At 39.6% G+C, this 144,179-nt stretch overlaps 5 protein-coding genes and 1 pseudogene across 12 annotated transcripts; 3 read left to right on the top strand and 3 right to left on the bottom strand.

Annotated features, from left to right (window-relative positions):
- Positions 1-30,705: 30,705 nt before the first annotated feature.
- FBXO45 (F-box protein 45) lies at positions 30,706-47,140 on the bottom strand. The gene is made up of 3 exons (XM_024578159.4): positions 46,677-47,140; positions 39,979-40,335; positions 30,706-33,487 (listed from the first exon to the last, which is right to left on the bottom strand). The coding sequence occupies exons 1-3, from the start codon at positions 46,989-46,991 to the stop codon at positions 33,302-33,304; spliced, it is 858 nt and encodes a 285-aa protein (XP_024433927.1). The 5' UTR covers positions 46,992-47,140; the 3' UTR covers positions 30,706-33,301.
- Positions 47,141-47,358: 218 nt separating this feature from the next.
- WDR53 (WD repeat domain 53) lies at positions 47,359-89,714 on the top strand. 8 transcript variants are annotated; one of them, XM_045185898.3, is made up of 5 exons: positions 47,359-47,456; positions 52,828-53,323; positions 66,401-66,575; positions 67,277-67,327; positions 70,138-70,561. In XM_045185898.3, the coding sequence occupies exons 2-4, from the start codon at positions 52,844-52,846 to the stop codon at positions 67,297-67,299; spliced, it is 678 nt and encodes a 225-aa protein (XP_045041833.1). In that variant the 5' UTR covers positions 47,359-47,456; positions 52,828-52,843; the 3' UTR covers positions 67,300-67,327; positions 70,138-70,561. The 8 variants fall into 8 exon arrangements, with proteins under 8 accessions (XP_045041833.1, XP_045041834.1, XP_024433933.1 ...); XM_045185899.1 differs by lacking the exons at positions 67,277-67,327; positions 70,138-70,561 and adding an exon at positions 89,593-89,714; XM_024578165.4 differs by lacking the exon at positions 67,277-67,327.
- LOC112320703 (small nucleolar RNA U3) lies at positions 63,696-63,894 on the bottom strand (annotated as a pseudogene).
- On the bottom strand, positions 81,611-81,817 carry LOC112320691 (small ribosomal subunit protein eS1-like). The gene has a single exon (XM_045185901.1). It carries the CDS (start codon positions 81,815-81,817, stop codon positions 81,611-81,613), a length of 207 nt encoding a protein of 68 aa, XP_045041836.1.
- SMCO1 (single-pass membrane protein with coiled-coil domains 1) lies at positions 87,981-91,306 on the top strand. Its single transcript, XM_024577949.3, has 3 exons — positions 87,981-88,143; positions 89,593-89,742; positions 90,175-91,306. The coding sequence occupies exons 1-3, from the start codon at positions 88,094-88,096 to the stop codon at positions 90,617-90,619; spliced, it is 645 nt and encodes a 214-aa protein (XP_024433717.1). The 5' UTR covers positions 87,981-88,093; the 3' UTR covers positions 90,620-91,306.
- Positions 91,307-96,867: 5,561 nt separating this feature from the next.
- Positions 96,868-140,096, top strand: RNF168 (ring finger protein 168). Its single transcript, XM_024578124.3, has 7 exons — positions 96,868-97,120; positions 97,466-97,775; positions 109,145-109,221; positions 111,455-111,634; positions 113,606-113,727; positions 131,167-131,248; positions 133,434-140,096. The coding sequence occupies exons 2-7, from the start codon at positions 97,475-97,477 to the stop codon at positions 134,385-134,387; spliced, it is 1,716 nt and encodes a 571-aa protein (XP_024433892.1). The 5' UTR covers positions 96,868-97,120; positions 97,466-97,474; the 3' UTR covers positions 134,388-140,096.
- The last annotated feature ends 4,083 nt before the right edge of the window (positions 140,097-144,179 follow it).

Raw genomic sequence — 144,179 nt, 5'->3', positions numbered from 1 at the left:
TGTCTTTGTTGTAAGTTAGAACAGTTGCCTCTCTAGCCAGACACAGACCACAGGTAAAACAAAGGCTAGTTTTCAGCCTCCACTCCTCCCCTGTGCTCAGGGCTCCTTTGCAGTGATCCAGCACAACTATATGGTATAGTTCTCAGCTTTTGTAGAGCCTTTGGCCCCTGCGCCACGTGACCAGGAGCACCTTTGGATAGGGATCTAAAGTCTCGGGATTATTGGTCTGGGTAATGAAAGGTTACACACTGTGAGCAAAGCAATGACTGATTGAGTATTTTGGCTCAGGGCTGTGTAGCTTCCAAAGATTAGGACAAGAAGAGGCCCAAGGATCGGTCTTATGGTGTAAAATTGTGTCCCATATGGCAGGATGAGATCAGGGAATGGAGCCAAGGAGAGTCTTTGTTAGCAGCAACCAAGGAAGGGATGTGACCACTGCTGTTCTGCCAGGAAGGAAGATCGCTCCTATCATCCCAGCTTCATCCTGCCTAACCAGGCCCCTTGTCTTCTGGTTCCTTACTAGTTTCTGCCACAACTCCATCCTCTATGCCCTCTGCTTCCAGACCAAAGTGGGGAGGGTTCTCTGCCACTCCAAGGGAAGTGCCTGGTAATCGGGATCCTTGACAGAGTTGTGAAGCAAGACAACACCCTTCTCTCCTGCCCCCTGGGTAACTCAGATGGCTGACTGGGTTCCCAAGAACTTTAACCTTCCTTGTACAACACACGCTTCTGCTAGTCTGGAAATGCTTGTGCCCTCATGATCATGTTTTTAAATGTAGAAAATGCATGGGATTGTAAAGGAAATAAACTATATTGAAATAGAATTTTATCCACAGACCCCTAGGGTCCATGGTCAAGAAGTCCTGAGAGAGTAGTAGATAGTAGTTTGGAATTTCAAAAAAGGAGGTAAAAGTACTATTGAAGGTTTTGCTTTCAGAAGGGTCAACTAAAGTGGAAAATAAAAAGCTAACTCTATTTTGTTTATGTGCACATTTTATTTCATTATTAAAGACAAGAATTTCCTGGTCAGTTCCCTATTTCCCTCTCTCACATCTCAAAATTAACCTAAAAATTCTCGATTTCTCTACTCAAACCACTTTTTAAATTGATTTTTACTTTGCAATTGTACTACCTCTTTTGGTAATGAATTTCACAAATGCGCAATCTTCTACATGAAGTAATACTTCATTTTATTTGTTTAAACTATATCTCCAAGTTCAAGATGTGCTCCCAACACTACTGTTCTATTTTGTGATCTAATCTATAAATCAGTCACTTACAAATTTTATGCTTAAGCATCAGATTGTAATTTGTCCCCACATGATGGCTCTCTCATCCCAGCCCCTTGATCACTTCTGTTTTCCTCCTGTAGACTTTTCCTACTTTGCTTATATATTTTTGCTTATATACATATATTGCTGTGAGGGTCAGCAATCACAGCAAATGAAATTTTCCATGGGCACGTTTTGTGTATTAGGGCCCTAGAAGCAAGGTCTTGGCACATGCCAATTAGGCAATTTGAGGAGGGTTTAATATAGGGACTAGTACGAAGATGTGGTCATGGTAGTGCAGGAACCCAGGATTTGCCACAAAAGGCTGTTAATGTCCCTAGGTCTGAGCGGAGGCCACGGTAACCAGAACCGAGAAGATGACACAGAGAGCGAGGAGGGCCGTTGAAACAGAGAAGCAGCCACCTTAAAGAAACCTTGGAAGAAGATAACCAGAAAAATAAATGTCCCAACTGCTCTCTCCTCTCTGCCTAGAATCTCTTGTCAGGACTCCCTGTTGGGAATCCCACCTAGAAGCCGAACAACAGAGGAACTGTTGGTGTGGTCAATATATGTCAGCTGCCCTGAGCAGGGAGCAGTGTGGACGAGGGTGGAGACTGGGTCCCGAAAGCCAAACAGAATAAACCCAACATTCTACACAGGGTGGAAGGAATCATGTTAACTGTTAACTGGGGTGTTTTTTCCTATTACACTGTTCCAAAATGTTGTGGCAACAGTAGCATCTTGGTACAATAGTTCTTTTTTCTCTTTTTTATTGAATTTATTAGAGTGAAATTGGTTAATAAAATTATATAGGTTTCAGATGTACAATTCTATATACATCACCTGTATATTGTATTGTGTGTTCACCCTCCAAGTCAAGTCTCCTTCAAGCACCATTTATCCCCCCATGCCCTCTTCTACCTCCCTCACCGCTCTTGGCACTGTAGTTCTTGTTTTGTTTTGTTTTTTATTATTTAATTTTAGAAAGAGAAGAGGGGAAGGAGAAAGAGAGGGAGAGAAACAGCAGTGTGAGGGAAAAACATCAATCAGTTGCCACGGGCACTCACCTCAACTGGAGATCGAACCTGCAACCCAGGCACGTGCTCTGACGGGAATCCGATTGGCGACTTTCCACTTTGCAGGACGTTGTCCGACCCAGAGCCACACTGGTCAGGGCACGGCATGATAATTCTTCAAGAACCATTAAATGCCTCTCATTTTTTGTCTTGCAAATTGTCATACTATAAATAGAATTTAAATGATTGTTTCTTATTTGTGTTCCCAGGCATTTGCTTACAATGACACCTACACTTGTCAATTTTCTTTCTTTTTTTTTTTCAGATGTTATTTATTTATTTTTAGAGAGAGGGGAAGGGAGGAAGAAAGAGAGGGAGAGAAACATTGATGTGAGAGAGAAACATCCTTTGGATACTTCTCCTATGCACCCCAACCGGGGACTGAACCTGCAACCCAAGCATGGGCCCTGACCAAGTATCAAACAGGTGACCCTTAGATTTGTGGGACGATGTCCAACCAACTGAGCCACACCAGTCAGGACAAGTCATTTTTATTATCACTAACAGTCTCATGCAATTTCCCTACAGAATTATTTCCATCATTTTGACTTTTTATTATCTAAAATAATTCAATATCAGTCTCACTATTTTCCCATTATTTTCATACCCTGCTCTAGATCATTCACATAAATATTTTAAAGTACTACCTGGAACTATCTGGAATAATAAGGATTCTTTCAATCATTAGTGATAGAAACCCAACTCAAACTGGCTTAAGCAAGAAGGGGAATTTATTGGCCTCTATACCTAAAATGTTTGATTTAAGGCAAGCATGCATCCAGGTGCTCAAACAGTGCTTTCAAAAATCCGTCTCTCCAGCTCTCAGCTCTGCCCACCTCTGTGTGGCTCCGCCATCTGGAAGATTCTTCCCAAGTGGCATCTAGGATGGCTACTGGCAGCTCCAGGCCAATGTCCTACTTGCCTAGCAATCCCAGGGGAAAGAGGGCCTCTTTCAAAATAGACCAGCAAAAGTCTCTCTGTGTACATCTGTCTATGTATGTTGTAAATATGCATCTCCTTGGTGAGACCTGGGGTCAAATGCCTCTCCTCTCCCATCATCACCAGTCACTGTGGCTGGAGGGTAGAACGTGCTGGCGTTTGCTGACTGGGCCCTATGCCTACCCCTGAAGGTCCATCCCAACTACATGAACTAAATGTGGAAGAGGAGTGGTACCCCAAAGAAAATCAGAGTGCTTTCATCAGAAGAGGGCTGGGGAGATGAAAAATCATAGTACTAGTCACGCTCTGCAAGTTTACTGTTGATTCCTTAGAAATGCTAAAGTTAGACTTCTCCACTCCTTATCTTGGTCCTAAGTCAGCTCCCAATCCACCCATCCCAGAACATGAGTAATTGCTTTTAGAATGTAAAAAGCTTTTCAATATGTAAATAGAGTACATATAAGAAACATATGAGAATTTCTTCATAGTAAAGCTTCAGTAGAAGAAAATTCTCTCTTAGGAGTTTGTCTTTTGCTGTAATTTCTGTTTCCTGAAGAGTTCATTAAAATAACCTGTAGAGGAGCATTTGAGAACTTGGTCTCCGGTCTCCTCAGTGGCGTATGTCATCAGTTTGGCTCAAATAAATTCTTATAAAAACCTCTCTACAGTTTTGGATATTTCTTAGGTTGGCATTTACTTGGTGTTGTTGGCAGGATTTCCAAGAAGCCCGCCCAGAACCAGCTTGCGGACTAAGACCCTGTGCCAGGTCCCAGCAAGTGCCTGTCGTGGCCCCACGAGGTCTCCGCTTCACATCGGCTGAACATGAGCGAGTTTCTTCTGGAATTCTGGGCCTGCTTGCTTTAAGTAGCAGGCCATGGCTTTATTTGAGCTCTTCTTAAAAAATTCTAGAGGTGGATAAGGGTTGACATAACCCACGAAAAGAAAAAAAATAGATTACTGAGAGTCTAAACAAAATCTTTCCTGGTTAAATGAGAGACTGAACTCTCTTTAGCTCCAAAAGAAAAAGGACACATGCTTTCCCACCCCAAATAGCCAATGGGGCGGTGATAATTGTTCAGACCCCTAAATCTGAAGGAGTGGGGATGGCCACTGGGAGTCTTCCAGTGAGGTAGCACAGCCTAGTTTGGAGAAGCCTGCGGAAGAAGGGGAGGGTGCTCAGGACTGGGTTCACCCTGAGAGAGGGGACCAAGAGTGGGGCTCATGCCTTGGAAATCATCTCAGCATCTGATGAGCTAGCCCTGGTCCTTGCTCAGGTTTCCTTAGGTGACTAAGAATCTTTGTGGAGTTACCTAGAATTTTCCTCTAGGGTGTAAAGCAACCCTATAGGGTTATCCACGACATGACTCATCTGGAGGTGTTGATATAAAGGCTCATGTCCCCTAGAAGTTAGAAGTTTGTTCAGACTCTACAGATCTCAGAATTAACATGGGTAATCATGGTCCCAGGCTGACAAGGCCCAGGACAAGCAGCCTCCCATTAATACTAAGATGGCCAAGATGAGTATCCTTTTAAACTTTAAATTAATTTTTGTGCCCACAATTAAAAAAAAGCTGGTTATAAGATTAGGCAGAATGAATGGAAACCATATTTAATGGGTCTCTTGAAGCTTCAGAAAGAGGATTTAGAAAAATAGATCAACTGATGATATCATTTAGGCGTCAACCCAATTCTTTGAGATGGTAAAACTGGTTGTCCTTATTTTAAAAGGGGGAAAGTCATTTAGAACTTGACTTTTCAAGGACAGATATAAACTGTAGATTCCTCCAAAATAAACATTGGATCCAATTGTGCTCTGTCTCTGTATGTGTATATATGTATGTTGTAAATGTGAGATGATTTTCTACCTCTGGAGAGTATCATTAAAATTAACTTAAAGTCAAGCACTTATAAGGATTGAGTATTTTAAAATTCTCAGAAATATAGAAACTAACTCAAATGTTTTTCAAGTCCATGTGATCTAAGATTAATCCTTAGTAAGTAAAAGCTACCTTAAGTTTGTTGGTTTAAATAAGATGGATATATCTCTATTTTGCCAAATTAAGTCCATGTTAATAATTGACGTCTAAGTCTATGAAAAATACTTCTAGAGTTATAAAATGTCCAAGCTAAAGAACATTAATTGATTGTTTCTTGTTTTCATTAGAAATTTAGGTTTTAAGGATTAAATCTCAACGTATGTAGGAATAACTTTGTGATGTTCCCAGAAAAGCCTCTGTAACACCTCAAAAGATTTTTTTAAAAGATTTTATTTATTTATTTTTAGAGAGAGGGGAAGGGAGGGAGAAAGAGAGGGAGAGGAACATCGAGGTGTGAGAGAAACATTGATCAGTTGACTCTTCACACACGTGCCGCTGGGGACCTAACCTGCAACCCAGGCATGTGCCCTGACTGGTGTAGCTCAGTTGCTTGGAACATTGTCCAGTACACAGAAAGGTGGTGGGTTTGGTCCCTGGTCAGGGCACATATAGGAAGCAACCCATCAGTGTTTCCCATCAGTGTTTCTCTCACATTGATGTTTTTCTTTCCCTTTCTCCCTTCCTCTCTCCCTAGAACAAGGCTCCCCAACCTCTGGGCCTTGGACCAGTACCACTCCTATTTGGAACCAGGCCACACAGCAGGAGGTGAGCTTGAATGTAATGCACTTGAATCATCCTGAAACCATCTACCCCGCCCCCTGGACCCCGTCTGTGGAAAGCTGTCTTCCATGAAACCAGTCCCTGGTGCCAAAAAGCAAAAAGTTTCGAGACCCGCTGTTCTACAATATATAAAATAAAAAAATAAATAAATAAACCCCACATTGAGATAGCATCTCACAACTGTTTTGATGACTTTATCAAAACAAAACAAAAACAGAAAACAAATGTCAAGAGCATGGGGAAATCGAAGCCCTTGCACTTTGCAAGTGAGAATGTATAATAGTGCAGCCTCTATGGAAAACAGACAGTTCCTCAAAAAATTAAAAATGGAATTATCATATGATGCAACAATATCACTCTGGATGTATAACAAAAAGAATCAAAAGCAGGATCTCTGAGAGATAACTTGTATTCTCATGTTCACAGCAGCTTTATAATAACCAAAAGGTAGAAGCAACTCAAGGGTCCATCAACAGATGCAAAATGTGGTATATACATTAAATGGAACATTATTCAGCCTTAAAAAAGGAGGAAATTCTGACATATGCTATAGCATGGATGAACCTGGAGGAGAGTATATGCTAAATGAGATAAGTCAGTCACAAGAAGACAAATAACTGTATGACTCCACTTATACAAGGGACCTAAAGAATTCAAACTCATACAAACAGAAAGTAGAATAGTGGTTGCCAGGGCTGAAGGGAGAGGGTAAAGTGGAGTTGTTTACTGGGTACAGCACTTGAGATTTACAAGATTAAAAGTTTAGTAATAGATGATGGTGATGGTTGCACAACTTGGTGAATATAATTAACACTACTGAACTGTGCCCTTGAAAATGACTAAGATGACCCTGGCCAGGTCACTCAGTTGGTTGGAGCATCATCCCATACACCAGAAAAGGTTATAAGTTTGATCCCTGATCAGGGTGCGTACGGGAGGCAAAGGATTGGTTTCTCTCTTTCTCTCTCTCTCTCTCTCTCTCTCCCTCAAAATCAATAAGCATACACTCAGGTGAGGATTAAAAAAAATTAAGATGGTTAATTTTATGTTATGTGTATTTTACCACAATTGAAGAAAACTTTAAAAGAAGTTTAAGATGGGAAGGAATCTTAGAGATCTTTTAGTTCAAACTCTTTATCTTACAGAGAACTAAGGCCCTGAGTGTTAAATGAGTTTACACAAGAACAGAACAGTAGCAGAGGAGGGCCCTCTCTATCCATCACAGCCAGGCCTTTTCTTTCTCTCATCAATTATTGTTACAGAGCAGAGGAGGGGTGGTTCACGATAAATTATTACAGAAAGGATTCCGCCTTTCTGTCTCTGGAGGTTCCTTCCCCCCCACGCCCACCTGCTAGGTTCGAAATGCCCGCCGCCAGAGGAAAGACGTCTCTCAATGCCAGAGACTGGTGAAAAGGAAAGGAATTGTTTATTTAAAAGTTACACAAACTTAGAATAATGACCTAATGTCTTCAATAAGATAGTAAAGTCCTCGAGAATACCCACAGATGCACAGTCCTTCCCTCTCCCTGTGCCCAGTCTGGGGTACCGTGTCTCAGGAAAAGAAGTAGAAGTCCGTGATTCAGGCTCCCGGCACCATCAGCTGTGTGGCTGCTGCAATCTCCAGTTAATCCAAAGCCATGTGGCACCTTCTCATGGCCCAGCAGCAAGAGTCCTTTCTCCCCTTTCTCTATGGCTGCAAAGTCTCTCCTGCTGCCTAAGCCGCGTGGCAAGAAGAAGCACTCCAAAACCTCGTGGTCCTCTCTACTCTCCTTCAGAACCACGTGGTCCTTTTCCCCACTTCAGAACCACATGGACCTCTATCTATCTACTTGCTTCAGAACCTCGTGGTTCTCCTTCCTTCAGAGCCGCATGGTCTCCTCCCCATTTACTTTGGAGCCGCATGGTCTCCTCCCTCCTTCAGAGCCGCATGGTCTCTTCTTTTTTATGGCTGCCGGGCCTAGGTTTAAATCCCAGTGCCCATCTTCCTTTGCAGCCCCATTTCCGACCCCTCCTACAGTCAGTTACACCTGCCAGCATCCCTGTATTCTTCCAGCTTTACTGGGCTGCCATAGTAAGTCTGGGCAGGTGTGGCCCCGTGGCATGGAGCCAATCATCTCCACGCTCTCACGCAGGCCCTGTAACCAGGGGGAGTTACTTCCCAGTCCCATCCTGGGTGGAATTTGGTCCCATCCCCCTGGCTCAAAGCATGGCCACAGCTACTTAACACATCCATGAAACCAGTTAAAGGTTATAGATATGTTAAATGACTGTGCCAGGGGTTAGCTGCAAAGCTCTTGCTACCCAAAACAGCTCTGAATGGCCCTGTTCCATGTGTCCCATCCCCCTTGGCTCAGGCCTGTGGGGGTGAAGACATCCTACATACATTTTTCTAATATTTCCTGGACACCCCGAGTCCTGGACCCCATTACAAATCCCTTCTTGGGGCCCTCCTCTTGGCTGCACCCTGCTTCATTATGACTGTAAAATACACATCACTTGACATTTGTCTGGTGCTGTAATACAGCAACCACACAGATTCTTTCTGATCACAAAAGAAAAAGAAACAATGAACTGTCAACACCTAGTCCAGGGGTTAATTTTAGCAGACATGTCTCCTCATGTGAAGCAACATGAAGTCCCAACCTCACCAAGAATGTATCTTTGTTAAAGAAAAATGTTTAACTTGAATCGAACCAAACCCTAAAATCTACCTTACCATTTAGAGAAAATAATCAGCATAGAAGAACCAGCTAGAAGAACGCTATAAGGAAGAAGTCAGATAAACCCAGAGGGTGGGACACTTCCTTCCACTATCAGCGTCATAATTAAAAGAGCCTTAAGTACCATAGAAACTAGATGCAATGCATAGTCCTGGATTAATTAGTGGTTTGTACAAATATCAGTGAAAGACATTTTGAGGACAAATGGGGAGACTTTGGATGTGCATTCAGTATTAGGTAACATCAAGAAATTAACATTGATTTTGTTGGGTATTATAGTTTGATTTCAGCTCTGTAGGAAAATATTCTTGTGTTTTAAAGATATATACTGAAGTACATGGGAGTGGGATGTCATGTCTTTAAATATACTTAAAAAAAAAGATTTTATTTATTTTTAGAGAGATTGGAAGGGAGGGAGAAAGAGAAGGAGAAAAGCATCGATGTGCAAGAGATACATCAAGAGGTTAACCTGGCCCACAACCCAGGCATGTGCCCAGACTGGGAATCGCATCAGCAACCTTTCTGTCCGCAGGCCAGCACTCAATCCACTGAGCCACACAGCCAGGGCTCATTATATCTTTAAATATACTTTTAAATATTTTAGTAAAAATTAATAAAGTGAGCCAAATGGGGAAGAAACTCTTCTTTAGAAGACACCGGGCACACAGGGGGGACTCGGGGGGAGGCAGTAAGTCAAGCTTACAGTAAACATTAGGGTGAACTACAAGCTTCTCCTTGGCAAGGGAAGGGCCCATTAACAAACCTTTGTTCTTAGCATTTCCTTCCCGCTGAGGTTCCAGTCCTGACTTCCTTTGGGTTTGTAAGTTTCTGAGAAACTCATGCCTTTATCAGGACCTCTTGGGGGTGGAGGTGGGAAGGTCAGCCTCGAGACTGAGGCATCTCAAGGGCTGTCCCCTGGAAGACAGAGTCCCTGGTGAGCCAGTGGGGATGGCTGGAGGAGGCAGGGTTTAGCTGGTTAAAAGGCACAATGGAGCTGATTTCTTGGAGAAGCAGCAAAATTTTCATTTCTGGAAGTATTGGGTGCAGGCTGGAAGATGTGGGAGTGTTGGCCTTAATGACTTCTATCGTCCCTTTCAGCCTCACAAGCCAGGACCCAGGAAAAGGGAGGGTGGGGCTGGAGGTGGTGAGAACAAGACAAAGCTGTAGGAAAGGAGGTGGTGGGGGGGATCGGGGGACCAGGCACTGGCCTGGCTGGGTCTTTTTTTTTTTATATATATTTATTGATTATGCTATTACAGTTGTCCCATTTCCGCCCCTTCACTCAACTCTATCCTGCCCACCCCCTCCCTCCCACATTCCCCCCCTATAGTTCATGTCATGGGTCATACATTTAAGTTCTTTGGCTTCTACATTTCCTACACTATTCTTACCCTCCCCCCGTCTATTTTCTACCTATCATTTATGCTATTTATTCTCTGTACCTTTCCCCCCTCTCTCCCCCTCCCAATCCCCTATTGATAACCCTCCATGTGATCTCCATTTCTGTGGTTCTGTTTCTGTTCTAGTTGTTTGCTTAGTTTGCTTTTGTTTTGGTTTTAGGTGTGGTCGTTAATAACTGTGAGTTTGCTGTCATTTTTACTGTTCATATTTTTTGTCTTCTTTTTCTCAGATAAGTCCCTTTAACATTTCATATAATAATGGCTTGGTGATGATGAACTCCTTTAACTTGATCTTATCTGAGAAGCACTTTATCTGCCCTTTCATTCTAAATGATAGCTTTGCTGGATACAGTAATCTTGGATGTAGGCCCTTGCCTTTCATGACTTGGAATACTTCTTGTCAGTCCCTTCTTGCCTGTAAGGTCTCTTTGGAGAAATCAGCCAACAGTCTTATGGGAACCCCTTTGTAGGTAACTGTCTCCTTTTCTCTTGCTCCACCCCTTTAAGTAACAGACGTGCCAAGACCAAAAAAAAAAAAAAAATGGCCCAAATGACAGAACACTTCAAAGCTCCAGAAAAAATACAACTAAGCGAGGAAGAGATAGCCAACCTATCGGATGCACAGTTCAACACTGGTTATTAAGACGCTCACAGAATTGGTTGAATTTGTTCGAAAACTAGATGAAAAAATGAAGGCTATGCTAAGAGAAACAAAGGAAAATGTACAGGGAACCAATAGTGATGCGAAGGAAACTGGGATTCAAATCAATGGTGTGGACCAGAAGGAAGAAAGAAACATTGAACCAGAAAAAAATGAAGAAACAAGAATTCGGAAAAATGAGGAGAGGCTTAGGAACCTCCAGGACATCTTGAAACGTTCCTGGCTGGGTCTTGAGCTAATTCTCTGGTTTCCCTTCCTAGCCCCTGCTTCTCAGTACTGCTTCCTGTCTCTCACAATCTGGAGAAGCCTATTTCGTTCTGTGGCAGATTTCATTTGGTAAAGAACGTGAGGAAGCCCAAGCGATCACACTGGGCCTGTCCTTGACCGGGAACAGTGAGCTCAGTATTTCTTTTTATTAATCTTCACCCGAGGATGTTTTTTCATTGCCTTCCTTAGGCTCCTGGGGATGGAACCTACAACCTAGGTTTGTGTCCTGACTGGGAATCAAATGCGCAAATTTTCGGTCAGGGGACAATGCTCCAATCAACTGAGCCACACTAAACAGGGTCTGAGCTCAGTCTTTACAGTTTCTGAAAGGACAAAGCCGGCCCCATTTGCTATGTGGCACCATTTGCCTAGCAGGCCTATGACCTTGTTTAAACATGACCGCCATTTACTCTTCTGAGCTCATGTCCCCAGGACTGGAAATGACTGGAAAGCAAGAACGGAATGTGACTGACCGCTCCCTGCAACCACAGGCAGGAGATGATGTTGGAAGGAACTGCAGCCTGTGTTACAACCAAGGGCCCCACGACAGCAACCCCCCCCACCCCTTTTTAATCCAGTTATAACCCAATAAAAACTCAAAGCCCCCACCCACAATCCTGGTGTATCTCTCCACATCATACCCCTCTCCTTTCTTATAGGGTGAATAAAAACTTTATTCTCTACACTTTCTTCTCTTTGTGAATTCTTTCACAGCCAGCGTTACTGGCCACCCTAACAGTTCCTACCCCCATCCCAGTCAGTTCCCAAAAGAGAGAGTTAGAAGACAAGCAGCAAGCCAAATCACTACAAAGTTTGTTTTGAACTTTGTAAATACTGTATTTAAAGCCAACGAAGAATAGCGACCAGCATATTTCTTAACTCTGGTGAGGACAGAACAATGCAGTTCACATCAACACACCAGACCCCAGGGCCACTTTGTGCTGGGCATAGATGGGAAACAAAGATGAATAGATGCTTTCCCTGCCCTCAAAGCAGCCAAAAGATGAAAATTAAATATAAAGAAGAACTCACTGGAAAAGACACTTAGTTCTGAATTATTGGAAGAGGATATGGAATTTCCCTGGACACACCTAACGAACAGACTGTGCCATATTATTTCCTACTCATCCGGGCCAGTTTAGATTCAACCTTGGGAGAGAGGTAGGGAGATGGCCCAAGAGCAATAATTCTTTGGTGGTCTTCTCCAGACCAGAGTTCTAGCAGTAGCTCTCCCTAGTAGTCTCTCTTGGCCCAGCCCAGGGAATGAAAGAAAAACTCTCCTCACACAGAGGGCCAAAGAACCAAGTCCCAAGAAATAGTCCCACTCTGTTATATCCTGTGCTGTCTCTCAAGAGTCCCTGGAACACTTTAGGATCCAATTTGTCTCAATACCTAAGTCTGTGCCCATGAAACAGGAGCCAAGTACTCTGGAAAAAGAAAGAGTTGTGAAGAATGATGTTTTGAAAGCATTCTATTCTTTATAAAACCTTTCATTTCATTATCTTACTTGACTACCTCAATTCTGTGAGGTAGTTATGGAGGGCATTATTAATATCCATTTGAAGATGAAAAAAACTGAGGCTCAAAAGTAAGCAGCTTGCTTAAAACCACACAGCATTAAAAAGTCAAGCATATGGCCTATGACCTAGTCCCACGAGGCCTGGGGTGACAAACTCACGTGTGCTTTCTCCTGTGCCACGCTGCCTCTCAGGGACTATGACAGAGGGGAGAGAGTGTGAAAGGCCATTGTAACATTGGATTTGGGCGAAAAGCACTGAGAAGGTACTAGGGCCATATTCTTTGGGGACCCTTGCAAAATTATCCCCCACCACTGTGCTTTGATCCCCATTCTTACATGTTCTGTCCCTGGGATTACTTCCCTGCCTGGCATGCAGGTGTGGGCCTTAGTTTCATCCTGTCTGGGCAGAGGGTCCAACAAGTGAGTGGGAACACGCAGATGTGTAAGAGATTGCCAGAGGCTTTGATTAGAGGTCATTAAAGTCTCTAAGATAAATGCCACGCCTCTGGTGGAGGAGGAAGGGGCCAGTCAGCTTTGCCCCTCCCTCGTGCTTTATACCCTATTATCTCAAGGTCTGGGTGTCAATGAGGTGACTATTTAGATTGGACCATGATCACATCACAGTGGAGGAAAAGTGGAGGAAACAAAAGAACGGGAAGAAGAAAGCTGGAGGAACTAGAACTTGTATTGGTAAAAATAGAGGATAAAAAATTAGGAAAAAGAAAAAAAAACACAAAGCCAGGTCCTCAAATGTCATTCTTTTCCCTCTGGAAGAAAAGACTGTCAGCATCACAGAAAACAGGAGTTTGTGGCTCACCTCACCACAGGGTGTGGGTTTATCTCTGAAGTGGGACCGAGGAACTAGTTAGCTTTTCCAGTCTATGGGTTTCCTCCTGCAAGCTCCTCCCTACAGGGCACCCCAGAGCACTGCACCTTCCCCTGAACGCCTGAAGTGTGCTGCTGCTGCCCTCTGCTGAGAGAACACTGCTGGACCGGTCGCAGGGAGAAGGACACCTTTGGAGGGCGGCCTCTTTCCACATCAGAGGCGGGAGAGGAAGGCACTCTAAGGAGTAGGCAAGAAAACAAAGTATTTTAAATAATAGACTGACATAAAAATCAATCTTCGCAAGACATATCTGAAATATCTGGCTTAGTTAGCATCAGCAGATAGGCCTGTTAAAAGAGGTCAAGGCAGAGCATGATGGAGGGGATCCACCTGAGATAGGCTTTTAATGATGCCTGGACTACCCATCTTGTCCCTTCAGCCTATCTGAACCACACTAACTTCCTAAAGCACAGTGAAGTTGTGTGTGTGTGTGTGTGTGTGTGTGTGTGTGTGTGTGTGTGGTGGTAGGCGGAGGAAGGTGTAAAAATCTTCAAAGACTACCTAGCTGGAAGAATAATGTTCAAAATCGTCAACTATCTTCCTTAACCTCTCATTCCTAAGTCTACAGATTGGCCCCGACCTCCCTTGTCAGCCTTGGCTCCTACTAGTCTTTCTTCCAGGCTGCGCTCTGATCCAACTGAACTGTCTATTGTTCCCAACTCTCCCCCTCTCTCCTCCCACTGTCATTTCTGTGTCGCTGCTCCTTGCCCCCTCCCCTCTCTCTGGCTCAACAAATAACGAGCAGGGTACAGACACAAAATTATGACACAGAGACTGACAGAGCTGAGATAAGAACAGGTAGGTACCGAAGAAACCCAATAACCTCTTCATCACATTTTGTATCTTTTGATTTTTGTACAGTATGCCTATATTGCACACTCAAAAGTAATAACTTAATTAATTTTTTATATCGTATGACTACAACTTTACTTTTTATGATTCATACACTTTTTAAAATAAAATCTATTGCAGTGACATTGTTAATAAGACTATACAGGTTCCAAGTGTACAATTCTATGACAGATCATCTGCTTATTGCATTGTGTGCCCACCACCAAAGTCAAATCCTCTTGGTTTATTTCTTGATCATAAGAAAATTGAGTTAGAAATCTTGGAAATATAATATTCATTTAATGACTTAAAAAAATTGTCAGGCAGGAGCACAAAGAGAAAATTTATGGACTAAAACATGATAGAGGAGTAAGCACTATAAAATTTTTTTAAGTAAAAAAAAAGTAATAGCAGCCAAGTGACATGAAGAATAGATTTTTTAAATCTAATTTCTTTTAAAAGTCTCAGAAGAAAACAATAGAGAGAATGGTAGAGAAGAAAATTTAAAACATAGTAGTTTGCATGTATATCTGCATGCAGAAGAATAAAGTTGGATCCCTACCTCACACAACAAATAAAAATTAACTCCAAATAACCACAGACCTAAATCTAAGAGCTAAAACTATAACTTTTAGAAGAAAACAAGAGTAAATCTTTATTACCTTGGACTAAGCAATGGTTTCTTAGATATGATACTAAATGTCCACTGACAAAAGAAGAAATAGATAAAATCAAATTAATTTCTTTGTACTTCTAATGAACACCATCATCATATAGGGTATATAAAAACTCTTACAATTCAATAATAAAAGACAAATTTTTCATTTAAAAGTGGACAAAGGATTCAAGTGGAGATTCTTTAAAAAAACATACGTAAATGCCAATGAGTACTTAGAAAGATGTTCAACATCATTTAAAACAAACCAGTGTTGGTGAGGGTGTGGAGCGGTTGGAACCCTCATACACTGCTGGTAGGAATGTAAAATGGTGCAAGTGTTGTGGAAAATAGTTTGGACATTTTTAAAAAATGTAAACATATAGTTACCATAGGATCCAGAAATTCTACTCCTAGGGACTCTCACCCAACGAAATTGAAAGCTTATGTTCGTATAAAAACACAGACACAGATGTTTCTAACAGCATTATTCATAACAGCCAAAAAGTGGAAACCACATGTCCATCAACTGATGAATGGATGAACCAATGGGATATGTATATGCAATGGAATATTATACAACCATGAAAGGGAATGAAGTTACTAAAACTCTCCGTTGCCTCAGTTTCCTCACCTGAAAGAGGAATAATAGTAGTACCTGTCTCATGAGATTGTTCTAAGGATGCTGAAAATGAGGTCATCACAGACAAATCAGTGAAATTCCTACATATCCATAATAACCAATAAAAAAATGTAATGGGAAACTAAGTCCATTCTCCATTTAAAAAAAAACCAAACATCTTAGGTACCCATAAGGAAAGAACGCTTCTTTCCTTTTTGGAAGACTTCCATCCATTTGAAAGCAGCTCTACTTGTATGACACTCTCAGTCTCTCCATCCCTTTACTCATTCTGCTTCAAGGACAACAGAGTGATGTTAGTAAATTTAGGAAGAATAATTTGGGCTGGCTAGGCTCAGTTCAGTTATCTTCTTCTTGGGAAGAAAACTGCTGACAGTGTCCTGTATGTAGCCATATCTATTAGATCATTTGTATAAATCTTTTGGATGCTTACTAATATTAGTTGGCTTGATCTACCAACTAAGCACTTGGCTACCTGACCTAAAGCCACATCCTCTAACCTGATCTGCATCAGCAATAAAGGTGATATTTTGGCTTCTCAGGCACAACTCCTTTATTTCTCAATTTGTTCCCATCCCAGGTGGGGAACCCTATCTAATCATTGTACCCACAAAGATAGTATTAAAAGATATAAAGGATGGTAAGCTATACCATCATCACAGATGAGAATACACTTTAACATAAAGATACTAGTTCTTCCCAAATTTATTAATGTATATTGACTTATAGTTTCTATTCTAGTACAAATCACAACAGAATTTTTAGGTAATGTGATAAGGTAGGTCTCAAATTCATAGGAAAGACCAAGGGCCAAGAATAACCAAAATAATTTTTAAAATCACAAGGGACTTGCTCTTTCAAAACTGAAGACTGACTGTAAAGTAAGGGTAACCAAAGGCGTATGATGTAAGCCTATGTGTAGAGAAATAGACCAAAGGAGTAGAACAGGGGACCCAGACATGACACATGCATATATCAAACGTGGAAAGTGATGAAGGGGGCATCGCAAGTCAGCGGGGACAGCAGGAACTATCCTATGAATAGGACTAGGACAACACGTTAGTCACACTGTTTAATAAGGAAATGTCTACTTTCTCTATAACAAAAAGTACATTCTAGATAGATTAAAGACCTACATTTAAAAAAGTTTTTTTAACATCTTATCCCTACAGATATATGGACAAGATGTCCCCAAATACTTTTTCTGCCTTTGATGCAAACTTGTCACAGTGTTGTCAACTAATGCATGTCCTGGGTCAGAAGCCTGCGTTTCACAAGCCCCCAGCGTCAGAGGTGTAACTCAGAGAGATAAATCAGCTTGTCAATTGGATGACCACTGGGAGCCTTTCAGGGAGCCTAGCAATGAGCTGGCCCTTCAGGGAGAGCTGTAAAGCCTCTGGTCTATAAATTCCCTGTTGTTTATTTGTAATACATTTTTCATGCTAGGAAGGCTGCAACCTTACTCGCAAAGCTAGCTTTGTTTGATGATCCTGATTCCTCCAGAATCCTCTAGAAATGTGTGAGGCGACAGGAAATTTGTAGTCTCTCTCCTCAAAACAATGCATGGTGTGCCCGGCTGTGCCTGGCCTCAGCGCACTTCCACATGAAAAGGTCAGAATCTGGAGCACGATAAGGATCCCCTTATAGCTGCAGGTTGAAGCCTGCCTGCCCCATGCATTACCTGTGGGGTTGCCCTTTATCTCTTGCTTAATAAACAGAAATATTGCTGGTAAGAGTAAATTGATCCAAATATTTTGACAATTAGGAAATACTTAACAAAGGTGAGGACGAGCATAACTTATAAACCAAGAATGCCATTTTCAGTAATATATTCTGGAGAGACTATAGCTTATGTACAGATGCATTCCAGCTTTATTTGCAATAACAAGAAACAAGAAATAACCCAAATGGCCATCAACGGAAGAATAGATTGTAGTATATTTGTAAAATGGAATATTGTACAGTAATTTAAAATGAATTAACAGCTCTGGATTTATGGGTAAATCACAAGAGGACATCATGTTACAGGAGGACAGACACACTATTATGGTACATATGGGGGTGGGCAAAAGTGGGGTTATAGTTGTTCACATGGGAAATAATACAATAATTAATAAATAATAATACAGGAATAAACTGTGCTTTGTGTACTTACAGCTGTAAACCTACCACCCTTGTATATAGTCTGTAAGCAAGCACAACAAGGCTAAGCCTGTTTTCTGAATCACGCACATGTAAAAAATCAAAAACCGAGCATGGAAATGAGAAGTGTCGGACTCTGGAGAGGAAGAGAAAGGAAAGGAATCAAGCCACAGGTGAGGCTATATGGGGGTTTCAACTGTATCAGTAATATTTTGTTTCTGGGAAAGAATGATATGAAGCAAATATGGCAAAAAGTTAAGATTTATTAAAGCTGAACAGTGGGCACATGGGTGTTTGTTGTTACTCTCTACGTTTCTGTTCTTTTCACAAATGTTGAAATTACAAAGTAATAGTCACAAGACAGAAAAAGCCTCAAGCTTGTGTCTGCAGAAGGGAGTACCTGAGGGAATCAAGCCGGTGGAGTCACAGAAGCCCACCAAGATAGCAAGATGGATTTAAAATTGGGTGGAAGGGAGGAGTGGACCTTATAATATTTTTGACATTTGGGACATGAACATCACCTGAGATTTTAAAAAATAATAATAAACTCAATATTTGGAAGGCTTGGTGAAAAACAAATTGCTGTAAAGTCCATGCAAAGAATTAGTGTTCAACAATTAGTTATTTAGAAAACTGAGAAGTATTTAAATACTACTTTCCTTTGAGGGGCTGTTCAAAAGACACCTCCTCCATGAAGCTGCTCGGATTGAATCCCTCCCTCACCCAAATATGCCCTCTTCTTCCTTTGAAGTTCCTTCCATAGCACTCTTTCTTCACTTCCCTCAATGTTATCATTTTCTACCCCATGTTATAACTATATAGATAGGTTTTGACATCCTTGCTGGGCCATGAGATCCTTGAGGGTAGTTTTATTCATCTCTGCCTGCCTGGTGCAGTGGGGCTCAAGCTATGTCCTCAGTAAGTACCTGAACAGAAGAGAAAGAGGGATGGAGGAAAGGATCAAACTAAAAAAACTGCAAAGTGAAGGGTATTTATAGCAGTCTGTGCTTTGAATTTAGGCCACAGACTTTTGCTGTTTCAACACTTTCCCCTCTTGGTCCATTTCCTTTGAGACGATGTTCTGCCAATTTCTACCTTCAGGCTCTGCCTACAGTGCCAGCTTACCAGTGTGGTGCCAGAGAGGTGCTCTCAGAGGAAGCAAAGCAAGGAAATATAATGAAAGCTTTTCTCTGCAGCAGCAGAACACCCAGCTGTCACGCTGGGGCACGTCCCGCAGCAGATGAGGAGAGCTCAGGTGGGACCAGGAGCCCAGAGCAAGGCCACTCACAGGATACAATGTGGAAAAAACAAGCCAAGGGTTAAGAAGGGCAAGGCTGCTGATAGTCAGGACTGGACAAGAGGCCTCTGGCTGGGTTTTAGACTTGCCCAGATGTGGCAAATAAAAATATAGGATACCCAATGAAATTTGAGTTTCAGATAAGTCTTTAGCATAAATACATCTCATGCAACACTGGGGCATACTTATACTAAATAAAAAATTCATTTATCGGAAGTTCACATTCAATTGGGTATCCTGTATTTTGTCTGGCAACCCAGACAGTGGTCTGGGTTGCAGATCACAGCTAAGAGGGACAGTTCACAGAAGTGAGAAGGGAAGCAGAGAGAAGCTGGCCCAGACCCTGAATATGCCTTGAGGGTGGGGACATGTGCTGTTCCCACTGTCTTCCTGGTCCTGATGAACACTAATTCTCCAGGCAAGTCAGACACGCCCCCACCCCTCTTGCCTGCCTCTTCAAGAGCACTTACCTTCTTATAGGATATCTATCCATTGACATGTCTGCCTCCCCTTGAGTGTAAAGTGATCAAGCTTTTGAGTCAGAGATCTAAGTTCAAATCCAGCCTCTGAAACTTAAAGCTGTCTAACTCTAGCAAATAAGCTATTGATGCAGATCCTGGCCCATGGGATCCGTGTGTTCTGGCTGAGACCAGACAAATTCACTCGGACTGATGGATTGACAGAGGAAAAGGGACGGCACAGCCACTCTCTCAAGAGGAGAGCGCCTCAATCCTTGCCTTGACAGGTTTTTATTGCTTTTCTGGGCACATTACATTGAGGATGGTCCTCATTTACTATGCATAGGTTGCTTTAGGCGGTTACAGAAAACAAAGGAGAGGATGTTGCTAATTACATAAAAAAGGAAGGATATTTGCAAATGTAAAGGGAAAAGTGGTTAAACTGGTTACACTCCTCCTTGGAAGGTTTAGCATAGATTTTAGGAAGTTATATTAAAGATATGCAGTAAACCTTTGCTGCCTCAATTCAGGGTGAGGGAGTTTTAGCAAAAGCAAGCCTCATAGCGGCCTAGGTATAAGGCAGGCCTGATTCCCCACGAGAGAAGCTATCTGTGGGCGTGGGTCCTGTGTGCTGGACCTCGCTCCCCACTGGCCTTTCTGAGTGGGAGCTGTGCCCACGCCACACAGAACAGTCTCCTATAAGCTATCCTCTGTGAACCTGTTTTCTCTTCCATAGATCACGTACCAATGAGAGTTGTGATAAACAAATGAGATAATGTAGGTGAAGCACGTAGTAGGTGCTCAGAAATACTAAGCACGACATCTATAGAACCCTAGTCCTAACACCACACTGCACATGCTAAGCCACGCTTAGCAGATGGTGAGATTGAAGAGAGGAGTATGAGCTCTATATTGATTCTCTAGACTAAAGGCTCTTAATATTTTATTCTTGTTGCCAGTCACGATTCTGATGGAAAAAGAGATAAGAAAGCCTCAGTTGTGACTTTCCACCAGCCAACTCTGATAAGGCTCTAAAAGATAGATGCGCAGAGGGCAAGCCCTTGTAATACCCTTGACTTTTACCATGTTCTGTGCTTCTTCATGGAAGAGACTCCTGCTGGGAAGAGCCTTGAACTCCTTGTGAGGGGTCCCCAAGTCTGGGACTTGGGTGTGAGGGTGGCAGGCCACAACAGGTCATGAAATCAGGGGACACATATACAGGCTTCAGTGGGGAGGAGTACTGAGGGTGCAGTAGGTCCTCTTAAGCCCCCTGTGGGCACATGACTGGCTCCATGTTCCCACAAGAGCTCCTTTTCTCCCTAAAGCCTGTAGCTCTAGGTTTCACTTTATGAGAAGCAGGAACATTTCATTTGGTTGAAGCAGTAGATTTGAACATATAATTCTTTTGCTGTCTATCATGGACTTAATGTTTGTGTCCACCCAAAATTCATATTTAGAAATCCTATCCTCTGATATGATAATATTAGGAGGTGAGTCTTTGGGAGGTGATTAGGATTAGTTGAAGTCATATGGGTGGAGCTCTCATGAATGGGATTAGTGCCCTTAAAAGAGTCTGTAGAACTTGCTTGCCCTGCTATGCTGGCAGCCATGTAAGGATGCAGTAAGTCCGAAGTCCACAACCTGGAACAGCATTCTCACCAGAAGCTGACCAGGCTGGCACCCTGACTTTCTATTTCTTTCTCAGAACTGTGAGAAAGAAATGGCTGTTGTTTATAAGCCACCTGGTTTATGGTATTTTGTTATAGCAGCCTGAGCTAAGACACTATCTCTTCCCTAAAATATTTCCTCAGTTCACCTCATCACCAAACTCCCCTCCAGACTGTGACCCTCAATTCATTTAAGTACCCCAAAAGCAACAAAAATTATCTCTGGGGTCTCTGGGAAAGGAATCCAGTGAAATATCTAAGCATCATACCTACAGAGAGGGAGCAATTTATTAACAATGCAACTATGTTGTTTTTAATGCTCAAAATGAGCAGCCAGTGAGTGAGCAGTTGGGTGCTAAGGACTCAAGATCAGCCAAACAAAAAAGCTAATCACTGAGCTTTCCTTTGAATTTCAAACCTCATCATCCTTCTCTCTCCTTCTCTCTCTCTCTCATAAAAGCAGGGACCAGAAGCTTGGGGCAAGAAGCATCCCTTATTTTTTTTAAGATCCCCAAACCCTGAAATTCTTATTCTTGCCTTTAATTTAGCAAACCAGCTCCTGCTAACACCCTCACCCCACCCCCAGATAGTGTCTGTTGCCTCTAAAAGCTGAGTCTGGCGTTGAAACACTTGTCCTCTCCCTTGAGATGCTGTCCCTCCATGAGCCTCCAGCCTGCTATGGGGTTGTCTTGTTCTACCCTCTGTGTCTTTTTCTCCTCACCCCTTTGAGCCTCTTTGTCTTTCTTCCCTCGGATTCCCTAAAAGTATTGCTCTTCATATGGTCACACTTTGAAATAAAAGCATATTTGTCAGCATCTTTGTGCAGTATCCTGCCTCTTTTCTTTGTGACTGCCTGCTACCTAACTCCCCCCTCCAACTACCACCAGCCAAAGGGTCATAGAGCTGGAACCCTAGCTACTTCCTAGGTACTACGTGAACCCCCTCACTCTCAATCCCATGTCATGACCCAGCTGATAGGATGAGTAGTAGGAAGTGGAGTCCCTATCTTTGAAATTTGGTATTGGGACTGAGTGTCCAATCTCATCCTGGGTTAACCTCTTGAAAGGAGGAGAGGCATGGGCAGCCTACAATGAGACTATGTAGAAGAGGATGTTTGGGGAAAGAATGAAGAGACATCTCATTCCCAGGCTCCTCATGACTTTCCATTCCCTTGTCCAAGTCCCTCATAAATCAAAAGGCATGCTTGACAGTGGCCTCTGTGAGATACCCTTATACCTCCATAATCAACTCCTTTTGTTAAACTACCTCAAGTTTCTGTTGCTTTGAATATTTTAAAAAATGTTTTCTATTCTTAAGTTTATGACCAAATGAGTTAAAGTTTTGTTTTTCACACATACACAAAAGAACCTGTCCCCCTTTCTCCACCCCCCCCCGCCACACAATGCTTTTCTCTCATGGCTGATTACTGATGATAGTTGCCTGTTCTAGAACAGTTCAATAAGGATAATGAGAAGTGTTGAATGTTCCTGGCACTGTTCTAAGTAGCTCGATGTGCCTTTCATTTAATCTTCACAACATTCTTTAAAGTAGGTAGCGCTATTCCCCTCAATTTACAGATAAGGGAACTTAGGCACAGAGAAATCACTTTTCCAAATTTACAGAGCTAATAAGTGGTAGAACAGGCAGTTTTGAATCTAGAATCCATGCCCTTATCCACTATACTATGTACTTTATAAACTCTGGATTACAAATACAATCTGACAAAAGACCTTCCAACAAATCTGTAACAGTCTGAAATAGTTCCTGTTCCTACCCCTTGTTCCAGTGAACAACCAAACACAGTATAGAAATAGGAGAATTTGTAGAGAGAAAACTTACCAGGAATATTAATTTCCTAGGGCTGCTATAGCAAAATACCATACACTGGGTGGCTTAAACATAAAAAATTTATCGCCTCACTGTTCTGGAGGCCAGAAGTCAGAGACCAAAGAGTTGGATCCGTCTTCTTCTTCTTCCTTTAAAAGATGTTATTTATTTATTTTTATTTTAAAAAGATTTTATTTATCTTTAGAGAGAGAGGGAAGGAGAAAGAAAGAGAGGGAGAGAAACATTGATGTGTGAGAGATGTTGCCTCTTGAATGCCCCCAGTCAGGGACCTAGCCCACAACCCAGGCACATGCCCTAACCAGGAACCGAACCTGCGACCCTTCACTTTGCAGGGCAATGCTCAAACAACTGAGCTTCATGGATCAGGGAAGAGTTGGATCCTTCTGAAGGCTGGGAGGGAGGGATCTGTCCCATGCCCCTTTCCTAGCCTCTAGTGGTTTGCTGGTACTCTTTGACACTCCTTGGCTTCTGTAACATTATCGTGATCTCTGCCTTCACCTTAATGTGCCATTCTCCTTGTATCCAAATATCCACTTTCTATAAGGACATTAATTGGATTAGAGGCCCAACCTACTCCAGTATGACCTCAACTAATTAATCTGCAAGGACCCTATTTCTAAATAAGGACACATTCTGAAGGACTAGGGGTTAGGAATTCAATATGTGAATGGGGACAGCAGAGTGAGGGGGGGGGTTACAACTCAACCCATAGCATCAGGTTTTCATTCTTTCCTGCAACAATTTTCAATGATTATGTCTTTTTTAATATATTTTTACAAAGACATAAAAAATCTGATCCTAAAATGTGGCAAACCACAGATGCAGCTCTTCAGCTTTGGCTCAGCATTCAGATTTCATTGCCACTCTGATTCAGGAAGGATACCAAATCCACTGCTCCCTGGAAGAATTCTGATAATGACATTTACCTCTTTTAAATGACTTCAGAAATTTGACTCACCTGATAGGAGAGCTATCAGTCATCACAGGTTCTAGCGCTGGCTCTGCCATTGATTTGCTCTGGGTCTAGAGCTATGCTACACACACACACACACACACACTCCTGGTCATAAAATAGAGATTTTGCCTCCACTCTCAGGCTCCTCAAAAGCCAGTCCTGAATGATGGCCTCCTAATTCAGGGGAGAATTAACTGGGAACTTAAAAAGAAAATACTGATACATACTGAGGCCTGAGTCCAATCCCCTATCCCATTGAATTTTCCTGGGCGTCTTGTCTTCTAAAAGCTTCCCATGTATGTATTGTCTTGATTATGATGGATGTAGATGTGTATCAAAACTTATCAAATTGTACACTTTAAATATGTAGCATATTGTATGTCAATTATATCTCAATAAAGCTATTTAAAAAACTAAAAACTTCCCCGATGATTCTAGTGGGCATCCCAAAATGAGAACCATTGAGCTGGGTTAACCTCCTCACCTAATGAGGTAAGGAAACAGCCCTAAAAGGGAAGAAATCTCTCAGGAATCACATCATCCTAGCAACACTGCCAAGATTTAGAACCTGCAACTCCTGAACTACCACCCTAGTATTTCTGCCTTAAGACCAAATTGAGGCTTCCCACCAAGATGGAGGCATAGGTGGACACACTGTGCCTCCGCGCACAACCAGAAGAAGGACAACGACAACTTAAAAACAAAAAACAACCAGAACTGACAGAAAATCAAACTGTATGGAAGTCCGACAACCAAGGAGATAAAGAAGAAACATTCATCCAGACAGGTAGGAGGGGCGGAGATGGGCAGCTGGGGCAGAGAAAACTTGCAGAAAGGTGGAGGCTGGCAGACCCAGAGAGGTGGTGGGTTGTGGAGCGGGGCAGGCCAGGCTGCAGCTAGCAGACTCCACAAGGTGGTGGCTGGCAGACCCTGCGGCCCCACATTCATGCATAGATAAACTGGGAGGAATGGCAGGGAAGCAAAGCAGACTGCGCAACCCAGGGCTCCAGTGCAGGGGAAATAAAGCCTCAAACCTCTGATTGAAAACACCCATGGAGGTTGAGGTGGCAGCAGGAGAAACTCCCAGTCTCACAGGAGAGTTTGTTGGAGAGACCCACAGGGGCCTAGAGCATGCACAAGCCCACCCACTGGGGAATCAGCACCAGAGGGGCCCAATTTGATTGTGGGTAGTGGAGGGAGTGACTGAAACCCGGCAGAGAGTGGAGCAAGCTCCATTGCTCCCTCTCGGCCCCTCCCCCACAGAAGGCGTCACAGTGCAGTGACCAGCATTACCCCGCCCTGGTGAACGCCTAAGGCTCCGCCCCTTTATGTAACAGGCGCGCCAAGACAAAAAAAAAAAATGGCCCAAATGAAAGAACTGATCAAAGCTCCAGAAAAAATACAACTAAGCAACGAAGAGATAGCCAACCTATCAGATGCACAGTTCAAAACACTGGTAATCAGGAAGCTCACAGAATTGGTTGAATTTGGTCACAAATTAGATGTAAAAATGAAGGCTACGCTAAGAAAAACAAAGGAAAATGTACAGGGAACCAATAGTGATGGGAAGGAAACTGGGACTCAAATCACTGGTGTGGACCAGAAGGAAGAAAGAAACATCTAAGCAGAAAACAATAAAGAAACAAGAATTCAAAAAAATGAGGAGAGGCTTAGGAACCTCCAGGACATTTTGAAATGTTCCAACATCTGAATTATAGGGGTACCAGAAGAAGAGGAAGAACAAAAAATTGAAAACTTATTTAAACAAATAATGAAGGAGAACTTCCCCAGTCTGGCAAAGGAAATAGACTTCCAGGAAGTCCAGGAAGCTCAGAGAGTCCCAAAGAAGTTGGACCCAAGGAGGAACACACCAAGGCAAATCATAATTACATTCCCCAAGATGAAACAGAAGGAGAGAATCTTAGAAGCAGCAAGAGAAAAGGACACAGTTACATACAAAGGAGTTGTCATAAGACTGTCAGCTGATTTCTCAAAAGACCTTACAGACAAGAAGGGGCTGGCAAGAAGTATTCCAAGTCATGAAAGGCAAGGACCTACATCCAAGATTACTGTATCCAGCAAAGCTATCATTTAGAATGGAAGGGCAGATAATGTGCTTCTCAGATAAGGTCAAGTTAAAGGAACTCATCATCACCAAGCCCTTATTATATGAAATGTTAAAGGGATTTATCTAAGAAAAGGAAGATAAAAAATATGAACAGTAAAAATGACAGCAAACTCCCAGTTATTAACAACCACACTTAAAAACAAAAGCAAACTAAGCAAACAACTAGAACAGGAACAGAACCACAGAAATGGAGATCACATGGAGGGTTATCAACAGGGGAGTGAGGGGGGGAAGGTACAGAGAATAAGTAGCATAAATGGTAGGTAGAAAATATAGACAGGGGGAGGGTAAGAATAATATAGGAAATGTAGAAGCCAAAGAATTTATATGTATGACCCATGGTCATGAACTATAGGGGGGGAATGTGGAAGGGAGGGGGTGGGCAGGATGGAGTGGAGTGAATGGGGGGAAATGGGACAACTGTAATAGCATAATCAATAAATATATTTTTTAAAAAAGAAAAAAAAAGACCAAATTGATAGAAAATTACTAAGCTCCCCCCAAATTTTAAGAGAGGCATTTGAAAAATTTGCACTGCTAGAATTGTTACTCAAAGGTATAGGGTGTGAGAGCTAAAAAAAATCCAAAACCCCAAAAGTCCACCAACCTTTTCTTGATAGAGTCAACATGTATGCGGGCAGTTGGTTGTCCTTTCAGTGTACTCCAGGCTAACCTCCCCTCACTCTACCCTCTGGGTCGTTGAGTCTAATGGAGAAGGTAGACCAAGTGAGGAAATAACACATCAGCATCTGTCACTCGTGGCCTGTTGGCTAAATCCTTTCTTCACCCCTGACTTAGTTCCAACACTTTTGAGTATTTCTACCTCAGATTCAACATTTACAAAACTGGACTCACTACCTCCTACTCCAATTTGTTTCTCCTTTAGATTCCCTATATTAGTAAAGAGTATCATTATTCTCCCAAATGTCCACACCAAAAAGAGTGTCTCGTCTCCTACGTACAAATGTCCATTCATCTTCCTGAATATATATGAACTACATCCTTCCTCTATATCCTTACAGTTACCTTAGGCTAGGTCCTCATCATGTCCTGCCCAGATCTCCTGACTCATCTTCCAGCTTTCTATTACTGCCTTGTGCAGCTGGGGTAATCATTGAAAAATACCACGGAACATGCCATGCACCGACTAAAAACTTTGGAATGGCTCCCCTTTGAAAAGCAGATGAAACCCAAACTCCTTAGCATGACAGTTATGATCTGGCCGCAATCCTTCTATTCTATATCCTCTCGCATTACTCTTCCAGGATGCACTGTCTGCATACATACTGGATATACTTATGCCTCAGTACCATCATACATACTATTCCATCTGCCTAGAATGGTGGGACTATCCTCACTAACTCCTATTTATCTTCTAAGACTCAAGTTTAAATATCATTCCAGATTAAGTTAAACACTCCCTCTCTCTGTGCCACACTGAACTTCATACATAAATCCAATAATGCAAGTATTTTCACCCTGGTTGGGTGACTCAGTTGGTTGGGGCATTGTACCATATACTGAAAGGTTGCAGGTTCAATTCCAGGTCAGGGCACATACCTAGGCTATGGGTTTAATCCCTGGTCAGGGTGCGCGCAGGAGGCAACCATTCTCTCTCTCTCTCTCTCAAATCAATAAACATATCCTCAGGTAAGGATTAAAGACATTTACAAAATTTTAAAAACCAATTACTCCACTGTTTCATAGTAGTCTATTTCCACATTTGCTGTCTCACTAGCTTATGAACTTTAGACTGTTTTGTTTTTTTCTCATCTCTACATTCCTAGGACCTGGCAAAAGCCTGGTACATGTAGGTGCACAAAAATATTTAATGAATTATGAATTATCTTGTTTTTTATTCCTTCCAAACTACTAAGTAGGTGACTAGCAAGTGGGTGGGTAGGGAGATCTTCACAATTTCAGAAGTTATGGCTCAGCCATGGCCACCTAAAATCCAGAGTGGTGTAGGGAGGCACTACCCATTGTGTGACTCCATAGGTGTTTAAAGTCACTGTTCCCATAGATTGTGCTTGGGATAGTGGATGCATCTGGTTGTTCCCCAAAAATAATTGTAGCTAGTCTCCATTACCAACGTGCCTTTCAGCAACATTCATGCTCTTCACTGCTCTGGGCAACTTGGTCATGAGTTGTATTGCTCTTTGGCTTGTTGAAGTAGGGAGAGAAATCATTGACTTCTCTCATTCCAACCTAAAACACTCTTTCCTTCGAAGGTGAAGGTGATCAATAAAGGGGCACAGATGAGTAAAAGACCTTTTAGATATTAGTTGGAAAATGTGAACAAGTTAGTTACATTAAAATAAACAAAGATACTGGCCCTATTCCCATTACAATGTCTCTTAGTCTAACTTTGGAAATTAGCATTTTAGTAATGTCTGAAAGCCTTTCTCAAGGGAGATGGAACCTCAAAACCATCAAGGTCATCACCATTTTATTTGCAGAGGAGAGGAGGGAGCAGAAATACAAGGTGACTAAGTATCGTACCATAGAATAGGCAAGGCTTGACTTCTCTTTTTTCTTAAATGTTTTGTTTAAAAAGAAACAGAAACGAAGGACTATTAACAGGAGGACCTAAGGAAAACTTCCTAAATGATTTTTATTTCTGGAGTCACTCAAGAAACCCAATACATACAAGTTGAATAATGAAAATCTTAAATCCTAAGGGGCTGTTTCTAATACTAACTATATTTTGAAGAGTAAAGAACATGTTGTTCTCAACATTTTAATGAATGCATTAAACAAAAAGCAACTGGTTCAGGGGAGGATCCCCACCCCTCAAAAAATTAGGACAGCACACTGGAAAAGCTGTCCCTGAACAGAAAGATAAATACAGAAATTTTATACTTACTTGTAGAAAAATTAAAACCCTTTGCATAAATTTTAACATTTTATAATGTCAAGCAACTTTTAGCAACATGATCAACTAATTGTTTTACGGTTTTGGATCACAGGGGCCATTTGTTCAGCCATGCAGCCTCTTACTACTCTTGGCAAAGCACTCCACCATCAAACGTTAGCTGGGGAAGGAGGTAATAAGGGAATTGGGTCCCAGTGAATTGTGCTATTCCCTGTACACGTTCCATTCTAAACATGGAAAATGAAGATTCCAGTATTAAAAGCCATGGGATTTGTAGGTAAATTCCATTAGGTTTGGCTAATAAGGTAACCCAGTTTGTGGCCAATGTATAAAAAAGTTGTTTCAAATGTAAGCAACCACAGGTGGTTAATGTTTTTTTAACTTTTTATTATTAAACTAAAGCAAAATAACAGAATTTCAAAAATTAAAATACAGAATTCTAATTTTAATTCTAAACAAATAGGAAATCTACACCAAAAACTAAAAATCAGAATTCACCAATATTTAATAAAGGAAAATGGCTAAAAAGCATTCACAGTCATTATTTCTTATTAGCCTCAAATTTGCATCCCTTTCCTTTGTGCTTCACTTGGACAGAATACGGAAAGAATTTCTTCATCTATCCTTTGTTACTATAGCCTGTGACTTCAGAGGCGCTTTTGTCTTCCTACACAGTCCTTTATCTGTTCCTTCAGCAAATATTCGAGCACCTGCCTACTGGACTGAGATGATGTGGACATAAAGATGAGACCATCAGAGATCCTGTCCTAAGATGTTCAGGGGAGATAGCATACCAACAAATAACCAATAAATATAAATATATTCATATGAAATATAAAGTAATACAGCATGGGTTAAGTATAGATAAAATATAAAACTAGGGGAATTTCAAGGAGGGAGAGGTTACATTCAGCTATAGGAATGAAGGAATGCTTTGTGAAGGTAGGACTTGGGTTGGGTACGGACTGTTCCTTCAAGGCTTCCAAGTGGTCTTGACTGTGGTGGCCTTGATTTCTGGAGAGTACTCTTCTCAGTGTTAATCTTTAAAACTCCCTAAGTTTCTATCTTTTCAAACTGTTCATTCTTAAAAATGATAAAAAAAATATTAATATATAAATGGCAGTTTGGGGACTTAAAATTGTACTAGCTACTATATGGTTTAGGGTTCTATTATTTTCTAAACTCTTTCCCAGGTAAAATCATATCTATAATGCAGAGGATGCCTAATCATGGAGCCATGACATTTAAGTATTCGACTGGGCAAAAACCTACTTGCTTTAGGTGCTTTCTCAAGTCTAAAACTAAACATACGTGAATATAAATGAAGATGAAATAAATGACTTAACATTCAAAAGTCAGATGATGATAAATATGGCAACTGTGAAATGATATATATTAACCACAAATTTCTTTGTATGAAATGTTTTAATGAATTATGAGCCACTGACCATTACAGACTTTAAGCCTTAGTATTTCTTCTTTCATTCATAAAACCAGATAATTTAAAACTGTCTATCTCAAGTATGACAGAACATCATAGTATGAGTGAGAGTAATGGTAATGTCTGCTTACACATCAGCGTGCTTCACTGAAGTGAAGAAGTAGAGAAGGCTCCCGGTTTCTCAAGTCAACAAAGTAAATTCGGTCACACATTTTTCCTGCACATAGTTTCAGTTGAAATACAACAAATACTTTGGCTTTCAATACACTTCTTATCCATCACACGAGCCCTTTCACATTATTTTCTCTACCCTCAATATTCTTGTGAGGTAGTGAAGGGAAGGAGCAAGGATACATTTTTTTGCAGATGAGAAAACTTAAGGTCAATTTTGAACTCAACCTTGGAAGCATATTGAAAATCATCTAGGAAGTTTTTGTTTTTTAAATCGTTATGGTCATGTCATATCCCAGCCCAACATCAGAATCTTAGGGTATGGCACCCAAGTATTGATATTTTTCAAAGCACACATGACTCCAAATTACAGCTGAGGTTGAGAACTACTGGTTTAGACAATTTATACTCAATCTTCAAGTGCAAATGTCTTCTACCTAAATGTTCTCTCAGCACCAATGAAGAAGAGATTTCATTTCCTTGAACATTGTAGTATAGTAGTTTGTTTTAATATTCTGTATAGCTACAATTGGTCTCCAGTAACAAATTCACTTATCAGGTTATAAACGAAGGCTCTTCATTCCCTCAATACTTGTGCTAAACATGGACCTCCACTTTATAAAATTTGCAAATGGGATGTTAGGGAATTTACAGTAAATCTTTGAGATAAGGATAGCTTGTTGTTAAATATTTAGGCGATTATTTGATTATAAGTTCAATATGCAATAATCATGTGTTTCTGTTTTCCATTCAGCACCTTCAAAACTTTGTTACAAAATAAATGTTTACTAATAAGACAAAACACAAGTTATAAACAAAATTCTCAGCCACAGCTCTTAGAATCAGCTATATTACAACCTGAAAAACAAACAAGTACTTAAGAGACTTTTTAATGTTCTAACTAGCTCAATCTTCATCTTGAACCAGTTTTCTTCTTTAATCAAATTTTAAACTTTGCCAAATTGAGTCATTCCACAGCAACAAATTCAATTCCTATAGCAGCTATATTCCCTAATACATATAACATATAACTTCACTCTGTACTATTAAATATGGTTTCCAGGTTTCTGTTTGACATGGATATTGAAAAGAATCTTCAACACATTTAATCTTTAAGCAACATACCAAATACACAACAAATATTTGTAAACCTGTCATGTGGCAAAAATAAATCTTTGTTCATGACTGAAATCCCCCGCTTCACAGGAGTATTGATAATCTTAAGTCTCAAGGAGCAACCCAAAAACCCCAGCCAGCTGCTTGCTGTCCCTAACTTTATTAGATTTAAGAAAGAATATGCATACAACCATAACCTTAAAAAGTACAAAGATTCCACTTGCCTTAGTCAATTCTTATCACAAGTATGTATCTGAAATCATACAATTTATGCTTTCACACAGAAAGATGTTTGCTTCTCTTCCAACAAAAGAAATCTCAACTAATATATGTTAGATTATTAATTCAAAAGGGTATTTGTGAAATCAGATTAGTCAAAAGTTCAGAATAGGAATCAATGTTAAGCTCTCCTACAGTGAAACCTTCAAAATACTGCCAACCTGAAGTTTTCAGCGCAAGGTGTTTTATTTCAAGTCCCATGGGGGCAATTATCTATAAGATTAAGAACATTCTTAACATGGGTTCAGGCTGGCACTGTTCCAGGTGGGTGAGTAAACATTTTCTTGATAACCCCAATGAAGAGTGTGAGGCTTAGATTGTTGCATGTTGTAAACAATGTGAAATCAAAAAAATTATATTATCTACAGAATTATAAAATAAAAGGATCAATTCATTAATCAATTCTTTTTTTGAGGTCTGCGACTAACAGCTTTTATTTGAGGTCTGTAAGAGCAATTGGCAATATTTTGTGTTTTTATAATTTCTCAGAAGGCCAAAAAATAAACCAGATACTATAATATGCACACTATTATAATTATATATATGATTAGAAATAAATTTACCTTCCTTCAATGTTTACCCAGTATATTTAAGGATTTTTACAATAATTTTGACAAAAAGAGAAAACAGACCATAACAACTATGGAAACTGTAAACCAAATATAACACGAAATGAGCCAATACAACAACACATCTCCTCTTAAAATCCTCTTCATTGTAGTTATACCGAATTGTCCCTCTGTGTTATTTTAATTTTGTACCATGTAGTGGTTTTTAAGAAATTTAACCAGAACAAAGCAACCTCTTTGTCCTGCATTTTTTGTTGTTTTTTTACACACACATTGTATATACAACTTTTAAAATAGCTGCACAATTTTACATCTCACTGTTAGAGAAGTGCAGTCCAAGCAGACCATGCTTCTCAATATATTAAAAATATTAAATAAAACCAGCCAGTTTCATATTTTTCTAATAGTCAAGCTGGCTGGGAAAAAAGTGTCTGGGGAAAAAACAGGCAGTTGTAAAACAGGATCAGTCTTTCTTCAAAAACACACTACTGAAAAATTTTGCTATTTCCTTATTTTATCCCTTGTACAGCATCTCTAAGATCTCACCTTAAAAGTTGGAAATAACACATTGCTAGCTCAGAGACAAAATCTGTTGCAACATGCATATGTCAACTGCCCACTCAACCAACTGCAACCCTGAGGATTTTTCTGGCCCAGTAGAAAGAGGAAACACTAAGATAATCTTTGCTGTAGAGTTGTTTCTCCAGTTAACAATTTCACGTGTTTTTTAGGATGTTTCTTGGACATGCATGTATGACACTGTCACTTCATGGTTCTACTTTCCACAAGCAGATATCTCCTCTACTCTGTCTTTCATCTTAAGAAAGCCACTGTCATCCATCCAAAGGTTTTCCAAGGTAAACCAAAGTCACTTCTGTGTTGCCATATACAGCAGAAACTGCTGGATATAAGCAGGCCTTTGGAAGTCCTCTAAAGGCAACCCCCAGGAACTCATATCCACGTTCAAAAGCTAAAGTCTTATCTTCCATGTCCAAGATGACGCGAATTCTTTCTCCTATCTGCAAACAGATATCAAAAGAAGGTTAGAAGAAAATCCAAAAGGGCATAGCTAGAAGAAACATGATACAAATGAACAGGATGAAAATATTAAGAATATATACCCTAAAAATTATTTTAAAAGCCCGAAGAAAAGGTTTCTGGTTACTGAGAAACATCTAGAAGAAAGAATATGTCAATTTCATCATAACTGCTTATCTTGATAGTTTCCTAATTTAAGATTTGCATGGGATCTACATTTAATACTGAAAATTTAAATGTTTCCCCTGAGCAGTCCTCAGATTTTATTTACTCTTTACTTCAAGGCTTTTCTTAAGAAGGATACCACTAAAATCTAAATTTGGTATCATATTTTACCCCCCAAAAGCTATCTAAATAATCTTTTCAAATTACCATAGCATACACATACACACGCAAGCAGGCATGCACATGCACACCCAATGGAATATTATTTATCCATAGAAAGAAATGCATTTTTGATATATGCTACATGGATGCACCTTAAAAACATTATGCTAAGTGAAATAAGCCAGACACAGAAAGACAAATATTATATGATTCCACTTATATGAGGCACCTAAAACGTTCACATTTACAGAGTCAGAATGTTCTGGGGGTGGGGGGCACAAAACAGGGAGTCATTTTTTAATGAGTACAGAGTTTATGTTGAAGAGGATAAAAAAGTTTTGGGTATAAATAATGGTGGTGGTTATACAGTACTGTATGTATTTAATGCCACTGAATTATATATACTTACAAATGGTTAAAATTTTAAATATTGTTGTATATATTTTACCACCATAAAAACTACATATGTAATAAAACACTTATATAAGCCTTTAAAGTTAAAGCAGTTCTATATACAATGTGGAACTTATATAGTCATGAATAGCCAAATCTGACTATAAATTCTAAAGATGCAGAATAGGCTTTTTTAAAATTAATTTTTTAAAGGATTTTATTTATTTATTTTTTTAGAGAGAGGTGAAGGGAGGGAGAAAGAAAGTGAGAGAAACATCAGTGTGTGAGAGAAACACCGATTGGTTTCCTCTCACATGTGTCCCAACCAGGGACTGGCCTGCAACCCATGCATGTGCTGTGACTGGGAATCGAACCAGTGACCATTTGCTTTGCGGTACCATGCTCAACCAATTGAGCTATGCCAGTAAGGGCCAGAATAAACTTTCTAATAGTCACTTGTGGGCCACTGCTCTGAAACATCTGTTCATTATAAAAAAGCAGCATAAACTGTTAAAACTATTAAAAGCAGCATAGCCTGTTAAACTAAACTGGAAGCACAATATATTCAGTTATCTTCCCATTTGAAAAAATAAGCCAAGAATTGAGGATGTTTTATCTTTATAATTTGCATCTATAAAAGGTTATTGCACCCATATACCTAGAGGCAGAACATCCTAACATTTGCAACCAAAAATAGTAATTTAATACTTTCCAATTCTGATAAATCCTGCTGTTGTCATTTCATTGTATTTCCTACCACAAATAACTACAAGCATCTGCTTTTTCCTCCCTTTGTCCAAATCGCAGATAACCCACACCCCATTTTACGGACCTAAGAACATCCTAATTATCACCACCACTACCACCACCACCACCACCACCACCAAAACACGAACAACAACAACAAACAGAAATGAAGTTATTTTGTTGGGTATTTGTTTTGTGCTTTATTTGCATTACCTCTCTTGATCCTCATATCAATCCTAGATGTTATCCCTATTTTATATTAGATGAAGCTAAAAAAGACCATGTTGCTCCTGCATCACCTCTGACTGAGCATACAGCACGTACATAGCACAGGGAGCAGCTAGCAGAAGTCTAACTAGCTTCAGGTGTCAGAAAGCAAAACTTGGAGATGACAGAGTAACTAGAACTCTAGAAGTAACAAAACCACAAAGAGCATGAGCCCCAAAATCTGAGAATAAACTCTGCCCAATTCTTGTGTGACCACTACATTACACAGACACAGAAATACCTCTAAGGAACCTGAAAAAGTAGCACCTCTAAGCCCAAAACAAAGAAACAAAAACAGAACAAAGACATCAGCTGATGCACAACACGGGTGACACAGAGTTTACAGTTCGAGCAGAGACGAGTTAATTGCTGACAAAACAACAAAATCTAGACTCTTCAGAAAAACAAAGCCATTTCTAGAGGAACAAAACACTCCCATACTACTACATAATACCTATAATGCCTAGTTTCTAATTTAAAAATTATAGATATGAAAAGGAACAGTGAAGTGTAACTCGACTCAGGGAGGAAAAAAGCAGTCAATAAAAGAAAGTGACTCCAAGTAGGCCTTGATGTTGGACTGGCAGACACACTGCAAAGCAGTTATTATAAAAATATGAAGGAATTAAAGAAAAAAATCTAGTATTAATGAATGCACAGATAGAAAATCTCAATAGAGAAATGGAAACTGCAAAAAAGAACCAAGTGAAAATTCTAAAGCTGAAGACTCACTAGCCTGGCTTAATAGCAGAGTTGAAATCGCAAAAAGAAACAATCTATGAACTTGAAGATAGAGCAACAGAAGTTATCCAATCCAAAAAAATAAAGATTAAAAAAACCACATAGCTTCCAAGGCACAGAGACAAGGGCAGTATCAAGCAGTCCAGCAATTACATTAAGTGCAAATGGATTAAATATTCAAATCAAAAGGCAGAGATTATAAGATCCAGTTTGATATAAAGCAAGACCCAATTATATGCTATCTAATACAACGACAAATTGAAAGTAAAATGACAGGGGCAGGGGTAGGTACCCTGCATAAGAAAGTAAACATTTGTAAACATAAGAAAGTTGGAGTGGCTATATTAGTATCAGACAAAATAGACTAAAAGACAAGGAATATTACTAAAGTCAAAGAAGGTCATTTCATAATGATAAAAGAGTTAATCAGATTGAGAATATGACAATGATATATATATGTACCTAACAACAAAGCTACAAAACACATGAAGCAAAAACTGACAGAACTAAAAATAAAAATAGATAAACTAGCAAGTACAGTGGAAATTTCAACACTCCTCTCAAAAAATGATAGAACAGGGAGTTGCGGCCAAGATGGAAGGATAGGTAGAAACCCTTCGCTTCCTCCACAACCAAAAGGAGGATAACAACCAATCTAAAATCAATCAACACAAGAAGTGCCAGAAAATCAAACTGCATGGAACTCCAACAACCAAGAAATTAAACAAAAAGTCAACCAAAACAACCAGACAGGTAAGAACCCAGGGAAAGGCAGCCGACTGCGCAAGCGGGGCGGCTCAGAAGGGGAGGTAACGGGCTGTGTGGGCAGGGCTGGCTGAAGGCAAAACTGAAACTCAGGACTACTGGCAGGGAATGGAAGAAACTCCCAGTGGTTGAAAAGTAGGCTGGAGCCCAGCAGGGGTAACTGCATTATCCCCTCTCTGGCTCCTCCCCCAAAGGCAGCCCCACAGCACAGCAAGGAGGGTTGCCCTACTCTGGTGAATACCTAAGGCCCCGCCCCCTTACAACTTAACAAGTGCCCCAAGACAAAGAAGTAGGGCCAGAATGAAAGAACAGAGCAAAACTTCAGAAAGAGAGCTAAACGATAAGGAGACAGCCCACCTATCTGATGAAGAATTTAACGCCCTGGTAATGAAAATGCTCACAGAACTGATTGAGCTTGGTAGAAAAATGAAAGAACAAATGAAAAATACCCAAAATGAAATAAAGCAAAATATACAGGGAACCAACAGTGACAGGAAGGAAACCAGGAGTCAAAGCAACGATTTGGGACAAAAGGGAAAAATAAACATCCAACCAGAACAGAATGAAGAAACAAGAATTCAAAAAAGTGAAGAGAGACTTACGAACCTCTGGGACAGCATGAAACATTCCAAAATCCGAATCATAGAGGTGCCAGAAGGAGAAGAACAAGAGCAAGAAATTGAATACTTATTTGAACAAATAATGAAGGAGAACTTCCCCAGTCTGGCAAAGGAAATAGACTTCCAGGAAGTCCAGGAAGCCCGGACAGTCCCAAAGAAGTTGGACCCAAAGTGGAACACACCAAGGCACATCATCATTAAGTTACTCAAGATTAAAAATAAAGAGAGAATCCTAAAAACAGCAAGAGGGAAGGAGACAGTTACCTACAAAGGAGTTACCATTGGACTATCAGCTAATTTCTCAAAAGAAACCTCGCAGGCAAGAAGGGGCTGGAAAGAAGTATTTGAAGTCCTGAAAGGCAAGGACCTACATCCAAGATTAATCTATCCAGCAAAGCTTTCATTTAGAACAGAAGGGCAGATAAAGTGCTGCCCAGACAAGGTCAAGTTCAAGGAGTTCATCATCACCAAGTCCTTATATGAAATGTTAGAGACTTTTACCTAAGAAAAAGAAGATCAAAAATACGAACAGTAAAATGACAACAAACTCTCAACTATCAACAAATGAACCTAAAAGAAAAGAAAACCAATGAAAACAAAAACTAAGCAAACAACTAGAACAGGAACAGAATCAGAGAAATGGAGATCACATGGAGGGATTTGGGGAGGGGGGGCAGAGAATAGGGGGGAAAAGGTAAGGGAAGCAGCAGCATAATTAGTAGGCATAAAATAGATGGGAAGAGATAAAAAATGGCATAGGAAATAGAGAACTCAAAGAACTTATATGTACAACCCATGGACATGAACTAAGGGGGGAAAATGCTGGAAGGTTGGAGGATACAGGGCAGAGGAAAATAAAGGGGGAAAAACTGGGAAAACTGTAATAGCATAATTAATAAAAATACTTAAAAAATAAATGATAGAACAGGTAGAAAGGAAAATCAGTAAGGATATAGAAGACTTGAACACTGTACTATCAACCAACTTGACCGACTTGACTGTCATTTATGAAATATTCCATCCAAGTAACAGAATATATGTTCTTTTGAAGCACACAGGGAACACTCATCAAGACAGACCATATGCTGACACTAAAAGAAACCTCAGTAAGTTTAAAAGAATTGAAATCATACAGAGTATGTTCTCTGAAAAAGACTGAAGGACTTTCACTAACAAAATTACCACAAGTCATTGGCTTTTATCCATTAGACACCCTTCTTCTTAGGGCAGGGGTGTCAAACTTATTTTCACCAGTGGCCCCATCAGCCTCGAGGTTGCCTTCAAAAGGCTGAATGTAATTTTAGGACTGTATGAATGTAACTACTCCTTAACTAGGGGCAAGGAGCTTGGCACTGATGCCAGGTAGAAACCAGGTGCCAGCTGGATAAAACAGGGTGGAGGGCTGGATTCCGCCCGAGGGCCTTGTGTTTGCCACCTTGCTTTAGGGTATTTGCAGACCCTGAAAAGACAGTGAAGAAAAGATTCTATGAAAGAAAATCCTTCCAGGCTTTTCTACCTGAGGAAACTGAATATACTTTTAATTCTTCTACTTTAGTATCCGTGACTTGAGGTCATTACTGAGGCTAGAGCTTTCAAGCCATGTTTTTCTCGAATATGCACTCTGTAAGTCCTTAACATTTCTATTTTCTTATAAGGTTACTATGTTTTAGACCTATGGTAATCATATTAACTTTCACAAACAAAAACTATAATTTTGACCCTAGAATCACATAACTGTGGTATAAAGCCAAAATGAAAACAATTAAAAAATGGCGCTGGCAGGGTAGCTCAGCCAGTTAAGAGCATTGTCCTGACATGTCAAGGTTCCAGGTTCAATCTCCAGTCAGGGTGCATACAGGAGGCAACCCATAAATGCAAAGATAAGTGGAAAAACAAATCGATGTTTCTGTCTGTCTGTCTGTCTGTCTCTCTCTCCCTTCCTCTCTCTCTAAAATCAATTTTGAAGAAATGCAGAAGTTTGCCTAAACTTGCCTGTCTTTATGGAAATCGTTGATACCTGCAGAGGCTGTGAATCCACAAGCAGATTAATAAATAGCAGAGGGTATGTGTGTACATGCACACAGATGCATTTGTTGGAGTGAGATGTCTAGAAAAGGTAGATTTAGATGTGCCACGATAAAGGAGAGATGACAATCTAGAGCTCAAGTTGGCAAACTACGGCCCCTGGACCAAATCTGGCCAGCAGCCTATAAATAAGGTTTTACTGGCACATGGCTATGCTCATTCATTCACATATTATCTATGGCTGCTTTTGTGCGCTAACAGCAGAGCTGAACAGTTGTGACAGAGACCATATGGACCACAAGGCCTAAAATATTTACTATCTGGCCCTATACTTTAGAAAGAGTTTATTGACTCCTGATTTAGAGCAAAGGTGAAATGCTCGAGGCTGAATATGGATTAAGACACAAATATTGAGATACTAAAAAATTACCATCAGAGTAGCTAAGAAAAGCCAGTTACATCATTTAATTAAAAATTACCAAAAAGACATACAAAGCTACTTACTATATAAAAATTTTATAAATTTAAAACAAATTAAGGCATGATTTGACAAAGGCCCACATCTAAGAAAATACCTAGTTTCTCACCTGATATTTTGGTGCATTGTTGCATTGCGGAAAACTGCCATTGACTTCTCCATTATGTAGTAGATTATTGTCCACCAGATTCCAGCCCCAGCTCTGGTCATCACTGCCCAGCAATGCCACATAACCTTGGCACTGCATGGGGGCCCGTTTTGTGGCAATTCCAATCACTGCCACAGTGCCCAGAGGGCCCTCCCACCACACTTCCCATGCGTGGCGGCCCTCACTGAAACCAATCTTGGTCCTTGCACCATCAGTGCTCTGAGCAATGGGGTTTCGATGTAAAGTAAAGCCATTCTTCTTAATGTAGACGTTCCTGGAGCAGTCATTAGTGCTGAAGGCATGCTGGAGAGCACGTACCTGGAAAGATGAAAAACAGACCAAAGAAACAGAAGTTTGATTTTTTCTTAAATATTAAAAAGTACCAAAAAAAGAAAAAGTACCCAAACCTTAGGCTATGGACATTTTAAACAATGAGGTTACATATTTTTAAGTAATATAAAAAAATATTTCCAAAAAATGGTTAAGATTTCAGGATGGGACACTAATATAACATTTAAAATACCTGCCAACTACTTCATTACTGACCAAAATTCTAAACCATAGTATTATCTCCCCAAATCAACTTTATAAAATATCAAAACATATATACAAGAATACATATATTTTAGAGATGATACTGAAATGCTTATGGATGGCATAATCATATCTGGGAATTGGCTTGAAATATCCGGGGTTGGAGTAGGAGAGTGGGTAGAGTAAACACGAAACTAGATTGTCCATGAATTAATCATCGGTAAAACTTGGCGATACGTATAGGGAGGTTTGTTAAACTATTTCCTCTACTCTAATTTATGTTCAATATTTTTATAACAAAAAGTTAAGAAATTCACCAGTTTCATGTTAACAATCCTGTCACCAATAGGAATATTTTAAGTAAAACAGAGAACTTAGTCATAGCAGCTATAAAGTTTATGAAAATTTTTAATAACCACAAATGATCTAAATCCTCAGCCTCCTTTCTAGGTATTACTCATACACTGAAACACCACTCACATTTTACCAAGTCACATAATCCCTTAGATGGCATCTAAATTCAACCACCAGAATTTATAAAGAGATAGCCACTAAGAACAGCTACCACTGATAGGAAAGATGAGTTGACCTTCAGTAGTTACCAGTTTTTTTAAGCTTCCAAAATAAAGACAGCATAAAAATTGCTACGCTATACAAATAGTAACAGTTTCTCATGTTTTAACCTTTTAAAGCTTTTGGCTTGTATGTTTTAAAAAATAATCTCCTAACTTTATTCAAACTACCCAAAAGCAGCCAAAGGCTCGGACCAACTGCTTTAGTTAATCAGAGAAATCAACTCCAGAATCACAGAATTTCAGCATTAGGAAGGACCTTAAAGGTCACCTAGTCCAACTCACGGATGAGGACAGAACTAAAAGTCAACAACTAAATAGAGAAAGAGCCCCAAAGAGAAGTCAGGTATTCAGTCCCCTCATCTACTGTTCATTTACTATTAACCAGTACTTCACTGTTTCACTGCTGTACTCCAGAGCAGAGAGATTAATAAAAAATAAACAAACAAACCTGCTTGTTTCAAATATACTGTTTTTATAAAGAGGCTGTAAAACTGAACTATTCCTAAATTTTCTTCCTATATCTTCCTACTTATAACACACTTTAAAGCACCTAAAAGATCAGAACAGGATTAAAGGGGGAGTAAAACATTCTGAAATTATTAAGTATTGCCCAAATAGCTCAAGCAATTACTATCAAGACAACTCCTCATTATAAAACATTTAATTAATATTAACCTATGCCTATCCCTAATCCTTGTAAATACCAATTGCTTTTCTCTATCCTTATTCTCTTCATCACACTGACGCTGTTGACAACCTCTTCCTCAAAATTCTATGACATTTTCCACCCTGGCTAGTGTGGCTCAGTGGATTGCATGCTGGTCTGCAAACTGAAAGGTCGCTGGTTTCATTCCCAGTCAGGGCACATGCCTGGGTTGTGGGTCAGGTTCCCAGTTGGGGGAGTGTGAAATGCAACCAATCGATGTATTTCTCACATATGGATGTTTCTCTCCCTTTCTTTCTCCTCCCCTTCCCCTCTCTAGAAGTAAAAAAATGAAATCTTTAAATGAAAAAATTCTATGACATTTTCCTTTTACTCTGGACTGATCCTTCACTATAACCTTTTTTGGTGACCATCCTACCTCTGCCTCCCAAACTGTCCAGACTCAGTCCTTAACCCTCTAACTGAATTCTGTCCAGACCTGTCTCTCTAAAATAGCACCTTTATTACCGATACACCTTACCCCAGTTCAGTAACCTTTGATAGTTCCATACTGACAACCATATCAATTATAAATTCTTCTGCTGGCTTTCAAAGTCCCCCAGATCTGGTTCCTCCTGTTTCCCTTTCTAACTTCATGTTATTCTCCTTGTCTATATAGTATCATACCTGCTTTCCTACCCCAACATATCCTTATAGCAGGGGTGTCAAACTTATTTTCACCGGGGGCTACATCAGCCTCGAGGTTGCCTTCAAAGGGCCGAATATAATTTTAGGGCTGTATAAATGTAACTACTCCTTAACTAGGGGCAAGGAGCTCGGTGCTGGTGCTGCCGCCGGGTAGAAACAAGGTGGAGGGCCAGATTTGGCCCTCGGGTCTTGTGTTTGCCACCTGTGCTCTACAGCCAGCTCCAGTCCTACCAACTTCACGAAGCTGTTCTTAACTGGGACCACCCAGCCCTCCCAGCTTCTCTCTGTTGCACTGCTACCTACCATAGTCTGCATTGTTTAACACAATTCTGTACACACCCCAACCACTTGATTCTAGTAAAAAATATCGTGCAAAAAGTTTAATCTAACCTAATTGATCAACTCTCTATAGGAAATACAGAGGACAGAAGAGCATGTTAAATAACACCATGGGAATGAAATCTACAAAATCCAGACCAAGGGAAGCCACTGATTTCTTCAACAAATAAGTTGCAGGGGTAGAAAGTGGGGAGATGTGGAGAGTGAACTTGTAGACTGACGTAGCCTTAAGAGACATATCAATTGTTTGTCACTGGAACATTATACAGATCTTGATTAAAGTGAAAATTAAAAATATACATTTGACATTTATGAGACAATTGGGAATTTGAATACTGAACTTTTTTATATTAAGGAATTACTGTTCATTTTTTTTACACTTTAGAGCTATAATGGTATTGTGAAGTATCCTTTTCTCTTAGAGATGGAACACTAAAAAATTCAGATATGGAAAAATAAATACACAAATTATCATAATTAGTAACAACAATGTATAGTTCCTGTCTCACAGTCTCCTGCACAACCTGGATTGTACACTTATGACAAACAGTTTTAAGACCTACTTTAGGATATAAGTTTGAAATTTAAAGAATTATAGTTAGATGCTAAGTATGACTAGAATAATTGATGCTATTAGATGACATGGAAGATATGAACTTAAAAAAAAAAGACCAATCTTAAGTAGACTGACAACTCCAAATACTTTCCAGTTTTATGCTATTCCAAGCTTGTTCCCATCATACTCTCAGTTACCCAGGCTCCCTGGAAATTCAAACTGACTCTTCTTTCTTCTTCATCTCACTCCGCTAGTCAGCTCACTGTCCACCTATGTAGATTTGTTCTCTGCAATAGTTCTCCCAACCACAACCTACTCTCCTCTATACACTTGTTCATGTATTTGTCCTATACACTTATCTTAAGTACTTCTGGTATAGGCACTAAACCCTGCCCTCTCCAATTCATTTTATGGCCAAGTTTTTCTAAACTAGAGCTCTTATTTTGTCACTCCCCTGTTCAAACTTCTGTGGTTTCCAACTGTAGAACAAAGCCCAAACTATAGACTGAAGACTGTATTTAAAGGACTTCCATGGCATATCTAGTTTCAACTTACCTTTACAATCATATTTCTACTTTAATTCAATTGAACTAAACTATTTTATATTTAGTCTCTTCTCTAATCTCCAAACTATAAAAGCTGCTTATCTGAAATCTCTTGGATGTCTCAAAAACACTGTCAATTCAATTCTACCTAATCCAATTCATAGTTAGTCCCCTAAATCTAGCCCAGGTGATCCCTATATTATGTAAGGCAGAAACCTAGGAGTCATCCTTTGCACCAACCTCTTCCTCACCACTAATCACATCCACTGTACATCTGACTTCCTAAATCTGTCCTAAATTTCTCATCTGCTCCACCACCTACTTCCTAAAGGATCTACCCATATTTCTAAGGTTCCCCTCCAACCTGTGCTCTGTACTGAAGCTAGAAATAACCTCTTAAAAATGTAAACTAATCATATCAACAATCCCCACACACCTAACCCACCTCTTACTTATAGTTCAAAATAGCTTCCCTACAGTTTGACACCAGTCCACCTCTTTCACCTTATCTCAAACCTACCTCACTTTTGCTCCCTATGCTCCAGCCACACTGATGTGTTTTCTGTCCCTAAAACTCACAGGTTCCCTCCTGGAAGGCTCTTCCCTCACAGCCTGGCCTATATCCTTATCCTTCAGGTTTCAGTTTATAATTATTTTTTTACAGAAGGCCCTCCCTGACCTCCCTACCTAGGTCAAACTCTCCATTACTGACATTCAGAGTACCATGTATCTCTCCTTCATAGTACTGACCACAGATGCAATCTTACAACTGTGTGATTATTTGATTACTATCCATTTTTCCCCACTAGACTGTAAGGCAAGGCATCCATAAGAGTTTGTGTCTGTTTTTGTTAACTATTTCATCTGCAAAACTGAGCATAGTGACAGCAGTCATGTTTTTTTAAATAAAAATATGGTATATGCTGTATGAAGCTTTTGCTTTCTCCTGGTCCTGCTTTCGTTCAGGGTGTTGCGTATTAGTAAAATGTTCAAATCCTCTTCAGCTTTAAAATTCAGCTCAGATACAATCTCAACCTCAAACCTTCTCCAGTCCTCCACTGAACTTGTAAATCGCTCCTTTTCCTGAACTTCTAGTATATGTTTTTTAATATCTCTAACAGAAACAATTTCTACTGTTTGTTAATTATTTCTATACATTTTTTCTCTTCTATTAGACTTAGAGATTCTGAACTAGACTGACATCTTTTGAATTACTTTTTATCTTCAAGATACTTTTCAAAAATTCTCCGACATCTGAATGAACATGTTATAAGTACAAGTCTAGAATACTTGTAGTGCATGTAATAGAAAGACATACAAAGTATTAAAGACTTAAGAAACCTAAACTATCTAAGGAGGAGTATAAATGAAATAGGTAACACAGGTTGCCTCCAAGAAGGGAAACTGGGTGGCTGGGGGACAGGGGCAAAAGGAAGACATTTTGCTTTTTCTGAATGTTGACTCACACGAACACATTATGTTTTACATATTACTATATGAATCTTGAGGCATGTGCACGTATCTATTACAGACCAATGTCATAATTTAACATAAGTAAAAACAGTAAACTTTCTGAAAAATAAAACTTATGATACCTACACATTTGAGATAAAATGAGCAAAAATTGCAATCTTCTGCACTCTACCACATCATCTACAACTAGTATCCACTGCACATTTATACCATGTGCCAATAGTGTAGTAAATTAACATGTTATCTCACTTAGTAAGAAAAGAACTTGAGATCACGTGCAACAGCAATATTCCTTATCTTATTAAACTAAAACCTGCTTTATTACAGAATAAATTTTACATCTATTTCACATGGAACATGTTTAGTCCTTATTCTGACATCCATTGGCAGCCTGGCGTTAAAAAAGGGACGTTTTCCCTTTCTAGTTATTAATGTTTTTCTTTATGTTAACCACATTCTAAGTCAGACTTTATCCTCTCTTACATATGTTCTTAGTAACTGCTATGCTGAATAGCTGTTATCCATCCAACTGAACTCAAGCTAGAGGCCTTTCCTTTATGTTGCCTAAAGAATCCTTTCAGCCCTACTACATGTTACTGAACATTTTTATTTGCGTAAGAAGGAGATGGGAATATGAACAGGAATCTAGAAGAAATAAAAAGCAACAAAACCATCAAGGTGAAACTAGGAAAAAGTTGGTAAGGAAGTAGCCAATGATAGTGGGACAAGGCAGTATTACGATGGTTAAGCGATGCCGATGGGTATATTGAAAGTAAGCAGGATGCCTAGGACCACACTCATAACATAGTGGAAGGAATTAAGGAGAACCTAGGTTAAAATAAGGGAAAAATGGTTATAAATCAGAGCTTGGAAAAGGTTGGGTGAAAGTGAGGGTGAAAGCCGATGTTAAGGCAGCAAGAAGATGTAATATAACAAAGCCCATTTGGAGGACACGGAGAAAAAAAAGAATATTCACGGTACAACAATGGGGGTGATCTGTCTTTAAAGGGAAAGACAGGTGAAAGTAGAGTGAGTGATGGAAGCCAAGGATGGGAAACCATCTGGTCCTTAAAAAAGTGCATCACGGAAGTGGAGTGGGTTAAAGAACCGAACTTCAAAGAGAGAAGACCTTTATGGAGAGAGATGTGAGGTAAGGTACTGACTGGTGCACTAGAAAGGCGGGATGGTGAAGCGACGCGTCTGACTCAGAAGCTTAGACGAGAAGCACTGAGAGCGGTACGCAGGAGCTGGACTGGGGGCAGCGGCATGGCCCTGAACTCCCTCACCTTGGCCTTGTAGCTGGGCAGGTTGCAGAGGATGTCCGTGCGCAGAGCCTCTTCTGCCAGGCTGCGGGCACACAGGCTCCGCCACACCTCGCTGTTCTCATCGCCGTGCAGGCAGCGGTACCAGTGCTTGCACACCAGGGCGCAGCTCCGCAGCTCGGACAGCTCCAGGTAGGAGAACACCAACTCCAGCACTCGGCAGGGCAGCCGGCCCCCGATCCCCGCGGACCCAGAGCCAGAGCTGGCGCCCGCACCGCCGCCGCCACTACAGCCAGCACCGCCCGAGGCTGCCCCTGCCCCCGGGGCCGGCGCCGCCATCGCCTCACGAGCCGGCCCGAGGGCCGCCTCCACTGCCGCCGCTTCCCCCCGTCTCTGCTGGGGAGGCCAAGCCTCGCCTAGAGACCGGAGCAGCGCTCACCGCCCCTTCTCCAGCCGACCGTCCGGCCCCTCCGCCACTCCCGCCCCTGCCCGGGGGAGCCCGCCGCGCGCCCCGCCTCACTGAGGGCAGACGCACAAGCCACCCAGGCGTCCCTCGCCCCACCCCCGCAGTTCCTTCAGCGCGGGCGCCGGAACCGCCCGACTCGCACGGCCTCCTCGTGGCGCGCCCGTGGCTCCGCCATAAGGGTTGAGGGCACGAAGCAAGGGCGCAAGCCCAGCTCGCTCGCGGTGCCTCTCGGCCCCGGATGTGACTGGTGGAGGCGCCTCGCGCCGTACGCTACAGGGGATTGGGCGCTGGTAGGTGAAGTCATCCCGAGGCGCCGAGAAAGGAAGCGGGAAGAGCAGGTAGGAGTCTGGCGCGGGTGGGGTTGTGGCTGGCCTATGTACTTTGTCCTGTTTCTGTTCTAGGGGTCCCGTGGAGACATTCCTGTTAGATTTCCCTGTGTCAGCCAGGTCTCTGCTTCAAACTGCACCCTAACACGTGAGGCGCCTTTCCTTGCTAGCCGATATCTACCTCCTCCGCCTTCGACTAAGCGGGATCTTCTTTCTTTACCTTTGGCAGCTCGGGTCGTCTTTTCCTGATTAGGCCTTTTCGTTTTCCCTGACTACTGGTACTTATCAGAACGTGTTTCAGTATATTTTGAAAGTAAGGTCGCTACCTTGGAATTTCCTTCCCGCCAGCGTTTGGATAACCTTAGTAAGTGCTGCATTCTTTTGGTCAAAATACAGCCTTTCCCAAAACTCCTTACTAACCCACCGATTGATTAGTAGGCGGATTAAGGCAGTGTTTTTTTATTTAATTAGACACGTGAATGAGGAGAGTGACGTGAGATTGTAATTATAGATGGCTTCTTGGAAGGGAAAGAACTCAAGCATTATTTGGCCATACTACGTTTTCCTAGCTAAAAAACTTTCCAAAGAATTTTCTGACAACCTTTAAAGACTATTTAGTAAAAGAAAATAGTAACTCACGTGAGCCAGGCATTCTGTAGGGTCCTTTACGCGGGTTTTTATATAATTCTCAAATAACTGTATGAGATAATTATTGTTATAATAGGGTTCACAGATTCTTTTAATAGGCAACTCCACTGTCTTGCCTTTGCACAGTGAGAAATCTTACCAGAAACTCCCTTGCTGTGTATAATTCATCTCTTGTTTGCCAGTAAAAATAAAGGAACAGCAATTGTTTGTGTCCCCTTCTTCCCACGTTATTTCCATCATGCTTTGTAACCCAGATTCTTTTCATTCTTTATAGTGCCAGTGGCACAGCCCTTTAGTCATTTTGGTTGCTATCCAGCTTTCCACATCAAGACCAACTTTGGAAAACTCAAACATGAAGAAAAGTTGACCCAAACTCATTACAGTGATAGTGACTATGTGGTAGTGTAATCTTAGTCTATGCAGTTTTATTAATTTTTCAGCTTTCAACCATAGGACATCCAACTTTTGTCTGGGAATATGCTTCACTTTTAAATCTTCAAGGATAAGTAGAGTTGGTGCATTTGGTGCATCTGAGAAGGGGACAAGAAACTAGGCAGAATAAGCAGCTTTAAAGGCACACTTGAAAAGGACAAGTGGATATTTGGAGGTATGAGTGGAATAGAGTGTTCAGAGTAGAGATCATTCAGTTACTGCAGATGTTGGCCTTTATCCTGTCTTTCACAGTATAAGTGAGGTAGAACCTTTCACGCATCTAGTCCAAGACAATGAGGTGACTTTTTGTGGCAGAGTACCCCCCAAGTGGCCCAGGTAGAATTTCAAAGTAGGAAGAGGTTTTTCTTATAATCTCCTTTATACAAATATTTCACCTGCTCATCACTCTCCTGACCATGTCCCATCCCTCATGTTCAATGTCATTTTGACTGTTCAGAACTGCCAGCTGTTGCACTCCACCCTTTCTAAAAATAGTCTCAAAGTACCCCACCTTTCCCCACCCACACTCCATGATCTCATTAGCTGTTGGAAGGAATCTAGTATATAATTAAAGTAATTCACAATAGGATGTGATTGTTGTGCTTGACTGTTTAGGCATCTGTGTATGAGAAATTTGTTGACTTGATACTTGAGTGTGGGTATAGTAGCACTTAACCTATTACTTTTTCTGGTGGGCTTTCCAGTCCCAATAAGAGAAAAACAAGAAACAATGGCTTAACCGCTTACTTGAGAAAGATTGTTTTCATTTAATGCAGATTTAATTACATTTTTCCTACTGCCTTTTACCACAACAGTCTGATTGTTTAACACTGTTTGATAGTGGTCTTTGGATGTGTTTCAAATAATAACAAATTTTAATTTTGCAGACTAAGTAAAGTGATTTGGGGGACTTTGGTCGACTTATGGCTCAATGATCTGCATGATAGATGTTGATTGACTAAAATCAAAAGCCTCAGTGTATGAATTTCTGGTGCTTCCCCAACTCTTTAACATTCCCTGTATTAGGTCTCTGGTTTTGTTTTGTTTTAACTAGCTAGGTAATCAGTAAATATTATCCATGTGATACAGAGATTAGAAGTTTGATTTTTTTTTTTTTACTCTGGTGCATAGAGGTTAAGATCTATCTGTTCTTGGTCTTATGAGCGTAATAGACTAAGAGTTACTACCGGTTCTATTATGGAAAAATTTACAGGAACCTTGTCTGTAATAACCCCTTTAATACAAAATCCATTTATTGCATCAACTGACCTCATACTTTGGCATGGAGCATAACCAAATGTATTTTTAAAATTGAATTAAACTTTTCCAGAAAAGAATTTTATTAGGAAGAAAACCTGCCAAAACTTTTGTCTCCCAATCGGCATTTACTTAGGTCACCTGTGAGAAACCCCGACTCATCTTGTCTTAAAGAGAAAAACTAAAATCCCAGCGGGGATCCAAAAGCTGTAGAGGGCAGACTTCTGGAATTTAATGTTAATACACCACAGAAGAATTAAAACTCTAATTTAGGAAATAAGTGATCAGTAATCTAAGGATTTATTACAGAGTTTTAAACAAAATTATGTGTAACTTAAATGGCCTTTTCAATGGCTAATTCAGATTTCGATATTTTAAGGTAGGATATTGTCTATTGTATAAGTTGACAGTCACCACAGACAACAGTTCCTAAGCCTAAATAATATTAATATATTTCATTTTTAATTATACTAAGTGTTCTTTCTGGTTTATCTGGAACATTTGGCAAGAGCCTTTGTTATGGTAGAAAATTATTTAACTAGTATTTCAATACTTGTCAGCAAACTCAAATCACCCAGGGTTCCCTTTTACTTCCCTTTGAGTCATTTCCTCTCCAAACCTCTCCATTAAAACTTACCTGTTTCAGTCTCTGTTTTATTAGCTTCATCTGTAATACTGAGTGCTTCCCCTGAGATTTTTTTAATGTATCTTTGTCTTCCCATTTTGTCATCTTCATGAAAATTGCTTTATCTGATTTTGTGCCATTTCTGTTAACTTTGATTACTAACAGATTAGTGATTTTTTTTGCAGTCTAGTTAGTGATTTATGTGTGTGGCTAAAAATAGGAGTGAACAAGCTTTGTGTTGAGAGTAGAAAATTTAAGCAGATTGCCAGATTATTTTAAATGTTTTTTCAAAACAATATTGGAAATTTAACTCTGTACCATTGAACAAAATTCAGGTGTCAAACCTGAAGCTAGTAAAGCAATTATCACGGTTTTTCACTAGATAAATTCTCCCTTGGTTAGTGAAATGAAAAATTAAATTTGTCCAGATTTGTTTGCTTCCTCCTGTCTGACCATTTGACCATTAGAGTTGTGTATATTGTCCCGATTTCCTTTTTCACTTTGCCCATAGGCCAGTGGTATCAAACCCATTTTCACCGCCGGCCACATCAGCTTTGCGTTTGCCTTCAAAGGGCCGAATGTAATTTTAGGACTGTATAAATGTAACTACTCCTTAACTAGGGGCAAGGGGCTCAGCACTGCTGCTGGGTAGAAACACGGTGGAGGGCTGGATTCTGCCGTGGGCCTTGTGTTTGCTACCTGTGCCAGAGGCAGTTAAAGCAGGGAAGTATGTCCCAATTCCAGTTTATAGATCTGGGCTGCCTAGTGTATCAGAGATCTAAATTTTGTATAAAGTACTACTGTTATGTAAGTGCGAGTAGGTGATAATGTGATTAAAAATTTGTGAGTACATTTAAAAGCAGTGATGAATTATTACTAGCTTTTAGTTGTTTTCTGTACTTTAAAGGATACTGACATGTAAATGTGTTGTCAAGTGGAATTGTTAGAAAAAGGTTTAAGAGTTTGGTATCCCTTTATATTTGGGTCCCTGTACAAATCCAAAAGGGCTAGGAGACTTTGGGCAAATTATTGAACATTTCTGAATGTTCAATAATCTGCTAGTTTGAGAGTGTACTCTGGAGCTAGAGTCTGGGCTTGAATAGTTCTACTACCTATTAGCTGGGTGACTTTGGGCAAATTACTGAACTACACTACTATTACTGAAATACACTAGCAGATTTGGACAAATTATTGAACATTTCTGAAACTCAGTTTTATTATCTGTAAAATGCAATAATACCAATCAGAAGGTTTGTTTTGAGAATAAAAGTAAATAACCTACTGATTTAGTCTCTGATGGTAAGGCATAAGGGTCTGCATTTATATTTATTTTTTAGATTTTATTTATTTTTCAGAGGAGGGGGAGGGAAGGAGAAAGAGAGGGAGAGAGAAACATCAATTGGTCGCCTCTTGCAGGCTGCCAATGGGGGGGCCTGGCCTGCAACCCAGGCATGTGCCCTCACTGAAATCGAACCAGCAACCTTTTGGTTCACAGGCCAGAGCTCAGTCCACTGAGCCATACCAGCCAGGGCAAGGGTCTGCATTTATAACCAGCTTCCCAGATGATTATTGGTGTAGTACAGGTTCTCAAATTCTAGCATGCATCAGAATCATCTGGAGGGCTTACTAAAACACATTGCTGAGCCCCAACTCCAGTTTGTGATTCAGTGGGTCTAAGGGGCGGACTCACCATCTATATTTACAACAAATTCCTAGGCGATGCTGCTGCTGCTAGTCTGGAAGTGATACTTTGACGACAATTGGTGTAATATATATGAGACCACTTTGACCAGCCTCGTAAAAATGAGAAAAGGGTAATGGTAATATTTGTTGAGCACTCATTGTATACCAGGCACTATCATATGTGCTTTACATATAGTCTCATTTAATTCTCTTCGATCCTATGAAATGGGTGTTACCATTATCATTGCCATTTTGTAGAGAAGGAAAGTGAGTCACAGAGAGGAGGTTCAGTAATTTGCCCAAAGTCACCCAGCTAATAGGTAGTAGAACTATTCAAACCCAGAGACTCTAGCTCCAGAGTACACTCTCAAACATTATTCTGATAAAAGATATAACCTGATTGTGTAGTCCTCTCTTAAAAAGAGTTGTTCCTAATTTAAAAGAAATACATTTAGTGTTTATTCTTATGTGAGCCTCAAATCAAAGGCTGTAGAACCAGGCTTACCCAGGTTCCTGATTGCAAGGGAAGACCATTTCAGCATGTTCCAGCCTAGTGCACCGCAACCATGTGTTCAACTAGGCTTTTGTAGACTTGATCTTCAAATACCTTTTTTTGTTGTTACTCAGTTTTTTTTAGATGTCCTTTTAAAAGTATTTAAATGAAATATTATTGCATTTGTCTCCTACCATCAGGTTCTTAAGTAAAACATGACATGATTTTTTCTTCCCTCTTCACAGAGTTCTCTGGGCCATTATGTCTGTCAAATGGACTGGTGGACATTCTTCTCCTATTCTCTGCCTGAATGCAAGTCCAGAAGGGCTTGTGGCTTCTGGAGCTGAGGGTGGAGATCTCATGGCTTGGAGCGAAGATGGGATACCATTGGGACACACATGCTTTCAAGGTGCTGATGATGTTACCAGTGTCTTATTCTCTCCCTCCTGCCCCACCAAGCTCTATGCCTCCCATGGAGAAACCATTAGCATACTGGATGTCAGATCTCTCAAAGGTTCCCTGGACCATTTTCATGTGAATGAGGAAGAAATCAATTGCCTTTCATTGAATGAAACTGAAAACCTGCTGGCTTCTGCTGATGACTCCGGTGCAATCAAAATCCTAGACCTAGAAAATAAGAAAGTTAGCAGATCACTGAAGAGACATTCCAATATCTGTTCTTCTGTAGCTTTTCGGCCTCAAAGGCCTCAGAGCCTCGTGTCATGTGGACTGGATATGCAGGTGATGCTTTGCAAAGATTACTTGGGTAATTTGTAAATGGGAATTGCTAAATATATCTTTGAATTTTTTATCCTCTACGTAGCATCATTTATTTATGAACCATAAGCTTTACTTCAAACACGTTCCCTACTCACTTGACAAAGCCTGTTAGAGTGTATTCACAAAGTAATCATTAATCTTTTAGTCTTCCTTCCCTTTTTTTTGTTAAGATTTTATTTATTTTTAGAGAGAGGGGAAGGGAGAGAGAAAGAGAGCAAAATGTCAATGTGTGGTTGCCTTTCGTGTGCCCCCACTGGGGACCTGGCCCTCTACCCAGGCATGTGCCCTGACTGGGAAACGAACTGGCAACCCTTTCGTTTGCCAGCCCGTGCTCGATCCACTAAGCTACACCAGCCAGAATTAGTCTTACTTTATGCTTTAATATGTACCTAATACCTGGGAATTCAAATACTTGATTCTAAATATTTGTTTAAATAAAGGGGAATGCTGAAAGCAGAGTTCATCACCCACTTTCTACAAACGCTGGCTTGTTTAAAAAAAAAAAGTTCAGACTGGATCTGTTATTTTTACTTTGAAATTCTAGGTGCATTAATTTAGATATTGTATATTGGTGACCAGGATCAGAGCATTAAATTTATGCTGAGTTCTGAAAGAAACATCACAAATTAGCTCAAATTCAGACGAAGGCCATCAGGAGAGTAGGTGTATCTAGAAACCCCATTATGTGGGAAACTGCAGCTGTGTTTTGTTTTTTTGTTTTTTTAATATAGCTAATATTCTTATATAATTTTTGGATGTTTAAATATTTTTAAATGAATTTTTTATCAACTCACAAAAATGAGCTCATTTTGCAATAATTAAAAGGAAAATATTTTTATTTTTATTTTTATTTTTTATTTAATGGTTGTTCAAGTACAGTTGTCTCCATTTCCCCACCCCAGCCATCCCTGCTTGCCACCCTTGATCCTACCCCCCTTTGGTTTTGTCCATGTGTCCTTTATAGATATTCCTGAAAACCCTTCCCTCTTTTCCCCCCTTTATCCCCTCCCACCTCCCCTCTGGTTACTGTCCATTTGTTCTTAATAATTTCAGTGTCTCTGGTTATATTTTGCTTGTTTATTTGTCCTGTTGATTAGATTCCACTTATAGGTGAGATTACAGGATATTTGTCTATTACCACCTGGCTTATTTCACTTAGCATAATGCTCTCCAGTTCTATCCATGCTGTCACAAAGGGTAGCAGCTCTTTTCTTTCTGCTGCGTAGCATTCCTTTGTGTAAATGTACCATAGTTTTTTGGTCCATTCATTTACTGATGGGCACCTAAGTTGCTTCCAGCACTTGGCTATTATAAATTGTTCTACTATGAACATGGGAGTGCATAGGATCTTTTGAATTGGAGTTTCAGGGTTCTTAGGGTATTATCCCAACTGTGTAATTGCAGCATCAAGAGGCAGTTCCATTTTTCGTTTTGTGAGGAAATTACATACTGTTTTCCATACTGGCTGCACCAGTCTGTATTCCCACCAATAGTGCACTAGGGTTCCCTTTTCTCCACATCCTCTCCAACACTTGTTTGTTGATTTGTTTATGATGGCCATTCTCTGGTGTGAAGTGATACCTCATTGTGGTTTTAATTTGCATCTCTGATGGCTTGTGATGCCGAGCATCTTTTCATATGTCTCTGGACCCCTCGTATGTCCTCCTTGGAGAAGGTCTGTTCAAGTCCTTTGCCCATTTTTTAATTGGGTTGTTTGTCTTCCTGGAGTGGAGTTGTGTGAGTTCTTTACATATTTTTGAGATCAGACCCTTGTCTGCGGTATCATTGGCAAATATGTTTTCCCATATGGTTGGTTCTGTTTTCTTTAGCTGTGCAGAAGCTTTTTATTTTGATGAGATAACATTTGTTTATTCTTTCCTTTATGTCCCTTGCTCTAGGGGATATAACAGTGAAAATATTGGTGCGTGGAATATCTGAGATTTTCCTGCCTATGTTCTCTAGGACTTTTATGTCACAACTTATATTTAAGTCTTTTATCCACCTTGAATTTATTTTTGTATATGGTGTAAGTTGGTGATCGAGTTTCATTTTTTTGCATGTAGCTGTCCAGGTCTCCCAACATCATCTGTTGAAGAGGCTATTTTTGCTCCATTTTATGCTCCTGCCTCGTTTGTGAAATATTAATTGACCGTAGAGACTTGGGTTTATTTCTGGGCTCTCTGTTCTGTTCCATTGGTCCATGTGTCTGTTCTTATGCCAGTACAAGGCTGTTTTGATCACAGTGGCCTTGTAATATAGTTTAATATCAGGTATTGTGATCCCTCCTACATTGTTCTTCTTTCCCAAAATTGCTGCAGCTATTTGGGGTCGTTTATGGTTCCATATAAATTTCTGAAAAAATGTTTGTTCTATATCTGTGAAATGTGCCATTGGTACTTTAGTAGGGATTGCGTTGAGTCTATGAATTGATTTGGGTAGTATGGACATTTTGATGATGTTAAGTCTTCCATTCCATGAGCATGGTACATGCTTCCATTTCTTTGTGTTGTCTTTAATTTCTTTCTTCAGTGTTATGTAGCTTTCTAAGTACAGGTCTTTTACCTCCTTGGTTAGGTAGGTATTGGTTTATTCCTAGGTATTTTATTTTTCTTATTGCTATATCAAATTGGATTTTTTTTTTCTGATTTCTCTTTCTGATGTTTCATTGTTGGTGTACAAAAATGCCTTTGATTTCTGAATATTGACTTTGTATCCAGCTGTTTTGCCAAATTTATTTATTAGTTCGAGCAGTTTTTTGGTGGAGTCTATACGATTTTCCACGTACACTATCATGTCACCTGCAAATAATGACAGTTTTGCTTCCTCCTTTCCAATTTGGATGCCTTTTATTTCTTTTCTTTGTCTGATTGCTGTGGCAAGGACTTCCACTACTATGTTGAATAGAAGTGCTGAAAGTGGACATCCTTGTCTTGTTCCTAACCCAAGTCTGGACTTAACTGATATATATAGAATCTTAGTGGGAAAGATTTTAGATTTTGTCAATTGAGTATGATGTTGGCTGTAGGACTCTCATACATGGCCTTTATTATGTGGAGGAATGCTCCCTCTATTCCCACTTCGCTGAGTGTTTTTATCATAAATTGGTGCTGTACCTTATCAAATGCTTTGTCCCCATTTATTGATATGATCATGTGATTTTTGTCTTTCCCTTTGTTTACATGATGTGTTAGGTTTATTGATTTGCGAATGTTGTACCGTCTTTGCATCCCTGGGATGAATCCCACTCTGTGTGATCTTTATAATGTATTGCTTAATGTGGTTTGCCAATATTTTGTTGAGGATTTTAGCATCTATGTTCATCAGTGATATTGGCCTGAAGTTTTCTTTCTTTCTTGTATCTTTATCTGGCTGTGGGATTAGGATGATGGTGGCTTCATAAAAAGGGTTTAGGAGTCTTCCTTCTTGGATTTTTTGGAATGGTCTATAAAAGATAGTGTTAGCTTTTAAAAGTTTTCTAAAATTCTCCTGTGAAACTGTCTGGTCCTGGGCTTTTGTGTGCCGGGAGTTTTTTTTTTACTGCTTCAATTTCATCAGCTGTTATTGGTCTGTTCAGGCATTCTGCTGCTTCTTCATTCAGTTTTGGAAGATTATGTTTTTCTAGACATTTGTCCATTTCACCTAGGTTTTCAAATTTTTAAGTGTATAGTTCTTTGTAGTAATTTCTTACAATCCTTTGTATTTCTGTGATATCACTTGTAATCTCCCCTCTTTTATTTCTGATTTTGTTTATTTAGGTCCTCTTTCTTTTTTTCTTGATGAGCCTACTTAAAGGCTTGTTGATTTGTTTATCTTTTCAAAGAACCAGCTCCTGGATTGATTGATCCTTAGATTTGTTCTTTTAGTCTCTTTGTCATTTAATTCTTCTCTGGTCTTGATTATTTCCTTCCTTCTCCTTGCTCTGAGCTGTCTTCATTGTTGTTCCTCCAGTTGTTGTAGCTATAGGGTTAGGTTGTTTATTTGAAATATTTCTGTCTTTTTAAGGTAGGCCTGTATCACTATGAACTTCCCTCTCAGGACTGCCTTTGCTGTGTCCCATAAGTTTTGGACTGTTGTGAGTTCATTTTCATTTGTTTCCAGAAACTTTTTTATTTTTTCTCTGATCCCATTCTTGACCCATTCATTGTTTAATAGCATGCTATTCAATGTCCTTGAGTTTGAGTGTTTTTGAGTTTTCCTTAAGGTTGGTTTCTAATTTCAGTCCCTTGTGGTCAGCGAAAATGCTTGATATGATTTCAATTTTCTTGAATTTGTTGAGGCTTGTTTTCTGTCCTATCATGTGGTCTATCTTTGAAAATGTTCCATGTGCATTTGAAAAGAATGTGTATTTTGCTTCTTTGGGATAGAAGGTTCTATATATATCAGTTAAGTCCCTTCGATATAGGACATTGTTCACTGCCGCAATATCTTTGTTAAAATTTTTTTTGGAAGATGTTTGACAATGGGGTGTTAAAATCCCCTACTATAATAGTGCTGCTGTCAATATCTTTCTTGAAGCCCTCCAAGATTTTCCTTATGTATCCGAGTGCTTCTATGTTGGGTTCATATATGTTTATAATGTTTATGTCTTCTTGATGTATTCTTCCCTTGAGTATTATGAAGTGTCCTTCTGGATTGCTTTTATGGCCCTGGTTTTGAAGTCTGTTTTGTCTCATGTGAGTAATGCTACCCTGGCTTTTTTTTTTCCTGTCCATTTGCTTGGAATATTTGTTTCCAGCCCTTCACTTTCAGTCTGAGTAGGTGTTTTGTCCTGAGGTGGGTCTCTTGTAGGCAGCATATGTGTGGGCCATGCTTTCTTATCCATTTGGCTACTGTATGTCTTTTGATTGGAGCACTTAATCCCTTAACATTTAAAGTTATTATTGATAGGTATTTATTCATTTCTTCCCTTTGTCACCTGTGTTCCTCTCTCTCTCTCTCTCTCTCTCTCTTTTCCTTCCTCTTCTTATAGTACTCCCTTTAGCATATCTTGTAGTGTTGGTTAGGTGGAAATGTATTCTTTCAGCCTTCTTTTGTCTGGGAAACTCCTTATTTCACCTTCCATTTTCATTGAGAGCCTCACTGGATACAGTAATATCTTTGCAGGCCTTTGTTTTTCATTACTTGGAATATGTCTTGCCATTCTCTTCTTGATTGGAGTATTTCTGTTGAGAAATCAGCTGCTAGCTTTATTGGAGCCCCTTTGTATTTTACTTCTTGTTTCTCCCTTGCTGCTTTTAAGATTCTCTCTTTGTCTTTAAAACTGGGCATTTTAATTATCATGTGTCTTGGAGTGGGCTTGTTTGGGTTGCTCTTGATTGGAACTCTCTGTGCTTCCTGAACTTGCATGGTTTTTTTCCTTTTCAGGTTCGGAAAGTTTTCTGTCATTATTTTTTCAAACAGGGTTTCTATCCCTTGTTACTTTTCTTCTCCTTCGGGTATTCCTATGATTTGAATGTTGTCACGTTTCATGTTATCTTGGAGTTGCCTTAAGCTATCTTCATATTATTTTGAGTCATTTTTCGTGCAGCTGCTTTACTTGGGTGTTTCTTTCCACCTTGTCTTCCAGTTCATGAAGTCGGTCCTCTGCTTCATCCAGCCTGCTTGTAATCTCTACTGTTGTGTTTTTTATTTCAGAAATTGTATGTTTCATTTCTTCCTGGTGTTTGTTTATAGTTTCTATTTCCTTTTTCATACTGTTGTAGTTCTCACTCAGTTCCTTGTAGTTGTCTGTGAGTTCCTTGATCATCATTATAACCATTATTTTGAATTCTATATCTGATAGTTTGCTTACCTCCATTTCATTTAGCTCTTTTAGTGGGGAGTCTTCCATTCCTTTTGATTGCAGGTTCTTTTTTTGTCTGCCCATTTTAGGTGGCTCTTTTTGTTTGTGTCTGTGCTACCTGATGTTCTGCTTTGCTAGCTGTCTTTGTAGGGTGGAATTCTGTGGTAGGAATTCTGTGGGATTCAGTGGTGTGGTCTCTGATCTCCTTGACTGGATGCTCTAGGTTTGCCCTTTCTTCTTCTATTTGTGTAGGTTCTCTTGTTGTACTTGGGTTTTTACCTGTTGCTGGTTCCTTTGTTGGTGGGTTCTCTCCTCCAGTGGTATACTATTGTTCACTGCTCCCACCTAATCTTGTAAGTGATCAGTGGCAGGGGGTAGGCAAAATGAATTAAGACATCAAGAGAGTATTTTATGGGATTTAAAGTACCAGCAAATAGAGTAGAAATAGGAGATTCTTTGAAAAGTATACTGTTAACTGTGGTATTTCACCCAACTAGCCACTTTTTATAAAAGGTGAAAAAGAGACAAGACTCTTGTTAGAGGGGAGAAGAATTGTGAGCTGAATCCAGAAAACAGAGCCCTTGTGCAAGGTAAGATGATGAGATATAATGAGAGTAAAGGCTAGAAAGTAGGCATAGTGTATGAGAGAATAGTTAACCACAAGACTAATAAAGTTCAGGAAGATACTGAAATGGGCTAAGATCAGGGGAGGGGTGCTGTGTGGTATTTACAATAATATGGAACAATAATTATTGATAGTAACACTGGTAGAAAAATAATATGACAAGAAATACATGATTTGAATAACAAGAATAGAAAGTACACAATCAAGAGTAGTGTTATTGGAACATGGGTGAAGTGAAAGAAGGAAGATTAAAGTGCAATATATAGGAGAGAATAAGGAAAACCAGTCATACAATGCAATTAAAGAAGTAAAAGGGAGAAAACTAAACAGAAGGGAGAAATAAAAAAAATAGTAATAAAATAAAATAGAACTTGCATTTTATTATTTGTATTATTATGAAAAGCAAAAATAATTATTAATATTAAAATAATTATCTCAAAAATAGTAATACAAGTAAACAAAATGCAAGTTCTATAGAATAACAAAGTGAAATTTGTCTCAGTTTCTCAGTTGTTGGGGTTAGACTTGTGCTCCCTCTTTGGATCTGTCTCTGGACCTTTCACAGCTCCAGGTCTTATTGTCTCACTTGAGGGAAGGGAAAAAATGTCTCCTGTTGACTTTAAACCTGCAGACCAAGTTCTGCTGTTCTTCCTGTATGCCACAGGCAGAGGGGGGCTGGGCTTCGTTTTTCTCCCTTTCTATGGTTTTGCCCGGATGTGGGCCAACTCTGGGCTGTGGTGTTCATAGTTGCCCAGCCTTCAGCTCAGGTCTTTGGGACCCTCTGTCTGTCTGTGCCAGGTGCACCTTTAAGCCACCAGTTGTGCCGGGGTCCATGGGGTGCCCCTCCTTCTAGCTCTTTGCAAGCCCGCGGGGTGCGATCAGGGTCAGCCTCCAGGGGAGCTGTGCAAATCCTAAATTTTGGTTTTCATGAGGGGAAACGGGGAATACGCTTATGCTGGTTTAAATAGAAGTCATAGGGAAGCAGATTTTGGTTTAATAAAAGAAAGCTTTCTGCCCAGGCTGGATGGCTTAGTTGACTAGTCGTCCCAATAAACCAAGGTTGTGGGTTTGATCCCCAGTCAGAGCACATACAAGAAGCAACTGGTGAATGCATAAATAAGTGGAACAACAAATCAATGTTTCCTTCTCTCTTTCCCCTTCTCTCTGTAAAATCAATCAATAAAAAACATTTAATAAAGTAAGATGCTAGAGAAAAGAAAAAGAAAGCTTTCACATAGCTTGAACTTTCTCAACGCAGATGTGCTTCCTCTTGAGAGTAAATCTCCTATCAGTGCAGTGAGAATACCTTGGCTTCTTTTTGGTGAGCACTTAGTACCTGCTAATGCTTTACATATATTAGTTTCCATTCTAATTCTACCCTGCTAGAGAGTTATTCCTTTTTAGACATGAGGAAACTGAGATTCAAATTTAGTGTTCACACAGCTACCTGCATTGGGATTCAAAGCTCAATCTTTGGGGCTCCAAAGCCTATATTTTTTTCTGTGTGATATTTCAAGCAGAATATCATGAAAAAAGTGGTGGAAAAGGCTTTTGGTTTGGGAACAGGTGACTTCCAGAAAAAGAACCATTTTATTAAATGACCAATGTGTCCAGTACCTTGTTCTAGGCATTTTATCTTTCTCGACTATATACAGTATCTTTATTCTGAGACTGATTCTGTTAATTGCATCAGAAATTTTGTCTTTCTACCTTCCTGGCCAATAATCTTTACCATGTCCTTCTCTTCCTTCCTCACCCTTTCAGAATTTAGAAATAATTGAAATTGGTTTTTGTTGTCACTATGACTGCCATTCTCCCTCTCTCAGGATACTGGCATTGAATAGGCAGAAGCAGTGGATGTCCTGCAGTGCTTGGGTAGTCCCTAAACAGTGAAGAATTGTCCTACCAAAAATGTCTACTTAGCATTATTTTAGACTCGGCGGGCACAGTGGCTCTATAACTTCACTCGTAGGTCTTAATCAAGCCCTTTAAGACCTAAAATTTTCTACCCTGGTGGTGATCATTTATTTGCTTGCTAGGTTTTGCAGAAAGACCTACACAACCAGATGGATATCTGTTTTAAAGTAGGTAGATTGTACAGTGTCTTCTTTACTAGTCATTCTTTCACCTTTAATCTATATCAGTATTTTTTAATTTAAAAACTTCTTTTTAAATAGTCAATTATTCATTTTCTTCCTGCAAAGAGGCTATTTTCAGAAAATACTACTTACTCCTTTTTTTAAAAATAAAATTTGCCCTAATGGCTTTTGATGTGTTAGAATAAAAAATCACCAATTGTACCCAAATTTTTTGGAGCATTCTTCAACAGAGAAAATGCTTAGTCTTTGTACCTGCGCTGCCTATGCTTCAGCAAGCTCTACTACAACATATATATAAAATCAATTTGAAACAAACATGATATAAGCTATATTAGTTTTCAATCACTGGTTCATTATTTAACTACTAGGCATGGCAGTAAATAATTAGGTGTGTAAAAAAGACCTGTATTCTTCCAATTAGATAAGAAGTGGACATCTAGAATTTACCATTTTGAGTCCATTTCGAAGCAGGAAGCTTTAGTGGCAAGCACCTGCTGGAGACCAGAATAAGAAAAATATTTTGTGAAGGGAAATCTTAGGTAATTGCTTGACTGCTAAAAATTGCTAAAAGTTCACTGTAGATTACCTTCTGCACTGGGTTGTGATATAACAATAGCAGCTAAGACAACACAACAATGATTTTAAAAAATTATTTCCTACCCTGACTGGTGTGGCTCATCTCACAAACTGAAAGGTCACCAGTTCAATTCCTGATCAGTGCACATGCCTGGGTTGTGGGCCTGGTCTCCCTTTGGGGGGTTGTGAGAGGCAACCAATCAATGTTTCTCTCCCTCTCTTTCTCCCTCCCTTCCCCCTCTCTAAAAGTAAGTAAATAAAATCTTTAAAAAGAAAAAAATTATTTCTTTACTGATGCTAAATTTCTTCCACAATTTACCTTTAAAAAATTGATTATCCAGTATTCTTTTTTTTTCTTTTTTTTTTTTTTTTTTTTTTACTTACTGATTGATTTTATAGAGGGAGGAAGGGATGCAGAAAGAAAGACACTGACCAGTTGCCTCCTGAACCTGCAACCGACTCATGCGCCCTGACCAGGAAGTGAGCCATCAACCTTTCGGTTCACAGAAAAACTCTTCAACCACTTTAGCTACACATTATTCTAAACTTTAAGAATATCCAACTTGTGGTGGAGTCTTTAAGAATGTAGTTATAATAGTGGAAAGGAGTTCTTATCAAGTCAATTTTGAGTTATTTCTCTCAGAGCAAATGCATTTATTTTATGTCAAGGCAGTAATTGGATTAACTGCCACACACAGTAGATATGGTTACAACACACATATCCTTGTCATTATAGAAATTATTAAAATTAGATCTTTTCATTTAATAGGTTTAAATAGTCAGGCAAAGCATTCTCTCAGGGATCTTTTTTTCCCCTCACCTGAGGATTTGTTCACTGATTTTTAGAGAAAGAAAAACATCAATGTGAGAGTGAAACATCAATCACTTGCCTCTCATACGCACCCCGACCTGCGATGGAACCCACACCTAGGTATGTGCCCTGATTGGGGATCAAACCCACCTTTTGGGGCACAGTAGTACCACACTCCAACCAATTGAGCGACTTGGCCAGGGCACTTGGGGATCTTTTTATATTTTATTCTATTTTATTTTTTATTTACTTTTAGAGAGGGGAAACATCGATGTGCAAGAAAAACATTGATCTTTTGCCTCTTGCACGCCCCCAACTGGGGACCTGGCCCGCAACCCAGGCATATGTCCTGACTGGGAATTGAACCAGCAACTTTGGTTCTCAGGCCAGCACTCAATCCACTGAGTCACACCAGCCAGAGCTGTTTTCTTTTTTTTAATACTCAGATTGCATACTCTCCCAAAGGAAGAAGAGAATAATCACCAGTGGCCAATAGCAGTTGCAAAAACAACACCAAAAGCTAACTGCATGCTCAGGAGAGAACCTGTGCCTGCCTCTTCATGGTTTCGGGTGCTCTACATGTTCAGAGAAACTTATCTAGCAACAAACTATAGAAACGATCCCTGGAAGTATAGTCTTGAGAGTCAGGGATCTTAAGAACAAACTGATTTATTAAGATATTTGAGACCACTCAGTTTTATATTAAATAGGTACGAGTAATATTTATAGTATATGTGAATGTGTATAGAGAATAACAATAACTACCTGTGTACCCACCACTGGAGTACAGAGTTTTTTTGTAAAAATCTTTGGAAATTTGAAATCACCCTAAGCTTCTATAGCATAACATGGCTTCCCCTGCCCTCAATATCCACAGCTGAAAATAAACGGTTCAAAGGTTTCTTCTTGTTTCTGGAGTTTGGAAGATCATTAGTACCAACACTTAAGGATGAGGATGCTGGAGGAGGTCTTTTTTCCCCTTGAAATTCAATCTTTTGTGTGGAAAGAAATGTTTTTGCAGGAGGAAAAATTTGTGTGTGTGTTTATTGTAGGGACAGTGTTACTGAGCAGGGTCACTTTGATACGATTGCATTCCCTTCTAAACATTGGTTGGTTGTCCACTTTCTCTTGGTTTATGTTTTATAGGCCCATAATTCCCCAACTCTTGTAGTTTTTTTCCTTCTTTAGCTCTCCCGCTGAGGCTGATGCCACTTGACTAGGTAGTTGAGAAATTGTGAAACACCTTGGAATCTCTGGCAGTTAGGATAAAGAAGTATAAAGAGAAGGTCCAGGCAGGAACAATTTTGGAATGTTCAGTACTTAGAAATGATTGTTGAATTGGTAGAATCTGGGTTGGTTATTACACATGTAGATGATTTAATTAATACAGAAATCTTGTAAGTTGCTGAAAACACTTTGGGTATAGGTCATTTTTAGATGTCTTAGGAGGACAATAAATATAATACAGGTATTTATGGGAGCTCTATGAGAAAGTAGTTGGGGGTACCTGCCAATAATTAAGCTAGCAAATTCTGGAATGTTCATTTTCTTGTGTTGAGGGTATTCTTAATAGATATTATTTCTACATTAAGTTTTAGTACGCATTCATTTTTGTTATATTTCCTGCTATTTCTTTATTTCATTTAAATTATTTTAATTTGTTAGTAGTCTGTGGCTTCACCCAAAAAAGCAGTAGCTGGTCACTCTGTTGCAGCCTGTCAAGGCCTGGCAGGACTACTCTAGATTTGGGGAGACAGAAGAAAATTCACAGAGCCGTGGGGATGCTTGATATGCCTTTATTCATGGTTGGGGGAGCCACACACACTGAAAACTGTGTGCTTGTCTCATGAGAAGCCCCTACTGCCTTAGGTACTAGAAGCAAACAAAGCTGGCTTCAAGCCAGAAAACTATATAAAATAGCATAATTCTGCACTTGCAAACCCACTTCATGTCATGGGAACAGTTGATCGGACCCAGTCTCAAGGCCATGAGAACACTACTTATCCGGCCCATTCAAGGTTATGGGAACACTGCTTCCCTTAGTTACCCACACACCTGGGTGAGGAAGCCAGACTACCTCCACTTACCCTACACACTCAATTCAAAAGGATTTTCAGAACCTACCGTAGTAGAAGTGAATTGAAAACCAAATTCTTAATATCAGCAGCAATAATCATGTCAATTGAAATCTGCTTTTGACTGTCTAAACAGGTCTTTCTTATCCTTGTGTCCATTTTAAATTGTGAGTCATAATTCAGGGATAATACTAAATGATAAAGCTGTATATTCTCTCTCTAAAAGTATTAAGAATGTTTTCCTTTTCATACTGGATACAACAGGAGGAAAATGAATCACTAGAATAAAATCAATTCACAAAGCTTATTTCATTTTAATTAGCACTTCATTTAAATAAATTTAGTAGATCCAACATCATGGTAGGGAACAACAACAAAAAGAAATCAAAGATATCAAGATATATCAAGATATTAAATTAATCAACAGACATATCTGGAATTTCTTCTCTTTTCCAGGCATTATGCTAGGCGTTAGCAAAGATGAATTAAACCTCAAGAAACTGACAAGGTAGTAGTAGAAGTCAGTTAATAGAATGGGAATTAAATATGGGAAAGAGAGAAGTGGGCTAGAATTATTAGGAAAGCTTTCTTGGAGAGACAGGGACTTGAGCTAAGCCCCTAGGATGGGTAATTTGGGTGATAAGGAGAGGAAGGGTAGGCATTTTTACTTACAGCCAGCATAGACTTAAATTAATAAATTTCATAATCTTTGATTTTACTTGCAGAGATGAGGGTAGAATGACCTAAAGAAAATTGGCAACTGCTTAAGTATTTGGGTTACATTTTAATGAGTTTGTTAATTGAAAGTTATTCAGGATCTTTTTTTCTAAATTCTACCATACTGCCCATTGGCATTCTAGTTTTAACACAAGGGTAGCATTTCACTGGCATGTTGTAATTTCCTCTAAACTCTTTTTTAATGTTGCTGGAAATACCCTACTAATCACTCAGAAGTGATCCTACTAATCACTCAGACTACTTTGATGATTTTGTTAGAAGCAGAATAAGCATGGTAGTTGAGCAAGATGGCTAGAACTCTATTTGACTATGTAACTTCCTTTTATTAAAAGGTGATGCTGTGGAACCTTCAGAAAGCCCGGCCACTCTGGATTACAAATTTACAGGAGGATGAAACAGAGGAAATGAAGAGCCCACAATCACCCAGTCAGCTTTTAAACCCTGCTCTAGCTCATTCTGTGTCCGTGGCATCGTGTGGCAATATTTTTAGTTGTGGTGCAGAAGATGGTAAGGTTCGAATCTTTAGAGTGATGGGAGTCAAGTGTGAACAAGAACTGGGATTTAAGGGCCACACTTCGGGGGTATCCCAGGTCTGCTTTCTGTCAGAATCTTATTTGCTGCTTACTGGAGGGAATGATGGGAAGATAATGTTGTGGGATGTAAGCAGTGAACTTCAGAAAAAACAGAAGAGTCCTACAAAACATACCCGCAGGAAGAACACTAAAAGAGCAACTTATACCAAACAGGGTAAAAACAGTAATATCTTAGTAACAGATGAAGAACAGGGTGAATTTTTACCAAAGCTAAGTATTGAACATGGAGAAAAAGTGAACTGGCTCTTGAGTACAAAAATAAAGGGTTACCAAAGTATATTAGTAGCTGATCAAACTAGTTGTATATCTGTATATCCCTTAAATGAATTTTAAATCCAATAAAAAACATTTGAAAAACTGTGCTGAACTTTTTAGGTTAAAAAAATGCTGCTTCTTTGTTTAAACTGCCATATGTAGAATAATACTGTTCCATCATATAAATTTTAAACATTCGAGCAAAAGAAGATAATTGGGTAATACTTCACATAGTAAATGACATTAAATTTTAGGAAAATGGAACTAACATTCATTGAGTACTGAACATATGCCATTGAATTTATGTATATTTCATTTTTTACTCCAAATCATTGATTTCCTCTTGTTTTATTGCCATAGGAATTGAGACTCAGAGATGTTAAGCAACTTGAGAACTGAGGAAATTTACAGGTACAATTACTTGCCTGCAAAGAATCTCAGGTGTCTTGTCAAACCTCCTGCCTTAGGGACACCTGTGCCGATCCAAATGTGGTCACTACATTAGTTATAACATGAGTTACTTCAGATCCTAAGATGCTGTGAGGAGCCTTACGAGGTTGGAAGAGGAAACCTGTTCTTGTTTGTTCTGTGTAAAGTGCAGAAGGCTTTGCTGACAATTTACCTTTTGCTATTTCTAAGAAAGTTTTAGGGTCCAATCAATTTAGAATTTTATGCGGCAATCCAGGCTATGATGCTGGTAGGACCAAGAAAAATCTAAAGTCACAAATAAGTTTAAGATATAAGATATAAAAGATATAGAAGAGATAGAAAATAGAGGTCAAGATAGTGTGTCAGTACTAAGTTTCTTCTCATCGTTATCTGGATTGCTGTCTTCATTGCATGTTCTTTCAGCTACTGCTTTTACATCCTACTCTTGTATTCCAAGTGTTGAAGAGAGAATCTGATTATCCTTGTTTGAGGAGAACTTTTAGTCAGAACACTTGTTGCAAGTGACAGAAACCAAATTTGAGTTTGCTTAAGGGAATAAAAAGGAATTTACTGATTCACATAACTGAGAAGTCCAATGACAGTTGGCATGTACCGCTGGGGTAGCTAAGCTGATAGGGATGTGAGTCTATAGGTGCCCTTCTTTGTGGAAAGTCTTTCCTAGAAGTGTAGAGGTAAAATTCTCATAGTAATTTTGAGCCTGGAAACAGTCATGCCCAAAACAAGTGTATTCCTGGAGCCTCTTCTTTTTTAATTTTATTTTTTTAAGATTTTATTTATTTATCTTTAGAGAGGGGAACAGAGCGAGAGAGGGAGACAAACATCAGTGTGTCGTTGCTTCTCATGTGCACCCTATTGGGGACCTGTCCTGCAACCCAGGCATGTGCCCTGACTGGAAATCACACCAGGCACTCAATCCACTGAGCCACACCAGCCAGGGCACTGGAGCCTCTTTTTTTTTTTTTTTTTAGCTGAAGCTATTTGAGCTAGATTTTTTAAACTTAAAACTTAAAGAATCCTGACCATTTAAGTGGGCAATCAATACATATTGTTTAGTGATCTCACTCGGAATTTAAGGAAAGGAGAATACCATCTTGGCCCTAAAATATTTGACGACAAAGGACCCTAGCCTGAGCACTACAGAAACAAGATTCTAATCCCAGACCTAAGGCCATGTTGGGCCTTAGTTTCCTCACTTGAAAGTGAAGGGGTTAAATTAAGTTATCTCCTAAGGGAATATGCCACTGTTTTATGAAGTGAAAACATCTTCATAATATTGTGCTTAGCCATAATTATAATATTTATTAAAATGTCAGGAAGGACTAATTATCATTGGTCAATCTCAGATGACTTTAGAGGGATTTTCTGAAAAATTACCCAAGTACAGCATCATTTTACCTATTGAGCCTGAATAATTTTGTGTGAACAAGGTATGATGTAATATTTAAGCCAGATTGAAACAGTCTTAAACATCTTCTGGTTGTTGATAACACATACCCACCCAGGTTACCCAAGCAAAAAGGAAAATTTACTATCAGGACGTGGGAGGGGGAGCAGAATTCTCTCTCTCTTTTTTAATTCTCATGCAAGTATATGTTTATTGAGTTTAGAGAGGAAAGGAGAGAGAAACATCGATTGTCTCTGTTTCTTTCTACAAAATGGCTTTCACTCAACAAAAGATGCCTTTCAGCAACCCATTTCAATTCCAGAAACTAGGTGATTTGTGTCTATGTTCCAAGTCTCCTAAGAAAATTTCATTGGTCCAACTTAGTCAAGCGCCCATCTCTGATCCTATCAGATCTGATGGTGAGGGTGGCTGTTCTTGCTTATTATTAACATTGTCAAAGGGACATATCCCAATTGGTGGGGAGGTAGTTCTCAGAGACGGGGAGCATGGATTGAACCAATAATCCCAAAAGATCTACAACCAGTGATATTTTGGTAAATTTACAGCGTGAAGATTATATGCAAAATTAACCATTCTCAGGTCAGCTGTTTTGCTGCAGCTTGACTCAGCAGAGACATTCCCAAGTTACTTTACTTAATGAGAGTTTGAGAAAACATAAAAGTAGGGAAGTAAGCAAAAGAAAGCACCACAGCCTAGGCTTATAGAGAAATGGGATATTATTATGAATGTAGTTTACCTCTAGTAGTCAGCCAGCCATGCAGACAACAAATAAGAACGTAAGTGGTCACCCACCTGAAGTGGGCTTTTGATGTCCCCCATCTGTAGTAGGCTGAAAATGTCCTTCAAAGATAGCAGGTCCTAACCCCTGGCACCTGTAAATGTTACTTTATTTGATAAAAGGACTTTGTCAATATAATTTAAGTTACAAATTGTAAAGGAATGTGTTAAAGGAACATAATCATAGTAATTATATTTGCCTCTATTTTTATTAGAGTGTAAGATGCTTCGGGGCAAGGTTTTTGCCCTATTTCGTTTCACAAATTATGATCTAGCCTGTCCTGGACTCCCCCCCAACTCACACAAACAGTACTCATTAAATGTTAAATGAATCAAGGGAGATCCAGAAGGTGCAAATGTTAAAATTAGATGTGGACAGAAAAAAGTAATAAATGTCAACCTGAAGGAAACTAGTGGCAGGGTTGCCTGGCAACCAGACTGAAGCTGTTGCTTATGCTTCAGGTTATTTTTATCACCAAAAGTTAGAGTTACACTTAGCTCTCCCAACCAATGTTAAATTTACATACACCCAGACATGCTAATTTCACATTTTACATGTCCTCCAAATTGTAATCCTTTTGTGTTCCAGCATGGACAATCCTGAGGCTGATGCAGTGCTGCCCAGTTGCTTCTCCCTGCCAAGAGCAGAAATACCTTCAAGATTAATCGATCATCCTCTGGCAGAATTATGTATAATCCTGGTGCCTTAACCTATGAACAGCTCTCCCTTGACCTCAGCTTTCCTATTTATAGGCAGAGAATTATAGAAAAATAGTAATATGTGGCACATGTGATTTGCATGTGTGTATGTGTATTGTCTAAACTATTTAAAAGTGAAATACCATGATACTTGATCTCAAAATACATCAGTATGCATTTCCTAAAAAAGACACTTTCCAGTATAACCATAATACGGATAATAATATCTAAGAAACTTAGCAATGATTCACATTCTTGCTCTTGACCAGCCAATTGTAACTTAGTATCATCCTTACTGCGCTAGTGTCATGGTAGACGCTGGAACTGCAAAAGACAGGCCTTCCAGCCATGAGCAAAGCTTACGGAGGTGAAAATCGGGCTAAGCAGGACCTTGTACCTCAGTCTGAAATCTGCCTACAGAGGGTCTCTTTTGTAGCCAACCGTCTTCCTGTGGGGTGTTCCCAGAGGGGAAGAGTGCCCCTTCCACTAGGCTAAGGTTAATTTTAAAGTAAGTTGCCAGGCCAGAGGGACATTGTAGAAGAGTAAACAGGGTTCCCTGCTATCAGCACCACCACGTGGGCCATATTCCAAACAGAGGAGCAGAATTTAATCTAGGTCCAGGAAAGGATGTGGAAGAAATTCAGAACATCTCAACACCTGGAGAGCCTCTGCTATACCCTGGAATTCTTGGTGGAAGAAAGGGCTGGGCTAAGGTTCAATAGAGCCTCCATCAGTTCCTCTTCTCTATAGCCATAAAAACTGTTCGGGAGAAGTGACAAAATCACTTGGGCATGACTTTCCTGTAATCATTCTAGCCAATGAATGAAGAATCATCCAGAGCATGCAGTGATCAAGTACAAACAAGTTCTATTAACAGGTCACAGGGAGGTAGTGACCTAAAAATTTAGCACTAAATAAATAAATGTTGAGTACATTTTTGAAAGTTTATTTAGCTACTGTGTTTAAACGTAGGCTTTTTACAAAGTAACCCATCAAGTGTGATTTATTATGAATGAAATATGGTGAGAGAAAGTATGTGTAATAATTTTATGCCCTCTGAGTCCACAGATTCAACAAAGTCTGCATCTACTTTTCAAACCTGAATTTACTCATAACAATTTGTTGCACTCTCAGGAGTTTAATTATTGAATTAAGTATTATATCTGGAATAAACAAGATTGTTCATTGTGTTACAAGCCAATGTGTGGTTATATGTCAATATTAAAAATTATTAAGAGCTCTGGCCGGGCAGCTCAGTTGCTTAGAACATTGTCCCCATACACCAAGGTTGCAAGTTCCATCTCCAGTCAGGGCACATACAAGAACCAACCAACGAATGCATAAATAAGTGGAACAACAAATCGATGTTTCTCTCTCCCTCACCCTTTCTCTCTCTCAAAATCAATTAATAAAATTTTAATTATTAAGACATAAAAGACAACTAAAACTTGGATCTAATCAATGAATTCAGTAAAGTTTCAGGATATAAAATCAATACACACATGTCCGTTGCTTTTCTGTACACTAACAATGAAACAGCTAAAAAAGAATAATAAACCCATTCACAATAGAATCAAGAGCGATAAAAATACCTAGAAAAAATTTAACCAATGAAGTGAAAGATCTGTACAATGAAAACTATATGCAGAATGGGAGAAAATTTTTGTAAACCATGTATTGGATAAGAGGTTAATATCCAAAATTTATAAAGAACTCATATAACTCAACAGCAAAAAAAAAAAATCTGAATTTTTAAATAAACATTTTTCCAAAGAACACATCTAAGTGGCTGACAGGTACATAAAAATGTGCTTGAGCATCACTAATCATCAGGGAAATGCAAATCCAAACCAAGGCGAATTATCACCTCACACCTGTAAGTATGACTACCATCAAGAAGACAGATAAGTGTTGATGAGCATGTCAGAAAAAGGGAACATTTCTGCACTGTTGAAAAGATTTTAAACTGGCTCAGCCACTGTGAAGAACAGTATGGAGGTTCCTCAAAAAATTAAAAATATACTTAGTTGTAATTTGGGTTGTATTTAATATGTAGATTTGTTTTAATTTTATAGTTGCATAAGACTTTTAAGAAGTTTATACCTAATACTTGGTTTGGACATATAAAAGCATTATACTAAAATAATTCTAGTATAATAATAAATCCTAAAAGTCTTAAATTTTTTTATTTTAAAAATATACAACATTCTTATAACTAAAATATGGAACAACCATCACTCACAACCATCAGAAATCGAGTGGAATGGCAGTCTCACAACTATGGAATTAAAGACACCACATCCATCCAGACTGGTATGTGGGGGCAAAGATGCTGAAAGGGCTGGTCCTTCACCCATGTGTGGTGGGTAAAAATTCAGGGGGATGTAGATCCTGGCTGGCAGGATCCATGTTGTGGCAGCAATGGACAAATACACACGGACTACAGAAATCCTGTGGAGAAAAGGGGATGGCATGGCCACTCTCTAAGTAAGAGAGAGGGCGAGAGGGCCAGAGAGAGCCCAAGAGAGCTCCACCCCTGCCTGGACAGGCTTTTATTGCTTTTCTGGGCACATTACATCAAGGATGGTCCTCATTTACTACTCACAGGTTCACTGTAGGTGTGATTACCTTTTACAGACAACAAAGGAAAGAATGCTGCTAATTATTTCAAAGAGAAGGATGTTACAGATCAAGGGGGAAAGTGGTTGAACTGGTTACACTCCATACTCTGGAGGTTTAGCACAGATTTTAGGAGGTTAAAGATACTCAGTAAACATTTGCTGCCTCAATCCAGGGTGAGGGAGTTTTAGCAAAAGTCTCATAGCAGCCTAGGTATAATGCAGGCCTGATTCCCCAAGGAAGAACCTGTCCGTGGGTGTGGGTCCTGTGTGCTGGACCTCACACCCACTGGCTTTTCCGAGTGGGAGCTGGGCTACATTTCCCACGCATGGACCAGTTCCCTATAAGGAGGGATATCTTGAGAGCGAGGAGTCCCAACCCCACACCAGGCCCACCAGTGCAGGGTTCCAGTGGCAGGAAGTTAAGTCCCCACAACTTCTGGCTGTAAAAAACAGCAGGGATTGAGTTAATGGAAGAAACTGCTGGAACCCCAAGCAGTTCCTCTTAACTCACACATGGCCTCACCTACTCAGACTCACTCCCTCTGAGTTCCAGTACTAGGGAAGCAGTTTGAAAGACAATAATGGTATAGAGGGAGAAACTGAAGTGTCTGGCATCAGGGCCAGCAGAAGCCTCGACCCTTTGCTAAACCCTTCCCCCCACAGAGCCAGTAAGATGGTGCCATATCTGATACTCCATCAACCTGGCTAACATTGTTTGACTTGCCTTGGAAGTCCTCAGAGACTCCACCCCACCCAACTTACTGGTCCACTGAAGCTGCTTTTCCATGTGATTGGCTGGTCTTGGCTCATGTTGCATAACTTCCTAAATCCTCTCAAACAAGCGACAGCCAGCCTCAGTGAGCCCCCAGATCCCATACCTCTTGGTAAGTGGCCCAGGCCTGACACAAGCAGCAGCCAGCCTAGATTCACAGTTTGGCTGGGAATCTCCAAGCCCAGCATAAGTAGCAGCCATCTCAGATTGCTTTACAGCTCAGGAAGGGTGGCCCAGGCAAAACACAGGTGGGGGCTGACCCTTGGCCTATACCATCCAGGAAACCCCAGGGCCAGTGCACCCAGTGGGCGGCTACAGACCATGTTGGAGTACTATCACCCTGCCCCTGCACAGTTGATCCTCCATGGAGGGCAGAGGTTGGTGGTGAATGGTCACAGATAGTCCTAAGTTCTTGCCGCTGACTCTCCTGAGTAAGTCCCTCCCACTAATCTTCCAACAGCAACCAAGGCTCAACTACAAGAGGAGGGTGTACTCAGCCCACACAAAGGGCGCACCTCGAGTACCCAACTTGGGTGATAGGGAAGGCAGTGCCACTGGACCCTACAGGACACCTACTACATTAGGCCATGCTACCAAGACAGGGAGTCAAAGCAGCTCTACTTAATACATAGAAATAAAAAAAAGGAGGCTGCCAAAAGGAGGAGACAAAGAAACATGGCCCAAATGAAAGAACTCATCTGGATCAAAACTCCAGAAAAAAGAGCTAAACAAAAAGGAGATAAGCAATCCATCAGATGCAGAGTTCAAAACACTGGTTATAAGGATGCTAAAGGAACGTAGTGAGAACCTCAGCAGCATAAAAAAGGCCCGGTCAGAAATGAAGGATACACTAATTAAAATAAAGAACAGTTTACAGGGAAACAACGGTGGAGTGGATGAAGCCAAGAATCAAATCAATGATTTGGAAATAAGGAAGCAAAAAACAACCAACCAGAACAAAAAGAAAAAAAAATTTTAAATAAGAAGAGTATAAGCAGCCTCTAGGACAACTTCAAGAGGTCCAATATTCACATCATAGGGGTGCCAGAAGAAGAAGAGAAAGAGCAAGAAATTGGAAATCTATTTGAAAAAACAGTGAAAGAAAACTTCCCTAATTTGGTGAAGAAAATACACATACAAGTCCAGGAAGAACAGAGTCCCAAACAAGATGGGTACAAAGAGAGAATCTTAAAAAGCATCAAGAGAAAAGCTGTTAGTTACCTACAGGGGAGTTCCCATAAGACTGTTGGCTGATTTCTCAAAAGAAACTTTGCAGGCCAGAAGGGATTAGCAATAAATATTCAAAGTCATGAAATGCAGGGACTTACAGCCAAGATTGCTCTACCCAGCAAAGCTATCATTTAGAATTAAAGGGCAGATAAAGAGCTTTCCAGACAAGAAAAAACTAAAGGAATTCATCATCACCAAACCATTATTATATGAAATGTTAAAATGACTTATTTAAGAAAAAGATCAAAACTATGAACAATAAAGTGATAAAAAATCCAAATCTATCAACAATCAAATTTAAAAAACAAACTAAGCAAACAAGAAGAACAGAGACAGAATCATGGATACAGAGAGTGTTTTGATGGTTGCCAGATGGGACAAAGGGTGTGGGGGAATGGGAGAAGAGGTAGGAGATTAAGAAGTACAAATAGGTAGTTACAGAATAGACATGGGGGTGCAAATACAGTATAGGAAATGGAGTAGCCAAAGAACTTTTACACATGACCCATGGACATGACCAATGGTGCCAACAGTACCTGAGGGAGTGGGAGGTGGTGGGTGGAGGGGGAAAAGGGGCAAAAATTAGGACAAGTCTAATAGCATAATCAACAAAATATACAAAATATATATATATACAGGGTCTGGCAGAAGTAACACCTGCTTGAGTATGGTCGGTAAGGCACATGAATGTCTCAAATAAGATGGACAGCAATTTGAACATTTCACCTAAAATGTCGTATGGTGTGCTTGAGTGTGATATTGTTATGTTACAGAATTACATGTTTATGACTTTATAATAAAATATTTTGTAATAAAAAAGGGACATTTTTTGTGCTGGATCCTATATATATGTCACTGAAGTTTGAGTGCATGGACTTGTAGATCATGTCCCAAAATCCTCTTGTGTAACCTTTAGCATCTCCTAGAAAGACTAGGACTAGTTCAGTGATGTAGGGGAGTATAGGGAAATAGGAAGATTGAAGCCCACAGTTTACTCTGAAAGAGGGTATTCCGGAGGAGCACAGAGGGTTTTTCGGTATAAATTCTAAGGTAGCGAGGAAAGTTGTCACGTTTTCAGTAGGTGGTATAGGAGTCAAGAATGAAATCCAGCTGTTTGCTTCCAGTGACTTTGATGATCCTGATGTCATCCTGGTAGGGAGCATAAGCGGGTGAGCAGGTTTGACTACTCAAACCTACCTTATCTGCCCTGACTGGTCATTCTAGTATCACTACCACCAGTTCTCCAAAGTGGCACATAGCTGCTGTGTGGACTCTGTGGTTGCATGTGACAGAATCCCACTGTAGCCACAGGGATGATTTTGGGTCTGCTTACTGGGGCAGCCAGAGGGGCAATTAGGCAGACACTTTTTGTTTTTCTTAAACCTCTTAATCTATGACTTGCCCCTCTTTAAAAATGTACTCTAATTTTCTAATTTATGTTACTACTCCTCATGGAGCATTTCATTTTTAGTTCTTAGAATTTTCAATATTTTCCCTTTGTGTATTGTTCTGTAGAGGTTCAGCGCCCCCCGGAAACACAATCCCCAAACTCTCCTGGATTGTCAGAATTTATTTACTTATTTGTAGAGAGGTGGGAAGGAAGGGAGAAAGAGAGGGGGAGAAATATCTATGTGTGAGAGATACATCAACTGGGTTGTCTCTTGCACACCTCCAACTGGGGATGTGGCCTGCAATCCAGGCATGTGCTCTGACTGGGAATCCAACTAGTGACCTTTCAGTTCACAAGCTGGTGCTCAATCCACTGAGTCACACTAGCCAGGGTGATTGTCAGAATTTTGATGGCTTCAAATTAGTCAGTTAATGTGATTAGCCACTACCTGTACTTTTTCTATTTTTTTTTTTCTCTTCTAGGTGAGGTGGGGGATTTGCTCCTTCTCAGCTAATTTTTTGTCTAGCTTTCTTTCATGTTGATAAGGAATTTTTCATGGCTCTAATATTAAAATTAAAAAAAAATTTGGTCTAACTAAATCCTTTTAAAATTAATCTATTTTGAACTTTCAAAAGTTTTTAAAATTTTTCCTTAAAATGTTATTTTCGAGGGTCATAGAATCCTTGCTTATATTTCTGAATTGTTATTAAGCTCTACTATCCTACCACATACTTTCTTTGTTTATCACATTTCCATCATTGGATATGGCTATTTCTTCAAAGGATGTCTTTTCTTTTCTTTTTTTTTTTGTTTTGAAGTAATTATTTTTAATTTTAATTTTTTATTGTTATTCAATTACAGTTGTATGCCCTTTCTCCCCATCCCTCCACCCCACCCCAGCCAAACCCACCTCCCTCCCCCACCTCCACCCTCCCCCTTGATTTTGTCCATGTGTCCTTTATAGTAGTTCCTGTAATCCCCTCTCCTCACTGTCCCCTCCCCACTACCCCCTGCCCATTGTTAGATTGTTCTTAACTTCAATGTCTCTGGTTATATTTTGTTTGCTTTTTTCTTCTGTTGATTAGGTTCTAGTTAAAGGTGAGATCATATGGTATTTGTCCCTCACTGCCTGGCTTATTTCACTTAGCAAAATGTTCTCTAGTTCCATCCATGCTGTCACAAAGGGTATAAGCTCCTTCTTTCTCTCTGCTGCATAGAATTCCATTGTGTAAATATACCATAGTTTTTGGATCCACTCGTTTGCTGATGGGCACTTAGGTTACTTCCAGTACTTGGCTATTGTAAATTGTGCTGCTATGAACATTGGGGTGCATAGGTTCTTTTGGATTGGTGTTTCAGGGCTCCTAGGGTATAATCCCAGCAGTGGAATTGCTGGGTCAAAGGGCAGTTCCATTTTTAGTTTTCTGAGGAAATTCCATACTGTTTTCCACAGTGGCCTCACCAGTCTGCATTCCCACCAACAGTGCACTAGGGTTCCCTTTTCTCCGCATCCTCTCCAACATTTGTTTGTGGATTTGTTTATGTTGGCCACTCTGACTGGTGTGAGATGGTACCTCATTGTGGTTTTAATTTGCATCTCTCTGATGGCTAGTGATGCTGAGCATCTTTTCATATGTCTCTGGGCTCTCTGTATGTCTTCCTTGGAGAAGAGTCTGTTCAAGTCCTTTGCCCATTTTTTAATTGGGTTGTTTGTCTTCCTGCAGTGGAGTCATGTGAGTTCTTTATATATTTTGGAGATCAGGCCCTTGTCTGAGGTATCATTGGCAAATATGTTTTCCCATACCGTTGGTCCTCTTTTTATTGTAATGCTGTTTTCTTTAGCCATGCAGAAGCTTTTTATTTTGATGAGGTCCCATTTGTTTATTCTTTCCTTTATGTCCCTTGCTCTAGGGGACATGTCTGTGAGGATGTTGCTGCGTGGAATGTCTGAGATTTTCCTGCCAATGTTTTCCTCGAGGACTTTTATGGTGTTATGACTTATGTTTAAGTCTTTTATCCATCTTGAGTTTATTTTTGTGTATGGCGTAAGTTGGTGATCGAGTTTCATTTTTTTGCATGTAGCTGTCCAGATCTCCCAACACCATCTGTTGAAGAGGCTGTTTTTGCTCCATTTTATGCTCCTGCCTCCTTTGTCAAATATTAATTGACCTTAAAGACTTGAGTTTATTTCTGGGCTCTCTGTTCTGTTCCATTGGTCTATGTGCCTGTTTTTGTGCCAGTACCAGGCTGTCTTGATGACAGTGGCCTTGTAATACAGTTTGATATCAGGTATTGTGATCCCTCCTGCATTGTTCTTCTTTCTCAAAATTGCTGCAGCTATTCGGGGTCGTTTATGGTTCCATATGAATTTCTGAAATGTTTGTTCTATATCTGTGAAATATGTCATGGGTACTCTAATAGGGATTGCATTGAATCTATAAATTGCTTTGGGTAGTAAGGCCATTTTGATGATGTTAATTCTTCCAGTCCATGAGCATGGTATATACTTCCATTTGTTTGTGTCTTCCTTCATTTCTTTCTTCAGTGTTGTGTAATTTTCTGAGTACAGGTCTTTTACCTCCTTGGTTAGGTTTATTCCTAGGTACTTTATTTTTCTTGTTGCTATATCAAATGGGATTTTTTTCCTGATTTCTGTTTCTGCAGTTTCGTTGGTGGTGTACAGCAATGCCTTTGATTTCTGAGTATTGACTTTGTATCCAGCTGTTTTGCCAAATTCATTTATTAGGCCGAGTAGTTTTTTGGTGGAGTCTATAGGATTTTCCATGTACACTATCATGTCATCTGCAAACAGTGACAGTTTCATTTCCTCCTTACCAATTTGGATGCCTTTTATTTCTTTTTCTTGTCTGATTGCTGTGCCTAGGACTTCCAATAGGAAGTCCTATTGAAGTCCTAAGTTGAATAGGAGTGGTGAGAGAGGGCATCCTTGTCTTGTTCCTGATCTTAGTGGGAAGGCTCTAAGTTTTTGTCCATTGAGTATGACGTTGGCTGTAGGTCTCTCATATACGGCCTTTATTATGTTGAGGAATGCTCCCTTTATTCCCACTTTGCTGAGTGTTTTTATCAGAAATGGGTGCTGTATCTTATCAAATGCTTTTTCTGCCTCTATTGATATGATCATGTGATTTTTGTCTTTGGTTTTGTTTATGTGATGTATTATGTTTATTGATTTGCAAATATTGTACCATCCTTGCATCCCTGGGATGAATCCAACTTGGTTATAGTGTATGACCTTTTTAATGTATTGCTGGATGAGGTTTGCCAATATTTTGTTGAGAATTTTAGCGTCTATGTTCATCAGCGATATTGGCCTGAAGTTTTCTTTCTTCGTTGGGCATTGGTGATTGACTTAACTTCTAGCCCTCACTGCCTTCCTTCCCAGAGATTGAGGGATGGAACTGAAAATTCCAACATTCTAATCCTGCAGTTGGCTGTCCTGGCCACCAGCCCCACATCCTTAGGGACTACTAAAAATTGCCTCATTAACGTAAACTTTTGTATGGGCTGAAAGGGGCTGGTTATGAATAACGAAGGACACTCCTTTCACTTCAGAGGTATTGTTAACTGAAGGATTAAAATGAAATATTATAGTAAAAGATGACCTTTTCATTTGTTTCTGGAGCTGGGGACAAAGTATATAAATATATACATATAAATAAAAGCTATTCCTGTTGTTCTTATCACATAGAAATTTACAAGTATTTTAGAAGCTCTGTGCCAAGAACAAGGACAAAGACCAAATATGTATTTCTTATATCATGACCTCATCATCATTGAGTTTGTGAATACTTCAATTTTTGAAAACCTTTACTAATTAAAAAAAATTTCAGCAGATTTGAAGTAGGTAAGCCATATCAAAGGAATTGTTTTCACCAATTCCTCAGTGGGAGCTTCCATAAGAACCCCTGTCTGTGAATATGTCTATATGTGTACAATAAATTTGAAAGTAACAAACACATTTTGGGGTTAATAGTTTTGATCTAGCTAATCAGATCTGCTCAGGTTCTTTGAGATTAATGCTTGAACAAGAAATGTCACACAGGCGGTACAGTATGTGTAGTCTTAATTTGATTTATACTAGAAGCAAGGCCTGAGAAGAAATTACACATTCTGTGAGGTGATTCTGTTGATGGGAAATGGTATCAGATATTAGACCTCAGCCCTTGAGTTTGGCTAAAAAAAGAATTCAGAACTAAGGAACTCAAATACAAGCAAAAGTTTATTTAGAAAGTCATAGAGGTAGATGAAGTAAGCTGTGGAAGAAGTGAGCCAGCCGAGCTGCATAGACTTGGGAAGAAAGTTACAGAGGCCAAAGAACCTTGGGAGAAAGAAAGACAAAATGTGATTTGGGAAAGGAGAGGGGAAAGGCGTGGCAGGCTGAAGAGAGAGAGTGCGCATGCACTGGGTCCTTTGCCTTAAAGGCTTTTATCTGTCTTCTAAAGGCAGGGATTTCTTCTTCTTATTTTAAATCACAAATAGGTCTTTTTGTTTGTCACCATTAAATGTCTGAATTTTAAAGAGAGTCTTGGACTGTGGGATCATATCCATCAGCTTGTTCAACTTTTAGCACCTGTCTTGTCTCTAGCTTTTCCAGAACTTCTACCTTCACTATGAAGCTCCATGAGTTTTCCCAATTCAAACTTGGCCTTCTTGAGCATTTTAACATTTCTAACAAAGACATCATTAAGCAAATAAATAGATTGGCAAGCCTCTCCTTTCTTCTTTTAAAGAAGATTTTATTTACTTTTTTTTTAGAGAGGAGAAGAGAAGGAGAAAGAGAGGGAGAGAAACATCAATGTGTGGTTGCCTTTCACGCACTCCCAACTGGGGACCTGGCTGGCAACTTAGGCGTGTGTCCAGACTGGGAATTGAACTGGCGATCCTCTGGTTCACAGGCCAGCGCTCAATCCACTGAGGTACACCAGCCAGGGCAGCAAGCCTTTTCTATGTCTTCTCCAATGCCATCTGGAATCTATTTGTTGACCACTTCTTTACAGTCATTTTTCTGTCCCTCTCGGGTCATGATTTCCATCATCTTCTTCTGGATTTGGTGGACTTGTTGATGCTGAGCATAAGAGATCTTCCAAATCTTATTGTTATGTTTTTTAGTAAAACCAACACAGAATAGATGAAGCAAATATCCATAAGTAGTCTTGACATCAACATGAGCTTCAATCATGGTCTGCAATTTTTTTGACCATGGAGCACATTTTGTCATGGGTAAGATTCTTGCCATGGAAGTTAGTCAGGGAGTTTTTGCCCTGAACATTCTCAGTAATTAGCTTGGATTTTCTAAAAGCAACTTCATCATTCTATAGATCATCTAAGCTCATTTCAAAAACACGACCCTTTCACCAACAGATGAGATTTTGGTTCCTTGAATTCTCATCACTAGTGTTTTTCCAATATTTCTTACGTTGAACATAGCTGGCGCTTTCACATCATACCAATTTTCCTTAGAAAATGGATCAACCACTTTCTTCTTGGCTCCCCTTTTGCCACCTTTTGTGAGGAGCCTGCTGTTGCCCACCATCATGGGGGTGCTCAGAGTGCCAAAAGGGCAGAAGTCTAAAGGCAGGGATTTCAAGAGAGGTGTCTCCTCAGGGTTGTGGTCTCCACTGATTGGTCTATCCAGCTCCCCTTGTTCCTGCTCTAAGGGGGTCTATCACATGACTAGTGACATGCTGGGAGAGGAAAGGTCAGCGGAGGGTCTGAACCAAATGACCAGCAGTATGAGAGTCTAAACTGAATGATCAGAATGTCAAAAGTCAGGGGGTTCTAAATTGCATGACCAGCAATATGCTAGGGGAGAAAAGGTGACCTTGGGGGCGAGGTCCCACCCTACAATTGTCTGTTTTAAGCACCCAGAGCTATCCGCCCTGGGTGACCTTCTGTACCTGGCCTATCATTCCTACTCTGCTCATGTCTGTCTTACTGCCTATTATACCAATTCCTGGAAGCACCTGTAGTACAGAAGTAGGAAATTGAGACAGAGAATAGAAGGAAGCTGAGGACAAAGTACATTATAATGTACAAAGGACATTATCCAGTAGGTTCCCTCTGTGGGCTACCTCAATTCTTCTAGAGGCTTTTCAATATGACCATGATCCCCTTTTACAAATATAGAAATGAGCTGAGAGATATTAAGTAACCAGCACAAGCTACAGAGCAAAGGAGTGTTAGAACAAAAATTGGTACCAATCTGTTCAGAGCCCAAGGATAGTTTGGTTTGAAGGACTTCCGATCAGGTTTTAGAAAGTGGAATCTATTATAGGAATGAAAGAGAAGGAACTAAACACAAGCCAGGTGTAAGTAAATGGAGTGATTGCCTAGAATTGGCGCTATTGTGTGGATCTTGCTTTTACATGACGACCGGGCCCGGTGCAAGTTTGAGTCTGAAGATGGGACTGATAAAAATGTATGGAATTTTCTTTCCAGAATATGAGCTTAGACCTTCTCAACGAATCCTTTTGTAGTCTTTATAAATTTGCAAGTTAAAGAACCCCTTTCTCAGAAATATTCGTGTAGATAACTTTCTGGACTAAATGCATCATTTTGAAGATTGCACTGTGAGCAAAGTGCGAAGTGGGCAAAACCAGGTTGGCAGCCCACCAAACAAAATATCATTTTAACAATTTCTATTTCCATCCACATACGCTACTGTTACAAGAACTCTTAGGGCAAGGTGCCCATTAATAAGTTTACTAATGGTAACTTCATCTCTGGTTAAAAAAAAAACCCACAAAAAAACCCCTCCTGGATCTTTTCCCTGGGTCAGAAGACTCTGGAAATTACATTACTTTATTAATGTCTGTACTCTGAGTTCAGCTCTCAAATGTGTAGTACTCAAATATTCAGTTGTTAGTACTTGATTCAGCTCTACCATAAACAACAAAAACCTGCTGTCCATGAGCTGTTTGTTTTTAGACACTTGCTTTAGCACCATGAATAACTGTTTACTTCTTGGCATTGCTGCTTAGCTCTTGAGCACAGCATGCTGTCAGAGATTTGTGCCCTTCAACAGAAAATGGGCAGGAATCTAAGCTGCAGCTTTCTTATAAAAAATTTTGTGGGAGTGCCTTGGCTGGGAGATTTAGCTGGTTGAGTGTCTTCCTATACACCAAAAGGTTAGGGGTTTGATTCCTGGCCAGGGCACATACATAGGTTGCAGGTTCAATGCCCGGTCGGGGAGCATACGGGAGGCAACCAATTGATGTTTCTTTTCTTTTTTCAAAAATATATTTTATTGCCCTGGCTGGTATTGCTCAGTGGATTGAGTGGTTCGATTCCCAGTCAGGGCATATGCCTAAGTTGTGGGCCAGATCCCCAGTGCGGGGTGTGCAAGAGGCAACCATGTCTCTCTCACACACTGATGTTTCTCTCCCTAACTCCCTCCCTTTCCCTCTTTCTCTAAAAAAGTAAATAAATAAAATATTAATATATATATTATTGATCATGCTATTACAGTTGTCCCATTTCTTTCTCCCCTTTATTCCCCTTTGTACTGCACCCTGCCTCCCACCAGCATTCCCCTCTCTTAGTTCGTGTCCATGGGTCAAACATATAAGTTCTCTGGCTTCTCCATTTCCTATACTATTCTTAACCTCCCCCTGTCTATTTTGTACCAACCATTTATGCTTCTTATTCCCTGTACCTTTTCCCCCATTCTCTCCCCTCCCCCTCCCTGCTGGTAACCCTCCATGTGATCTCCATTTCTGGGATTCTGTTCCTGTTCTAGTTGTTTGCGAAGTTCATTTTTGTTTTTGTTTTAGGTTCAGTTGTTGATAGTTATGAGTTTGTTGTCATTTTACTGTTCACATTTTTGATCATCTTCTTTCTCTTAGATAAGTCCCTTTTTAAAAAAATCAATATAAGAATTTTATTTTATTTTTTAATTTTTTTATTGTTATTGAATTACAGTTGTATGCCTTTTCTCCCCATCCCTCCACCCCACCCCAGCTGAACCCACCTCCCTCCCCCACCTCCACCCTCCCCCTTGATTTTATCCATGTGTCCTTTATAGTAGTTCCTGTAGATAAGTCCCTTTAACATTTCATATAATAAGGGCTTGGTGATGATGAACTCCTTGAACTTGACCTTATCTGAGAAGCACTTTATCTGCCCTTCCATTCTAAATGATAGCTTTGCTGGATAGAGTAACCTTTGATGTAGGTCCTTGCCTTTCATGACTTTGAGTACTTCTTTCTAGACCCTTCTTGCCTGCAAGGTCTCTTTTGAGAAATCAGCTGATAGTCTCATGGGCACTCCTTTGTAGGTAACTCTCTCCTTTTCTCTTGCTGCTTTTAAGATTCTCTCCTTATCCTTAATCTTGGGTAATGTAATTATGATGTGCCTTGGTGTGTGCTTCCTTGGGTCCCACTTCTTTGGGGCTCTCTGAGCTTCCTGGACTTCCTGGAAGTCTATTTCCTTTGCCAGACTGGGGAAGTTCTCTTTCTTTATTTTTTCAGATAAGTTTTCAATTTCTTGCTCTTCTTCTTCTCCTTCTGATACTCCTATGATTTGGATGTTGGAACATTTAAAGTTGTCCTGGAGGTTCCTAAGCCTCTCCTCATTTTTTTGAATTCTTATTTCTTCATTCTGTTCTGGCCGAATGTTTATTTCTTCCTTCTGGTCCAAATCATTGATTTGAGTCCCAGTTTCCTTCCCTTTACTGTTGGTTCTTTGTATATTTTTCTTTATTTCACTTTGCACAGCCTTCACTTTTTCCTCTTTTTTGTGATCATACTCAACCATTTCTGTGAGCATCCTGATCACCATTGTTTTGAACTGTGCATCTGATAGGTTGGCTATCTCTTCATCACTTAGTTCTGTTTTTGGAGTTTTGATCTGTTCTTTCATTTGGGCCATGTGTTTTTGTTCTCGGCACACCTGTGACATTGTAAGGGACAGAGCCTTATGTATTCACCAGGATGGAACAATTCATGTTGCTGCATTGTGGTGCTCTCTGTGGGGGAGGGGTCGAAGAGGGAACAAATGCTGCTTGCTCAGCTCTTGGCTGACTTTCAGTCATTTCTCCTGCTACCCACAAGCAAATTGGGCCCTTCTGGTGCTGATTCCTGGATGGATGGGTTTGTGTACATTCTAGGACCCTGTGGGTCTCTCTAGTGAACTCTCCTGTGAGTCTGGGAGTTTCTCCTGCCACTGCAACCCCACATATTTTTACAGCCAGAGGTTTTGAGGTTTCCTTTTCCTGTGCTGGAACCCTAGGTTTCGTGGTCTGTCTCACTCCCTAGTTGCTCTTCCCAATCATGCACGTGCAAATGTGGGACCGCCCAGTGCACCAGCCACTGCGTGCATCTCCACCCCTCCTACCAGTCTGGATGAATGTTTCTTCTTTAACTCCTTGGTTGTCGGACTTCCATACAGTTTGATTTTTTGGCAGTTCTGGTTATCTTTTTGTTTTTAAATTTGTTGTTTTTTGGTTTGGTTATTATTATTATTATTTTTTTGGTTGTGCAAGGAGGCAAAGTGTATCAACCTATGCCTCCACCTTGGCTGGAAATCTAATAGAAGTTTCTGCCTCACATAGATGTTTCTCTCACTCTTTTCCTTCTTCTCTATCAATAAACATATATACTTTAAAAAGTTTGTGGGAGAAATTCTTTGAAAAAGACAAATGATAAAAGACTATTGACAAAGTATACAAAGAATTCTTAAAACTCAACAATAAGAAAATAAACACCTGATTTAAAATTGGGCAAGACACCTGAATAGACACTTCACCAAAGAAGATATACAGATGGCAAGTAAGCATATGAAAAGATGCTCTACATCGTATGTCACTACGGAGTCACAAATTTAAATAACAATGAGATACACACATATTAGGATGGCCCAAATCTCAGACACAGATAACATAAAATGGTGACAAGGCTGCAGAGCAACAAGAACTCTCATTCATTGTTGATAGGAATGCCAAATGATTCAGCCACTTTGGAAGACAGTTAGTTCTTATCAATGTAAACCTACTTTTACCATATGATCCAGCAATTGAGTTGTTGGTATTTACTGAAATAAGCTGAAAACTCATGTCCACACAAAAATCTGCACACAGATATTTACAGCAGTTTTATTTATAATTGCCAAAAACTTGGGTGCACCTAAGATTCCTTCAGTAGGTAAATGGATAAACTGTAGTACATTCAAAGAATGGAATATTATTCAATGTTAAAAAGAAATGAGCTATCAAGCCATAACTAGACATGGAGGAAACTTAAATGCAATTAACTGAGTGAAAGAAGCTGATCTGGAAAGGCTACATACTGTATAATTCCAACCTTATTGACACCTATTGATTCCTGCGCCATCCCAGACAGTTCAAAGAACCCAGATGGTGGGGCTGAGGGCTCCTGGTTGTGCACATGAGGGACTTTCCCCAGTTTGGGCTCATCAACCCACCAGTAACCTGTTTCCTTTCACCAGCAAAGCATTTAAAGGTGGCTGATGCCTCGAGAGGGAGAACAGAGAGAGTCCCTGAGATAAAGAACTCTTGGCAGCTGCTGAGAAATTCCTTCAATCCTTGCCTCCCACAAGCAGCTAGGACCCCTGCTGGGGCCATCTGGGTCTTACTAGAGTCCACATTGTCCTGTCTGTGTCACCAAAAACTGTAAACGAATACAGGTCTAGCTGCCTGCTGCTTCTAAAGCCAATACTTGAAAGGCAGGTGCTGATGTAAAGAAAGTGGTTTTATTCAGATGCCAGCAACCTGAAAGATGGGGGACTCTTGTCTCAAATGCCATCTTACCATCTCAGGTGTCCTGGCTAGTTTATATAGGGGAACCACTGAAAGAAGGGAACTAAGGAATTTCTGGCTATGTGCATTTTCTCAGCCCTACTTGGGTGGTTTCAATGTTACCTCCTGCAGGCGACATCAGGAAGTTTCATTGCTCTATCAACAGTTTCTCTGCTGATTATCTTTGAGGAAGACATGCAGGCAGCATTTCTGCTTGTTCTGATATGAGTCCCTGATGCTTTCCCAATTTCTTGTGGTCAGCGTCATTCCTTGGTTAAGCAGGAACTGCAAATGCTGGTGTCTACAAAATAGTTATAAGGAAATTTTTAATACATGAATCATTTATGAGTTTGTTAGTACAGCCTATTCTATGACTGCCTACTCTCATCTTCTGTTATTTTTGTGGCCTGTACCTATTTAGCACACAACATTTTATACACATTTTCTTTTCAAGTAATGTTCTATATCCCCAACTATAGTTTAAATCCCTTAAGTTCAGGAATCGTGTTTTGTGTTGGTTTTTATTTCTATACCTAATCTAATACTAGAAGATCTCAATAAAAATGTATTCATTTCTAAGGATGGTTAGATTTTTAGTATTGATCTAATACATGATAAAAGGTCTGGGTCTTCCTTTAAACCCAAATTAGATGCTAATTGAATTGCTTGTTAAAATTTGAGAGTAGTGTTTCCATCAAATTAAATCTTACTACGTGTCTACCTTTTTTGTATATTTGTATATACATTTACTAGATATACGTAGAACCATGATTACATCTGTTTGTTCTGCTATGCTGATATGCTACAGCTCATTTTCAAAGGCAAATATTATAGTGCATTTTGGACACCTGTGTTCTCACGATCAGTTCTTTGAAACTATATTTGGATGTACGAGCTATTAAAAGCTTCTTGTACTGAGTGACCTTTCAGGCAGAATTTAGATTTAATACTTGTGCTGGTGCTGCCTGTTGCTGAGTAGAAGACAGTAGAAAACCCTGGATTCAAACCTCTGTTGGGCTTTTGTTTTGCTTTTGTTTCCTTTCATTTTGTCTTAAGAAGATGAATAATGAAACCACAACCCTGATATCCTTGAAGAAGGCGATGAAAAGGTTGCTGAGGGCTACTGGCGGGGAACAAGCATAGGTCTGCTTCTCTGGGAAGATGGATCAGCGAAGTATCAGGAATAAAAATAGAGAAAGAACTACAAAAATGCCGATTAGAATTCTATCTCTGTTAAAATGGTTTGAATCTCACCCTGGCCAGATAGCTCAATTAGTTAGAGCATTGTCCAGATGCACCAAGGTTGTGTGTTTGATCCTCGGTCAGGGCACACACAAAAATCAACCAATGAATGCATAAATAAGTGGAACAACAAATTGATGTTTCTCTTTCTCTCTCCTTCTCTCTCTCTCTCTCTCTCTGAAAAGAGAAAAGGAAAAAAGGGTAAATAAAGTAGTTTAAATCTTCTAGGTGAAAAAAAATGTAAATTAATAATGAAAAATTTATTCCCAGGTGCAATAATTCCATTCAATTAATGCATGTGCTATATGGTAGGTATACAAAAATAAGTATGTGAATACGTTTTGTATAAGGGCTAACTCTAAAAATAAAGCAGGAATTGGAAAGCGACAGGTGATAGAGGTAGTCTTTCTGAGAATGAAATAAGCAGGGAGGAGATCTTTAGGTAGAAAGACTAGGGGAGAGGGGGGACGTTAAGCAGGTGGTGGAATTTGAGCTTATCCTCAAAGGAAGGCTAGGATTTGAAAAATCAGAATAGGGTACAGAAAGCTGTCTTACTAAATACTGGTTCCTGCACTAGCTAGCAATATGACCTTAGGTCTCAATCTTTTTGATACCCAGTATCTTTACATGTAAAATAGTAAAAATGACTGCATCACTTCTTATGGTTGTTGCAAGACTCAAAGTAATGCTTGTATATGTATACTTTTTAAAGTAAAAAGTACAATATGTAGACAAAACATGTCAGATGAATTCAAGTAGACAATTCAAAAATTTGGCAATATAAGAACAGCATGGATGGAACTGGAGAGCATTAGGCTACGTGAAATAAGCCAGGCGGTGAAAGACAAATACCATATGATCTCACCTATAAGTGGAACCTAATCAACAGAATAAACAAATGAGCAAAATAGAACTAGAGACACGTAAATAAAGAACAAACTGAGAGTAACTAGAGGGGTGAGGGGAGGGGGATAACAGGGGAAATAAGGGGAAGAGTCGAGGAACATGTATAAAGGACCCATGGACAAAGACAATGATGGGGGAGGGGAAGATTGAATGTGGGAGGTGGGGGGTTGGTAGGACAGGGGAGAGTAATGGTGGATAAATGGGGACAACTGTAATTGAACAACAATAAAAAAAATTTTAAATACAATAAAATATGATTAAAAAAAGGAATGCAAGAACTAGGATGATGGATAGAGAGAATGGCAAATAGCTCCCCAAATTGTAGTGTTTATAAATAATATAGTCTAATTTTAGGCCCATCTGAATTTTGTCCCTGACCTAAACTAACCCTTGATTCTTTTATCCTATAGATTAGACCAGAAACTACAAGCTTTAAAAGCACAGTTTAAACAACTAGACTTCACTAAGGATAACCTGACACAAAAATTTGAACATCATAGCAAGATGTTGGCAAGCCAGGCAGCCCAAGATGAGCTATGGACAGCGGTTCTGGCACTCAAGTGAGTATCCAATTAGAAATCAGTGGAATTCTGTCTCATTGTGAGAGCTTACAATGGTCATTCTAAAATTGAATTTCTTAATACGGTTCCAGCATTGAAGTGTGAAGAGATCACATATTCTTAGGTTCATTCATTCAAAAAAGATTAATTTGAGCACCTGTTTATATGCCAGGCACTTCGGTACTCATTTCATCATAGTCTCTCGCAGAGATGGATAATATAACTCCTTTGCAATTGAGAAACTTACAGTATGGGTGGCCAGAGAATTAAGGTACCCAGTTTAGCACAGGTCTTGTTTCTAAAGTATTTTCTAAAATACAATAGCTGGTTCTTCTAGTGGATTTGCACTTCTCTGAGTTATCCTAATAGAATTAGTTTTATAGTTGAACATAAAGTATTCTACTGCTTTAGAAGCTGTTTCCTTTTTTGTAGGTTCACTTCAGTGGAATTGAATATTGTATATAGTTACGTCATTGAAGTTCTTATCTGCTTGCACACTCATGTACTTGAGAAGCTGCCAGACCTGGTGAGTGGTCTTCCCACCTTAGCCTCTGTCCTTCGACGAAAAGTCAAGAACAAGGGCATTAGAGTTGTGTGGGAGTCTGTCCTGGAAGAGTGTGGGCTGCAAGAAGTTGATATCACGGCACTTTGTACTTTCTTTATTGCACACGGTAACAAGGCAGAACACTACAGTGCCAAAGTGAGACAGGTGTACGTGAGGGATGTCACTTTCATGATCACCAACGTGGTAAAGAACCAGGCTCTGCAGGATAGTTTGCTGAGAGCTGTTCAGCTCATTGAGGAGGGGAAAGCAGTGACAGCCTCTGAAGAACAAAAGTCACCCCTGAAAGAGTTGATACCAACAGTTAAAAACTAACCTGTTACCTTATGACTTAGCTATTCTATTTCCAGTAATTTATCTTGCAAATGGGGAAAAATATGTACATACAATTTTGTTAGGGACCTATTTTTATAGCCAAAGTTGGGGAACTATTAGAGAAATTATGATAAATTGATACAATGGATACTTTCTGTGTAGCCATATTAAAAATGGAGAATCTCTGTTATTGTATAATGAATATGTGGAGTTATCACAAAGATGTGCTGTTTTAAAATATTTATTTTCAACATGTATTGTTAAATATAAAAAGGGAAAACCACAAATACACATATACACATATATAAGCTAATATATCCATAAACTTCATAAACTTCTGGAGAAATACATAAGAACGTGATAACATTGGTTGTCTTAGGGAAGAAAACTGAGAACCTAAGTGGTCAAAGGTAGGAGGAAGTCTTTTAACTGTTAGTCCATGTGTACATTTTGAATTTTGAACAATGTGAATGATCTATTAAAAGGCAAAACAATAAAAATTACCTAATATATATTGCATGTGATGTACAGTTTCTCTCTAGTACAGTAACACAGTTATTTATACTAGAAAGGGAACTCACACACATTGACCATATATTTATGATATTTATGGAACACCAAATGCCATGTGCTAAGTGCTGTAGGTTAAATGCTGAGGCTTTGTTTGGGAGATACAAATTCAGGACAGCAAGAATGAGGTAACACTCTGGAGGAATGTCAGGGAGAAAAGAATAAGAAGTCATACAAGGTGATATGTTGTTACCTTTCTGGCCTCTCAGTGAAAATGAGCCACAAGAAACACAGCAGGTTGCTTGGCAGATACATCCCTTCAATCTGGTCGCTCTTCAGACACACTGTTTAAAGAAACCATGACTTGGAAAAAAGAAGGAAATTTCTCTGTTGTGCTTCTTTAGTCCACTGTTTTCAGTTGGCCAGTTTGCTCCATGGGGAATGACATCCCATACTCCCAGGATGCAGCATTTAAGCCATCCCAGCAGCCACTGGAAAGTCAGAGCCTGCACTGTTCAGTGCAGCATTTCACAGGAGTCTAAAAGTGGCAGGAGGAGAGAGAGATTCCAGGAATGCAATTGGCCAGCCCCGGGCAGACCAAGGAACAGTGGGTCCAGAAAGTAATTAAGGCCAAGGAAATCTGAGGAAGCATATAAAATGTATCCATTACAGAAGATTTTAAAAAATAGAATCAAAATGCAAAATTAGCCCTGGCAGGTATGGCTAAGCTGGTTAGAGCATCATCCCATAACTGGAAGGTTGCAGGGTGGGTCCCAGGTCTGGGCACACATGATCCCCAGTCCAGGTACAAGCCATCTCCCGTCTGGGAGTGTTGGGGAGGCAACCAACTGAAGCTTCTCTCCTGCATCAATGTTTCTCTCCCTCCCTTCCTCTCTCTCTCTAAAAAGCAATGAAAGAACGTCATTGGGTGAGGATAAAAAAGTTTTTTTAATACAAAAATTAAATAAGTTTATGATAAAAACCAGTTTACAAAGGGATATATGAGGAGGGGTATCACTGTGTGATGGAGAAATAGTACCTAAAAAAGTGTACTGAGTTGATCCTTGAAGCAGGCAAGCCACAAACCACTCATTTAGCATGGATTGAGAAAGCAATGACCTGAATGCATAAGATGACAGCAAATAAAACATAGTTAAATGTTTCAAAGAATAATGGCAGATTCCATGGGAAAAGCCATTTGGAACCATCATAGGGAGCTTTAATTCTGGGTTAGTGGATTGATACCATGGACAACCGGAGGGCAACCAAAGGTTTCTGACCCATATTAAAACAAAACAAAGCCCTCTACCAAGGACCTACATGTCCTTGTTTTGGCTCCATCTGGAAACCACCCACCTCCCCAACCTGAAAGACTTCAGCAAACCCAAAAAACTTTAAAGACTATTTTTATGCACAGTGATTTTCTTTTCTCTTCCTCTCTGCAGTTGATTTCCTCAAAAAACTCAGGCCTGGTTCTTTCCAATCACCAGCTTTCTTTTTTTTTTTTTTTAATATATTTATTGATTATGCTATTACAGTTGTCCCATTTCCCCCCCCCACTCCACTCCATCCTACCCACCCTCTCCCTCCCACATTCCCCCCCTATAGTTCATGTCCATGGGTCATACTTATAAGTTCTTTGGCTTCTACATTTCCTACACTATTCTTACCCTCCCCCTGTCTATTTTCCACCTATCATCTATGCTACTTATTCTCTGTACCTTTCCCCACTCTCTCCCCCTCCCACTCCCCTATTGACAACCCTCCCTGTGATCTCCATCTCTATGGTTCTGTTCCTGTTGTAGTTGTTTGCCTAGTTTGCTCTTGTTTTTGTTTTAGGTGTGGTCGTTAATAACTGTTGAGTTTGCTGTCATTTTTACTGTTCATAGTTTTTATCTTCTTTTCCTTAGGTAACTCCCTTTAACATTTCATATAATAAGGGCTTGGTGATGATGAACTCCTTTAACTTGACCTTATCTGAGAAGCACTTTATCTTCCCTTCCATTCTGAATGATAGCTTTGCTGGATACAGTAATCTTGGATGTAGGTCCTTGTGCTTAATCTTGGGTAATGTAATGATGATGTGCCTTGGTGTGTTCCTCCTTGGGTCCAGCTTCTTTGGGACTCTCTGAGCTTCCTGGACTTCCTGGAAGTCTATTTCTTTTGCCAGACTGGGGAAGTTCTCCTTCATTATTTGTTCAAATAAGTTTTCAATTTTTTGTTCTTCCTCTTCTCCTTCTGGCACCCCTATAATTCGGATGTTGGAACGTTCCAAGATATCCTGGAGGTTCCTAAGCCTCTCCTCATTTTTCCAAATTCTTGTTTCTTCATTCTTTTCTGATTGGATGTTTCTTTCTTCCTTCTGGTCCACACCATTGATTTGAGTCCGTTTCCTTCGCATCACTATTGGTTCCCTGTACATTTTCCTTTGTTTCTCTTAGCATAGGCTTCATTTTTTCATCTGGTTTTCGAACAGATTCAACCAATTCTGTGAGCATCTTGATAACCAGTGTTTTGAACTGTGCATCTGATAGGTTGGCTATCTCTTCCTCGCTTAGTTGTATTTTTTCTGGAGCTTTGAAGTGTTCTGTCATTTGGGCCATTTTTTTTTTTTTTGTCTTGGTGCGTCTGTTACTTTAAGGGGCGGAGCCTTAGGTGTTTCCCAGGGCGGGGTAACGCTGGTCCCTGCGCTGTGACGCTGTCTGTGGGGGAGGGGCCAAGAGGGAGCAATGGTGCCCGCTTCACTCTCCTCTGGATTTCAATCTTTCACTCTGCTACCCACAATCAAACTGGGCACCTCTAGTGCTGGTTCCCGAGTGGGTGGGCTTGTGCACACCCTAGGCCCCTGTGGGTCTCTCCAATGACCTCTCCCATGAGGCTGGGAGTCTCTCCTGCTGCTGCCCCAACCCCCACAGGCGTTTTCAATCAGAGATTTGAGGCTTTATTTCCCCGAGGTGGAGTCCTGGGTTGCGTGGTCTGCTTTACTCCCTGCCGTTTGTCCGGTTTATCTGTGTGCGAATGTGTGGCCGCAGGGTCTGCTAGTGCTGGGACTGCCTGCCCCGTTCGTCCCACACTCCGGCAGTCTCTGTCCCGCTAGGCTACACGAGTCCTCTCCACCCCGGTGCCCGTCTCCGCCCCTCCTACTGGTCTGGATGAATGTTTATTTTTTATTTCCTTGGTGTTGGACCCCCTTGCCGTTCGATTCTCTGTCAGTTCTGGTTGTGCGAGGAGGCGCAGTGTGTCTATTGACGCCCCCATCTTGGTTCTCAACCCAGCTTTCTTTATTGTGATAAAATACAGATAAAATTTACCATCTTAACTAGTTTTGTTAGGCAGAATAGATAGCAAACCAAGGCAGGGAGGAGTAGGGAGACATGTCTAACCCACTAACTCAGTAGTCCTGAGCCTGGTCAAATAAGATTGCCAAGTGTTTTGAAAATCACAAGAGAAACCATAACAGCGCCGGAGAAGGGGAGACTTTGAAATTCTGTGTGTATCATTTCCACCATCTAAGAAAGCCTTTGGGACTGAATGTTGATTGTAAGGTAAGGTCCAGAGAAGGGAAGAGGATGGGTACCTAGAAGCTGGCTACAAGCATAAAACCTCTAAAACTCTTAAGACTCGGGGAACTTGTAGCTTCATGCTCCAATGCATTTCATACGTTCACTTGCTATCTTATTTGCACTATACATGCTGCCTCTTGCCTGAATTCATCTCTCACAAGCGGGACATGAACTGAGGAGGAGGAACCCTGTAATTCTGGTCTCCACAGTAAGTTTTAAGTGTTCAGTTCAGTGGTATTAAATACATTCATAATGTTGTGTAAATGATAGGGGAACTCAAGAGTTAAAGATTTTAGCTTCATGGGGAGGGGGTATAAGGGGACTAACTGGTAATGGAAAAAATATAATAAAGAGTATATAAAAATATTTTAGCTTCAGTCATAGTTAATAGGCTTAAGTAATTAATGCATGTCTAAAGCTGTTATTCCAGGAACTGGCACGACCTATGGGACTCCAGGGTGTTGGCAAGCAATTCAACCTTTGTGCCCCAGGAGGTCTGCAAGTGATCCAGAAGCTATCTGAGCCACTGTGTTCCAGGAAGAGAAGGCCCATGACATAAAAAAAATTGTTGATTAGCAGATGAAGAAATACTAGGAATAATGCCACTGGACTGCAACTCTTATCTGATTAACCTTTTCCCATACCCCTTACCTACCCTTTCCTTCTCCCTATAAAAAAGGTTGACTGGAGATGAGATGTGAAGATGGTTTTTGAGGGTACATAACCTGCCATCTTCTCAGACTGCTGGCATCTGAATAAAGTGCCCATAATGTTTCAATCTTTGTCTCTACATATGGTTCTGATAGTGACAGGCAGCATGAATGTAGACTTTTCCAGTTTCATAATTGTCACGGTCACCCAGCTCTAGAATTATAAAACTGAAACTCTATCCATTAAACAATAACTCTCCCAGCTGGCAAACAACATTCTATCTTTTGTCTCCATGAGGTGTTGACACAAGAACATCCAAAACTGCAGAGAATTTTTATGAATTTATTTGAGCCGAATGGACAACATATGCCAAGGAGCAAGATTTCAAATGCTCCAGAGAGTAACAGTTTTGTAGCTTCTTTTATGCATTTGAAATGAAGGAGGGAATAGTAAGGAAGACTGCAAGAGGGTGGGGAAAAAGCAAGGCATGTATTGAATTATAGTGTAGTTGACAAGATTATGTGCTCTCTTGAGGGTAGTTACATCTATTTCAAAAGTGAGTTAACCTAGATGCACAGGAACAACGGACAATGCTTACTTAAGGCAAAGATAAAACCTTTTAGTAAAAAGATAGAGCCTAGGGTGGGCCTACCCGCCATGACCTGCATTAGGAATTTATGATCAGATCACCCTATGAGTTTACTTTCCATAGAACCCTTTTTCCCCGCTTCCATCCAGAGGCTTGGTTCTCCTAAAGTACTAAGGATCGCAGTCTTAATCTGCCACTTCCCAAGCAAAATATATTTTTAACAGCACTCAACTCAGTTCAGTAGACTAAATTGTCCGTACAAGAACTTAATGTCAAATGGAAGAACTTATTTCAAAATGCATAAAATGTTAAACTATTTTATTTTGGTTTCCTTGCAATTTTGATTGTTCTAGATTGATTAATAATAGAATACTACATCATATACGAAGCACATGACTACTGAGCCTCAGACAGCCCTGCAGTTTGTTTCCCAAATCCTTAGGAGGGAAGGCAATCCTAGAACAACCAATCTTTGAGCGGCAGGCAGAAGAACGGGAGGAGCTACGAAGGGAAGTGTAAGGGTCTCTATAAATTGAACAAGTTTGCTGATTCTCTAAGCACAACCTTTTTTTGGAGATCAATCTCGGAACTTTGGATAGCAATCTTAAGAAGCTTAGTTACAAGTTAACAGAAACAGAAAGGTAGTTTGAGGAGTACTGGGGGAAGAATTTTTAAACCTTGCTTGGGGGTTTCCCTTTTCTGTCCACGGACGACAATTCCAGATTTCTGCAACCTCTGAGAGCTCACTGCACCCAAGTCAAAGAAGGAAGTGCCGCGACGCTGGAGCAACGATGGGCGTTGCTCTCCAGAGGCGGTGCAACAATGGGCGGTGCAACGACCAGCGAGCTCCTGCCCGGGAGGTCCCGCCCCACAGAGCTTCTAGGTCTCGGCCACTGGGCGGTTCTCTTGGAGGGCGGGGCCTGTTTCGGCGGGCAATTGTGACGTCACCGGCCATTGCTGGGTTGCTACCGCACACGGGCGATGATTAAGCTTTTCGGCTAGACCTAGAAAGGGCAGAGGGGTGGCCTCAGAGCTCCAGGAGACGCCAGAAAGCTGGGGCACCGGGGTTCGTACGCTGGCCTCACAGCACCGGTAAAACGGAAATCCTGCTCCAGCGGAGCCAGCAGTCGGGTGGAAGCGGTGGCCCCGAGGCTGCCCCCTGGGCAGCAAAGGGAGCATCCTCACCTGGTAAGAGGGAGAAGGGAAACTTGGCGCGTATCTTCCGCGGTGCCAAAGACTGGAGCCCACCAGCTGCGCTGCAGAAACGTAATACTTCGGGGCAGCGGGAACGTTCATTTATTTTCTTCCTAGACGCTTGTCTTAAACATAGACAAACACCCGCCTTCAGAATAGTGTTTACCTGGTCCGCAAGGGGGCCTTTTGCTTCAAGACGTGTTTGATGCTTCCAGTATCTGAATTCTGATAGCTGCTTGGCATAATATTTAAACAAAACTGTTAATGTCCTTTCTCCTTGGTTAGGCCAGAAATACTGTTTTTGTCTTTCGGGTGTTGATGTTGAATATGCCTTTCTAGCATATTGAAATGGCTGTACCCAAAGACGCCATCCCTTCCTTGTCGGAATGCCAGTGCGGGATCTGCATGGAAATCCTGATTGAACCCGTAACACTGCCTTGTAATCACACGGTCTGTAATGCATGCTTCCAATTGACTGTGGAAAAGGCGAATTTATGCTGCCCTTTCTGTCGCCGCCGGGTCTCTTCGTGGACCCGGTACCATGCCCGAAGAAATACTCTCATCAATAAGGAACTATGGGAGATAATTAAAAAGCACTATCCAAAGGAATGCAAGATTAGAGCCTCTGGGCAAGAATCGGAAGAAATCGGTGAGTAAAACCCAGCGTGTTTGGTGGCTAAAAAACCAAAATGCTTAAAAAAATGAATTACTGCTAATCCACTTTTTAAAAGGCTAAAAAGGAAAGCCCGATTAGTATTTGTCTCAATTATTAACAGGGGGAGGGATGCTGGGTTCTTTGGGCCCCAAAGTCAGTACAAGATGGCTGTGTTCAATTGGTGTTTGTTGGGTTAAAATGAAAGAAAGAAAAAAAAAGAAAACTCTAAAGAATTGCTCGCATAGAGTCTTTATTCTTATGATTTGTATAAATGTTCAGATGAGAAGTAGTAGTACAGCAACAACAGAGATAAGGAAAGGACTGGATTCCTGTTAGTATTGCTTTTACTTTCAATTACTTTCTCTAACTTACTTGCTGATACATCTCCATCTTAAGCATGCTTTCAGCCTAAAGTAGCTTTCTGTGACCAGTTCCCTCTGGTTAGGCCACTTTTATTTAAAGCCCTCCACCGTGTGGACTCAGCAGCTATTGAGTGTGCCCCAAATGGAACAGTTGACTCTAGCATCTTGATCACTTGTGCGGATTGATAAGCTATGCAAATGTTTTTTGTCTCAATGTGGTGTCTGTGCTCAGGTGTACTTGCCTTTTTGTTGATGTTGTTTGAATTATTTTTATTTTAGTAAACATATCTAAAGCAAATTTTGCTGTTTGAATCATTTTTAACAGTAGTTATCTTTTATTAAAACTGCTTTATTGAACTATTCACCTGCAATTGATCTACTTAAAGAGTACACAGTTCAGTGATTTTTATATTTTAATACTGTGGTAAAATATATAACATAAAATTTGCTATTTTAACCATTTAAAATTTTTTTTTTAATTTATTGGTTTTAGAGAGAGAGAGGGAGGGGGCGGGGAGAGAGAAATGTTGATTTATTGTTCCACTTATTTAAGCATTCAGTGGTCATTGTACGTATCCTGACCAGGGATTGAACCCACAACCTCGGCATAACAGGACAACACTCTAACCAACTAAGCTACCTGGCCAGGGCTTATTTTAACCATTTTTAAGTGTACAATTCAGTGGCATTAATACATTCACCAGACTGTGCAATCTTTACCACCAGCTGTTTCCAAAACACTTTTATCATCCCCGATTTTTTAACCATTAAGCAGTAACTCCCATTCTCTCCCCACCTTTCTAATCTACTTTGTCTCTATGAATTTTCTTATTCTAGATATTTTCTATAAGTGTGTTCACATACAATATGTGATCTATTATGTTTGGCTCCTTTCACTTGGCATAATGTTTCCAAGGTTCATGTACATTGTAGCATGTATCAATTCTTTATTCCTCCCCCCACCCCGGCTGGTGTGGCTCAGTGCATAGAGTATCAACCCGCGAACCAACAAAAGGTCGCAGGATTGATTCCCAGTCAGGGCACATGCCTGGGTTATGGGGCCAGGTCCCCCATCCAGTTGGGGGCGTGCAAGAGGTAACCAATTGATGTATCTCTCGCACATCAATTTTTCTCTCTGTTTCTCCCTCCCTTCCCCTCTCTCTGAAAATAAATAAATAAACCTTTTTAAAAAGTACTTTTTAGAGCTGAGTATTTTGTGGATATATATATGTGTGTGTGTGTGCGCGCGTGCACACACACACACACACACACACATATATAATGCTGTTTGAATCTTGGTATGCTGTATACTTTATTTTTTAAAAAGAATACTTTTAGCCCTGGCTGGCATAGCTCAGTGGATTGAGCGTGGGCTGCAAACCAAAGGGTTGCTGGTTCGATTCCCAGTCAGGGCACATGCCTGGGTTGCTGGCCAGGTCCCCAGTGGGGGCCACATGAGAGGCAACCACACATTGATATTTCTCTCTCTTTCTCCCCCCCTTCCCCTCTCTCTAAAAATAAATAAATAAAATCTTTTTTAAAAAAAGTAATTATTAAAAAAAATACTTTTAGAGAGAGGGGAAGGGAGGGAAAAAGAGGGACAGAAACATGGATCATTTGCCTCTCACGTGTGTCTCGACCAGGTCCCGATGCACAACCCAGGTATGTGCCCTGACTGGGAATCGAACCAGAGATCTTTTGCTTTGCAGGACTACACCCAACCAACTGAGCCACACTGGTCAGGCCATTTTATGGATATATTTTATCTGTCTCTTCATCCACTGACGGATATTTGGGTTGTTTCCACCTTTTGGACAAGTATTTGAATATGTGGTCACTTCTGAATTGCTGGGTCATATGGTAATTCTATGTTTAGCTTTTTGAGGAACTGCCAAACTTCATGTGGCTGCACCATTTTACATTCTCACCAGCAATGTATAATGATTCCCCTTTCTTCATTTGTTCTTTTTCTTTTTTTACCCCATAATGATCCTAGTAAATGTGAAATTATATCTTAGTGTGTTTTTTAAACTGTGGTAAATTATACATAAATTTACCATTTCAACCATTTTTAAGCACAGGTCAGTGGCATTAAGTACATTCACATCGGTGTGTAACCATCATCACCATCTCTCCACAATATGTCATCTTCCCAACTGAAATTCCATATCCATTAAACAATAACTATTAACATTTTACTACACTTGCTGTGCCACATAGCTCTTCATCTGTCCATTAGTCTTATTTTTCCATTTCTTTTACGCCTTAAATATATAAGTATGTATATTATTAGATATTATTATTAAATTATAATTTTTTCTTTTAATATAGGATTCGCATATAATGAGAGATGCACAAATCTTCATTGTACCTTCAGTGAGTGTTCACATACATAACCCTCTGTAATACAAACTTCTGTAATACAGAACCAGCACCGCTGAAAATTCCCTCATGTCCCTTCCTGTTAATTCCTACTCCCATACCCCCAAAGTCAACCACTGTTTCTCTTTTTTTCTACTATAGATAGTTTTGTTTGTTCTAGAATTTCATATTACAATATAAGTGGAATTCTATCAGTTTCCTGGGCTTGCCATAACAAAGTACCACAAAGTAGGTAGCTGGTTATACAAAATTACTTTCTCGTAAGTCTGGAGTCTAGAAGTCCAAAATCAGGGTTTCAGTAGGGACATGTTCTCTTTAATTAAAAAAATTTTTTTTCAATTACAGTTTACATTCAGTATTATTTTGTATTAGTTTCAGGTGTACAGCATAGTGGTTAGACAATCATACTTTACAAAGTGTTCTCCCTAATATTTTCAGTACCCACCTCGTACCATATATAGTTATTATACTGTTATTGACTGTTATTTCCTATGCTGCCTTTACATCCCCATGACTGTGTTGTAACTACCAATCTAAACTTTTCAGTCTCTTCACCTTTCCCTCAAATCCCCTTCCCTCTGGCAACCATCAGTTTAGTCTGGTCTTTGAATCTAGGAGTCTGTTTCTGTTTTGTTTGTTCATTTATACTGTTCTTTAGAGTCCGCATAGAAGTGAAATCAGATGGTATTTGTGTGTCTCTGACTGACTGACTTCACTTAGCATAATACCCTCCAGGTCCATCAATGCTGTTGCAAATGGTAAGATTTTATTCTTTTCTATGGCTGAATAACATTCCATTGTATGTATGTACCAAGTTTTTTTATCCGCTCATCTATTGATGGACACCTGGGTTGCTTCCATAGCTTTGCTATTGTATAACGATGGAGTGAACATAGGGGTGCATATATGTTTTTTTAAATTAGAAGTGGAATCACTTCATCATAAAGCCTCCATTTCTAAATTTTTGAGGAGCCTCCATACTGTTTTCCACAGCTGGCTGCACCAGCTGCATCCCCACTAACAGTGCACAAAGTTTCCCTGTTCTCCACAACCTGGCCAATGATTGCGAATTTGTTGATAGTCATTCTAACAGGTGTGAGGTGATATCTCACTGTGGTTTTAATTTGCATTTCTCTTACAATTAGTAACATTGAGCATCTTTTCATATGTCTACTGGCCGTTTGTATGAGGGACATGTTCTCTTGAAGGGTCAAGGGGAGAATCTCTTCCTCAACTTTCTCTTAGCTTCTGGGTGTTGTTGACAGTCCGAGGTGTTCCCCAGCTTGCAGCCGCATAACGCCAGTCTGTGCCTCCAAATCGCATGGCCTTCTTTCAGAGTGTCTCTGTCTTTACATGGCCATTTCTTCCATCTCCTCTCTGTGTTTCTTTCTTAGGAGGACACCAGTGATATTGAATTAAGCCCTCCCTACTCCTGTGAACTCAACTTACTTACATCTACAACAACCCTGTTTCCAAATAAGGTCACATTCTTAGGTAGTAGGGGGTTAGGACTTACAGTAGTCATGCACTGTGTGGTTTGTTTGTTTGTTTGTTTTTAAGATTCTATTCGTTTTTAGAGGTGAAGAGAGGGAGGCAGAGCGGGAGAGAAACACTGATCAGTTGCCTCTTGTACACCCCCAGCCAAGAACCTGGCCCTGCAACCCAGGCATGTGCCTTGACCAGGACTCAAACCAGCAATCTTTCTGTTTATGGGATGATGCCCAACTGAACCACACCAGTCAGGGCCACTGAGCCAGGGCTGTTAGGGCAGTGTGTATTGTTTTCTGCAAGGTTCTTTTAGTCAGTATGAAGTTTAAGATTCATCCTTGTGTTATGGGTATTACTGGTTGGTTGATTGGTTGGTTGGTTGTTTTTAATCCTCGTCAGAAGATATGTTTTTATTGATTTTAGAGAGAGAAGAAGGGAGAGGGAGAAAGAAACATCAGTTGGTTACCTCCTGTACATACCCCGATCGGGGATCAAACCCACAACCTAGGTATGTGCCCTGACTAGGAATCAAACCTACAACCTTTTGGTGTACAGGATGAAGCTCCAACCAACTGAGCCACCCAGCCAGGGCAGGGTATTACTAGTTTATTTCTTAATTTTGAGTACCATTTTACTCTGTTGGCTATTCTGCAGTTGATGGCCTCAGCCATTTCTAGCTGTGAAGATTCTTGTACAGGTTTTTTGTTTCATATGTTATCATTTTTTCTTGTGTAAATATTAAGTGGAATTGCTCAGTAATAGAGTAGGTGTATGTTTGTTTGTATAAGAAACTACCAGATCATTTTCCAAAGGTGTATTTTTTAATCCCAGCAACAATTTACAGTTGATCCTTGAACAACAGGGGGTTGAATCCACTTAACACCCTGATTTTTTTCAGTACCACATGTACTGTTTCAGTTGCAGTTGGGAATTGGTGGGTGTGGAGGGCTGACTGTATGCATTGCTCTCCACCATTTCATATAAGGACATGAACATCCTTGGATTTTGCTATCCATGGATTATCCTGTAACCAAAGAATGGAAGAGTAATTTTATAAACAGCTTAATTCAAGTTCAAGTTAGGTATTATTATTTTTATTTTTGGTCCAGTATTGGACACTGAGTTCTTTAATTGGGTTTTTCCTTCAGAATAAAATTAAAAGTATGGGAATAAATTCCTTTTAATGAATTCTTTAAAAAGAAAATATTTTATTTATTTCTTTTCATAGAGAGGGAAAGGAAGGGAAAAAGAGAGGGAGAGAAACCTCCATGTATGAGGGGGGAAAAAAAAAGCAAACAGTATCAGTTGCATCTTGCATGCCCCCAACTGAGTACCTGGTTTGCAACCCAGGCACGTGCCCTGACGAATCGAATGGGAATCGAACCAATGACCTTTTGGTTTGCAGGCCAGCGCTCATTCCACTGAGCCACATCAGCCAGGACTCTTTGAATGATTTCTTCCTGCCAAGAAAGAACAGTCATAAGAAAGCCATATTAAGTACTGTAGAAACATTTAATTTAAGAGGGTTACAATAGAAGTTTCAGAGTTACCCAAAACTGAGCAGTGTTGAGAATTGTTTTCAGTGGAACTCAAAAGTTGATTATCACAGTGGCATTTAGTGTATGAAACTGATGTTTTCACATTCCTTATACACTTAGAAATTGTAACCCCTGTGGAAAACTGTATGGAATTTCCTCAAAAAACTAAAAATGGAACTGCCTTTTGACCCGGCAATTCCACTGCTGGAATATACCCTAAGAACCCTGAAACACCAATTCAGAAGAACCCATGCACCCCAATGTTCATAGCAGTGTTATTTACAAGCCAAGTGCTGGAAACAGCCTAAATGCCCATCAATAAATGAGTGGATCAAAAAACTGTGGTACATTTACACAATGGAATACTACACAACAGAAAGAAGGAACTCCTACTATTTGTGACAGCATGGATGGAACTGGAGAGCATTATGCTAAGTAAAATAAGCCAGGCGGTGAGGGACAAATACCATATGATCTCACCTATAAGTGGAACCTAATCAACAAAACAAACATTCAAGCAAAATAGAAACCGAGACATGGAAATAAAGAACAGACTGACAGTAACTAGAGTGGAGGGAAGTAGGGGACAATGGGGGAAAGAAGGGGAAGAGTCAAGGAACATATATAAAGGACACATGGACAAAGACAATGGGGCCTGGATTGAATGGAAGATGAAGGAGGGTAGGGTGCGGGAGAGTAATGGGGGAGAAAATGAGGACAACTGTAACTGAACAGCAATTAATAATAATAAAGAATAGCACATAATTGCTGCACCTAGAATGTAAGAGGCATATAAAAGACAATTTTACTCTGTTGTGTCTCTGGTTGAAAAAGTTACTGATCTTAGCTTAGATTTACCTTTTGTACAAATAAGTAAACTTCAAAAATCTCAGAAGTTCCATATTTTAAAAAAATTAGAGTTCCCAGCTCACTATAAAGTAGCTAAACATCTTCTGTAAATTGCATGTTCCTTTCTTGTGCCCATTATTGTAGTGTGCTTTCTTAATTGATCTGTAGAAAATCTTGTTATATCCTGAACATTAATTCTCTCTTTTTTAAAAAAAGATTTTATTTATTTATTTATTTATTAGAGGGAGGGGAAGGGAGGGAGAAAGAGAGGGAGAAAAACATCAATGTGTGGTTGCCTCATGCGCACCCCCTACTGGGGACCTGGTCTGCAACCCAGGCATGTGCCCTGACTGGGAATCAAACCAGCGACCTTTTGGTTTGCAGGCTGGCACTCAATCCACTGAGCCACACCAACCAAGGCTGTCTTTTCATTAACAGTTTCTTAATATGTTCGCTATTTTTATTTTTTACTTTATTAAATTTGCTTTTTTTTAATAAAAAGAAACTTAAAATCTTCCCTTTCCAATTGTTTACAGTTCTTTACTATTTAACCCTTACCCCCATCCCCAAACACACACATAAGGACAGAATTTTATTTGAGAACTTTAATAGTTAGGAATATACTAAAGCAGGGGCTGCCAACAGTGGTCCACAGGCCAGATTTGGTCCAGATCTTTTTTTGTGAATGAAGTTGTACTGTAGATAAATGTAGAACACAGGCACTACATTTGTGACCGCTTTTGTGCTACAGTGGCAAAGTTGAGTGACTGTGACAGAGACGGCAGAGCCTACAAAACAAAGTATTTACTATCTTGCTCTATGAAGGAAAAGTTTGCCAATGCCTAAGCTGTCACCTCTGATACTGTACTCTCTCTGTACATACTTTATCCTTTGTTAGATGTGCTATGATAGAAGTGCTGTCCCTCCTCTCTTCCTGGGCGTTTTTCTAGCCCTTATTTTTTTCAGGGGTCTTAAATGCCTCACCTATATTGTTTCAAATGGATCCTCTTTGATGGCTCAAATAAATAAGAATTTAGCATACTCTATCCCTACTTTTTATAGAGTTACATCACTGTTTTTAGTTCCTCTGTTGCAGAATTTGCAAACTGCTGGCATATATGCCTTATAAAGCCTGTTGGCATATTTTCTGTGCCCTATTTAGTGCCAACCTTTAAAATTGAGAGATTTTACATTAAAATATAGATTTATGGATTGTCTTGAAAAAAAATATGGCAACAATGGACCTGAGTTTCCTGATGGTAGTCACCTGGAGTTGAGTAACAGCTGGCTCTTTAAATAGGCAGTTGTGTTCTCTTTTTTTGGATTTAACTCCAGGGAGATTTTTCCCTTCTTTGTGTAGCTTAGTGTTTCTCTTTAATTCTGTAGATTTATTTCAAATGTCTAGTGATCCTTGGTTTTGCTTTCATATTTAAAAATGAGGCCCTGGAGCACTGAGCCCTGGCATGGTAGTGCAGTTTGGTAGAACATCATCCAGATATGCCAAGGTTGCAAGTTTGATCCCCATCAGGCCACATACTTGTACAAGAATCAATCTTACGCAACTACTGTATGCGTAAGAGCAGTAGTTGATGTTTCTCTTTTTTCTCTCCCTCCCTTCCTTACTCCCTCTCTCTAAAATAAATAAGTAAAAATAAGAGTGAGGCCCTAGACAAAAGCTCTGTGTACATGTGTAGACACTGATGACTGGCAGGCATTGAGGTTAAGCAGATGGAAACTTGGCCATTATGCTTTGTCACTCCAGCTGCTAGATATCAAAGGGCTTTGCTCTGGGCCATTTATATTAGCTGCACTTGATCTATCCAGACAATTCAGTTTTTTTAAAAAAAAAAAACTTTGAGCCCTGGCTGGTGTGGCTCAGTGGATTGAGTGCCAGCCTGCAAATCAAAGGGTTGCTGGTTCAATTCCTGCTCAGGGCACATGCCTGGGTTACTGGCCAGGTCCCCAGTAGGGGATGCGTGAGAGGCAGTCACACATTGTTGTTTCTCTCCCTTTCTTTCTCCCTCCTTTCCTCTCTCTCTCTCTGAAAATAAATAAATAAAATCTTTAAAAATAAATAATAAACTTTGAATGTGCATATGTGTACTTACATTTCCAGGAAGAAATGCCTACCAGCCAAATACTCTTAATTTGACTGTTTATGACTTTGGATTTTCTGACCCACACTTTCACTCTGCACTGTACTCATATGATGCCTTGTATTTCTGAGCTTGAGCTGCTCTTCAGGTATATGATGCAGATCCCCTCCTGCTTAGGCTATAGCCTTCCCTTCTGAAGGGCTACACCGTATTTGGCTACACCGTTCACCTCGCTTATGTTGGTTTCCTGTTTTCTAAGATTTATTAAGTTTTTTGGTTACTGATTGACACTTCCCCTAATCTCTTTGCTGGGTAGGATTACTTTCTTTTTATCCCTTTACTGTTATTTTAATGGAGTCTAGAGAAAGAGTTAAGTATACATATTCATGTGTCATTTTGAACATCTGGTTTTTCTTTTAAGAGGAAACTCCTTAAAGAAGATATTGCTATATCTGTTAATAATTATACAATTTATTTTAACTGTGTTTTTATATTAATACAGCTTTTAAGTACATTTTATTGATTATGCTATTACAGTTGTCCCAATTTCTTCCCCTTTGCCCCCCTCCACCCGGTGCCCCCCTCCACCTGGTACCCCCCTCTCCTCCGGCAGTCCCTCCCACCTTAGTTCATGTCTATGAGTCATGCATATAAGTTCTTTGGCTTCTCCATTTCCTATACTATTCTTAACATCCCTATTTATGTTGTACCCACTATTTATGCCTCTTATTCCCTGTACCTTTTTCCCCATTCTCTCCCTTCCCCCCGCTTGCTGCTAACCCTCCATGTGATCTCCATTTCTATAATTCTGCTCCTGTTGTAGTTGTTTGCTTTGTTTGTTTTTGTTTTTGTTTTTGAGATTCAATTGTTGATTGATTTGTATTTTTTGCCATTTTATTGTTCATAGTTTTGATCTTCTTTTTCTTAAATAAGTCCCTTTAACATTTCATATAATAAGGGCTTGGTGATGATGAATTCCTTTACCTTTACCTTGTCTGGGAAGCATTTTATCTGCCCTTCTACTCTAAATGATAGCTTTGCTGGATAGAGTAACCTTCATTTTAGTTCCTTGCTTTTCTTCACTTTGAATACTTCTTGCTGATCCCTTCTAGGCTACGAAGTTTCTTTTGAGAAACCAGTGACAGTCTTATGGGAACTCCCCTGTATATAACTAACTTCTTCTGCTGCTTTTTAAGATTCTCTCTTTATCTTTAACCTTTGGCCTTTTAATTATGATATGTCTTGCTGTGTCCCTCTTTGGGTCCAACTTGTTTGGGACTGTCTGTACTTCCTGGACTTGTATATCTATTTCCTTCACCAAATTAGGGAAGTTTTCTTTCATTATTTTTTCAAATAAGTTTTCAATTTCTTGCTCTTCCTTTTCTCCTTCTGGCATCTCTATGGTTTGGATGTCAGTACATTTGAAGATGTCCCAGAGTCTTCCTATTCTTTACTCATTTTTTTTTGAATTCTTGTTTCTTCATTCTGTACTGGTTGACTATTTATTTCTTCCTTATGTTCCAAATTGTTGATTTGAATCCCGGCTTCCTTCCTTTCACTGTTGGTTCTGTGTGGAGTTTTCTTTATTTCACTCAGTGTAGCCCTCATTTTTTCCCTATGTGTTTGCGGTACTCAGTGAGTTGTCTGACAATCCTTATCACCAGTGTTATGAACTCTGCATCTGATAAATTGGCTAATTCCGTTTTGCTTAGTCCTTTTTTTGCAGTTGTAATCTGTTTTTTCACTTGGGCCGTATTTCTTTGTCTCCTCAATTTGACAGCCTCCCTGTGTTTATTTCTGCATGTTAGGCAGAGGTGCTTTGACTCCCTGTCCTGATGTACTTGTTACATTGTAAGGGGAGGAGCCTTAGGTATTCACCAGGGTGAGGCAACCCACTTCACTGCTTTGTGGCGCTGTATGTGGGAGAGGGGTCAGAGAGGGAACAATGCTACTTGTTCACATCTTACCCCATTTCCCATTACTTCCCCCACTTCCCATATGCAACTGGTGCCCTTCTAGCTGCTGCCCTGGTGCCGAAACTCCGAGTGTGTGGGTTTGTGTATATTCTAGGATTGTGCAGGTCCTTTAAACAAACTCTCCTGAGAGACCTGCAGTTTCTTTTGTCATCCCAACTGCTACTGGTTTTTATAGCCAGAACTTATGAGGCTTTATTTCCCGGTAATGGATCCCTGGGCTGCGCAGTCTGGCTTGGGGCTGAGATCGCTGACTCCCCGGGTGTCCCTCCTGGTTTTGATCTGGCAAACATGAATGTGGGACCACCTGTTCCGCTGGTCACCACCACTGCTGCTGCCCACCACTGCTGCCTCACCGTCGCCACACCACATCCTCTCCGCTGTGGCTCCCCATCTCTGCCCCCCATATTGTCTGGGATTGTCAGAGATGTCTCATATATTTCTTTAAATCCTTGGTTGTTGGACTTCATACAGTTCAATTTTCTGGAAGTTCTGGTTGTTTTTTGTGTTGAGGTTAGTCGTGATCGTTCTTATGGTTGTGCAAGGAGGCAAAGTGTGTCTACCTACACTTCCATCTTGGCTGGAACTTACTAATATAGTTTTAATGGAAGACAAAGCTAGCCTTAAAATTCTGTGTTGCTTCTTAAAATTATTTTCTTTCTTGATCTGAAACAGTTGATGACTATCGGCCAGTTCATCTGTTAAGTAAACCTGGGGAGTTGAGAAGAGAGTATGAAGAGGAGAAAAGCAAGGTAGGAACTAAATAGTTACTGCTTTTTGGAAAAATTCTCTGCTGTGTTTTCGGTTTCACATTTTACATACAGTTATATGTGCTTATATAAATAGTACAAACTGAAATGTGAATAATTTTAATGTATTTTATAAAGCCTCTGTTTTTTACATATGTTCACAGTAGTTACAAACTAGCTTTAATTTATTTATGCATCATTGGTGCTCTTATGTGATAAATATCCCTAAGTATTTTTATTTCCGTGAAGCTTTGAGCTTAAAGGACAGAAAAATTGTGGTAAATTATGGGTCTTTTAGTCCATTAAGGGTGCTGTAACAAAAATTCCATAGACTGGCAGGCTTGAACAATAAACATTTCTCACTGTTTTGGAGGTTGGGAAGTCCAAGATCCAAGGTGTTGGTAGATCTTGTGAGAGGGAGACAGGAATAGGAAGCAGGGGGAGGGAAGACAGAGACAGGGAGGACAGGGGAGAGAAAGAGAGGAGACAGTGAGGAAACAGAGGGACAGAGAAAGGTCATCTTTCTTGTTTCTCATCACATCAGGGTCTTAATCCCATTGTCCCATTCCTGAGGACATGACCCAGTTACTTCCCAAAGGCTCCACCTCCAAATACCATCACATTGGAGATATGGGCTTCAACAGATAAATTTGGAGGGATACAACAATGAGTTTGGATGAGGAAAGTATAAATAGAGCTCATTGTGAATGACGGAAAGAGGAAAAGAGGAAGTAGTGCTTACAGTGAAGCTTTTGAAGTCACCAGTACTAGGAGAGCCCTGTTATCCCCTCCCCTCTTGCTTAGTCTAGAGCACTGTTGTCCAATAGAAAGGCAGTGTAAGTCTACATTCAATTTACATTCTTCTGGTAGCCACATTTTAAAAATATTTTTTTCTAAAGAATCAAATTCATGTTAATTTATATTTTATTTAACCCATTATATCTAAAATATTTTATCAATATGAAAGTTTTAATTATATAAAATTATGATTATATGTTAATTATAATGTGATTAGGCATTAACTTTATGAAATTATATAAAATTAATCATGAGATTTTACATTATTTTTACTTAGTCTTCAAAATCTTTTGTACTCACAGTACATATTGCTTTGGTCTAGTCACATTTCAAGTGCTCAGTAGTGTAGCTAGTGGCCACTGTATTGGACCGTGCAAGTCTAGAAGAACCAATACTAAGTACATAATTATAATAAATTTGATTGTTAGCATATTGTCTAAGCAGTGTTCTTAATTAAGAGTTTTAAAGGTATAGTTTAATACTTACAGCAGTGAGAACGGGCTCTGTTTTGACTGCAAATAAAAGTAAACCTAACTTTAACTACCTTAAACAATAAGAAAATTGTAATTATTTGCAAGTCCAGAGGTAGGGGCTTCAGGGGTGGTTTCATCCAGACCTCTAACTTGCAGATCTTCGCTGACTGCTGTCAGCTGACTTTATTATCTTCAGGCTAATAGCATGACGGCCGCACCGATCTGAACCTCTGTTTTCTCATGGGATTGCATAAAGGACTTAGGCTTGAGTCACATCCTTTGGAATTCTAAAGTGGTTCTTGTTTGTTTGTTTGTTTGTTTTTGGTTTGTTTGTTTTCAGGAGAAATGTAGTTTAAATGACCATAAGCATGACCTTAGATCCTAGAATTAGAGTTAGTCTCTACTCTGCCACTTACTGTTTTAAGAAAGCCATTTGTTTTTGTTTGTTTGTTTCTTCATTTGTAAATCATGTAATAACCATTGTGGTTGTCTGTCCAGCTATCATTGCACTCCGGCCCACTGTGTTTGGGGATTCTTCCAAACTTCAGGGATAGGTTGTATTAGTCTAAGGCAGTTTTACATTACATTCCCTTTGCTGGGGTTTGGTTCAGGAACCTGGCCTAAGTTAGTCAGCGCATGGCATTCTGTTAACTGAAGAAGAGTGTTATCCGGAAACAAGTCCACAGATGTGTGACAGTGCAGTGGGAAGCATGATTGAGGACTGAGGGGAGGTGGGGTGAGGTTTTGGATAGAGTTTCGTTGGGCCGATTGGGGAAGGCTTCATGAGAGACTTCTTGAGTTGTTCTATAGGAATTTGCCTCTCCAGATTTGTACTTCATTTGAGATATTTTAATTCCTGTTAATTTGTTCATTTTTTTAAAATTTTTTTACTGTTTTTATTATGAAATATTGCAAATATACTAAGAAGTTCAGAGTATGATTATTCTCTATTCATAATTTTTAAGGTGGAGGCAGAGAGACGAGCCAATGAAGAAGAAGAAAACAAAGCCAGTGAAGAATACATACAGAAATTATTGGCAGAGGAGGAGGAAGAAGAAAAAAGACAGGCAGAACAAAGGAGAAGAGAGATGGAAGAACAGCTGAAAAGTGATGAAGAACTGGCAAGAAAGCTAAGCATTAATATTGTAAGTTTTAGGAGAGAACTTTGAAGGATCAACATTCCTATTGCTCTGACTATGATTTTCAAAGGTTCAAAGAAGTGTTACCCACAACTACTTCTATATATTTGCTCTGCTTAAAACTTTTGCATATTTTTTCAGTTTTTGCATATTGTTACAGATTTGCTCTAATCCAAGTATACTTTTTAAAACTTTTTACATGTTATTAGTATATTGAAATTATGTAGAAAAGCTATTCAGTGAAAAACCAAAGCTTCCTTTTCTGATTCCCATTCTGTTTCATTACATTAGTCCCTTTCCCCAAAGGTTAGCACTGTTAAGAGTTTCTTTTAACTGTTTTTATTTTTTCTTGGCTTTTTTCACTTGATATACTTTAGAGATTATATTTTCATATTACTGCATATAGTCTATAAAGAGTAGCATAATATTCCATTGTATGGATGTAAATCATTTTCAGAAAGTGAAGCACAGGCTACTCTGTCTGTGGAATAGCTACTCTGTCTCACTGCTTCACTAATAAACTCTCTTTCACTTTAAACCAAAAGAGAGAGAGAGGGAGGGAGAGGGAGGGAGAGAGAGAGAGAGAGGGAGAGAGAGAGAGGGAGGGAGAGAGGGGCACATTAAATTCTTCATATATTATACCTGGATTTTATTGTCTTGCTGTAGTTTAATTATATTGCTTAGGGGAAATGAATGAAAGAAAGAATGGTAAAACACATGCTTAAGACTAAAGAATACAGTGGGGCCCAGCAATTTGAAAGTGTCTGGCAGAATCACCCTGGGAATTCTTTGAAAATACAAACTTCCATACCTATTCTAAATCTATTGAATCAGAGTCTCTGAGGATGGGACTTAGGGAATAACATTCCCAGAGACATCTAGGGAAGTCTGATGTGCGTTGAGGTTTGAGAGCCTCTAAAAACAATTCCTCTGCTTTCAAACAATAAATATGTTAAAATATACTAACTACAATGAAGTATATCCAGAATTGGTTTTTTTTTTTTCTGAAAGGCATACTGTTCATAATAATATATCCAAGTTTTAGATTGTATGACCTTTTTAATTACTTTCTTTTTTAAATTGAAGTAGAGTAGCTTTATAAAGATACACAATAGGAAATTAAATAAAAGACGTTGACTGATAGAAAAAAAAATGGGATAACAAAGAAAATACAGGGGTGGGCAAAGTGGGTTTACATAATACAAACAAGTAATAAAATAATAAATAATGCAAGAATAAACTGTTTTGCATACAACTGTGAACCTACTTTTGCCCACCCCATATATCAAAGAGGAGAATCTTTACCTGTCTTTAAAGAGACTATTGTTGTAATCCTTGTTTTCCCATGGGATTATGAGAGTAGAATTATTAATATTTTAGAATAAGTTTTTGTTTACTTCCCAAAGTTTGATGGTCCAAGGCCAAGTGTCTACCACCACCAGTTATATTCATTTTTTCCAGTAGTGTAGTAAGAAACTTATGCCATGACCAATGTGGCTTAGTTGCTTGGGCATCATCCTGCAAAGGAAACTTATGAGACTACAGCAAGTAAATATTCATGGTATTTATTAGTATGCCCTCAAGTCCCCAAATTAAATTACTTTTGCAAAAATAACTTTTATTCCAGGTATAACTACAGCTCTTTGAATTTACTCTTATACATCAAGGTAGTTATATGAAACTTTTCGTTAGAAAAATTAACAGAAATTATCAGCTAATGATATTGGTATCATCATGCCTTTCTTGCTCTATAATGCAGAGTAAAAATGCAATTAATGTAGACCAACTTGGATGGACTTAATCTTGTTCGTTCTGGTTTTTACATGGTCAATGTTATTCAAAAAGTGTGTAGAATTTAAATGTAAGCATAATTCCTGAAAAATTCTGTTGTGGATTCTGAGTTAATTAGTTGAATTAGTAGCTTGCTTTATTACAAAATTATTTTTATAATGTCTGTTATGCTTTTTCTTGTTAAAGAACCATTTCTGTGAGGGAAAAGTCTTGGCTTCTCCCATGAATTCTAGGAAATCGGATCCGATTACAAGCAAGTTGCAAAAGAAAAATAAAAGCAAGCAAACAAATACTGGAGATATTCAGAAGTAAGTGAACATGACTGTTGATCGATTATTTATTGACCACCTGTATGCCAGTGTTTATTTGTTCCTATCTGACTGTCAAACTTTAGTTCATGCACTCTGCATGAAAACCTTCTAGATGGTCTGAGACTGATGTAAAGTAAAACTAAGAGAGCTACTCATATAGGTTAGGTTCCTGGCTAGCATGAAGAGAGATGTAAAGGGGTATTTTTTGTTTGTTTTTTGTTTTTTTAATCTTTATTGCTCAGGGCTTCCATGATGTTCACATTTTCTCAAACTTAAACAGTTTGCATTTCCCCTCTTGGTTTAGTTAGATTCAAGTGAGAAAAGCTGGCCCCGTATAAGGTCATCCTCACTGAAGGAATTTATAATTTGGCATCTGGGTCATTCACTCACCCTCTTTTTCCCAGTTTATGCATTACATTTCTTCTCTACTATACAAAAAGCATAAGTCAGGTAGTCGACAGTGGAGTGATGATTTAGCTCCCCACAAAGCCCCTCCAGCGGCAGGTGGAACTGATGACTTTATGAGGATATAAGCTTTCCCATTTTAATTCATAGTTTGGAAAGTTTGAGAACTACAATCAAGATTTCAAAAACATATAAGGGCTTTGGGTTCAACTGAGTAAATATGTGTAGGTAATTTGCCTTCTTCCAGAATTCATAGAAATTTTGGATTTGTGGTAGTGGAGATTTGAGATAGGGACACTTAGATTTAGGGTGGGGGCAGAGTTACAGAAGGGGTTGATATTAAAATAAAAAATAGATATAACAATAACAGTATTTTTAATGCTAATATTATGCAAAGTAGAAATCAAGAGAAAAACCATTAAAAGGAGAAAAGCAGAAAGATTGCATAATTATGTTGGGTTGGCCAAAAAGTCTTTTAGTTTATTCCGTAAATAAAAGACACATTTTTCATTTTCACCAATAACTATTGATTTGGATATTTTGAGTATGTTGGCTGTCTCCCAGTATTGGCTTCTAGTGGGTAGAGGCCAAGGGTGATGCTAGACATCTTCCAATGCATAAGACAGCCCTAGAGCAAAGATTTATTTGGTCAAAAGGTCAGTAGTACCAAGAAACTTCACAAAACATTTTTTTTTTTTTTTTTATTGTTATGCAATTACAGTTGTATGCCTTTTCTCCCCATCCCTCTACCCCACCCCAGGTGAACCCACCTCCCTCCCCCCTCTCCACCCTCCCCCTTGGTTTTGTCCATGTGTCCTTTATAGTAGTTCCTGTAATACCCTCTTCCCACTATCCCCGCCCCCACCCCCCACCCCCGCCCTGGCTATTGTTAGATTGTTCTTAACTTCAATGTCTCTGGTTATATTTTGTTTGCTTTTTTCTTCTATTGCTTATGTTCCAGTTAAAGGTGAGATCATATGGTACTTGTCCCTCACTTCCTGGCTTATTTCACTTAGCATAATGCTCTCCAGTTTCATCCATGCTGTTGCAAAGGGTATAAGCTCCTTCTTTCTCTCTGCTGCGTAGAATTCCATTGTGTAAATATACCATAGTTTTTGGATCCACTCGTTTGCTGATGGGCACTTCGGTTGCTTCCAGTACTTGGCTATTGTAAATTGTGCTGCTATGAACATTGGGGTGCACAGATTCTTTTGGATTGGTGTTTCAGTGTTCTTAGGGTATAATCCCAGCATCGGAATTACTGGGTCAAAGGGCAGTTCCATTTTTAGTTTTCTGAGGAAATTCCATATTGTTTTCCACAGTGGCCTCACCAGTCTGCATTCCCACCAACAGTGCACAAGGGTTCCCTTTTCTCCACATCCTCTCCAACATTTGTTTGTGGATTTGTTTATGTTGGCCATTCTGACTGGTGTGAGATGATACCTCATTGTGGTTTTAATTTGCATCTCTCTGATGGCTAGTGATGCTGAGCATCTTTTCATATGTCTCTGGGCCCTCTGTATGTCTTCCTTGGAGAAGTGTCTGTTCAAGTCCTTTGCCCATTTTTTAATTGGGTTGTTTGTCTTCCTGGAGTGGAGTCGAGTGAGTTCTTTATATATTTTGGAGATCAGGCCCTTGTCTGAGGTATCGTTGGCAAATATGTTTTCCCATACTGTTGGTACTCTTTGTAATTTGGTGCTGTTTTCTTTAGCCATGCAGAAGCTTTTTATTCTGATGAGGTCCCATTTGTTTATTCTTTCCTTTATGTCCCTTGCTTTAGGGGATGTGTCTGTGAGGATGTTGCTGCGTGGAATGTCTGAGATTTTCCTGCCAATGTTTTCCTCAAGGACTTTTATGGTGTTACGGCTTATATTTAAGTCTTTTATCCATCTTGAGTTTATTTTCGTGTATGGTGTAAGTTGGTGATCGAGTTTCATTTTTTTGCACGTAGCTGTCCAGATCTCCCAACACCATCTGTTGAAGAGGCTGTTTTTGCTCCATTTTATGCTCCTGCCTCCTTTGTCAAATATTAATTGATCGTATAGACTTGAGTTTATTTCTGGGCTCTCTATTCTGTTCCATTGGTCTATGTGCCTGTTTTTATGCCAGTACCAGGCTGTTTTGATTACAGTGGCCTTGTAATACAGTTTGATATCAGGTATTGTGATCCCTCCTGCTTTGTTTTTCTTTCTCAAAATTGCTGCAGCTATTCGAGGTCGTTTATGGTTCCATATGAATTTCTGCAATGTTTGTTCTATATCTGTGAAATATGTCATGGGTACTCTAATAGGGATTGCATTGAATCTATAAATTGCTTTGGGTAGTATGGCCATTTTGATAATGTTGATTCTTCCAATCCATGAACATGGTACATGCTTCCATTTGTTTGTATCTTCCTTAATTTCTTTCTTCAGTGTTGTGTAGTTTTCTGAGTACAGGTCTTTTACCTCCTTGGTTAGGTTTATTCCTAGGTACTTTATTTTTCTTGTTGCTATATCGAATGGGATTTTTTTCCTGATTTCTGTTTCTGCAGTTTCGTTGCTGGTGTACAGGAATGCCTTTGATTTCTGGGTATTGACTCTGTATCCAGCTGTTTTGCCAAATTCATTTATTAGGTCGAGTAGTTTTTGAGTGGAGTCTATAGGGTTTTCCATGTACACTATCATGTCGTCTGCAAACAGTGACAGTTTCATTTCCTCCTTTCCAATTTGGATGCCTTTTATTGCTTTTTCTTGTCTGATTGCTGTGGCTAGGACTTCCAATACTATGTTGAATAGGAGTGGTGAGAGAGGGCATCCTTGTCTAGTTCCTGATCTTAGTGGGAAAGCTCTAAGTTTTTGTCCATTGAGTGTGATGTTGGCTGTAGGTCTCTCATATATGGCCTTAATTATGTTGAGGACTGCTCCCTTTATTCCCACTTTGCTGAGTGTTTTTATCAGAAATGGGTGCTGTATCTTATCAAATGCTTTTTCCGCATCTATTGATATGATCATGTGATTTTTGTCTTTGCTGTTGTTGATGTGATGTATTATGTTTATTGATTTGCGAATATTGTACCATCCTTGCATCCCTGGGATGAATCCCACTTGGTCATGGTGGATGATCTTTTTAATATATTGCTGGATGCGGTTTGCTAATATTTTGTTGAGAATTTTAGCGTCTATGTTCATCAGCGATATTGGCCTGAAGTTTTCTTTCTTCGTTGTGTCTTTATCTGGTTTTGGGATTAGGATGATGTTGGCTTCATAAAAAGAGTTTGGGAGTCTTCCATCAGTTTGGATTTTTTCGAATAGTCTGTGAAGGATAGGGGTTAGTTCTTCCTTAAATGCTTTGTAGAAATCTCCTGTGAAACCATCTGGTCCAGGGCTTTTGTGTGATGGGAGTTTCTTGATGACTTCTTCAATTTCCTTTGCTGATATTGGTCTGTTCAGGTTTTCTGCTTCTTCTTCATTCAGTTTTGGAAGATTATATTTTTCTAGAAATGTGTCCATTTCATCTAGGTTTTCAAATTTCTTAGCATACAGGTCTTCATAGTAATTTCTTACGATCCTTTGTATTTCTGTGGTATCAGTTGTAATCTCTCCACTTTCATTTCTAATTCTGTTTATTTGGATCCTCTCTCTTTTTTTCTTGATGAGCCTACTTAAAGGCTTGTCGATTTTGTTTATCTTTTCAAAGAACCAGCTCCTGGATTCATTGATCCTTACAATTGTGCTTTTAGTCTCTATGTCATTTAGTTCTGCTCTGATCTTGGTTATTTCCTTCCTTCTGCTTGCTCTGGGCTGTCTTTGTTGTTGTTCCTCCAGTTCTTGTAGGCGTAGGGTTAGGTTGTTTGTGTGAACTGTTTCTAACTTCTTAAGGTAGGCCTGTATTGCTATGAACTTCCCTCTCAGGACTGCCTTTGCTGTGTCCCATAGGTTTTGGGTTGTTGTGAGTTCGTTTTCATTTGTTTCCAGGAAGTTTTTGATTTCTTCCCTAATCTCATTCTTGACCCATTCATTGTTTAATAGCATGCTATTCAGTCTCCATGCTTTTGAGTGTTTTGGGTTTTTACCCTTGGGGTTGGTTTCTAGTTTCAGACCCTTGTGGTCAGAGAAGATGCTTGATATGATTTCAATTTTCTTGAATTTGTTGAGGCTTGCTTTGTGTCCTATCATGTGGTCTATCTTTGAAAAAGTTCCATGGACACTTGAAAAGAACGTGTATTTTGCTTCTTTGGGATGAAAAGCTCTGTATATATCAGTTAAGTCCATTTCCTCTAAGGTATTGTTAAGTGACACAATATCTTTGTTGATCTTTTGTTTGGAAGACCTGTCCATTTTTGATAGTGGGGTGTTAAAATCCCCTACTATAATTGTGTTGCTGTCAATATCTTTCTTGAAATCCTCCAAGATTTTCTTTATGTATTTGGGTGCTCCTATGTTGGGTGCATATATATTTACAATGTTTATGTCTTCTTGGTGGATTCTTCCTTTGAGTATTATGAAGTGACCTTCTGGGTCTCTCTTTATGGCCCTTCTTTGGAAGTCTATTTTGTCAGATATGAGTATTGCTACCCCTGCTTTTTTTTCCTGTCCGTTTGCTTGGAAGATTTGTTTCCAGCCCTTCACTTTCAGTCTGTGTAAGTCTTTTGTCCTGAGATGGGTTTCTTGTAGGCAGCATATGTGTGGGTCATGTTTTCTTATCCATTCAGCTGTTCTATGTCTTTTGATTGGAGCATTTAATCCATTTACGTTTAAGGTTATTATCGATAGGTAGTTATTCATTGCCATTATTTCCTACCTGTGTTCCTCTGTCTTTCTCTTTTCCTTCCTTTCCTTAAAGCAGTCCCTTTAGCATCTCTTGCAGAGCTGGTTTGGTGGAGCTGTATTCTTTTAGACTTCTTTTGTCTGGGAAACTCTTTATTTGGTCTTCTATCTTGATTGAGAGCCTTGCTGGGTAAAGTAGTCTTGGTTGCAGGCCTCTGGTTCTCAGTACTTGGAATATTTTTTGCCATTCTCTTCTGGCTTGGAGCGTTTCCATTGAGAAGTCAGTTGCTAACCTTATTGGGGCTCCCTTGTATGTTACTTCCTTTTTCTCCCTTGCTGCCTTTAAGATCCTCTCTTTGTCTTGGAAATTTGCCATTTTAATTATGATGTGTCTTGCAGTGGGTCTCTTTGGGTTCCTCTTGTTTGGGACTCTCTGTGATTCCTGGATTTGGGTGACTTTTTCTCTTCTCAGATTAGGGAAATTTTCCATCATTACTTTTTCAAACAGGTTTTCTATCCCTTGCTCTTCTTCTTCTCCTTCTGGTATTCCTATTATACGGATATTGTTACGTTTCATGTTGTCCTGCATTTCCCTTATTGCCTCTTCATTCTTTCTGAGCCTCTTTTCCTTTTCTTGCTCCTTCTGGGTGTTTTTTTCTACTTTGTCCTCCAGCTCACTGATCCGATCCTCTGCTTCGTCAAGTCTGCTTTTAATTCCTTCTACTGTGTTCTTCAATTCAGAAATTGTATTCTTCATTTCCTCTTGGCTCTTGTTGATATTTTCTATTTCCTTTTTCATGTTGATATAGTTTGCAGTGAGTTCATTGTAGTTTCCTTGTAGTTTCTGGTAGTTCTCTTTGAGCTCAGAGAGCTCAGTGAGTTTCCTGATGACCATTGCTTTGAACTCAGTATCTGATAGTTGACTTGCCTCTTTTTCGGTTAGTATTCTTTCTGAGGCTTCCTCCTTTCCTTTCATTTGGGAATTGTTTCTTTGTCTTCCCATTGTTTGTGAGGCTCTTCTTGTTGGCCTCTGCGTCTTAAATTGCTTTGTTCTGACTCCCTGGATTTATGATATGAACTTCTATGGTAGAATGCCAATGGGATTCGGTGGTGCTGTCTCCTTACTCTCCTGTGCTCACTGGTCTTGAGCTGACGTTTATGTGTTTAACACGGTCTAACTCTAGTCTTTTCAGCACTCCAGGTTTTGTTGTCTCACCTGTGGGAAAAAGAGAAAGGGGGGGCAAAAGAAAAGAAAAAAAAAAAAAACACACACACACACACAAAACAAACCAAAACAAAGATGGGAAGGAGGGAAAAAGGAAATAGGAAAGGAGGAAAGGAAGGAAGGAGGGAAGAAGGAATAAAGAAAGATCGGAGGCAAGATAAGAAGGAATTTTAGCAAAAATTAAAACATAGAAATAGATAAAAGAAGGCAGGAAGAAGACATAAAAATGGTAAAGGATGGGAGGAAGAAGGAATGAAAAAAAAGAAAAAAAGAGAGAGGAAGAAGGAATTCAGGGGGAAAGGAAAAAAAAGAAAAAGGATAAAAAAAAAAAAAAATCTTCTATTGGCTTTAAACCGGTCAGGTTATTTCTGCTGGTGTCCTGTCTGTGCAACGGGAGGGGGTGGTTGGAAGGATTGGTTTCACTTTTCTCTCTTCCTGGGTCACACTCTTTGCTGTTTTGTAGGTGTGGTCCCTGGCGTCAATCAGTCCGTTGATCAGCCAATCCAGCCGCTTTGGCTTGTGACGCGTGCGCGCGCAGCAGGGGAATCCAGCCGCTTTGAGTCTGTGACGTTATTTTGTGCCCTGAGCGCGCAGCCGGCGGACTAATCGATCCGCCAGGGCTTGGAACGCTGGCGCGCAAGTGGCGGATTCAGCCGCCTTGGGGTTAGGACACTCGCCAGCAGCTTTGTATTTGGAAAACAGGCACCCAGCCGGCCCTGTGCTTGGTGAGCGCACGCAGCCCGCTGAGCCACAGGCTCTGTGCTTGGGGGCCCGATCCAGCCGCCCTGGGCTTGAGTCTCTCGGGCGGGCGGGGCCGCCCTGGGACTGAATCACGCGGCACTGGGTTCCGAGGTTTTGGGCCTGTGGGTGGAGCAGCTAGTCTCTGCTCCAAATTATCTCGGAGGTTTCAGGTGTGGGCGCCCCTCCGGGGTTTCAAGTGTGGGTCCCGTTCGCTAATCTGCTCGCGCGCGCGACCGGACCTCAGGTGAGCGTAGCAGTCCAGGGGTGGAGGGGGAGGGGCGCCAGGGGCCTCGGCTACTACCGAGAGTTCTCTAATTAGCCCCTGAGTGTCTCTATTTTCTTTTTCTTTTTGAGAAATTCCTCCTTTTCAAGCCCCCCTGGTCTAATCAAGCACCTGGCTGCTCACAGCGCAGCCTGGCCCTCTCCCAAGACTCCTGCAGGAGCCCCTGCGCCAGGGCTGGCGCTTCTGCCGCCCTTGTACCGCGCGGTCCTGGGTCCCGTGGACCTTATTGTCCTTGAGCACTCTTCTTACCGTCAGATCTTTCAGTGTCCTCTATCTTTGGTCTCTGATCTTCGTATATGCTGGAATACTGTTGGCTGTTCGCTCTGCTCCTCAGATCAGCTAGGTATTTCCCTGGCGTTGAGGGGAAGTGGACTCCGCTCCCACCTATGTTGCCGCCATCTTCAGTTTTTCACAGCTGGGAAAGCTGGGCGGTCCACGCAGAGGTCTGGTGAGGGCCGGCTTCCTAGTTGACAGGCCCGCATTGTTGCTCAGTCACCTCACGTGGCTGAGGGAGCTCTCTTGAGCCTCTGTGGTAAGAGCACGGATCCCATTGATAAAGCCACAAAACATTTTTGATACATTGCATCAGTCACAGCACCTTCTCCATACACTACACAAATCTTTTTTTGTGTTTCAATTGTTTTTACTTTTCTGGAAAAAATAAAGCATAATATGCTGAAAATGTTACAGAGCTTCTTCCATCTTCAATATTAAAATGGCTGCACAAAAATTCACCAATTTTGATAAGTTTTTAAATGACTTTTTTTTAAAGATTTTATTTATATATTTTTAGAGAGAAGGGAAGGAAGGGAGAAAGGGGAAAGAAATATTAATGTGTGAAAGATACATCCATTGGTTGCCTCTTGCATGTCCCCAGCTGGGGACCTTGCTGCAACCCAGGCATGTGCCCTGACTGGAAATCCAACCAGCAATCTTTTGGTTCACAGACTGGCACTCAATCCACTGAGCCACACCATCCAGGACAGGATAAATTTTTTTTAATGCATACTGATAGGACAACCATCATAATACAACTTAACAATTGTTTTGAATGAAGTTGAAGACAACTAAGCACTACTAGAGCCATCATACTGAAAAAACTAAATGAACTTTTTTGGCCAACTCAATATAATATATTTTGAAATATACAAAAAGAAAAAATTATTAGAAATACAGTGGACCTAATAAACTGACACATTTTATAAACCGGTGAATTTAAAAGCAGAAATTGGGAAACTAGTGGATTAAAGTTTAAACAAAGTTAAGAGATAAGATCTAGTCTCTAGACTGTATAAAGAATTCTTATATAACTCAACAACAAGATAAAAAATGGACAAAGAACTTGAATAGACATTTCTCCAAAGATGTACAAATGACCAATGAGCATATAAAAAGATGCTCAACATCATTAGTCATTAGTGAAATGTAGAAAACCACAGTGAGATACCACTTCACACCCACTAGGATGTCAATAATCCAAAAAAAGGGCGGGGAGATAACAAATGTTGGCAAAGATGTAGAAAACTTGGAATCTTGTTCATTACTGGTATGAATGGTGCAGTCATTGAGGAAAACAGTTGGACAGCTCATTAGAAAGTTTAATACAATTACTATATCACTCAGTATTCCATTCCTAGATATTTACCCAAAAGAATTGGAAACAGGTATTTTAACAAATACTTGTGTGCAAATAGCACTTAAACTACCCAAAAGTGGAAAGAGCCCAAATGCTCATTGAGGGATGAATGGATAAACAAAATGCGTATCCCTGCAGTGGAATAGTATTCATCTCTAAAACAGAATGACATACTGACACATGCTGTCTTGTGGGTGAACTTCACAAACACCTAAGTGAAAAGCCAGATACACTGGGTTCCATATTTCTTTTATATGAAATAGCTACAATACATCAGTCTGTAAAGACAGAAAGCAGAGTAGTAGTTGCCAGTGGCTGGGGAGATGTGGGAATGGGGAGTAGCTGCTTAATATATACAGGGTCTCTCCTTTGGGGATGATGAAAAGGTTCGGAACTCAGTAGATAATTGTGATGGTTGCACAACTTAAAGAATGTACTAAATGCCACTGAATGCACTTTATTTATTTTTAAAAATATTTTTAAATTTTTATTTATTTATTTTAGAGAGGAAGGGAGAGGAAACGAGGAAGAAAGAAACATCAGTGTGTGGTTGCTTATAGCACATCCCTTATTGGGGACCAGGCCCACAGCCCAGGCATGTGCCCTGACTGGGAATCGAACCGGTGACCCCTTGGTTCATAGGCCAGTCCATTGAGCCACATCAGTCAGGGCTGAAAACACTTTAAAATGGTAATTGTATGTTACAAATTTTACCTCAAATTTGAAATGATTAACAAAAACATTACTAAAATGTTTGAAAATTAAGAAAAATACTAAGTAACTCATTGGTTAAATGATCTTTTTTTTTTTTAATTTTTATTTTTATCCTCACACAAGGACATGCTTATTGATCTTAGCGAGAAGGGAAAGTGGGGGGGAGAGAGAATAGGAAAGATAAACATTGATCAGTTGCCTCTGGCATGCAACCCAAATGGGGACTGAACCTACAACCTAGGTATGTGCCCTGACCGGAAATCGAACTCACAACCTTTCAGTCTATAGGGTGATGTTCCAACCAACTGAGGCACACCAGCCAGGGCTAAACATCTTTTTAAAAAATTTATATTTATACTAAAAACAAAAAACAGTTTACCCATTTCTCCCCCACATCCCTTATCCCCTAGCCCAACCTCTGACAACTGCCAGTCTACTCTCTATATCTGTGACTATGAGCTGGGTTTCTCTCCCCTCCACCCCAATTCCACATCTGAGAGAGATCATACAGTGTTTTGTTTCTCTTTCTCTCTGTGACTTACTTCACTTGGCATAATACCCTCGAAGTCCCTCTGTGTTGTTGCAAATGGCAAGATTTCATTTTTTTTAATGGCTTCAAATTTATAGTGAGTAAACATGTGCTAGTTGCACAGGAGTAGAAAAACAAAATAATTGACGCAACATAATAGAAAGCTTAGAAACACACTACAGTTTATAGAGCCTTTAGGGGGTAGCTTTGGTGTTTTTAAAATATGTCCACATGTTTTTTGATATTCCTCCCTTGAATGTGGCGAGATTTAAGTATACAAATGGAATTACCAGAAGGGACATTGTACACTTCAGAGACTAAGTTCTAAAAGGCACTGTAACTTTAACTTTATGGAAATTAAAATTATAGTGAGGTCATTTTTCATTATATACAAATACTAAATCATGTTGCACACCTGAAACAAATTACAATGTTGTATGTCAATTATACCTCAATAAAAATAGCCATAACATTATAGTGAACTAATAACGTTCCATACTCACTCTATTGGAAAAATTAAACTTTCTAGCAATATTAAGTGTTGTAGAGCATAAGGAACAGTTACATGCTTGGGGGGAGTGTAAAAGGTTAATATTCTGTAACTCTGGAGTATAGACAATCAAAAAACCCCAGGAGACAAGTACTGGTATGTCCCCCGTAGTACTATTCATAACAGTAAAGAGCCAGAAGCACCTGTATTCTAACAGCAAAACAGAATATTATCCAGCAGTAAAAATGAATTCTAGTTAAAGAAAACATGCAGGATTTAGGAAAGTGGTTTCAAATTTATAGTGAGTACACAGTTTGTGGAAGAATACTAGTATGATTTCATATACATTACAGTAAAGAAAACATACAAGTAGCATTATTCTGTATGTGTTATAGTGAAGAAAACAATTCATGGAAAGATAACATGCAGTGTGATTCCATATATATAACATTCAAAATCATGCAGTACTAAGCAGTAAGGTGTTTAGAGATGCACACGTGTGGTAAAAGTATTTTTAAGAGCAAGAGATAAATAACTCAGGATAGTCATCTCGTACGTGGGGGGCAATTAGGAGGTCCCATAGGGATTTTATTTTACTTTATTTTTTAAATTTTTTAAAATACATTTTATTGATTATGCTATTACAGTTGTCCCATTTTCTCCCTTTACTCCCCTCTCCCCTGCACACCCCCTCCCACCCACATTCTCCCCCCTTCAGTGCATGTCCATGGGTCATACATATAAGTTCTTTGGCTTCTACATTTCCTATACTATCCTTACCCTCCCCTTGTCTATTTTGTACCTACCATTTATGCTTCTTACTCCCTGTAAGAATGGCAAAAAATATTCCAAGTAATGAAAGCCAGGGGCCTGCAACCAAGATTACTTTACCCAGCAAGGCTCTCAATCAAGATAGAAGGCCAAATAAGGAGCTTCCCACACAAAAGAAGTCTAAAAGAATACACCTCCACCAAACAAGCTGTGCAAGAGACGCTAAAGGGACTACTTTAAGAAAAGGAAGGAAAAGAGTGAGAAAGGAACACAGGTACAAAAAAAATGGCAATGAATAAGTACCTATCAGTACTAACCTTAAACATAAATGGATTAAATGGTCCAGTCAAAAGACATAGAGTAGCTGAATGCATAAGAAAGCATGACCCACACATATGCTGCCAGAAGAGACCCACCTCAGAACAAAAGGCCTACACAGACTGAAAGTGAAGGGCTGGAAACAAATATTCCAAGCAAACGGACAGGAACAAAAGTCAGGGTAATAATACTCATATCAGACAAAATAGACTTCAAAACAAGGGCCATAAAAAGAGACCCAGAAGGACACTTCATAATATTCAAAGGAAGAATACATCAAGAAGACATAAACTTTATAAAATATATGCACCCAACATAGGAGCATCCAAATACATAAGGAAAATATTGGAGGACTTCAAGAAAGATATTGACAGCAGCACTATTATAGTAGGGGATTTTAATACCCCATTGTCAAACATCTTCCAAAAAATTTTTTTAACAAAGATATTGCAGCATTGAACAATGTCCTAGATCAAAGGGACTTAACTGATATATATAGAACCTTCCATCCCAAAGAAGCAAAATACACATTCTTTTCAAATGCACATGGAACATTTTCAAAGATAGACCACATGATAGGATAGAAAATGAGCCTCAACAAATTAAAAAAAACTGAAATCATATCAAGCATTTTCGCTGACCACAAGGGACTGAAATTGGAAACCAACCTCAAGGAAAAAACCAAAACACTCAAACTCACAGACATTGAATAGCATACTTAAACCATGAATGGGTTAAGAGTAGGATCAGAGAAGAAATAAAAAAGTTTCTGGAAACAAATGAAAATGAACTCACAACAGTCCAAAACTTATGGGACACAGCAAAGGCAGACCTGAGAGGGAAGTTCATAGTGATACAGGCCTACCTTAAAAAGATAGAAATATTTCAAACAAACAACCTAACCCTACAGCTACAACAACTGGAGGAACAACAACGAAGACAGCTCAGAGCAAGGAGAAGGAAGGAAATAAGACCAGAGAAGAATTAAATGACATAGAGACTAAAAGAACAAATCTAAGGATCAATCAATCCAGGAGCTGGTTCTTTGAAAACATAAACAAATTGACAAGCCTTTAAGCAGATTCATCAAGAAATAAAAGAGAGAGGACCTAAATAAACAAAATCAGAAATAAAAGAGGGGAGATTACAAATGATATTGCAGAAATACAAAGGATTGTAAGAAATTACTACTAAGAACTATACACCCAGAAATTTGAAAACCTAGGTGAAATGGACAAATGTCTAGAAAAACATAATCTTCCAAAACTGAATGAAGAAGCAGCAGAAAACCTGAACAGACCAATAACAGCTGACAAAATTGAAGCAACAGACAAAAAACTCCTGGCACACAAAAGGCCAGGACCAGTTTTACAGGACAATTTTACAAAACTTTTGAGGAAGAGCTAACGTTATCCTTTACAGACTACTGCAAAAAATTCAAGAAGATGGAAGACTCCCAAACTCTTTATGAAGCCACCATAATTCTAGTCCCAAAACCAGATAAAGATACAAGAAAGAAAGAAAACTTCAGGCCAATATCGCTGTTAAACATAGATGCTAAAATCCGCAACAAAATACTGGAAAACCACATCTGGCAGTACATTAAAAAGATCATACAACATGGTCAAGTGGGATTCATCCCAGGGATGCAAGGATGGTACAATATTCAGAAATCAAAAAATGTTATACATGACATAAACAAAAAGACAAAAATCACATGATCATATCAATAGATGAAGAAAAAGCATTTGATAAGGTACAGCACCAATTTACGATAAAAACACTCAGCAAAGTGGGAATAAAGGGAGCATTGCTCAATATAATAAAAGCCATATATGAGAGACATACAGCCAACATCATACTCAATGGGCAAAAACTAAAAACTTTCCCACTAAGATCGGGAACAAGACAAGGTTGCCCACTTTTACCACTTATATTCAACATAGTATTGGAAGTCCTAGCCACAGCAATCAGACAAGAAAAAGAAATAAAAGGCATCCAAATTGGAAAAGAAGAAACAAAACTGTCATTTGCAGATGGCATGATAGTGTACATAGAAAATCCTATAGACTCCACGAAAAACCTGCTCGAACTAATAAATGAACTTGGCAAAACAGCTGGATACAAAGTCAATACTCAGAAATCAAAGGAATTCTTGTAGACCAACCATAAAACATCAGGAACAGAATTCAGGCAAAAAATTCCCATATAATACAGCAACAACAACAACAAAATTTCTGAGGAATTAACCTAACCAGGGAGGTAAAAGACCTCTACTCAGAAAAGTACACAACACTGAAGAGAGAAGGAAGACACAAACAAATGGAAACATACACCTTGTTCCGGGATCGGAAGAACTAACATCATCAAAATGTCCATATGACCAAAAGCAATTTATAGATTCAACGCAATACATATTAAAGTGCTTGTGGCATATGTCACAGATACAGAACAAACACTTCAAAAATTTATATGGAACCATAAATGACCCCAAATAGCTGCAGCAATTTTGAGAAAGAAGAACAAAGTAGAAGGGATCACATTACCTGATATAAAACTGTATTACAAGGCCACTGTAATCAAAACAGCCTGGTACTGGCATAAGAACAAGCATATGGATGTATGGAACGGAATAGAGAGCCAGGAAATAAACTCAAGTCTCTACGGTCGATTAATATTCGATAAAGGGGCAGCAGCATAAAATGGAGCAATAATAGCCTCTTCAACAAATGGTGTTGGGAGATCTGGACAGCTACATGCAAAAATACGAAACTCCAGCACCAATTTATACCATACACAAAAAGAAATTCAAGGTGGGTAAAAGATTTAAATATAAGTCATGACACCATTAAAGTCCTAGAGGAGAACATAGGCAGGAAAATCTCAGATATTCCATGCAGCAATATTTTCACTGATATGTCCCGTAGAGCAAGGGACATAAAGGAAAGAATAAACAAATGGTATGTCATCAAAATAAAAGGCTTCTGCACGGCTAAAGAAAACAGCATTAAAATGAAAAGAGAACCAACTGTATGGGAAAACATATTTGCCAATGATACCTCAGACAAGGGTTTGATCTCCAAAATGTATAAAGAACTCACATGACTCCACTCTTAAGAAGAGAAGCAACCCAATTAAAAAATGGGCAAAGAACTTGAACAGACACTTCTCCAAGGAGGACATACAGAGGGTCCAGAGACATGAAAAGATGCTCAGCATCACTAGCCATCAGAGGGATGCAAATTAAAATCATAATCGGATACCACTTCACACTGGTCAGAATGGTCATCATAAATAAAGCAACAAATAGCAAATGTTGGAGAGGATGTGGAGAAAAGGGAACCCTAGTGCACTGTTGGTAGGATTGCAGACTGGTGCAGCCACTATGGAAAACTGTATGGAATTTCCTCAGAAAACTAAAAATGGAACTGCCTTTTGACCCGGGAATTCCACTGCTAAGATTATATCCTAAGAGCTCTGAAACACCAATCCAAAAGAACCTATGCACCCCAATGTTCATAGCAGCACAATTTACAATAGCCAAGTGCTGGAAGCAACCTAAGTGCCCATCAGTAAATGAGTGGATCAAAAAACTATGGTACATTCACACAATCGAATTCTACGCAGCAGAGAGAAAGAAGGAGCTTATACCCTTTGAGACAGCATGGATGGAACTGGAGAGCATTATGCTAAGAGAAATAAGGCAGGCAGTGAAAGACAAATACCATATGATCTCACCATGAACAGGAACCTAATCAACAAAATGAAAAAGCAAGCAAAGCATAGCCAAAGACATTTAAATTGAGAACAGGCTGAAAGGGTCCAGAGGGGAGGCAGGGGGTTAATGGGGGAAAGGAGTAAAGGGTTTACAGGAACTATTATAAAGGACACATGGAAAATAACGGGCGTTGGAAACGGGAAGTAGGTGGGGAGGGCTAGGGTGGTGGGGAGGGGTCGGGGGAAAGGCAGAAAACTACTTGAATAACAAAAAAATAAAATTTTTTTAATTGGTTACATCAAAGGGATGATGTCATATTCCTACATTTCTGTTTTATAGAATGAGCATGTATTCATACTGTACTTGGTTATTATAAGTACAGGATGTGTAGCCAAGTTCATAAATCTTCTCTGATTAAGTTACATAAGTATTACTGATCACATTTTATGTTGTTCTTTGCTTATGGATTTCAAAGCCGGTTGGGGGCTGTAATAATTCTTGGTACTAACATACTTGGTGACTAACTTCGTACTTTGGCAGAAGGGATTCTTCAGCTTTGGGAAACAAGATTAATGAACTATAGAAATGATCCCTGAAAGTATAGTCTTAGGAAACAAGATTAAAATCAACTAAACCTAGACTTCTGTTTTTCTTTTACCAAATGAAATAGTGTTTCTTGTTCTCGTAATTTTGTTGAGTATTTAGGTTGATGTGACTACATATTTGGTTTAGACACTCTTTTATCTGTAAGGGATATTCATTTATTTATATGAAATATTGTTTAGATTTTATTTTGCTCTGTAATACTCATTGGTGCTTAGAACACAATGCGGCTTGTGGTTATACATATTATCTGCAGTCATACACTTATTTTTTCAATTTCTCTACTTATAAAATTGAAACCTAGCTCCTCTTTGAAATTCACTGTAAGTTACCATGTCTTAAAGACATCCAACATTTTCGGAGATTTCTGCCATTTTTAAGCATAGTTGTATGTGTTTGGATTTTTTACAGTTTTTAAAATACACCTACCATACTGTAACCTGCCCTTTGACTCCCATTTCTTTTACAGCATTTGCCATTATATTACAGACTTTGTTTTTTTAGTGGTAAACAGCCTATTAGAGATGTTTAGAAATGTAGAGATATGATCTTATGCTACGTTGATACATGTGTCTCTAAGCAGATGGTTGATATAAAATGTGTATGTAACAAAAATCTCTATACCAAAATTGTAGAGAGAATCTAATTGTGGACTTTTCCATGATAAAAAAATGTGGAGTTTCTGGCATTTAAAAACAAAGATACAAACAAAAATCCATTCTGGCCTGGTAGATCAGTTGGCTAAAGCGTCAAGGTTGCGGTCTGATCCCCCACCAGGGCACGTATAGGAATCAGCCAACGAATGCATGAATGAGTGAAACAACAAATTGGTATTTTTTTCTCTCTGTCCTTCTCTCTAAAAATCAAAATTTTAAAAAAATAATTGGCTGTTTTTAAGAAACTTAATACTCTTTCTCCATATTTAAAGTGTCTTTTCTAATACTTGGTAAGTCTTGATTGTTTTGATGCTATCCACCTTTTACACTTTTTTTTTTTTTTTGAGAATTAAGAAATGTTTAGATTTGACTTTTACTTCCTTTTCTGCTGTTTTTCCCTAAAATGTCAATACTCAGTCTTTTTAAGTTTTGCTCTGGAGTTAGACCAAAATGCCTGAGACAAGGAGATAGACTATACCATTCCCGACAAGTCAGCCATGCAGCCAGACAGCCTTCAGTGTAAATAGTGGCTTTATTGTACTGGGTACATACCACTTGCCTTTCAAAGCATTCATACTTTGGTACACTTTTTTCTAAAGGTATTTGTCACCTATATCTCCATTTGGGTCAGCATCACAGTCTGAAGTTGTACAGGAAGGCAAGAAGAACTCCATGTCTAAGGTATGCGGGTGCTAAAGATGTTTTTAGTTTGGCATATTTACTAATGCTGTAGATAACTAATATTTGTAGGTTCCTAACTTTTTTTTCCTAAGTCACTATAGTAAATGGGACACCATTTCTTAGTCATCTTAGGGTTACCTACACTAGGAGTCAGCGAGTAAACTTTTTCTCTAAAGGGCCACATAGTAAATATTTTAGGCTTTGTGGCCCATATGGTCTCAAGTCACAACAAGTCAATTAGCTGTTGTCCTGCCAAAGCATCCACAGACGATGTGCAAACAAATGAGCTTGTCTTTGTTCCAGTAAAAGTGTTTACAAAATCAGTGGGCTGAATTTGGTTCATGGGCCATAGTTTGTGGATATCTGGCCTAGGTAATGAAATTCGCAAAACTGAATACGCCATCATCCCCAGTACCACCTTCACTTTAAAAGATTTCAGGATGGGAAACAAAGCATGCTGGTAGGGCAACAGCGGGCATACAATTCATAAGAGTTCTCATTGCAGATGACTGTGGCAACCACCCTGGCTTAGAGGCCTCATGCCCCATGAGAGTCACTTATTTAGTGTAATTTCCAGGGGTCCTTGTAAGAAATACACCCAGTCAAAAGAATTAAAAGTCACTTATAGAAGCCCCAAGCTTTGACTTCCTGCTTGGTGTTTGTAGATCTCTCAGAGTTCCAGTACAAATGTAGCTCACCGGTAATGGTCATTTGTACTGTAAGCTATGTGGCCCATTAACACAGGTGACGTTCCACCTTTATCAGGTTTTCAGATAAATAGAACTGGGAAGGGTGAGCTGTCACCAAGGTCTATTTCCTACGTAAAAGGTTTGTTAATCCTTTTCAGGCTCCTTTTTTCTTTTTTCAACTCAGATAGATAGTTTTTAGGAACATTTATTGTGTGCCAGATAATGTAGTGTTTAAATCTTCTTTAAATCTTCATTATAACCTTCAACTCTATAATGTAGATATCCTTCTTGTGCCCATTTTACAGTTGAGAAAACTGAGGCAGATAGAGATAAGAGACCTGCCCAAAGTCCCTTAAGTAGAGGTAATACAGGGAGGAAGAGGCATTGTAAGGCTGGGATATTTTTTCTACCCTGTTCATATTCACAGCAAAACTATGTAAGCAACCTAGAATTTGTTTGATCCAACCCATATCGGTTTATAAGAAATGCTATCAGCAATGATAAATGTATAGCTAAGAAGGTAAAAGAACAGTATGTCTCCAATAAGGAGTAATTTCTGTTCTGGGGCAAATTCTTACTGAAGCCTCTCTTAAGGCTTTCCCACAGTCGAAACGAATCGTAGGTCTTGACTTACCTAAGACCTGTAAGTGAAAAGAATCATACTTGCTAAAGCAGGGGTTTGTGGCCTAAGGTTAGAATCCAGAGAGTACATATGAAAACTTAGAAGAAAGGAAAAGTTTACTTTCTTCTGACTTCCTATTTTCCTGTAATTATGAATGTAGACAGCAAGAAACTATAATACTCTTAACAGTACCTGTCACTTTGTCATCAATAAAAAGGATGGGTTTTTATCATTCTGTATTTGTTACAAATCTCTTGAAATGTGTATGGTCATCCCTACTTCAGTATTACAAGTTGCTAGACTTGCCGCTGGATCTTATTTGTAGACACATATTGCATCATAACTTTTAACATTTTAATAATTGTGTTGCAGTACAGGTTTTCTTTGTGTCTCTGTGTATTTACATTTAACAATATTATTCTTAGAAGAGGTCTGTAAGCTTCCCCCAAATGCTAAAAGGATGAGAGTTCATGGTACAAAAAAGGTTTACTATCCCTGGGGTACTGGAAGGGTATAAGGTAAAAGAGATCAGGTGATGGTGCCGGTTACTGGCCGTATAGAGAATCTAGTGTGTGGGTTTTATTCTGTAGATTTTCATGGCAGTAAAAATGAGGGAATATTTTCATCTAAATTAGCACACAGAATAAAAATACAGTTAAAAATCAATATATCGGGGAAATTGGGACAACTGTAATTGAACAATAAAAATAAATAAATAAAAGTATTAACATAGGAAAAAATCAAAATACCTTAGTTGTAGTGGTAGTAGTAACTACCTAATAATGACAACTTAACTATGATATCAGTGTAAGATATAAATGTTACGACTTGATGTGTATCACTGGTTCACTCAGCCTTTTTCTCTTTTCCACAGGAAACTGACGGTAGTGATGTGAAGAGCCCTATGTGGCAAGAAATTGAGGAAGATATGCCAACACTTTCTCCGCAATTATGCCTTGAAATTCAAGAACAAGATGCAAAGTCTTTAATAGAGTCGCCTATGCCTCAGTTATGTGTCAGCGGTACAGAATGGTGCCTTGAAGAAGTCAAAATGAGACCAAGCAATCATGATAAAGAATTATGTGTCGAAAATTATGAGGGACCCGAAGCCAGAGTTCCCTGCTGTCGAGAAACTGCAGTTAAGCCTTGTGGCGAACCAGAGAATGGGTGCACTATAGTAGGTATGACACAGGTAATTGAAAACAACACAGTTGAGACAGAAAATGAAGAGTCTAGCCTACTGATCAGTAAGGAAGATATTTCCAAAAGAAAAAACCAAGAGTGTTTGTTTGAAGCAGTCAGGGACCCGTGCTTTTCTGCAAAAAGAAAGAAAATGTTCCTTGCATCTTCTTCAGAACAAGAAGAAACAGAAATCAGCTTTACCCAAAAACTGTTAGATTTGGAACATCTACTTTTTGAGAGACATAAACAAGAAGAACAGGACAGGTTATTAGCATTACAAATTCAAAAAGAAGTGGATAAAGAACAAATGAAGCCAAACCGGCAAAAAGGATCCCCAGATGAATATCAGTTACGTGCCATGCCCTCGCCTCCAGACAAATTGCTAAATGGACAGAGGAATAATTCCAAAGATAGGAACTTAAAAGGACAAACTGATGTAGAGCATTCAAAACCTCAGAGAGTCCCCCAAAATGAACATTGGCAACCTTCTTTTAAGATCCAGTTGGAACATTCAGTTAACCTTAACGGAAGAAGGACGCCGAATTCTGCTAGAGATCATTGTAGTATATCTAAAAGTGCTCATTCCCTACAGCCTAGTAAGTCACAGAAAAGTATTTTTCAGATGTTTCAGAGATACACAGAGTAACACATGAGTGGAGGGAATGTTTTAAAATCTAGTAAAGCTGGATTGTGATGCTCTCTTTTTTATCACAGAAGGTGTATAATTTTTTTATCCTGCTCTGTGGGCACACTCATTGTCCGTAATTGAAGGACTGCAGTTATGAGGGAGGAATGTAGAAATGTACTTCTGCCAAAGTCAGTGATAAACAAGAGTCCCGGTTCTTTATTAATAACTGATGTGCTAAGTTTGACAATCCTTATAGATAATGCATACAGAAATGCCTGGGCCAACTCCCAAGAAACCTTAAAGTGCCATTTTTTCCCCCCAAAATGCATGTTTTATGCACTTTGCTCACCTTTTTGACCTGACTTAACCACTTGGTATAGTACATATCAAAGCAAGATTATACTATACCAAGGAGTAAAGGAATCAGGTTTAAAAATCTAAGTTTCTTTTGCTACTTTGCCATGTTGTAGAGCATGTGAAATGTATCTTCTATAACACTAATGTAATCTGATTTTTATCATTTTAATTATTTTAAGCATTATAGCATTTTCTTTTATTTAAAATGGATTAGGATCACATGAAATCAGAGTTTTCTGGAAAATTAGGATTGACAGAAAGGAAACTAGACTTTTGATGCAAAGGAGTTAAGAGTAGAGGTTAGGCTGAGTAGAGCAAACTGACAATTTGGAACCATTGGAACTGAGTGGGTGACCAGAAACTGGGTCCAGGACGGAGCAGCAGGTGTAGTTGTTAGGCAGGGCATTCTCCCTAATTCTTTGCTAAATGGCAGAAAACACTGGGGTTTTACACCTTGTCACACCATAGTGACTGGTGTCAAAATCAAAATTAGTTATTAAATTACTTTTAATTTTGGAAATTAACATTTCTACTAAGTCTTCTATTCCAGGGGGAAAACATGGGAATTTCCTGTAGGAGAGTTAAATCACGATATACTGTGTTGTGGAACCTGAAACATAAATAACCATGTGTTTATTTACTTATATTATCATTTGTATTGGCAGTGACTTTTATTTGTATTTATGGACAGAAATAGTATGATACGTGGGTTGTACCTTGTATCACCCCTCAAAGTTAAATCAGAGGCAGCGCTTTCATTTTGTGACATTTAGAAACTCTAATCTTTGTTTCATTAATGTGAACAACTTTCAGCAAACAGTTTTAACGGCATTTCTGCTGATGTAACTAAAATTCTGTTAATCTTTGCATATTTGATGGCATGTACTTCAGTATTGATTGGATAGGTGATTAGGGATAGAACTGCTAATTTAAAATTTATTTTGCCCTTTAAAAAAAAAAAGTGATTGCTTTCTGAGTAGTGATTATGCTAAAATGACGTGTACTCAGGAACTAACAAAATTTCCCAGAACAGACTAAAATTTATTTCTCATCAAACTGGTATTTTTCAAAGAGCAATTTCACTCTACATTTTAGGGAAGACATTGATGGATCTCCTCAAATTAAAAGTCATAGAATTTGCCCTGACTGGTGTGGCTCAGTGGATTGAATGCTATCCTGCGAACTGGAAGGTCACCGGTTCAATTCTTAACTAGGGCACATGCCTGGGTTGCCAGCCAAGTCTCCAGTTGGCAGCATGTGAGAGGCAACCAATCAATCTATATTCCCCTGCACATCAATGTTTCTCTCTCTCTCCCTTCCTTTGCCTCTCTCTAAAAATAAATAAAAAATAAAGAAATAAAAGTTAACTGAGAATTGAGGTAATTATTCATTATAATTGCTATCTGCACTATAAAATAAGAAGTGTCTCAGTTGTCCACCAACAGAGAAATGATTACTGAAATTATGCTGCATGTATTTAATGACACATTATGTGACCAGTAAAATAGTAACTATGAGGGAAAAAAAAAAGAAATAAAAGTTATATAATTAAATTTTCCTGAAATAGTCCATGACCAAAACGGGGGGGGATAGTGTGATGTACCTAGGATTTATATATTTAATTACTTATTTGTCTGTGAAGTCTTCCTAACTAAAGTTGGTTTTAAAATAAATTAAAATTTCTCCCATTAGTCTTTTTAAAACACTTTTATTTACTTCTTTTTAGAGAGAGGGGAAGGGAGGGAGAAAGAAGCAGAGAAACATCACCGTGCGAGAGATACATCAGTCCATTGCCTCCCGCAGGCCCCCGACTGGGGACCTGGCCCGCAACCCAAGCACTTGCCCTGACTGGGGTCAAAGGCCAGCACTCCACCCACTGTGCCACACCAGCCCAGGGCTCTAATTTGTCTTTCTAATTGTGCTACTATGTACACCTTGTTAGAAACTAGTAAATATTTTGTTAGTCATCGGAATGCATTGCTACTTTTTCCTTTTTTGTGGAAAGGATATGAGAGCCTTTAATTTTTCAGGGAGTACTAAAACTGCAGAGATTGAGAATCAGAAAATACTAAAAGTAAAAATGGACTATTATGTGTTTTACAAAAACTACTATAAAAGAAAATTGGAAGACATGGCACACTGGGGAAGAAATAGATGTACTTCATTACAGAGAGATAATCTTTATATAAAGTGTCTCTTAATTCATTAAGAAAAAGACTAATAACCGAAAAGGAAAATTAAAAAAGTTTGATACCAAGGAGAATATTTCCCAGGAAAGGAAATATAAATGTCTCTTAAATATGTGAAAAGGTGCATGATATCACTTATACTAATGTTCATACATTTTTCCACTCTTCAGATTAGTAGATTGGTTTTGTTTTTGTGTATGTGTGTGTGTGATTTTTTTAAAAAATCTTGGCAAGAGTGTAGGGAAATGGGTACTCATATGTTGCTTGGTATGAATGGAAAAGTTTAAATTCCTTTGGAGGTAAACTTGACAATTCTGCCTCTAGGAATTTCTGAAAGCTGTCTTCACATATGTGTAGAGTGACATGTACAAAACATTTGTGTGTGACATTGTTTGTAATAACAGACTTAGAAGCAACCATAATGTTGTATCAGTGGACATTTAAGTAAATCATGGTACAATGGAAAACTATACAGTGGTTAAACAAACAAAAAAAAGCCTGCCATTTTACAGATGTGAAAATAACTAAGGTACAGAGTTAAATAGTATATATAGTGTGCAAGTGTTATACAAAAAATAGAACCATGTACATGTGTTTGTATAAAATATGCCAGCAGGAAGGGAGACTGGGTGGCCGTGAGATAGTGTAAGAACGCCTTTTCACTGTATCAGGGTGTGTTCTTTTATACTATGATTTAATTTTCAATCATACTGAATATATCACCTAGCCAAAATTTTTAATGTAAAGGGAGCTTATATATCTTAGCCTGCACTACTCTAGAGGGTCTTTTTTGCCTTTAAATTGTTTTCAGCATGAGAAAAAGAGCATTTTGAATTTTTAGAACTAGCAGTGAATGAATTTGAAATTGTTTAGCTTTAACATACTATTTTAAAATTATTTGAAAAGCAAAACTGCCCTGACCTGTGTGGCACAATGAGTTGGGCATCATCCTGCCAACTGAAAGGTCACTGGTTCAATTCCCAGTCAGAGCACATGCCTTGGTTGTGGACCAGCTCACCAGTTGGGGGCAAGCGAGAGGCAACCCATCGATGTTTCTACCACACATCAGTGTTTCTCTTTCTCTCTCCTTCCCATCGCTCCAAAAATAAATAAAATCTTTTTAAAAACTTAACATTTCCATGTAGCATGGCTGAGAACAATGAGATAAGCCACATAACAATGTACCATTGTCTGCTTAAAGTATCAGAGAGCTACTGAAACAATGACTAATAAATATAGGGGTTAAGATTCTGGAGAATGGAGAACTGATGATTGCAGCCACTTGTTTACTCATAGCAGGTGCCTGTTCTGAACGCAGGATGAGAACTGGGGCTGCTATTGGTGAACAGAGAAACTGGCAGAGCTCTTGTCCATTTCATGAAGCTAGAACGATGGTATTGGAGACTTAAGGGTCATCAAACACAAGGCGGGTTTTCCTTTCAAGGTGATTGTGGCGTTTTGAAACTGCTCAGTGCAGAGGATAAAAGGCTAAGAACCTGTGGAGAGCGGAGAGCAGAGAGTTGTCATCAGGTTTACAGTGCTGAGGAGGAAAGTAAAGTTCAGTATCTGCCAAGGAAAGGAAGCCTGTTAATACACCAGGGTCTCAAATGAAAGACCTAGAACAGGTCTACAAACTACATTCCAGGGGCCAGATCTGTATGCCACCAATTTTTGTGGGGCCTGTGAGCCAAGAATGGCTTTAAATGCCTTTAGATTCCTTAGTTCTCAAAAGTATTTAATCCATAGGGAATTGAACTGTTGGACTAATAATAGGTGCGTGAGCTTTGGACCATCTAAATTAAACAAGGACATAGTGCAGGAAGTAAGAATTCCCTTCTTGGTCTCTACCTATGTGATCTTAGGTGAGCTACTTTCATTACCTCTCTTAATTTGTAAATAGAAATAATTAACCAATAGTTGCTATCAAGAGTTTAGTAATAATACATAAAGCACCTGGCACAGGCCCTGACTCAGAAAATAAGGTGATAGTTCTTACCCCCTGACTGTCACCCCATCCACCAGTCCACTTTCACCCAGGGCTTCATGCTCCCATAAATTCCCAGGTGTGACATAAATAAATTGGCAATTATCTTTTTTCTACTGATGAAGACTCCACTCATGTCTCCCCTGCCAGATGTGTCCACAGCTTTGTGTGTCACAAGAGACTTTGGTCCCCGAGGAAACCAATTCTCAGAAATACATCACGGATTCTTCAAGTTCCTATACTAGTTCCACACATTTGGTACGCATAAAGGTGTGTAAAACACTAAAAACTCTTAAGAGAGACCAGGGAGTTGAACCACTACTCGAGGTTTACCTATTACTGCTGTGTAAAGATCTTAAACAATGATGACTTTAAAGTTTGATTTTTTTCCCCCCAGGATATTTCGCCTTGTCTTAGCAGGACTTGGAACAATACAGAATCTGAGTTCAACTGAGGGGACCGTCCTCTTTATATTTTTACTTTACATTTCTCTTCAACTTGGCTTTTGTACTCCCAAGCTGCCACAATTAGGCTCTCTTTCTGAAGCTAGTTCAATTCACAAGGCTTTCAGTCGGTGATCATCCATAAAAAACTTGGGGTGTCTATTCTTACTGCAGGTTAGACTGACCTGTGTTTCTGGGTCAGGATGAGAACCCTACTCCCTGCTCAGTTTCTGCTAGACAAATGTAGATTATATTGGGTTTATTGGTTGGAGTCCAGTTAAGAAAACAAAAATCCCAGTAGGTCTTTCAGCAGAGGGTATGCAGTACTCTAAGGAATTGGTTAGACAGGTGTTGGAGGAAAAAGAAACACCTAACCCAAAAGTGACAGCTGCAGGAAATGGCTACCGCCCTGAGCTGGGAAGCAGATGGGAAGGGTTTGGGTTACTGGAATAGAGAGATCAGGGGTTGGGGAGGGTGGACCCTGCAGACCTAGTGTTCAGACCTTTGGGAAGGAAGCACCTCCCAGATGCTGGTACTCTCAAATGGCCTAGTGAGTCCAGTTCTAGAAGAGTTGAAGGAATCTGGAAGCTGTATCAACTGCCACTCCTAGGGCAACACTGACAGGAACAGCAGAAAAGCAATCTGTCCCTTTTCCCCTTTCCTCCGAGTAACTCTTATTAATAAAACATAGTGGGAGACTTGCTGACAAAGAAGTCTGGGAAAGTGTTTTTTATATCGGCAGAATTTAGAATGTCGAGCTTGGACCTGAGAGACAAGAAGGGGACCACACGGAGATGTTTTCCTTTAATGGATTCTAGGGCTAGAATATCTTGAAATTTCAAAGGCAAAAACCTGGAAAGCTCCCATCCTGACAAGATGGAGGGGTAAAATGTGTGGGGAAATGGTGCTTAAACATGCCTAGGAGAGGTAAAAACCTCATTAAAGATCTATGGAAGAAAATTGCAGAGAACCTTCTCAAGTACCCGTAGGAAACCCAACTGTTCAGTTTCTATTGCCCTCATTATATCCTAGCGTCCCCATCTTGACCAGAGCTAAGGGTCTGTATGTGCCACCCCATACACAGATCAACAGTCACCTAAGGCTATCATTGTGTTGAGCTTTCTAATTTCTCACATACAGGAATGAAAGGATCCCCTCTGAAATTTCTCAGAAAAATTTTATAGAAAATTAAGGCCTCAGGTATCATCACGAAATTCTCAGAGCTCCTAAGAAGTAACACCCCAGAAATAACAGAACACATAATTTAAGGAGGGCATTTGAGTAATTAAAATAGATCATAATGAAGTAACTCCAGAGTAAGCCTATATTACAAAAATGAGACAGACAAAAAACAGATGACACAGGAATGGTGTAATTTTAGTAAGAGGCACTGAGAAGATACGAAGTCAATTTGGTTTTCTTTTTTCTTTTTGCATTTTAAAAATTATTTTATTAATTATGCTATTAGAGTTGTCCTGATTTTTCCCCCTTTGGCCCCCTCCACCCAGCACCCTCCAACTCCCTCAGGCAATCTCCCCACCATTGTTCACGTCCAAGGGTCACGTGTACAAGTTCTCTGGCTACTCCATTTCCTGTACTGTACTTTACATCCCATGGCTACTCTGTAATGACCTATTTGTACTTCTTAATCCCCTCACCTCTTCACTTATTTCCCTACACCTCCCTCCCATCTGGCAACCATCAAAATGCTCTCCCTATCATTGACTCTGTCTCTGTTCTTGTTTGCTTAGTTTATTTTTTAGATTCAGTTGTTGATATGTATTTTTTGCCATTTTATTCATAGTTTTGATCTTTTCATAAAGTCCCTTTAACATTTCATATAATACTGGTTTGGTGGTGATGAACTCCTTTAGTTTTTTCATGTGTAGGAAGCTTTGTATCTGCCCTTTGATTAAAAATGATAGTTTTACAGGGTAGAGCAAGCTTGGCTGTAGGTCCCTGCATTTCATAACTTTGAGTATTTCTTGCCAGTCCATTCCAGCCTGTAAAATTTCTTTTGAGAAATCAGCTGACAGTCTTGTGGGAACTCCCCTGTAGGTAACTAACATCTTGCTGCTTTTAAGATTCTCTCTTTATTTTTAACCTTTGCATTTTAATTATGATGTGTCTTGGAGTGGGCCTCTTTGCATCCATCTTGTTTTGGATTGTCTTTGCTTACTGGACTTGCATGTCTATTTCCTTCACAAAATTAGGGAAGTTTTCTTTCATTATTTTTTCAAATAGATTTTCAGTCTCTTGCTCTTTCTTTTCTTCTTCTGGCCCCCTTATGATGCAAATGTTGGATCTCTTGAAGTTGTCCCAGAGGCCGCTTATACTGTCCCCATTTTTTTGGATTCTCTTTTCTTCTTCTTGTTCTGGTTGGTTGTTTTTTGCTTCCTTATGATCCAGATCATTGATTTGATTCTCAGCTTCATCTACTCTACTGTTGTTTCCCTGTAAATTGTTCTTTATTTCAGTTAGTATATCCTTTGTTTCTGACTGGATCTTTTTTTATGCTGTTGAGGTTCGTCCTAAGTTCACTGAGCATCCTTATAACCAGTGTTTTGAACTCTGCATCTAGTAGATTGTTTGTCTCCATTTTATTTAGTTCTTTTTCTAGGGCGTTGATCTGTTCTTTAATTTGGGCCATGTTTCTTTGTCTCCTCCTTTTGGCAGCCTCCCTGTGTTTGATTCTATGTATGAGGTAGAGCTGTTTTGACTCCATGTCTTGGTAGAGTGGCCTAATGTAGTAGGTGTCCTGTAGGGTCCAGTCGCACAGCCTCCCCTATCACCCAACCTAGGTACTCCACCCACCATCTACACCTTCCTGTTATAGTTGAGCCTTGATTGCTATTGGCACATCCAAGGTCAGCCACTGCCAGTATTCTGGTCAGGGTCACATAGCATAAGCTGCAAAGTCATCACAGATGGCCACTGCCTGTGCTGTGCTTGGAGTTGCTCAGGTGAGGCCAAGCTGTGAATCAAAGCTGGCTGCTGCTAGTGCCAGGCCTGGGGCAACTTAGTGATAGGTATGGGGCTTGCTGACGCCAGATGCTGTTTGAAAGAATTTAGGAAAATCAAGCATGGGCCAAGACAAGCCATTTATATGGAAAAGCCACTTGAAACAGCCTGGGTGGGCCCATAATGGGTGGGGCAGAGCCTCAAGGAGTGGCCAGGGTGGGGCAAACAGTGTGAGCATTGATGGAGTCTCAGATATGGCTCCTACCTGCCAGCTCTGGCTTTGTGGGTGGAGGGTTCAGAGAGGAACAATGGCTTCTTCCAGCATTTTTGGCTGGGAGAAAGCTGTCCTCCTGCCCCAGCTTCCACCCTGATGATGGACAATTCGGTTCCTCCCCATATGTCTCTGATGCCTTTCAATCTGCTGCCTTTGCAATGGAGCTCAGAGGGAGTAGGTCTGAGTAAGTGTTTGTGCAGGCCCTTTAAGAGGGACTGCGTAGAACTCCAGAAGTTTTTGCCTTCCTCAGCCTTACTCCTCACTGGTTTTTACAGCCAGAAGTTATGGGGACTTCTCTTATTGGCACTGGAACCCTTTGCTGGGAGGCCTGGAGTGGAGGTGGGACTTCTTGCTCCTGAGCTATCCCTCCAAAATTTTTATCTACCACATCATGTGGGTGTAGGACCAGCCCATTCCTCTTCTCCGCCCCTCCTACCAGTCTCGATGTGCTTTCTTTAAAAACCTCAGATTCGGACTTCCAGCCAAGATGGAGATGTAGGTAGACACACGGTGGTTCCTCGCATAACCAAAAGAAGGACAACAATTTAAAAACAAAAAACAACCAGAATTGACAGAAAATCAAACTGTATGGAAGTCCGACAACCACGGAGATAAAGAAGAAACTCATCCAGACCCGTAGGAGGGGTGGAGATGGGCAGCTGGGTGTAGAGGACATGTGACAAGGCGGTGGCTGGCGGACCCAGTGAGGTGGTGGATTGTGGAGCAGGGTGGGCAAGGCTGCAGCTGGCAGCAAGGCAGCAGCTGGTAGGCCCAGTGACAGACTGTGCAACCCACAGTTCCAGTCTGGGGAAATAAAGCCTCAAACCACTGACTGAAAACACCTGTGGGGGTTGAGGCAGCAGCAGGAGAAACTCCCAGCCTCACAGGAGAGTTCACTGGTGAGACCCACAGAGGCCTGGAACATACACAAACCCACCCACTTGGGAAGCAGCACCAGAAGGGCCCAATTTGATTGTGGGTAGCGGAGGGAGTGACTGAAATCCAGCAGAGAGCGGAGCAAGTGCCATTGTTTCCTCTTGGACCCCTCCCCAAAATACAGCATCTCAGTGCAGCAACCAGCGTTACCTCACCCTGGTGAACACCTAAGGCTCCGCCCCTTTAACAGGCACACCAAGACAAAAAAAAAAAAAAAGGCCCAAATGAAAGAACAGATCAAAATTCCAGAAAAAAATACAACTAAGCAACCAAGAGATAGCCAACGTATCAGATGCACAGTTCAAAACACTGGTAATCAGGACGCTCATAGAATTGGTCGAATTTGGCCACAAATTATATTAAAAAATGAAAGCTATGCTAAGAGAAACAGGAAAATGTACAGGGAACCAACAGTGATGGGAAGGAAATTGGGACTCAAATCAACAGTGTGGACTAGAAGGAAGAAAGAAACATTCAACCAGAAAAGAATGAGGAAACAAGAATTCAAAAAAATGAGAGGCTTAGGAACCTCCAGGACATCTTGAAACGTTCCAACATCCGAATTATAGGGGTACCAGAAGGAGAAGAGGAAGAGCAAAAAATTGAAAACTTATTTGAACAAATAATGAAGGAGAACTTCCCAAATCTGGTGAAGTAAATAGACTT

This window comes from Desmodus rotundus, chromosome 2, assembly GCF_022682495.2.
Source record: "Desmodus rotundus isolate HL8 chromosome 2, HLdesRot8A.1, whole genome shotgun sequence".
In the NCBI taxonomy this organism is placed as follows: domain Eukaryota; kingdom Metazoa; phylum Chordata; class Mammalia; order Chiroptera; family Phyllostomidae; genus Desmodus; species Desmodus rotundus.
Note: the sequence above shows the minus strand (reverse complement) of the source record. Positions and strands in the feature narration are given on the sequence as shown.

Bases quoted from the DNA above. Each gene is read 5' to 3' on its own strand.
- LOC112320691 (XM_045185901.1), bottom strand. From the start codon at position 81,817: ATGATGGTGGGCAACAGCAGGCTCCTCACAAAAGGTGGCAAAAGGGGA.
- RNF168 (XM_024578124.3), top strand. From the start codon at position 97,475: ATGGCTGTACCCAAAGACGCCATCCCTTCCTTGTCGGAATGCCAGTGC. The intron at 109,222-111,454 runs GTAGGAACTAAA...ATAATTTTTAAG, and splicing joins ATGAAGAGGAGAAAAGCAAG to GTGGAGGCAGAGAGACGAGC. The intron at 113,728-131,166 runs GTAAGTGAACAT...TTTTTTCTAAAG, and splicing joins AATACTGGAGATATTCAGAA to GTATTTGTCACCTATATCTC.
- FBXO45 (XM_024578159.4), bottom strand. From the start codon at position 46,991: ATGGCGGCGCCGGCCCCGGGGGCAGGGGCAGCCTCGGGCGGTGCTGGC. The intron at 40,336-46,676 runs GTGAGGGAGTTC...TCATCTTTCCAG, and splicing joins TGCCCAGCTACAAGGCCAAG to GTACGTGCTCTCCAGCATGC. The intron at 33,488-39,978 runs GTGAGAAACTAG...ATCTGTTTGCAG, and splicing joins ACAATGCACCAAAATATCAG to ATAGGAGAAAGAATTCGCGT.
- SMCO1 (XM_024577949.3), top strand. From the start codon at position 88,094: ATGAATAATGAAACCACAACCCTGATATCCTTGAAGAAGGCGATGAAA. The intron at 88,144-89,592 runs GTTGCTGAGGGC...TTTATCCTATAG, and splicing joins TTGAAGAAGGCGATGAAAAG to ATTAGACCAGAAACTACAAG. The intron at 89,743-90,174 runs GTGAGTATCCAA...CCTTTTTTGTAG, and splicing joins ACAGCGGTTCTGGCACTCAA to GTTCACTTCAGTGGAATTGA.
- WDR53 (XM_024578163.3), top strand. From the start codon at position 52,844: ATGTCTGTCAAATGGACTGGTGGACATTCTTCTCCTATTCTCTGCCTG. The intron at 53,324-66,400 runs GTGATGCTTTGC...TTTTATTAAAAG, and splicing joins CATGTGGACTGGATATGCAG to GTGATGCTGTGGAACCTTCA.